Here is a 137,138-nt window from a genome sequence, read left to right as displayed (position 1 = left end):
TATATATATATATATATATATATATATATATATATATATATATAGTACAGACCAAAAGTTGAAAATTGTAGAGTCACACTGAAGGCATCAAAACTATGAATTAACACATGTGGATTTATATACATAACAAAGAAGTGTGAAACAACTGAAAATATGTCATATTGTAGGTTCTTCAAAGTAGCCACCTTTTGCTTAGATTACTGCTTTGCACACGCTTGGCATTCTCTTGATGCCTACTTTGAAGAACCTACAATATGACATATTTTTAGTTCACTTTTTTATGTATATAATTCCACATGTGTTAATTCATAGTTTTGATGCCTTCAGTGTGACTCTACAATTTTCATAGTCATGAAAATAAAGAAAACTCTTTGAATGAGCAGGTGTGTCCAAACTTTTGGTCTGTACTGTATATATAATATATATAAACTTTTGGTCTGTACTGTATATATATATATATATATATATATATATATATATATATATATATATATATATATATATATATATATATATATATATAAAATTATTTTTTTATTTATATTACTTACTAAAAACAATGTACTGTATTTTTTTTCATTGACAGAAATAGATACAGTATATTGATATATACCTAGTACATATATTTCCATTTCCATTCATTCATCGTCAGTATTCAGTCTATACTGATCAAGGACATTTTAGAAGGCTGGGTATGAGGTGAGAACACATCATGAATGGGACAGCAGAACCTGCAAACCTACACACTTGGCAAGAACAGTAGCCAGTTCATGTATATACTAGCATGGTTTTGGGAGGAACCTAGAGAACCTGGAGGACCTTGTGTACACAGAAAGAACATATTAAACTCCATACACCATTGTGCTATCCCCTCTGACCAATAACATTTCATTTCCCAGGTTAGAAATAAGATAATATGACAATAATATTGTCTATATATTAATCCCAAAATGTCACATTTCTACAAGGGGTTAAACTCGAACAGTTCAGAGCTTAGCAGCAAATGTTTCTTCTCTTGATATCGACCTTGTTAAAGGAGGAATCCATTAGCAGGGCTGGAAGCTGCAGGGGTTGATCAAAGCCACAGCCTCATCTTTGTTTTTAATCAGCAGACTTGCATTCTGCCTGAGCTAAGTTGCCTTTTCTGGCCAGGCAAAACAAGGCCGAGAGGATTGTATTTCATTGTCAGTGTTGACAGTCCCCACAGGCTTTGTCATACTGAACTGATCCTTATTACTGGAGAATCCTTGATTTAAAACTGAAACAGAGTCTTTGTGCATTTAAGAAAAATTCACCGAAAACTGAAATCTATCTGAAGGCTCTAGCTGACAAACAGCATTAGCTCTTTTATTTTCTTTGAATTGTCAGATTATGACGCTGTATACTCTATTGAAATAAGACATCTATAACTGTCAGGGAACCACTAGCCTTGCCTCTCCTTTCAAACCTGCCGCTCATCAGCACCAGGCCTACTTACAGCTCTCTTTTCCTCAGAACCTTTGCCCGTTCTCACAGGTTATGCTGGAAGAACACCATAGGACTCTATTTGTGGATCTACCTGTTCTATCAGACTGTGTGGACTTTGCCATCCCCTGGCTTTCTACGGATTTGCTATACTTACCTTTCTTTAAGGACTTCTTGGATTCTATAGACTTTCCCGGTACTGCCGCTGCTTTTCTTTGCTCTTCTCTATAACAAACTCTTTAAACATCGTATAAATAATAATAATAACACTGTTAATTGTATTACCTTTTAATGAATAACACTACTTAATAATATTATTAAATTTTGGGTACACACACTGTATTGTTCTAGAGCTTTTTATCACCCTGTTCTTTTATTATATTTTTAACAATTATATTTTCAACTATTCAATAATAGTGTTTCTCAGGCTGATTTTATACATATATTTATATATATATATATATATATATATATATATATATAATGGATAATGGCTCGGTGTCTTGTATTTCCACTTATTTTTATTTATTTATCTTTATTAATCAACATATTATTGCAACATATATTACATATTTAACACTGAGACAGATTAATGCATCATCTTGCTATGTGAGAAATCACTGAATGAAAATGATGTCTTTTGGATGAATTTTCTAAAATCATATATTTGTGCTAACAATGTGCAGGGCTCATTTATTTTAAGAATGTTGTGTTGTGCAGCATTCAGTAAAGAAACAACAGTTAATCTAGGCTGTGGGATGTATATTAAAATGTCTTGTTCATGTTAGGTAAAATGTTTAATATGTTTGCATTTTTAGTAAAAGGCTCAATTTGACCTGAACAGAACAGAGACAGCCGAGATATATATATTTTTAATAGGATGATGACAGAAATATATATTTTGTATATTTTCAGTATACAATTTCACCATGATCAGAGTTGCAATGGTTCTTGAGCATATCATGGGAACACTGGGCATATTGCGCAAATACACCCTGGTTGGAGACGCCAGTCCATTGCACATAATATTGCTTTTAGAAACTCATTAACACTTAATGTTCAGGACTGAAGTGATCAATCAGATTTATCTAAGGAATTTAAAATCGCCATTACCGCTGCAATTACTACCCCCATTAGTGTTCTTAATGTCCCACAGTAACGCGTTGCACGTTTTCAGATTGCACTAGCCTGCAGTTTTAACCCTCCTGGTGAATATTCTTCCTGTGCCAATAGAGGTTTAAAAAGGAAAAATGAGGAAAATATCACGCCACGAGACACAGCTTTTTGTGTTGCATTATTAATGTGCTCTGCCAGCAGCTGAACCCAAAAACGATCTGCTCATGCTAACGATCGACCTTCTCTGTGAATGAATTTCCTTTTCCTATCCCACTTTTCCTCAATCAATTCGAATTCACTGTGCTTTAGTGCTTTAGGCTCTTCACCAGGAGAATTTGGCTCTTATTATTAGAAAGGGAGATTGAGTAATATGCCTCCATTGACTGCTGTACTTAACTGAGAGACAGCATGCGAGAGGAAGGTAGATAACTTTGGCATATGGATAAAGAGAAGTTGAGATTAAGGGTAACAGCTTTTTGGAATGAATAATGATTATAACAAGGGTGTGTTCCAGTTTATTTAGGCTTTCTTGCCAAACCACGTGCTACCTTTGTACAGTGAATTGTGCATGCTTTTAGCATTGACAAATTAAAAAGTCTAAATTGTTCGAAGTTTTGTTATAATTTTTGCTGATTTCAGCCGTACAACTCATCCCTTTGGGTTACCTACTGTAGCACACGGGCTTCTACTGGGTTCATAAATTTCCTTGTAACTTCCAAACATGTTCATTTAGGTGGACTAGTTAATTTAAGCCCCTAATTCTGTGAATGTGTGCTCTTTGATAAACTGCTATTCTTTCCAGGGTGTATTCGAACCTTAAATCCAGTGTATCTGAATTGATTAATAAAAAATTAACAAATCAACAAATGAGTTATATCTATGTAGTAAATCACTAATACAAATGACCATACATTGGGCCTTTGTCAAGTTCTTAACATCTACATTTTCACTTCAGTAACCAATTAAAAAAATTAATAGATTGTGTGTATATTTGGTTTGCTTTATGTTGAAAGCACAAATTCATGAGTTTCATACAGTATGAGCACAACAATGTTGGCTTTTTATAGTTAATATTGTGTAGAATGACTGATACACTGCCACACATCCTTAACAATGAGCCTCATTTATCAAGTTTTTTTTTGTGCAAGGATGTGTGTAAATGTTTGCAAAAGCAGGATTTACAAGGACTTCAGAAACATTGAATGACAAAGGTTTGTGGACACCTTGTGGTTTTTCCACAAAGTTGTCTATGTATGCTTCAACATTATAGTTTATTTAACCACATCAATCATATAACTTTATATTAAAGAATACACAGAAGTCTTATTTAATTGTTATGAATATGAAAAAGCAGCTTAATAAACAATATATTCAAAATTATTGAACGTGAATAAGGAAATAATCAATAGAAAAACAGAAAATGAAATTGCGTTTGATCATCTGGGCTGGGTTGCTCTAGCTGGGAAATCAATTGTAGGTGATTTGGGTTTCAGCTACATTGCTGGTGAATATCTTTAAATTCAACATGCTACTGTGGTCATATCTAGCAGTAATGAGCTAGCAGCTGAATGTGTGTGTGTTAGTCTAGCACTTACACTAGATGCTAACTTGCTAGTTAAACAATTTATATTTTATTTCACTTCATTTCATTTCATCTTCTCCCGCTTATCCGTAATTCGGGTCGCGGGGGCAGCAGTCTAAGCAGAGTCCCCAGACACTTCTCTGTGTCCAGGGATCGGGCTGTCAAGGCCCCCGCCCTAATATTTTTATATTTAATAATATTAATAGAAAGAAAGAGAGGATTTGTTTAATCAATTTTATTACAACAGAATACTCGTTTTTTGTTTTTTTCCCACACATATTAATACAAACGCTTCATATTAAATGCGTCAATTTAATTATTATTATTATTATTATTATATTTTTTATAATTATTATTTTTTTTCTATTATTTTAACCACTAAGAGGCCCCAATGCAACTACCCAATACATGAAGCTTTTTGTTATATTATCTTTTTTGTATATCCGTTTTAGAAATGGTGGACCCTTGGCTACCGCTTTGACCGTTTGTTTTATTACGGTCGCATGCAGTTTGAAACAGAGCTATTGACTGTGTGTTTAAAAAAGTGTTCTTTTGATGGCATTTTGTTCCTGCTCTTCATAACTGTTTGTGGTAAACATGTTTTGGGCTGTGATGCTTATTAAGTAGTTAATGAAAGACAGAGTAGGGGAGAGCAATGGAGGAAAGATGAGTGGGGGGGGGTTGTTTGCTCAAACGCGACGTGTCGTTAATGAAATCGGCCGAGATATCTTTTTTGCATTTGCGCATATCTCCAGATGTAAGGAATGATTAAGAATAGCATCAAAGCCGGAGTGCTGTCTGTATATTGAATAGTTATTTAATATAAAGGATTATGTTAGCTGATGATGGAGTGAATTTTTCAAGACGGATTCTTTTCTTTTAAGGGTTTTAATCATCACGTTTTCTTCTGCAATATATTCAGTAAATAAGCATAACACATTTATGCGACTTTGCTTGCTAGAATTTTTGATCAGATTCTTTCATAAGACATAAAATGGAAAAGCAATAAGTTCAGGTAGAACTCAACAAACTATAACTATGGTAGTGTTTCTGCAACTGCTTCAAAGGTCCCCACTCATTATATATTTAATTAGGCTGTGATAGCACTGTGATATTTGTTTTATAGGAACCATTTGGCATTGATTTGGCAAGGTTTTTCTTCAAAGTGATCCACAGCAGGCCATGTGTGTCAGGATCATACACCAGCTTGATTTCAGAAAGAGAATAATGGATTGTTAGTTATGCTGGGTTCTCTCACAAACTCTGGGGTTGTGTAATCAACATGCAAGCAGGGAATCCAGCTCAATCAGTTCAAACTATAAAAATGCAACTGTTCAACAACTCAACAAATGACAGCCAGAACTGGTATGGGGGCAACTTTCGACATCGTCCTTGTTCCACTCCATAACAATCCTGAGAGATCACCAGATATACTGTAGGTGAAACAGAGGCCTACAAAAAAGGCACCCAAGTTAAACAAGATGCGCTTTGGATTGTGAACATCGCTGATGATCCTCCAAAAACGTCCTAGAGAGAGACAGGATTATACCTTTGGTAAAAATCTCACATCATAGATGGAAAGGATTAGTGCATTAAGTTTCCACATGTCTATCTTAATCATAAGCGCTATAGTTGTTTATCTTTACAAACTGTGTGATAAAATCTGGTAATCTGTCTTTGCTGGTGCAGGTTATACATCAATATGTATTGAATCCATTTAACTTATCTTTATGGGTTTGTGAAAAAAGTCATGCTGCTTGTCGCTTAAGAGTAAAAGAGTTTTTAGTGTATTACAGGATAACATTTTAAACTTTTAATGTTTTTATGAGAACTTTTTAAATGTAAGACTCCAGAGTAAAGCGAAGGGTTGTGTTATTCAGTGAGGGAAGTGCTAGAATATTTATTAAGGTGACCGGTTAAGAGGATGCCTCTAAGTATTCATTATCTTGTCACATTAATGTGGAAACACAATTTTACCTGTACATAGTGCTTAATTTGGGGTCACATGTGCATGATTTGTTTTCTATTTCATTTCTAGAAATAGACTTCCATGAGCTGTAATGTTAAAAGTAATTGCTACTTCATTGTCATTCTTTATTTCATTCTCATTGGATAGTCACATGTTTTACGAATCCTGAAGACAGTAGCTTTGGAAAACAAGGAATCATTTAAGAATCCATAGTCACAAACTGCAAAACATTCTGTTGTTGTTTGTGAAAGCCTCTGTTCTTGCTGACATTTCCTTCCTGTGTCCGGAAATGTTTAATTAGTTGTGTGTGTGTGTGTGTGTGTGTGTGTGTGTGTGTGTGTGTGTGTGTGTGTGTGTGCGTGTGCGTGTGCGAACCTAATGAACTTCATGTTTTATGGATCAAAGGCACATTGAGGCGTCTGCTTCTACATGTATATATGTGTGTGTGTGTGTGTGTGTGTGTGTGTGTGTGTGTGTGTGTGTGTGTGTGTGTGTGTGTGTGTGTGTGTGTGTGTGTGTGTGCATATGTGCTTGAGTGTTTGCCCAACTAGATCTTGCATTTGACAGGCTCATTTTCCCCTTCAAATACACCATCACTAACACTCACAGCAGATTCTAACATGCAACATACCCTCATGGGATTGCAGCTAATCTGTTATTAATCCAAAATTTGCTGGATGCCTATTAAGTACCTCTTTTACTGTTGTCTTCTTTACCCACAACCTGCAAAAATATAGTAAATAAACATCCTTTTAATCATTTGCTTTAGGTGCCAGACTACACCATTTTCATCTTGGCAAGGTATTCACAAAGTTGCAGTATGCAGCAGAACTGACATTTAGACTACTTTCAGCCCATGAATAAAATCTCACACAATTATAAGATATACAGTAGTTGATTGGGTTCAGAATATTTTCTTCCCATATTCTGAACGCTGTTAAATGTCCAACATAATTACTTTTGATCTGCTATCAACTTACTCATTGATTGTCTCTTCAAAGCAGGCATGTTCACAGATAAAAATCTGCCTGTGGATACATTGCTCTGGAGAATCTTTGCATTATTTTTTGTGCTGAATGGGGAAAAAAAGGCTGCATCTGTTTAAATATGAATGTAGGTCAAGGTCATGTATGAAACAGTGCATTTAGTAAAAAAAAAAATTAAAAAGAAAGAAAACTTAAAAGATAACATGGCTGTAGGCAATACTGTGGGAAAAGATCTTTCATTTTGTGTATCATTTTGTATTTGTTTTTCATCTGTAAAATAATACTGTGATTACTTTTATAATTCAGAAAAAATGTATTTATAAAAATAGAATAAATAGAATTTTGATATCTAGAAAATATATTTTATGTTTTTTTCTGCACATTTCTAAGATAGGAGATCTTCTTGTGCTTCCTTTATCCATAGTAAATCCCTGCCTCGTCTCATGCTCTTAAGACTTCATCTATATTCAGGACACAGCCCAGTCACACAATGAGTTCGCCAAACACTTTTGCATGCTAAATATTTATTTTCTCCTAATGTTCTTCTGTGTGTTCTTTTTACACGTGCATGAAGAAGGATAGAGATTTTGCTGAGCAGGTGCATTTGCATCCACGGGCCATTTATTTTAATTTGTTCAGATGGGAATTGTGAGCAAATTGATGGATCCATTCGACAGATGGATTCTAGGCACCAGTGAGGCTGCAGTGTATACTGTATATGTGTGTGTGTGTGTGTGTGTGTGTGTGTGTGTGTGTGTGTGTGCGTGTGCGTGTGCGTGTGTCTGTGTCTGTGCCTGTATGCACGTGTCTGTCTGTGTGTGTGCATGTGTGAAAGTAAAATGCTCTGCTGGTTTTCGTTCCCATTAGGAATGGTCTTTTTAGGGAGAGCTGAGTCACATATTCAGTGTCATACTGCCTGAAAGAGACTCGGCTCAGGCTTCAAGCTAAATAAGTTCTCGAGCAGCGTGTACACAATGCTGTCCTTACCCAAAATGTACACAGCGTTTCCTTTGCCCCAAATATTGTCACTCAAAACCAATAAGGGCCCAGTGTCTGACGTTTTTTCTTTAGTTTTGCACTGGATCTGCAAAGCTGGTGTACTGTAGCTAGTAAGGGAACACTCAGTTTTTAGCATTGTACACAGATTTGGCTCAAGGTATGGATTTGTTCTATACTCTCTGTTCTCTATATAAGTCTATGTAGTTTCTAACACTGTATTGATATGATTATTGATAACAATGGATAGAGGATGTTAAGGAACTAAAAGCATTAGAGAATGTGATTTTTCTTTTTGAACCAAACTATTCTGTTATTATAGGAAAAATTGGTATTTCTAAACCTCAGGATGTCCGCATTGAAAAAAGGAAGCACTAATTTATATTCTATATTTGGTCAAGCTGTTGCTTTTAAGCGATAAGTCTAACAGCTAAAGTTACGCTTCAGGTGAGAGTGCTTTAGTGGATCAGGTTATTTTGTGTGTCATTGATGCATGCTTTGGTTTTTTTGCAAGCTTTTCCACAGTGCTGCGGTGTCTTTCGATCCTCTGTATGATCGCTTATTGTGAAGTTATAGTAAAAGGCACTCACTGTTCTGTTGTGTTTCAGAACCTTTTTCTATTGTGAATGAGGTTAATTAAGCAATATAACAATCTCAGGGCAAGTACCATAATTATTTACAGCTCTAACAATATTCAGTGTAACCCTGATTGCAAATATTATACTGCTTTTATATAACAGTTCTATGACCAAGGAAAACATATAGATGAACTGACTTTTTAGACAAAATATGGCCAAATGTTCTTTTATGTTTATATGAGGAAGTAGATTCCATAGAAGCCACACTCACTTTATAGCACATTGGCTAGCTGGCTAGGCATCTCTTATTGAGCTGAACATTTCTGAACATGCCAATCCTTTCTATTCATTTTCAACTCCTCTGACAAGCATCTTTTTTTTAATAAAAAAATTCACAGACCCCTTGCTTCATCGACCTCTGAGCATCCCTGAACTCTTTTGAGAGACACTGCATTGCCAAGGCTTTGTGTTAAAGTGTTAGATTCCAAAAAAAGAAAAATACTGTGCATCACAAAATAGAATGAAGAAATTGTGTTTGGCACAAGATAATAATATGTACTAGACATAGTCATTTTCAAGAAGAAGTCCAAATATTTTTTTCCCATGGTATTTACTGTGAAGGAATAAAAGTCGTCTAGTCGTTGTGCAGTGGATAACAGGCAGAAAATGTTAGGGCTAAAACTTAGACATCTGTTCTGCTTATATGTTATGATATTGTTATGAATACACACCTGAGGATGTCTCAGCTGATGGGAATACTGGGAAAACTGATTACCTTAGATTGTGAGGCAGTCCTGTGAACAGCTAAGTGAAAAAAAACAAAAACGTATGCTTCAACACTGATACAAGATTAACTAAGTTTGTTTAGCACAAACTAGCAGCAACTTCTCCCGCAAGATTATTTCAATAAATTTAGTTTGATTGAAACCAGCAAGCAGAAAAGCATCACTCAGGCTGTATAGATCATACGTCTGTTATATTTGCACAACTATTGCAATCAGAAGGATTAACAAAGGAAATACAAAGAGGAGTAATATGATTTCATATGCAAGCAAAAAACTGACAGAGTGGGTTGCATTAGTGTACTGTGTGTGGGAGGTAATCAGTCTGGGAGTTTGGAGAGTTCATTACATTAGGTTGATGTATAACTGCAGAATGAACTTATTAAGCTCCATGTGCTTTATTGTTTAGGATAGATGGGAATAAATCACTCCTAATCCATCAATAAATATATTGGCTAATTGCTGGCATGGAAAATACTTTCTATGTTACCATACCTCAGTATTCCTATGTAAAAAAAGAAATATATATATATATATATATATATATATATATATATATATATATATATATATATATATATATATATATATATATATATATATATATATATATATATACAGTACAGACCAAAAGTTTATATATATTATATATACAGTACAGAGCAAAAGTTTGGACACACCTGCTCATTCAAAGAGTTTTCTTTATTTTCATGACTATGAAAATTGTAGAGTCACACTGAAGGCATCAAAACTATGAATTAACACATGTGGAATTATACACATAACAAAAAAGTGAACTGAAAATGTCATATTGTAGGTTCTTCAAAGTAGGCATCAAGAGAATGCCAAGCGTGTGCAAAGCAGTAATCAAAGCAAAAGGTGGCTACTTTGAAGAACCTACAATATGACATATTTTCAGTTGTTTCACAATTTTTTGTTATGTATATAATTCCACATGTGTTAATTCATAGTTTTGATGCCTTCAGTGTGACTCTACAATTTTCATAGTCATGAAAATAAAGAAAAGTCTTTGAATGAGAAGGTGTGTCCAAACTTTTGGTCTGTACTATATATATATAGATAGATAGATAGATAGATAGATAGATAGATAGATAGATAGATAGATAGATAGATAGATAGATAGATAGATAGATAGATAGATAGATAGATAGATAGATAGATAGATAGAGATAAATCTTTATGTCTTTGACATTAAATAACTTTTACTTAATTACAGTTAGATGTTAAAAAGGACTGACAGTACAGATAATCAGATAAAAAAATTGCAAATCATCATTCAGTTGATTAGAACAGTGTCCTCCTGCCACATTATATATCTAATGTGTTAGCTATCCACATGTACTTGAAATTAGTTACCGGTAAGTCTATGGTGATGATAAAGATGTGACCTTGTGAACTGTAGAACTCTGTAATAAAATCCAGGGTGATGTGTTATCTTGGTTGTTGATGTATCAGAAGGGGTTCAGTGGTTGATGTATAAGAAGTGGCTGGAAGTGTGGGAGTGTGCTAAGAGTGAACAGGTACTGTATGTCGTACGGTTTGCCACCAGAATTTGTTTTTCACCTGCCTCTGTATTCTTCAAATGTCAGGTGTCCCATGTTGAGATGGGTGTGTGTGTCAGTTGTAACACCTAGCCTTACACCTAGTTACTCTAAGACTTGGTTTGGCCTTAAGACTTTGACGAGGTTTGAGTAGGGTTCGTGAAAACTCCACCCTACCCTGGGTTTTAATTAGCGATTAGCTCATTTTACTTTCAAGTTATCTGCAGATCATGAGTACGTAACTATAGTGAACATAAAATTATGCGGGTGCTTGGTTATTTTTTTAACCATTATTTTTGTTCATTTTTAATATTTTTTTTCCCCCACACTACTTGAAGCGGTGCCATCAAGGATCCTGGGACAAGAGGGATATTAAGCAATTGAGCCACTGTTTCATCCATGAAATTACCAGCTGCCCCTGAGTCAACTAGTGCAGCGAAAGACATGTAAATCAGAGCACCATGAAAGCATTATAGGGAGTAATACATTTATTTTCGATTATAGAGGTTCAACTGGTTACATCTACTGTTTTAAAGCCTGGGAGTGCAAGTAGGTTCTTAGTCTAAAATGATCCTTGTTTTTTCCAGCCTTAAAAAGACTAAAAGAGAGAAATAAAGAGTCATCCATGTATGCCAACTCGGAGTAGGTTGTTGAGGCCGTGCCTAAAAATAGGATGCTAAATCTGGCACATTTTATCTTCAGCCAAAGTAGAGCATGTTAGTGCATTACCCGTGGTGTGTTGTTTATTTTGGATCAGTGAAAGCAGGTTTCCCAGATTCTGGGTGCAGGCAGACTTCTTGGAATTCCTTATTGATGAATGTTTGTTTGAGTTGACAGTACATTAGAGGAATAGCAGTTGGCCACAGACCCAGGTGATTTTTTTAATCATGGATGAGGAATTTTGGATTAGGAGTGCAGGACTTGAATTCCAATTCCAACAATTGAACTTGAAAGGGCAAAAGCCAAGCAAAGGTTGATTCCTTTGATCCACAATGCTAGAAGCCTTTTGTCACAAAAGGCTCTCAGACATGTTTGATAGATCAATTTTATCCATTTTAAGTTTATTAATACAAATGGAAGGGTCAATATCTTCAGTGTTAAAAAAAAAATAAAATCTGTAGGTAATAATCTGACATACAGTCATGTAAAATTTAAAGTACACTTTCTTTGAATTTTATGGTTTGTATGTATCATGACATGATACATGGTCACCTGGTCCTTATCAGGTTTTAAAAGTAGGTAAATACAACCACATTACACTGTCGTTATTTTTATTTTTTTATTTTTTACAAAAATCAAGCTGAAATGGAGAATCCATGTGTAAAAAACGAACAACCTTTAGCATCAATAACTTGAAGTAATTGAGTTCTGTAGGAGTTTGTCAGTGCCTCATGTCGTTGTGGAGGAATTTTGGCTCACTCTTCTTTAAAAGGTTTTCGGGTATTTCTTTACGAACAGCTCTCTTAAGGTCCCATCATTTCAGCATTTCATTTGGTTTGCGGTCTGGACATTGAATTGGTCATTGCAATGCCTTGATTCTGTTTTTTTTTTTAGACATTCTCTTGTAGATTTGCTGGTGTACTTGGGATAACAGTTCTGTTGCATGACCCTATTTTGGCCAAGTGTTAGCTGTCAGAATGATGGCCTCACATTTGACTCTAAAATACTTTGGTATTTAGGAGAGTTAATTTCCAACTTAATAAATGCAAGTTGTCCACATCCTGTGGATGCAAAACAAGCTCAAATCATCACCCTTCCATCGCCTTGGCAGTTGGTATGAGGTGTTTATGCTGATATGCTGTTTAGTTTTACCAAGCATTGTGATCACACAAGTCCACTTGGGTCTCATCTGTCCAAAGAATATTGTTTCAGAGGTCTTGTAGTTTGTTCAGATCCAACAAACCTAAGCCATGCTGCAATGTTCTTTTTAAAGAAAAGAGCGCACAATCAACAGGTTAAAACAAACCTGAATGCAAAGGTGAGAAGTAATAAAGTACAAATGCTTCGTTACTGTACTTAGGTAGATTTTTCTGGTATCAGTACTTTACTATTTATTTTTCGAACAACTTTTTACTTTTACTCATAAATTTTTTTAGAGAAATATCATTGTGCGGCTTTTTCAACCAACCACTGGTGTATCATTTCCTGGCTCTCACACACCACAGACTTAGGCTAGTTTACGAAGCTAACAATGAACAAGGCAACAAGAAGTATGTTAACCAGGATGAGACAGAGGGCATCAGTGATGTAAACATGACTGAGAACAGAGACATTCCTGATCACCTGATCATCATCATCTTTTTCTCTGATTGTGTTCTATATGGTTGTTGTTTGGCCTGGATACATACATTAGATAATAAATATATTAATATGATGTGAGGTCCAGTTACCAGCGTGACACTAAAACAGGTAGTAGTAATGACTACTTTTTACTTAAGTTCGTGTCAAAGCCCAAACTTTTTTACTTTAACTTGAGGGAAAAAGGATTGTCAGTACTTTTACCAGAGCCTTTTAAAACTTGAGTATCTCTGCCTGAATGCTTTAGACTAGCATACTGCTAAAACTTTGGGCTTTTATAGAGGTGGTCACACTATGATCTATTAATCAAGTCCATTTAATTAACAGCACCTGGCTGTCTTGAAAATAAATATTTTGTAAAATATAAATGTAAAAAATGACTCGTGCACAAGATAGGAATGAGCATGTGAAGAGTACGGTTTATGTCAAAACTCAAAGGTTTGCTAGCTTTTTACTGTTAGTAGCATTTAGCATTAGGAAACAAAGTCCAGTGGAGACACTACCTTATAATTACCAGGTCACCTTCAGAAAATATAAACCATAGTCTACCTGCTTTGTAATATTGACTTATACTACTAATGTTTGTAAATAAAGCAAATATAGCTTTCACTTTCTTTTTTTCTGTATCTCTTTCAATTATACCTTCATCTGGTTCATCACCTTTTAATTCCAAGTCAAACACCCAAAAGAATTCTTTCCCTTTGCATCATCTTTTTTTTTTTCCCCTAAACATTCTTTTTATCACGTTGTGATGTGACCTTGACTGTGTCAGTAGTGTTAAAATGTAAAAAAAAATAAAATAATAAAAATAAAAGCAAAAAATGTATATATATAAATAAATAAATAAATAAATAAATAAATACCCTGCTTATTCCAAGACTAACAACTTTTGCTGTCACAGTAGCACTACTGCTGTCCTATTTTTGGAACGAACATGGTGTTGCATGTAGATATCAGTGCCTAAAGCTGAAAAAGCAACAGGACCTGGCTAATTGTAAATCTATATTATTGACTGTGTTTTGTGTTTGTGTAGGTGAAGTGTGTTTTGTGCAGCATGGATCCAGCAGCAAAGTCTCAAAAACACTGCAGACAGATCCAAAGGGATGCCTAATTATTACCATCTCTTTTCCTGTGAGTATTACACACACACACACACACACACACACACACACACATACACACACACACACACACACCCACCCACACACACACACACACACACACACACACACACACACACACACACACACACACACACACACACACACACACACACATATATATATAGTGCTTTTTCACTGACATGGTGTTGGAGCAGGTGTCTAATCTTGACCCGTTCCATGCTTTTTCACTCGTTCTAAGCTGACAAATACAGTTTTTTAACCTGCTGGTTTGAAACCAAAGAGGTAGTGATGTCAGGATCTGGAATGAAGAGAAGGTTTTCCAATCACCATGACGACAGCTCTATTTGTCTACAAGACAAGTTGAGGACATGACAAGGGTTAAAAGCATCATGTGAGACAATTAGTTAAATTTCCATTAAGGAATTACCCAGAGGATATAGTAATACTTACAAAAAAATAAATAAATGGAGCGAGCAGATAATAATAATAATAATTAAAAAAAAAAAATGAATACATAAACTATGTTTTGTTTTACCTTAACATGCATTGAGAGTATCTAAAAGACTGACTCAACAGAGATCTGCACATCCATGTAGAGCAGGTAACTGCAGACAGTAGGGGCTCATGGAAAGGGGATGAAGGTCTGTCTTTAGAAACGAGATGGCCAATAAAAAATAGTCTTGACTGTTAGAAATCTCAAGGGCACTTTGGACAGGGGCTCGAAGGGAGGCTTAGACAAGGCCTGCAGAACAAAGGCCAGGTCCCACACAGGCACTCTGGGTCACTCCTGAAGAGGCAGCGAGCCCCCCCATCTGGTAAATTCTTAGGCAGAGGCTGAGGCTGGAGATCGCCATGCCCTGGAGCACTATTTGTGGCAGGGTTAAAGAGCTGGTCCCCTGAGGGTGCTGAGGAGGGGCGGGCACCGGGTGCACATCACCCCTGAGCATGCTCCGCTCTCAGACAAGGCACTCATAGGCTGTGTGTGTCACAGCCTGAAAGACTGCTTGCCTTTATATTTCATTCTTTCCATTTCTTATTTTTCATTTTACCGCTTACCAATACCCACTTTGGCTTTTCCTGGCAACACAGATACACACAGAGTGCTTTCTGAACAAAAAGAAGCTTGCGCCGTCTCCACGGTATGTGCTTTTATAGCTTCCTGGTTGTGATGTCACTCCACCGGTGATGTCGTGTCTATCCGTTTCGACAGATTGCACTCGTGATTCAGAGCCTGGACACACAGAAAAGTTCTCAAAGCATTGTTGATGCAGATCGAGTTCCTGACAGGTAACAATCTTTACAGATGGAACCAAAGACAGAGAATGTTTCCATCTCAAAGATGCACAGATGCCTACAGTCTTAAATACAGTACAGTTAACGAAAGAGTAATAAAGCAAAATAAAAGCATACATTAAATAAAAATAATGAAATACAAATAAAATATATAGCAGAATGTTAAATGCATATGGAAAATGGCCATGTTGGATGTCATGGGATGAGTATCATAATGTTTACATTTTCATTTTCAGTTTACAGACAGATAGTGATGAGTAATGATTTGCAGAACTGTTATATACAGTGACAGCAATACATTAACAAACACTAAATACTAAGATCCTGTCATCTTATGCTTCTGTCTTTTCCTAATGTCCTCATTGGGAGCAGTGAAATAAATACATCATTCAATGATTGGTGAGATGTGTGTTCTGGTTCTGGCAATAATGATTTTGGCTTATAAGTTATAATAACAAGACATAATGGCTGTTGTTATGTTTTTATGTCTTGTCGTAGATGTTGTGTGCAGGTCAAATCAGTGGAAATGTAAGCCGGGTAAAGAAAAGTGTAAGAGGCACTCCAGTCTCACCACTTGCCTCATGTCAGGAAACAGAGTAATAAAGGGCTGAAACTATTGTGCATTTAACGGTCCAAAATCAATAGTAGGAAGTTGAAGGCAACAGAAAACCCATGAGGCAATTTTCTGGAATATTGGCCGACCGAAAGACTTTAACAGCTCCGAGACATTAAAACAGTTATAGCCCTTTGTAATGAAAACAGAAAGTTTGAAATTGACCCTGGACTTTTAGTGAGAAGTCTGCTCAAATTATTGTCATGGACAGCTCAGCAGAGACCGTTCAACATGCATGGAGTCCATTTCAGCTACAGTGCAAATCAAACGCCCCTGTCTGCTTCCTCAGTTGTGAAATAGTCATTAGACAGTAGGACTTATTTCTCATGTGGTTTGCTTCAGAACTGCAGCTCACAGTGTCTCAGTTCACAGTGTTCCCCTCGATTCACGTGTTATGTCCCTACAGAGGAATACTGAGCTGTATACAACTATATTTCTGTCCATGGTGCTAAATTATTTACAAAAATCCCTGATTCCATGGTGCTTATCTGTATTCAAATATGTTTTTTTAAAGGTTGGCTTTGCTTTGAATCTGCTCATGTGTGAAAGCTGGTTTTAAATTTGAGTATATTTCATTTTTGTTACACATAAGAACAGAATTAGATTTTTTTTTTTTATTCTTAGGAGTTGATGGCTTTCCTGTTCTGTGTTCACACTGTACATTATTGTTACAGTTACTTTGCATACATTTAATATTTTCTATGTTTGAATAATATCTACATATAATAGCTCTCAAAGATTTTGTACAAAGTAACTACAAAAATGTACAGTGTGAACAAAGAGAGCAGGAAAGCCATCCACTCGCTGGAACTTGTCACTTACTATTTGAAGCTGTGCTTTCTCAAGATCAAGAATCTTTTCGTCTGGAGAGAAGATGGATAGAATTCATTACATGTTGCAATGAAGAAATCCATAAGTTTATTACTTACAAAATATATAGTTATCGTTCTACATTTTTATAGATAATAGTTATACAGTAGTTACATTTCCATTATTTTGGAATTAGTTATTATTTTGTACTTTTCATAACATTATAAGGTTTTACAGTCAATGCTATGGTTGGGTTTGACCCTGACCCAAATTCTGAAAAAACATTGTGAAAAAGATTGTAAGATGATTGAGTTAAAAACACTTGAGTTTTAACCATTTCCATTGTTTTTGTCAGGGATTTTAGACAGAAACAGATGTAGGCACAACCTTTTATTGTGGAAAGTGCAACATAACAGCAAAAACATTGAGCATCAGATACATAATATTAAACAGAAGATACTTTTCAAACCATGTAGGCTATAGAACAAATAGCAACACACAAGCACGATAATGTCATGCCATGAGGCAAAAGCGGATGCAAATGCAGGTTAATGTTAATGTTTTTATTCGAGAGTCAGGCAGGCAAATATAAAAAATGTGTAGCAAGTTTAAGGTCATAAACAGGCATGAGTCAAGCAATCAGTAAACAGTGCAGACAAGGCTAATATAAAAAGGTAACTAGACAGTTACCAGTTGTGTATGGCAACAAATTTGATCTTATGCTTTGTGGCAGCCAAAGAACACACTGGGGTTTAAATATGCAAATTAATAAGAGCAAAAAGGAAGGTGCAGTAAGGATACATGAGAGAGAAAGTTAATCAAGTTGAATTTAGACCCATTTGAGAGTGATTATGACGTGTGGTGTTCTGGGGTTTGGGTACTACAATGACAAATGGACTAACCAGTAGTTTGCAAATGTTGCATGAAATTTGCAAATGATAGTAATCACATTAGAAACAAGATACAGGTATTATTGCAGAGTTTGGTTAGGAGGATTGTACTTACAATTATTGTACAAATATGATTTATATGCAGTCACTCCATGGAGATTAATTCTGTAGAATTATTACTTCCACAAACTATGCCAGAGTAATATCCTGACACTCTCTGTAGCTCTATATATAATTAAGAAATTATTAATAACTGTTATTTGTATGGAATACATTGTCCTTAATGTTGATACATGAATTGGCTTTTGGTTTCTGCTCCCAAAGCCACTGTAACTAAACATTCTGCAGAACGCATCTCTAATTCTACTGTAAACAAACACAGCATTTTAAATGAAGGTTATTGCTCTATTTAAGTAAGGGTTTGTTTTGTCCCCCTTGGATTATAATTTCAGCATAGATTCGTTTTTTGTCTTTATCTATGGTTAAACTCCTGTATATGGCTTTATCTCTCTGTATTATTATTTACTTTCACTCCACAGGAAATGTTATATTTACTGTAATGTCTCTATTGCAAAATGGAATACAGTGCAGTTGTGATTTTTTTTATATCTTAGCATTAAGATGGATTAGCCCCTCTGACCTATTAATTAATCCAAAGTAGTACATTATAATCAAAAACTACGCTTGATCCGCATGAGGTTGTATCAACAATCAGTTCACAGTTCACAGCATCCAGGCCCTGTGTCCTGCTGCACACTTTTTGGCAGAGTGTTTGGCAGCATCTATCAGACAGCTGGAACTGTTAGAAGTTCAAACTCTTGCTGGGTGAAACCAAAAGACTTTGTTAAATGCAAATTAATGTATGTCCTACCACTTCAGAGGAGCCACAGGTATGCTCAAAATGTAATAGAGAAGCACTTGCTTATCTTTTAGTGGTTAGGCTACTGTGTAACTGATCCGAGGAATTTCAAGTAAGAGTTTCTTTATTTCCTCTTGTGATAAACTAACCACTAGTGTGCTTATGTATAGTTTAGACCAAAGTTATTAACATTCATTTGCAACCTAAATGTTTTTATTTTCTCTGTAACATCAGACACAGCCCCATACATTCTGGCAAGATACTGTCTATGTACATGCTTTCATATATCAATTAAATGTGTTTCTCTATTTTAAATACTACAGGTAGGATTTTTTTTTTAGACATAGCTGATTGAGAGTTTCTGTGTGTTGGTTATAAGAGTGCCATGTGGTCCATCTGTCAACCTCAGAAATACTGCAGGGAGTTTGGCTTCGTCCTTCAAAGAACAAGACCATGGCTGCTAAAAGTAAAACTCCTGCTGGAGGTGTTTATGTGAAATGCACAAAGCCCTATTTGCCTTTGCTCTCATGCTATACCACTTTCCAGGAAGGCATAATACAATTGCAGAAGAGAACACTCTCCAAGGTTTGCTGCATTTGACTTTAATATTTCTGCATCAGCTCACTCGTCGAATGCTATTTGTATCATCTGGAAGATGCCTAAATTTTGCTACCATTATTTCTGCAAAGGTGGGCTTATCTTTTATGCTTAAATATTTTTAATAAATACAAAAACAAATTGTAACAAATGTTGCTCTTATCGTGTTTCCAGTGGATGGGAGAATGATTGAGGACTTAAAAGCAGTGGTGGACTGATGATGTGCATTTTATATTTTAGAAGGTATGACAGATCTTTAGTGTAATGCTCGGCAACTGGCTATAATATAATTATATCTTACTGTATCTTCTAGTATTTGGGATTGTTTACTCCATTTGCATCTGCTTTTGTGCTGTTTTTAAATAGTTTTATGAGTAAATTTTAACTGCCAACATTGTTTTTTAATATATATATATATATATATATATATATATATATATATATATATATATATATATATATATATATATATATATATATATATATATATAAACTTGAGCACAACTCGAAATATCTTTATTGAGTGCAAGACCGAGACAGTGGCTTAACACTAGTGTAAAACTGAGCCATTGTTTTTGCCCTCTAAGCACACTGAACTGAGCAGTGAAATTTTAAAAACAGCAGGTTATAGCTTTTGGCTTTTAGGGGTGATGCATATTACCATGTCCCCTCCTGCAGTGAACAGACTATATGTGCAAAGTTCATATATGTATATTAAAATCCAGTCTGGACATTTTTCATCAGCTGTGCAAGTAATGTGCTCACAATAAACACGCACCATCTGGTGTGTATGACATGCTGCATGTTAGCGAGAAGCAATTGCTTGATACTAATTAGCCAGTACTAATATAATGCTTCAGATGTTTTTAATTCTCATTGAGACCCCTTGACCTGCCATCATATCACCAGGTTAGCACTTTATTAGGTACAAGTGAGGGGTGTCTATTTAGCATACACTTTTCTCTGCTAAGCAGTTATGTATTTTCTCAACTGAATAATAGGAAGGGTTGGGAAATTGTGTGTTAAATGAGCAAAGCAACAAAATAAGCTGATGTAATCTTCACCACAGAACTGTTGGAAGATACTTTTAGCTTTAACCAGAAATATGAAAACTTTATTTTCCCATGAATCCCACTTTTTACTTAATAAAAAATAATTCAAATTCAAAATATTCTCCATTTACCTTAATAAAAAAGTGAGAATGCAACATTAGTGTGCCTTTCAAGATCAGGAGGAGAATGTGGCTTTCAGAGCGTGTCAGTTAATATCAGAGAGTTCAATACACTTGCACAACTGTCAATCATTCCATATTAGTATGATGGTTGATTCATTTACAATTTATATTGTATTTTTTTGTGGTATCACAACAGCTGGTCTAAAAGAGCACACCCTATTGCTTGTATACTTCTTTAAACACACTTGCTGATAATAACAACAGTATAGTAATAACTTTAACTATAAGTAGCCATAACAACATGTAATTTAAAAATGCATTACAAAGAATCGTGACAGAATACAGAAGTGTTCTCAAGCTAACCTGATCTGTGGACTCCTTTGCCGTTATTATTACCAGGAAAATAGTCTGCGTTTGTTCAGCTGGCAGTAATATTTTTCACATAATCTTTTTCAACCACAATCTTCCCCCTTTTTTCCCTGTCTCTTGAAAAGTAGTCCAGATTTGAAAGTGTGAACATGACACTGATGAATGAGAAATGTGTGATCACGTTGAGCTAACAGATGGATTCCTCACCAGCATGTGAGTCTGAGCTGTACTTTCTGTAACTGATTTTGATAATGCGTAAGGATCTGCTACAGATCAGAGTTAATGGCAGGAAATGATCCATCTAAACACGCTTCACTAAAGATGCATGTGATTAGTCTATGTCATTAGGCTCAAATCAAATGTACATAATGTACCCTTTGCTTAAGCAAATATGATATCAGTGGAAGAAATACTATTTTCTCACTTTGTTCTGGAAACAGCTTCACTAATCAATGAATTCTACATTATTTTATTTTAGCTATATTTAGTTTTCCATTTGATCAACGTCTTTTAATTGCTTGTATAAAAAATTATTGTGATTTTTAACGTCTTAATGGGAAAAATCTCGGGTAGGGAATTCCTTCAAAAATCTTCCCGCTTCCATCTTGTAACAGCATGAGTGGATATTGATATTCATAATCAACCTCTTATTAACAATCCTTTATTTGGCAAGCTTTCAAGAAAAAAACAGGTTTTGAATAATCTCACATTTTGCCACCTCGATGCACTCGGTGTCTCAAAATCAATTCTGAGCCTCTTAATCCCTGTAATCAAATTCATTATAAAACAATAAATCCCCTTTGCTGAGCATTAATTGTGACGAAACCTTTCATTTAATCACATGTTGGATGTCTGAAGGTCTTTTGGGTCACTAGGTAATTTCTTTGCTCTGGATACTGTAGCAATTTCAGGTGTGTCTGATGGCAATTATTGTCACATAATCAGTCATTTAATTTGAGGGCAGGGACAATGTCCTTTAATCTTCTAAGTTTCTGAATGCACTGAAAAACTGAGGAAGGATTTATTTTATTCACCCACTGTTATGATACATTTAGTACACTGAGGTGCTCTCAAGATACTAGTTAATCAAATCATGATCACATATCCACTGGTTCCTCTGTGGTCATCTTCATAATATTTACATTTATGTAATTTTGGCAGATGCTTCAATTCAGTGCAACTATCAGTAAATAAATTATAATACTGGTGTGTTATGCCACAGACTAAAACACAGTTATAGTTAGAAAAATTATTAGAAAAAACAATTTTTATTTGTTTGTTTTATTTTTATTTTTTAATTAAAGCGACACGATTCACAGTTACAACACAGTGATTTTACGGCATTAATGGTAACCAAACGTTATGTTCAAATCTCAGAAAAGCCATTAATGGTCCAATAAACAAGTCTGTTTATTTAAATTAATTTTGTTTCATTTGGAAGGTTCTTAGGATAAACGTGTCTGAAAAATGATTAAATGTGTTTTATAAAAGTTTTTATGAAAAAGATAAAGATAAATAAAAAAAAACTGAATGAGAAGATTTGAGGCTTCCTCAATATTAGCAAACCAAACACTAAAGTAATTTAAATTAATAAAACAAATAATGTCTTATTATTATATTATAAGCATTAGAACAAAACTATTGTGCCTGAAACTGAACGAACTTATTTAGGTTTACATGTCATCAATCAGTGAAAAATAGCCAATGATATTAAAGTATTGAGAAATATCTGCATAGTTTGCAAACATATATACAATATTTATTTATTTTTTTACGATTTTTACTGCTGTAAAAATAAATTATTAAATTATTTTTAATTACCCCTAAAATCACATGACCAGTTCACCTTTATGCAGTTTAAGTATCATGTGATTTCAGTATAAATGGCCACCTAGAAGACTTCATAGTTCATTTAGAGAACATACCTAAAAAGCATCCGGAAGGGCATGGCCGAAACAAGTTCTAGAGAAGTATAAATTATGGTTTTGTTATTTATAATTGAATGTAAAACAAATCTACCTGTCTCAGATTTTATATTTGTGAATAAAAATTATATTCCTAAATAAAACAGTTTTAACAAAACTGCAATTCTGTCTATTAACATTAACAGTTTAATTTCAAATGGATTAATGTTCATGCATTTAAAGATTTTCTAGATCACTAAACACAGTGTCTTCAATATCAAAAGCCCATTCATTTGATTAGATGTATGAAGGGTCACTGAATGAAATGTAGAAGAGTAATTTTTAAGTGTCAGAGATGAAAGATCTTCCACTTTGCAATGATTTTAGAGGCATGAACGTGTCCTATTTACCTTCCTTATTACATGGAATTACGGTTGTGCATAAATGCTGCTCCTCTATCTTATCTTTTTTTCTGTTCGATAGTTTCTGTCAGCTCAGTGATCTTGGATGTTAGTGCAATAAATCAGACGAATATGGGCTGACAGTATTGGGGGATTGTGTGAAGAATATTTTATTCAGATAAATCACTGAGGTAATATGACATTTCTCTTCTCTCATTTGTCAAGGTTAGTGCAGTTTGGAGGTAATTGGAATTTAATTGACAGTTTTCTAAGACAAGCCAGAACCTATGGCATAGCAGCAATACAATACAGGTAAACTCCTAGAGCACTATGTAATTTCTTTTCATAGTGTTTTCCTAAAACAGCAGTGCAGCCTTTGTGTTTATTTGTTTTCCTGATAGGAGTCTAATTAGCTCATTAGCAGTATATTTAGGGGCAGATTTTACAAATCAAACACTTGTGCTTTCATGTCATCTCAGAATGATGTTAATTAAGAACGTTCAACAAGTACAATTCTTTAACATCTTCAAAATATCAAGCTTAATATCAAGCTCAGTTGGTAACTCAAACAATTCTGAAAGCTACATAGTGACATCAATGATCCAGCAACCAATTGGGGGAGAAAGTAAGAAAGACATGAGAAGCAAATGAATTCAAGCACGGTGGAGTTTTCACTGAATATTAGCCAACTATATAGTTGGTGGTCTATGCTTGATATTATTTAATTCAAAGTTTTATATCAAATAGCTCTAATGTGAGTAGGAGTATAATGCTAGTATTTAATTCTGTATGTGTCTGTCAAACATTCCCTATGATTTTCTAATATTGACCACATAATAAGTAGTGTATTTTAACTTTCCATTTAGATGTTATATGTGTTTCTGAGGTAAATGCTCATTTTCTAGTCTAGGAGATGAACAGCTTCAAGTAAAATTTGTAAGCATGTCTTAATTATAATAATTATGATATAGATTATAATAATTCAGCCATGGTGTGAATGCAATATTACATGCTTCTAGGATTTAAACATTGGCTTTAAAAATGGATATTCATACATATGTGTGTTTTAATGGTTGCAAATGTAATACAAATTTTGGCCGCATTTAGAAAAAAATAAGCATTTGACAGCACACATATAGTGGGATGGAATATGAACCTATTGTACTAAACCCAAAAACCATATATTCTTCTTCTTTTTCATCTTCTTTTTCTTTCGGCTTTTCCCATTAGGGGTTGCAACAGCGGATCATCTGTCTCCTTACCCCTCTGTCCTCTACATCTGCCTCTTTCAACCCAACTACGTGCATGTCTTCCTTCTCCACATCCATAAACCTCCTCCTTATTCTTCCTCTTTTCCTCCTTCCTGGTGGTTCCATCCTGAGCATTCTTCTACCGATATACCCTGTGTCCCTCCTCTGCACATGTCCAAACCATCGCAATCTAGCCTCCCTCACCTTGTCTCCATAACATCCTACATGTGCTGTCCCTCTAATAAACTAATTTCTAATCCTGTCCATCCTCGTCACTCCCAACGAAAACCTCAACATCTTCAGCTCTCCTACCTCCAGCTCCACCTCCTGTCTTTTACTCAATGCCACTGTCTCTAAACCAAACAACATTGCAGGTCTCACCACAGTCCTATAAACTTTCCTTTTCACTCTCGCAGATACTCTTTTATCACAAATCACTCCTGTCACTCTTCTCCACCCACTCCACCCTGCCTGCACTTTTTTTTACTTCTCTAACACACTCTCCATTACTTTGCACTCTTGACCCCAGGTAACTGAACTCCTCCACCTTCTCCACCTCTTCTCTCTGCAACCGCACCACTTCACTGCCCTCCCTCTCATTCACACACATGTACTCTGTCTTACTCCTACTGACTTTCATTCCTCTTCTCTTCAGCACATACCTTCACCCCTTCAGGCTCTTCTCAACCTGCTCCCTACTCTCACCACAAATAACAATATCATCCGCAAACATCATAGTCCATGAAGACTCCTGTCTGACCTCGTCCGTCAACCTGTCCATCACCACTGCAAACAGAAAAGGGCTCAGAGCTGATTCGTGATGCAGTCCAACACCTTTTCTCACTTCCTCCTTACTAATCCTATCCACTTCCTGCTTCACCAACTCCACACTATCCAACCTACTCTATCTCTCATTTTCCCCGTTCATCAGCTGCTCAAAATACTCCCTCCATCTTCTCAACACACTCACCTCACTAGTCAACACATTTCCATCTCCATCCTTTATTGCTCTAACTTGCAGTACATCCTTTCCAGCTCGGTCCCTCTGCCTGGCCAATCGGGACAAATCCTTTTCACCTTCCTTAGTGTCCAACTTCTCATACAGCTTCTCATATGCTTTTTCCTTGGCTTTTGCCACATCCCTTTTTACCTGCCGCCGCAACTCCTTGTACTCATGCCTACTGTTCTCATCAACCTCTTTTCAAAGCCAACCTCTTTCTGCTTATGCTCTTCTGTACTTCCTCATTCCACCACCACGTCTCTTTGTCTTCCTTTCTATTTCTAACGATACCTGTGGCAGTGGTTGGTAACCTGGGCCTCAACCGATCTAGTATGAAATTCTCTTTCGTGATCTGCATATTTGATTTGGCACATGTTTTACGCTGGATGACCTTCCTAATTAGAAGAAAATTAGAGAAGTTTGTATCAGACAGTTATTCTAGCCTGCTCTTATGCCAAATTGGAGTGAACTGAAAAATATTATGATCATTAAGATAATTAAACTAAAGATGGCTAGTATGTGTTAGATTACTATTAAATAAAAGGCTAGTGATTCACCAAAGTGCTGCCACTGGTGTGTGCTAGCTAAGTATAAGCAGATTGTTGGCTAAAAGCTCCATGAAATAAGGTTTTAAATCCATTCACACTGCCATCTTGTTTATTAAGCAAAAAGTACAGGGTAACGGCCCTTTTGGAACTTTATTTAATCTTTAATATTTTTCTTCTTTATTTACCCAATATTGCAGTGAAATTCTTTACTCAAACGATGATCCACTGCAGTGAGGGTGGATTGTGTGAGCATTTCCAGGTTTTATAAGTACAAGAGGCTTACCAGTTCTACTTCAACACTTCCAAACAGAGCAGAATTCCAGCATTTTTGCTATTTCTAAAAGTCCAACTCCCGAAGGTTCATAAGCACCAAATTCTCCCTACTGTTTAAAAACATATCCTTTAGGAATCCATTTATTGAAAGCCAGAGCTCTGCTTTTTTCCTGTTTCTGGAGGGTTGCAGGGGATTGTCTGACCCTGATCACTTCAAATCCTGCTGATCTGGAGCTTATGAAGTCAGGCTGTTAAATGGAGGAAACTGATCCTTTCGTTTGTGCTTTAGAGGTCAGACATCAGCGGGCTAGTGAGCACACTTGGCTAGCAAAGCCTTTAATATTGGTCTAAAACAAGAATCCAACTACATAGACAGCCAAACTTTTCAAGAAGCAGTATTTTCACACCAAACTAATGAAAATGTTACAGTTTAATTCATGCAAGTGAGAGGTGAAATCATTAGGCATGTACACTTTGAATTCTGATTGCTTTGGAAACTAATTATGGTCTGTGGTCATTAAGAAAGCATAGCACACCCCTAATTAGGCTGAGTTTCACCTGTCGGTTTTTAGTGCTGACTTCTGACATAGCTGTAATTAATGCCTACTGCAGAGTCTTCAGGCAGTTCAAAGATTTGCTACAGGAAAGGGAAAGGTTATTTAAGCTCTGTAAATTAGATGTGCAGTGAAAAGCCCAGCAATTTAACCAGAGCAGGTGGCTTTTGCAGCCGGAAAAAGCATTGCCAGATAGAATGATAAAAAATTCTCAAGTAGCAGCATCAAACACAGGGGAGCAGTTGCTAGTCTTTTCTAAGCGATCGTTTTACCTGAGAAGGTTTACAAAAGATAAGAATTGACAGAGAAAATCAGATACTCATACACTTATACTTCTACTCATTTAAAAATTGCTACATGTCCACTTATTTCCCATTTTATTTTAGGTGTCTGGTGAAGAGTGTTTTTAATCAGAACCAGATTACCCTTTAAAAACCAAGCACAAATTCAGATAGCAGATGTGATCTGACAAAGCAAATAATAATGCAGACTGGTGAGGTTAAAATGAGTTTATTGTCCCAGACTCACTTACAAAACACACCCAAGCTGAAATGTTGTTGGCATTTTTCCTGCATTCTACAATTAACAAATAAATATTCCACTGTGCTTAGTGGCATGTAAAAAAATATAATGGTAGCTGGGATCATTGGGACACAGGCAGCAGGAGTTGCAGTCATAAAAACTGTTCAACTTGCTCAACTGTTCAACTTGCAATCAGAACAGAGATTTAAATGGAAAAGTTATCAGTAGGGTTGTAAAATTATGGTTGATCACACATTTAGTAAATGTAATGCTTATGCATTAGTGAGCTGTTTAAAGAAGAGCTACTGTTCAGGTGAATAAATGCAGGATGACTTGGTGCTGTGGTCAGTATGTACAATTATCTAAGCATCCTTTAATCTTTCACCCATCTGTAGGTAGCCTGCCAAAAATGTCAGTGAAAAAGCTTAATTACATACATGGCTTTTACAGTGCTCTATTAAAAAAAAAAAGAAAAAAAAAGAAAAAGGATTTTTCTCGAGCCAGTGGTGTGATGGCGGAAGAATGTCACCTGATGTCATTGTCAGCTAATGCCAGATATGACCTTTATTCAAGAAAACAAGTGGCTCTAATGGAAGGATGTTAAATCTAGCACCTTTAATAGCCATTCTGTAACTTATGTAGCACTACATTCCCAGTTTTAGGATGAATATGTTCAGATGTTCCCTTCCTTAATTTTTTTTTCTGAGAAAGAGAGAGAGCGAGAGAGAGGTAAGTGGATAATAACCATCAAAAGTGATTCTCCAGAAAATATCATCAGCAAGATGCTGAACGAATCCACAGCACAATTCCATTAAAGTTTCCCTCTTTAAAAGTAATTGCAGATCAATTTTGTTTTAAAAGTGGGGCATTTAGTGTAATGCAGGAAAGAAAATCACATACACATGGGTGGAGAAGGATGAGCATGCACTAAAAGTGTATTGCAAAGATTAATGCTGTCTTTCCATTTCCTTGATCATTAGTCACCTTTCCATTGTGGGTCAAACCTGCTGCTTGTACTTGATTCATGTGTTGATGAACAAATTTTATATAGAAACTCAAACCTGGGCCAAAATTTCTTGTTTAGAGTGTCCACATTTTTTTTTGCTCTTTCTCAGTTCAAGTTTACTGATGTGAAATTGACATTGGAGGGTTGTTTATAGTGACACCTTTCATAGCTTTAATATAAGACACCCACAAATACTAATCCTGAGACCGAGAACATGAGACAAACAATGACAATGAAATCACAAGGTTTGAGGGACCTGCACTAAAATATCTGGACAGGAACATTTTCGTCCAGGGGTTTCCAGTCTTATAGCAAAAGGGCTGATGAGGGTGCAGGTTTTCATTCTAACTAAGCAGAAGCCACTCCTGACTTTATTGAAAACCAAGCTCATCTGATTAAACAGCTGAAATCAGGTGTGCCTCCTGCTTGAGTATAAGGAAAACCTGCACCCACACCGGTCCTTTGCAGATAGAATTTGACACTTCTTTTGCCATGTCTGCAATAACAGTTTCTCAGAGTGGCTGCTGCAGTGAGATGTCTCCTCTGTGATAAAACTTTTCCATCCAAAAATCAATAGAAACCTTAGGCTAAAACATTGAATGCTAAAACACCTGGGTTATTTCCCTGGCCTTAAGCTTACTGGTCCAAAGTTTTTCCGTAGAAAAATGACAATCTTTGCTCAAACCTGTTGTTCTGAGTGCGAGTCCCAGGACAGGACTGAGCCTGTGGCAAAAAGGATGTCAGTGACACTGACTTGTTCTGCCATCACTGTCTCCCTACTCAGCAAACAACTTGTTCAATTTTAGTGATGGTATTTAGTGTAACTTCTGTCAGTCCTGACACCAGAACTGCCTGGCTAGTCAGTGTGACTTGTGTATAACCATAAAGTCATTCAAGGTTCTTTGCCTTTTCGCTAGTTAAATATTTCTCTTATATCAGATCTTTATATGTGATGTCAGACATAGGATAAAATAAAATTAATTGGGGTCAGGTGACTGTGATTGGAGTCTGGAGGTATGAATCATTGTGCACAGATAACACTGTCAATACATGATGCAGGATAGATCCTCTCCAATTACAGATGGATGGATGGATGGGTGGATGGATGGGTGGATGGATGGATGGGTGGATAGTAGAAGTTTCAGTTTGACATAGAGGACCTCCTTTAGTCTACTTTTAAACTCTTTTCTTCTACATAAACTGTAGACTATACCCCTTTCCTCATAGTAAAGTTTAGAGCTTTTTGAATAAACACTTACACAAAGTAATTTTACAATATGCTGGTTAATTGATGGCTTCTTGAAATAATAAAGAAATTATATTAACACATTACCAGTTCCACAATCATATACATACAATCAAATCAAGAAGCAGTGATAACTGGTATATATGTACTGGGTGGCACCTGACCTACTTTTAATTTTATTGATAATCAGGTCATGGAGAAAAGTGTATGATGTGCCTGAGAGGAGTTGATTGGTCTTGTATCATCCTGTGTCTATTTTATATTCATGTCTCTGATTTGCTTGCCTCAATGTAGAAAAGCATGCATCATTCCATTCTTGATCATCCCTTCCCTGATGATTCCTTCCTTTCACATTGCCACAGTGCCTGAAAGCTTTTTTCACAATAGGAAGTACCCTGTTCTGTTTGTGCCAAAAATAAGCAACTCAGAGGATTCATCTCAGCATGAGTGAGAAAATAGTGTGAAAAGTTCAGGGCATGATAACCGTCCAACATGGAATGACCCTTTTCAGCACATTGTTAAAACCTATAATCCATTTCAGACTGTCAGTGACAAAGAGCCAGTGCCAGCTAATACACTGATAATCTCTTTCTGTCACCTCCTATCTTATGTTAAGATTTAACTTCACTATATTTTGTAATGGCTTCAAAAAAATTATTCTTTTGTACCTGAAAACCGCAAGCACATAGAAATATATGCATTAGATGACATTTTAAATATCAATACAAAAATGTTGCTGTGTGTAAATCTCTTGCAATCGATGTTCTAGTCTACTTGTGCTCTTCTTTGCTTTGGTGTTCAGTGTTAAAAATTGGAAAAATTATGTATGTGCAATATAAATACATACTGTACTGCTAAGCACTACTACTATGTCTGTGGCAGTATAACATTAAAGGGTAATATTTGAATGTGTTTGCACATGTCCCCTGGTGGTCTAGTGGTTAGGATGCGGCGATCTCAACGCTGCGGCCCGGGTTCATTGCCCAGGCAGGGAACCAACCCCAGCCGCTCTTAGTGCTGGTTCCAAGCCCGGATAAATGGGGAGGGTTGCGTTAGGAAGGGCATCCAGTGTAAAAACATGTGCCGAATCAAACATGCGGATGATCCGCTGTGGCGACCCCTAATGGGAGAAGCCGAAAGAAAGTTATTTGACTGTTTTTGCAAACATACTAAAACTTTTAAGGAATTAATATTTTTATGTAAATTTTTTAAAGACGTGAGTATGATGTGTCAGCAGGGGCGAAACCTTCTCAGCTGGCCTAAACAGAAGCATAGAATTTACAACCTAAATTCTAATATTTGTTCCATTAAATTGTATTAATTTATTCCCAACCTTTTCATTTCGTAGCATTTCTCTTGGCTGCACTGCTTCCAGTACGTGTATGTGGATGTTAGATTTTTTGTCCAATCATATTTCAGCTTTTATGTGCTGCCATGTCAATCTAATCTGCCCAGCACCTTCAAAGTCTGTTTTGCTGTCTTTTTACCATAGTCTCCTTAAGATTTTTCCTTCCTCTGATTGGTTGGTCAGAGAGAAACTGTTACAGCCAAGTTCGACGGGCAAACATGTCTGTAGCACTCTGCACACATTAATACATCTGAGTTAGACTTTTTTTTATGCCTACGAGGAAGAGAAATTGATTCGGTCTCGGACATACTTAAAAATCCATTTTCAATAAAAGCTAGACATTGTGAGGAGGTCGGCCAACCCCGAAGCTAGTTAGCATGTCTCAGCCCGGGAAAGGGTTTGTTCGCCACTTCCAGACCAGTGAATACGAGCGGCACCACTGGCTTACAGTCTTTGAGGAGCGGAGCAAATTATGAGTCTGCAGTAGGTTGTATTTTGTTAAGATTTTAATGTGTTTGTCATGTTATTAGACAAATATTGATTCTGAACTGCTCCAGATGTGCACAGTTGCGGTTGTAGTGTATGCAGTTTGTATATAGTATGTTTGGAGTTGTCTTAACTGGGTTTCTTGCTTTAGTAAAACGGTATTCACCCTCCATATGTGTAATGCCTCTCTCTCTCTCTCTCTCTCTCTCTCTCTCTGTAATGCCACGTGTTGTTATATTGCGGTTTTTTATAGTAATGATGGTTTCTATAATTGCGAAGTGATAGTGGTGGTATTAAGAGGTGGATCAAGTCGGGTTAGTCCTCACTGAAGACCCAGGTACCAAATGCACGGCCCGCCACTGTGTGTCACTATCGCTGTATTATAGTGTTGTTTTACTGACTATTTATGGTAATAGGATATGGTTTTGGAACTAGCCAAACAAAACAGCCTAGCCAGCATTATTTGTTTGAAATCAAAACTTGGCCATTGTAAACACTTGTAAAAATTGATAGCTAGCTATAGCAGGTAGGCAGATGAAATACAGTGTTCTCTATTAAAAGCGTCATTTACTGGCTCACTTTTGTTTCTGTTCTCTTGCACTGATTGGCCCATTTTATGAAACTATCACAAAAGTGCCTTTTACCACAGCCTTCAGCAAACTGTTTAATCTTCTTCAGGGACAACTAGTTCCTACTATGCTGCTAAGAGTTTCTTATTGACAGCCAGAGAATAACGTAGAAATGTTTCTTTTTATGTATTCAACTCTCCATTTTTTCTTGGTGCAAGATATTACTGAGGGATTTAACATCAGCACGAACAAAAGCCTACCCGGTTTTAAAAAGTTTATGCATGTTGGTTTGAATATGAGTTTGGTTCTTCTGTGTGTAATTTAAAAAATTTTAATTTTTTGGTCGTCCCTATTTTCATGCCTGGTCTTCGTCTAAAAAAGGGATTAGTTTATTTGAAGCCTTGAGCGGAGTGTGTGGGTTTCTTCACTCCTCTCTCCTAGCTACTGTTTTCCTTGGTGCTAAAATGTGCAATGCTTTCTAATCCTTGCCAATTGTAATTTGAGTCGCCATGCAAGCAGTTAAAGGGAGTGGGTGGCAGTACACAGAGAAACACTAGCTTTTCTCTGTGTGCTATTCATCCTGGGACAAAAAAGTGTGGGCTTCCCTAATGTATGCTTTTCAAACGCACCCCCCAATCTCACACACACTCATGCACACTGTGCTTAATAATAATAGTACATTTAATTTATGTAATTCTGTCATTTACAGTTAGTAAACCACATTTCATAACACACATACAGTATATAAATACCTGAAATTTGGACAGTGCTGTCAAGGAAGCCAGACTGAGCTAGATAGGGAAATGAGTTTAAAAACAATGCATATACACAAATAGAAAAATACAGATCTATGGTGTACGCAGGAATATTTATATACAAACAAACATTTGCATATATGCATTGGAGAAAGCTGCATACCTTGCTTCCAGGGTATTTCAAATATGTATTTCAAATATAGAATACATTTTGTAATTTGTATTAGATAGGGTTGATGAAAATGGCTTAGTGTTTTGTATTTTTGTAGTGTTAAAATACTGTAAAATACTTTGTAGGAAGTCTACATAATGCAGCCTCTGATTGGTGCCTACTCAGTAGTTTGCCAAGACTTGTTGAGATCAGAACAGAAAATATATCCAAAGGAAGAAGGTGGTAAAGGGAAGAATTGTGCAGGCATACAGCTGTCAAATAGGTGTCCAGTAATTGAGAAATAAATATTTGATTGCTGAATATTGTCCCCTAATTGAAGTAGTTGTTTAGTAGGATCATGATTTTGCATACCATTACATAAATGACTGCCTGACCCATACAAATATAATTATATTTATGATTAACAATTAAATGATTCATTAGTTAGAAACTTGTTGTTGTGAATACAGGTGCCATCAGTTGTCTTTTCATGAATAACTTGTCATAGAGTCAGTGTTGCTGATGCAAAGTAATGTAGGCCCTTCATTACCAAACACCAAGGAAATAAATTAGGATACAATTATGATTCATTTGCAAACTGTTAAACATTAAACTGTTGGGTACTTTAAAACTAACCTTCATTTGGGAGATCACAGGGACATATATGTGAATATCTGATCTGTTAACTGGTTGCACATGTTAGATTTATTTCATGACTCAGCCAGACAAAAATTGTTGTTATTAAACATTGTTTACTTAATCAACTTAATCGTTAGTGTAATGGTGAAGGGATAAATCAAATATGATGGTACGTTTGCGAAGAAATTTCATGCTCAGTTGTAAAAGTATTTGTTAGTAGTTTTTTAATACAAAAAAACATAGTTTATTTTGATACATAGTGTGGCTGCTGTATATTGTAGATTCTGTTGATACACTTAAAGTTAATGTATTTGGTATTTTATTTTAAAATACATTTTGATGTATCTTTGCCCAATACTGCTTGCTTCTAACAAAATGATTTCCTTAAGAAACAAACAAATGTATCTTGAAAAATCCAGGAAGATGCTGAGGGAGGCAAAGGTGAGCCAACAGATTACAGAAATGCATCGTTGAATAGATTCCTAAATCTGTCCGTTTTTGAATTTTATTTATTTATTTATTAGATGCTTTATAAGAAAAAACTGTTTGCAAAGGTTGCATGAAAAGGAGCTTTTTTTGAGCGAAATCTACAAAACACGGCTTCTAGTTATCACCAAGCTTCATAGGATCTAAAAATCAAACAGTTTGTTTGTGCACAGCATTCGCATATTTGATCACAGAAGGCGACCACTTACTATGCGTACACACATTCATTTCCAAAGTTGAATGTAAACATTTGCATATGTGCATATATACAAATGAGTTATGTACATGGGAAATCTCTGAATGTTTCACTGTTAGGTGCATCCTCGTTTTAGAGCTGTTCATGGTGTCAGATATGATCCCTCGTTTATTCTCTGTCATCTCTGCTGTGTGTACATGTCCACTGTTTGAGAGTCTCTGCAACACTTAAGCCTCAGGAATTGCTGTGCCGCAGCACATTGCCCTGCATACGCAGAAGAGCTAAAGATAATTATGGATAATTGCTGTGGGAGAGATGGCTCTGCTCATTACTCAGTGGCCAGCAAGGTTTGGAAGGACAACAAATCAGCACTTATACAAGCGATAGAGAGAGAGAGAGAGAGAGAGAGAGAGAGAGAGAGAGAGAGAGAGAGAGTGCTCTGACATACAACAGCAGGATTTTGCCTCTGCATGCAAGTAACCATATGTTCCTCTTCACTATTGGCTTTCAGATCTAAGTATTCATGTTTTTAATGACTGCTTCTGAAATCCGTAATTGTGTATACTTACTAAGTAAGTGACTGTTTGAATTCTGTTGGATTGAGATTGGAAAGTGGTGGCATGAGATGTGTTGGATATTTGGTTGTGTTGGTTTATTAAGTGTTGGTGCATGTTTTTATAACTTCTCATCCTGAATTCCCCTTAGTATAAATACACACACCGACTCTCTTTTCTACATCCCTACATTTTCTGGAACTACTCTATAAGCTGTCACCAAGTTTGTCCACCATGAGAGGCAGGTCATTTAATGTCCTATCACCTCAGTTTCTGTGGGACTGTTTTCTAATTCCTCCCTTAACAACCTGCACACACACACACACACACACACACACACACACACACACACACACACACACACACACACACACACACACACACATCCACTTACCATTTGCCCTCCCTAAAGTTTTATTGGTGTGTATGTAGGTATTGATCATCAGGCTGTTTCTATTTTGTGTGAAGTGACCCATGGGCTAGAGAGCTGAGTGAGGCATGCATAGTAAGGAGATATCAAATTGTGTATTTAGACTAAAGAATTAATTAAGTCTTAAAATCAAATTAGACAAATAAACATTGTATAAAGTAATAAAAGAATAAAAAGTTGATTGAGAATTGTATCTAACGGATAATCAGGAGTGGTCTAATAATAATATCGGAGCCAGTAGTAGGGACCAGAAAAGAACACACTAGACCAGCAATGTATTTTTAGTTTGTTTGGTTATTAGATGGTAAACCAACAGCTCAGTGTATATATTCCAGGCCAGTGTTTGCTCAAGCTGAATATACTTGAGTGATTTCAGAGATTGAAATGTGGAAGCTCTGTATATAACCTGCATATCTGTTTAATAAATAAATGATGTTTATTATATATATAAAAGGTTTTGTTTGCTCTGTCTTTTATAAATCTCAAATTGTCATAATATTTAGTCTAAAAGTGCTTCTCTGTTGATCTTGTACTATTTGTAATCTTTACTTTCTAAAGCAACCTTGGGGTTCTATATTTAGTAGCCTATTTATTATACAAGAAGAAGCTGCAGCACTTTTAAGAGACTTGTTCTGGGCTATTCATTTAATTGCAAAAACTGGTGAATATGTTTGTTCAAGAAAATAAAATGACACCTGCCAATGGTTTCACAATTCGAATCACACACACACACACACACACACACACACACACACACACACACACACACACACACACACACACACAAACACACACACACACACACACACACACACACATACACACACACATGATTGTTTATCTGGTATCTCAGAATCTAGCCTTTTTTTTGCTTGGCTTGTTTGTTAATCAGCTGACCACTGCCTATCTTTACATTTGCTTCACTATTTGGATTTGTTTGTTTGTTGTAAAAATATAGACTTTTACCTGCAACTGCCTCTGCTGCCTGTCAATGTCGCATTGCCAGCAGACTCTTATTAAAAATTAATTGGGAATGGGTGATTGTCAGCTTCAATGTACAAAACCTTTAATGGATGCAACAATTTTCCAATTAACTATCTAAAAAATATGAATAAAATATTTATAAAATTATAGTAAGGATCTCATTTTGTAGACATGCTTCTAATTGAAGAGTCCTGGTCCACTGCATGGACATTGTACATCTTCACTGTACTTTATACTGACTGCTTTCTCTGTAGAATGGAGCCTTGGGATTGCAATGTGGTTTTATGCGCTATCGTATATATGTCATAGAAAGTGCAGCCCTCATAACTCTTCTTCCTCGCTGAGACAACACAATCACACTTCCCTGACCTCTCCATGCTCTCCCCATCTCTCCTACTGCAAACTCACTGATGGTTCGGAAAGTCTGAGACCACTACCGAGTGTTGATTTTTATTAGTTTTACAGTTAATGACACTTGTCAAACAAACCCCATCAATCTTCACTAATATCATTTCCAAACTACATGTTTGCATTAACTGAAAGAGGAAAATATAATCTGTAGAATAGTACGACATAAAGACTGGGTGATGCTATGCTCAAGATATTTTTTTAACATAAATTCCAGCTAGATTTTTATGTCTACATAATGTATGTCACACAAGAGTGTTTTCTTCTAAAGATCTTTAGTGCAGTGTTTTTAGTAAATAGGGTTCTCCCAGACCCATATCAAACTAAGAAAATTAAAGTGAATTCAAACTTGCAAACTAAAGCTGATGTAACATGTGAAAGTAAAAGATCAGTAAGTCAGTAAGATAAGCAAAAGCTGACTTGACAAGGAAAGCTCTCATGTCACAGCAGATCTAGTAAGTGACAGATATCTAAAAAATAAAAAAAATAAAATAAATAAAATAAAAAAAGGGAACTAATATGTAAAACTAGCTAGCCAAAAAAGATAATATAGCTAGCCTACTTGATTAGGCTGGTACAAATGGGTGAAACTGCGAAATAATAGAACTAACAAGCAAAAGGTTTTGACAGAAATATGTCACTAATGTTTGTTCCTTAAAGTAGTCAAACGTTTTCCAGATTGATTGAATCAGAATCTTCTGTTGGTGTTCAAAAAGCGTTTTATTACTATTCATTTCACTTTTTATTTCTTTAGTTTATTCATTCAGAATGTATTTTCAATTTAATAAATAGCACTCAGATTCTCAGATAGCTAAGAAATAATGTAAAAATGTTTTACGCATATTCCTACACTAACAGTAAATACTTTTTAAGAAAACACAGATACTGAACTTAACTGAACTGAACAAAATAACGTGTAGCCACAGCGGCTCACAGGTATTCAACATGTTCACAGATATTCAGCACCTGCTTTACCGTTCGCACAGCTATAATATACATTGGGAATTCTTTAGTTTCCCTTTCCTTCGTGAATTATTCGTCCCGTTTTCTAAACTTTTAAGCACATTTATTAAGCTGCTCTTATGCAAACATCCATTTTTTTACTTGGTGGACTCCAGTGGACTAATATTACTGTCTGGCAATAACACTGTTGAATTTATTAATATTTGTAACAACAGTCTGCGTCCGTTCCCTAATGTTAGTCTCTGTATTTTATAGTATAATGAATCAACTTGTAACTATGTGTTGTCATTCTTGTACTCTTTCCCTAGCTTCTTGCTGAAAAAAAAATTATCGAGCAGCCAGGCAAGAACACTGCTAAGTTCATCGATCTTCTCCAGGCAAATATGTTCTTCTCACACTTATAAAAGTCTTATCTGCAACTGCAAGCGACCTTGCCAGGACTTAAAGCGCCTTAGGAGTTGATTGACACTGTGATATCACGCCGATGAGAGCCTCTAGGTGGTTCCCCCCTCAAATCTCTAGCCTCTAAATGAGGAGGTTATGTAATTTGGGGAAGTGGTGGCTCCAGTGGTTAAGGCGCTGGATTACTGATCGGAAGGTCGGGGGTTCAAGCCCCGGTATTGCCAAGCTGCCACTCTTGGGCCCTTGAGCAAGGCCCTTAACCCTCTGTGTGCTCCAGGGGCGCCGTATCATGGCTGACCCTGCGCTCTGACCTCAGCTTCCAAACAAGCTGGGATATGCGAAGAACAACATTTCACTGTGCTGTAATGTATATGTGACAAATAAAGGCTATTCTATTCTGGCTATTCCATTCTAATGCTTATCAGATGAGTAAAAATAAGTTTTGCCTCTCAGTCTATTTACTTTTATTAATTTTTTTTAACAACCCTTCCAGATAAGATCCACGATTTACCAGTTCTCAGTGAAGACTCTAGACATCCCATGTGTGAGCCAGGTTTTGCCATTTGTATGAAAAAGAAATTTGGAGAGAAGGTCTGATTATGTGAAGACTGATCTCATAACATCTTCGGAGAGGTTGCAAGTGCATCATTAATGCCACTCATTTGAGATGTTTGTCATTTCAATAAAACTATAAACTGTAAAGCTAGTCAGCTTGCAGCATCTAAAGCAAGCCCTACTTTTCTGATGCACTTTTCCCCAAAGACTTCTGGACAATGTTCGATTCAATTTCCATGGTTACCAGGATGTCTCTGCTTGCATGAAGTGTGGTGAGGCAGTCTCAGGAAGTGTTTGTATTATTACTAATAACAACTTTTTTATAGTCATTATCAATTGCATTGTTCCAGAATTGTTCCAGAAGATTTTTTTTGTGCTAAACACAATGGAACAACAAACATATTCTGTCCAAAGTTTTCAAATTATGGGAGGTGTAAGATTAATTTGTTATGGTTATGTAAGGTGCTAACCACATTTTGATTAACACATCCCAGAAGTAAAATATGGTGGTGGCAGCATCATGCTTAAAAACTAGCATTCTTCTAGTAAAAGAAAACAATTTATTTATCCTATATGGTACAATTGTGTTACAGGATCATCTGAATGTACTGTATATTGTAATGGCTCAGTGTAAGGCCAGTTATTGTTTAAGGACAGCCAAGCAACTGTTTATCAGTTGATCTTTTTTTTCTTTTTCTTTTTTTTTTACACACTTTTATATGTGGTTTCTGCTTGGTTGGAGTAAAAAACCTTTATGCATAAAGATCATAAAAAAGACCTTTTATAGTATGTGTCCAATATTATGATAGAATTCTTTTTGGCATCTTGAGCAACCCAAAGTTTCACCAGAATTGTATTAGTCTCCTGGAGTTGGAAATTCATTTTTAACAGCATGCATGCAATCTGCAGTGTGTGTGTGCGGGTGCGTGTGTGTGTGCGGGTGCAAACTTTATATATTTAATCATAGAGGCAGACCAGCAGGTTGGTACGACCTTTGTTTCTCTGTACCCCACACCCTCATTACATACACGCAGACACACGCACACACACACGCACACACACAAGCACACACACAAGTGTCAATAGGCATTATTTCTTGGTGTCATCCAAATGACCTTAAAAATCAGCACCAATAATCTGAGGTAAAAAAACAGTAATATATTCCTCATATTATACTTTTACAGTCACCATTGTGTGTGTGTGTGTGTGTGTGTGTGTGTGTGTGTGTGTGTGTGTGTGTGTGTGTGTGTGTGTGTGTGTGTGTGTGTGTGTGTACGTTTGTGAGAGAGGGAGGCAGGCAGAAAAGTAAGGTACATGCACTTCAAAATTGAATACATGAAGGAAGAGGCAAGCGAAAGAGGGAGGGAGGTGGGTGGAAAGCAAGGTCGTGCTTCTGTTCTTCCTAAAATCTAAAGATACAAAACAGCAAGTGTCTGTCAATCAGTGTATCAGTAGTTTTCCTTTGTCTGTCTGTCTGTCTGCATGGATTGATGCTTGATGAGATGGATGGATAATACACTATTGGATGATTAATGGATTGAAGAGCCATATGATTTATGTATAAAGGACAAATGTAGGGATAGATGGATGACAGACAAGTGGGTGGTGGAAAGAGGGATTGATGTGTGATAAATCCAGTATAGTAATTTAATAATAGCAATAATAATAATATTAATAATTATTATAATTTACACTAATGAATATAGGGTCATATGGGAGCATTTAATACGTGTGTGTGTGTGTGTGTGTGTGTGTGTGTGTGTGTGTGTGTGTGTGTGTGTGTGCATGCATTCTAATCCTGTGTGGATAATTACACAGGCAATCAGAGGTTGTGTCACTTCTGCAGTCACAATTAATCCGTAATTAAAGGCTATTAACTCTTAAAGAGGTCACTACCAGCAGGCAGGTAGAAGTCGAGTGATTTCGAGCAGAAGGAGAAGGAGGAAAAAAGATTGTTTTCTTTCACTCAATAAGCCAAACGAGTTTACTGTCACTGCTGATAAATGAGTGCAGTGTGGCGAATACACTCCACTCAGTCACGCAGGCAGCGCCACAGTGAAAATACAGACACTGAGCTGAGGCGAGCTAATGAACTTGGCTAACAATTTACCAGCTAGCATGTAGCAATCAAAGTCTTTTATAGGGGCAATCATTTACATAAAGGTACAATGACAAAGGAAATACACACATTTAGTATTTGTGGGACCAGATTGAGTGATTTTTCTCTCCATACAGAAGAAATAATTTATTTGTTAAATGCAGGTATGCAAGTTTATTAGAAGTGACATTTATGTCATAAACAAGGACAATGTTTTTTTGTTTGTTTGTTTGTTTCTTCCTTGTTGGTGGTGGGTTGGCACTGACATTTACACACAGGTGCCAGCATATTAAAAATCAGAATCAGCTTTATTGGCCAAGTATGCCTGAGCATACAAGGAATTTATTTACGGTTCTGCGCAAACCAACAGTACACATTTAGCATTCAGGCACTGTACATGAATTCTGGACTGAACAAGACAGACTAATCGAATATGATTACACAGAACACAACACAACTAGATAACCAAGCAACACAAAAAAACAAAAACAAAGCAAAAATAAGCAATTCATACATTTATGAAGTCACCTGCTGTATACTTGGTGATATGTGTTCACTTGTACAAAACATCAACATTGATGGTCATTTGTATGATGGTTACATAGACGTTAAAATGCATGAAATTTACATTTTACATTTAAAGCATTTGAATTTGTTCTACATTCAGCTGTCAGTCATATATCTTCTCATTTAGAGACTACATATACTGTACATTGTTTGTAAACACATTTTTAAATATAGCAATAAAATAGAATGTGCTAATGAGTTAATATTAATTTGAACCCTGGATAAGCGTTTTTAAATCTAAATGTTTTTATAATGAATTTGTTCTACATTTAAATCATAATCAAGTCATGATGGTAATTTTGTACTGTTAATATATTAGTTATTAATAAACATTGTTTGTAAGCAATTTATCGAATATATTGTATGCATACACTCTGAACTAAGCCCAAACCCATATAGTGGGTTCTTTAGGTAATCTGTTCCCTCTGTATAACTTAGCCAGTCATTACCAGATCAAAAAAACAACACTATGTCAAGTCAAGTCAAGTTTATTTCTATATCGCTTTTCACAACGGACATTGTCTCAAAGTAGCTTTACAGAATTTAGGAGTTGAGGTGAACGATGTGTATTTATCCCCAATGAGCAAGCCATGGCTATGTCACTCAGGGGTAGATATTAGAGCTGTTGTGTCATACACCCAAGTGTAATTTACAGAAGTCTAGTCAAGTCAATTATCACGCAAATGTATGCTGACATGTATAGATTTTAAGAAAATAATGTACACTTTTTACAATGTATCATGATTAATTGTTATAATCATGTATTTTTGCAATATTATGTTGTCGTGACTACATAATGAACAGATGTGAACAGATTTTACTGTACTATAAATTGATGGCCCCTAGTCTTCATTTGAGCTATCCCCCCCCCACACTCCACCCTGGACAAATCAATAAATCAAAGATGTTTTTTACATCTTAGTGTCTCACCATTTGTGGTGTTAGTGGTGACTTTATTTTTAACTGTTCACTGTTCCTCGCCTCTGCCCCAGCAGTGCTGTCTAATGGCTGATTTTGCTCCCTAACGCTACATTTTCAACAAGCTAGGATATGCAAAGAGAATTATTTTCCTGTACTTATAAGATATAATACTGGCAATCTTCCCAATTTTTTTTCTCAAACTTAATTTTAAACACAACTGAAAAAAACTCCCATTAACCTTGTTTAAAGTGTTGGTGTTGGAAACAGAAAGTTGCACTGAAGCAGAATTTGAGTTCTTTAGGTTTTGTTAACAGTTGTAAATAGTTTAGTAAACAGTGTCATCGTGTTACTCCTTCCTATTGAAGATCCAGTGTTTTATATTTTCAATTTGGCTCGGATTTTTATTGATGCTCTCTGGTGAGAGGAATCACGAGCACATTCCTTCTAACGTGGATGTTAAGTGCTCTCCACTAATCCAGTTCTCTTTAAGTTCAGTGACATTTCAGAGCAGCTTAACACATCTTACAGCAACGTTTTTTTTAATGGCTCACATGCTTCATAGGGCTTTTTATTTTAGATTTTTCTATTTTAGCACAAAAAACGTTCACTCCCAAGCAAGCTGTCAGAGGAACATCATGGGAGATTTTCAGCTGAGTGTTTCAAGCTTCTCCTGAAGAGATAAAATGCTAACGACCCTGCAGCACTGAGCTCTGACTGTGATCTCTGCTGATGACAGAACGCTTGTGAATAGATGTTTTGTACACTGGGCATAATTTTTGAGTGATATATACTGAAAGGTGTATGATGTAAGTTATGTCTTTGAGGATAATCATAATGACAGTTATGATAGTTGATATGCCTGACAGAATAGCCATCCTCCAAGGGCTAAGTTTATACAGTTTAATTAAATTACTAATGACAGAAATCTGTCCAGACAGCATGGCGGTGCAGTGGGTAGTGTTGCCTCAAAGCGCCAGAGTCCCTGGTTCAATCCTGAGCTCGGGTTACTGTCTATGTGGAGTTACTATGCATGTTGTCTATGCAGGTTTCCTCTGGGTTTTCCTACCAGAAACAAGTCAGTAGGTGGATTGACAAAAATAAATTACTTAGAAGTGAATGAGTGTGTGTGGGGGGCTCTGTGAGCGACCAGTGAATTCCTACCTCACATTCAGTGTTCCCAGATTCACTGCAACCATAACCAGGAGAAATTGGAAAAAGAATAATTGAGAAATTTGTGCCTTTGTTATCTCTTGCTGTCCCCCGGCCTCTGTTTTAGCACAATCCGTGTTAATTAGCTTAAATCACTTACCACTTAACCAATATTGATTTAGTAATGATATTAATCAATAGTTTCTGTTTACTGAGAACATGAAGATGGTCTTTAACTCTTGCTTTTTCTCTTTGTACTAGTACAAATAGATGGCCCTTTTTCATTTGTTAGAAAATATATATTTTTTTATTATAAATCTTTATTTACATTTTATATTGTCACTTTGGTTGTAACAGCTCTAAACAGTCATTGCCCCACTTTTTTACACTTTGACGGTAATGATAAGCAAAATAAAGCTGCAGCTTGTCAAGGAACTGACAAACTGAAAAGTAAAAACACTGAAAATACCTTAAGTAACAACTTTACCTTTAATTGCTGACACTGACTGAAATTTCCTTTAAAATAGCAATCCATTTTGAAATCCAATTATTGCTAGTCTAAAATTTTATGAGCTGAGTTGATATAAAATGAGAAACTGTAACGGATTAGAATAAGCGCATTCATATAAACTCGTGATTAGCCAAACAGCTGACACTACTGTCAGAGCTGCTTTTATAGAAAACCATTTAACACAAAGTTCAGTAAGAATCAAGAATTCAGCACCACTGGTCTATAATAAAAGTGAAAACATTGCCACTGTTACAGTCATCATTCTGTCCCTGTCATCTCTCAGACTGGTCGACAATGAAATAGGCCTCTATTGAGTTCTATTGACTGCTGTTTTTATTTTTTTTTTTCCACAGAACAAAATCGCAGAGTGGAGTCCCTTCCAGTAGGAAGGGAGTGTGTGTGTGTGTGTGTGTGTGTGTGTGTGTGTGTGTGTGTCTGTGTCTGTGTCTGTGTCTGTGTGTGTGCGTGCGTGTGTGTGTGCGTGTGCAGATATCCACATCCAGGCCTCAAATTAAACGGTCATGGAAGATTTGTCCATTCGCCAAAGCCTCCGTGTCCTTCCCTGTGATTTCTCGGTGATTTATGCTACATGGGTGGCAGGAGCTAGCTTGTACTGGCCTTTCAGCAAATGAACACATTTAGTTGTGAGGAATTATGGGGTGGCAGGCACTGTGAGTTCTGCTCCAAAGCATCCAAACCCTTTTCTTTTAATGGAATTATCTTATTTATGAACACACTGCACCAATTTATGGGTTTACTTTCACACATAAATTGGAATCTTTCAATAATTAGGTAATGATTATATTTAGTGCATATCACTGTCACCACATCATGTTTATATACGAGGTGGTATCAAAAAGTTCTGAGACTAGCTCTGTTTACAAGAAAGTACTTTATTTATCTATGTTTACACAATCACCTATACAGTGCTTCCAGCATTCCTAACACTTCTGTAATGTGTCCTGAAAGTCTTCTTTTTGAAGTGCGTCAAGCACCTTCTACGATTTGCGCTGGATCAAGCTCAATTGCGTCAAAATGCTGACCTATGAGCTGGATCTTCATCTTCGGAAAGAGGGCAAAATCCCCAGGAGCCAAATTTGTTGAGTAGGGTGGGTGCGGAAGTGAGATCATGTGGATTGTTTTCCAGCGATTATCATGCACAAGTTGATGTTGTCCATTATGAAATCACAAATGCGATAACACACATGGTCTTAAAAGCACCAGTTAGTGCCATGAACTGTTTTTCCACGTTTTGATACCATCCTATATTTTTGCTCTCTTGTCTGTACTTTGCAAGACAACACAACAGTTACTTTTCTAGAATCAATTTTAAGTAGTATAAAAAAAGCCTATAATTCCGGTCACAATCCAAAGATGTGTGAAAGTGTAGGACTTTGGGAAACTTTCAGTTTAAATATATAACATATAGTGCAGACGTTATTTTAATCCACATATTATGGAATTACCATATATTATATCATACGAGTTCTCACAATTGTGGGTAGGTAGGTGCTTGGTAAAAATATTTATAATATAAATAGGCAAGCAATCCAAATTAGCAGGCAGAATCAAAAACCTAGACCAGGCAATGGTTCAGGAAATTGGCAAATAACAGTGCAAGGACAAAATTGGAATGCGAAACAAAACATGCCAAACCATGAAATCGATAAACATTCAAACGAGGAACAAAATGTCTTCGAAAACAACAGAGATTGGGTGCATAACTTTTAAAGACAACACAGAAGCAAAGAGGAATATTTACCCACATGAAATAAACAAGGAATTGGAGACAGCTGTGGACGAGACGACACTTCACTACAAGAATCAATGATGAGACAGGGGTGGAGATATTACTTAAATGAAAACAAAACACACAAGGTGCATGAAAACAGAGAATAAAATGCGTCCCAGCTCTGCAAACCATGCGGTTTTCGGCAAGAGGGGGGATTATCTCTGACATCAGAAAACTGAACAGCTCATAACTTGAAAAATAAACATTAAAAAATAATCGTTGTGATGAAACTAAAATTAATGAATCTCGTGTCACCCCGTGAGGAAGGGCTTTCTATTTTAAGTTTGGTTCCTCTCAAGGTTTCTTTCTTATGTTTTTCTCAAGTTTTTCTTTGCCATCACTGCCACTGCCACTCATTAGGGATAAATCTATAGGGATACATTTATGAATTTAAAAAGTTTCTGTACATTTGCTAAAACTGAAAATTAAACTGAATTCCAAAGGAGCTGAAAATAGCAAAACAGATGTAATTTGTTTAAGAATCTAAGACTGGTCTGTGTGCTGTGGCTAACAGAGTAATGTTGGATCAGTGATGTGCTCAGGCTAGTGGGCAAATGATTCAAGAGGAGTTTCCACTTCCTGTCATGTTATAGTAGTTACCTAGTTGTGTAAAATGACTAACCTCTCCACATAATCGCTCTGGCTTGTCTTTTGCAATTTTATCCAGGTGGCCAGTTTGCTTGCTTGTGTCTGATTCTTGTTTTCTCTTTATCTCTGTCAGACTAGGCACTGTGTGACTTTGTTCTCTCACCGTAGCCTTATCACTTCTAGTACTATTAAATGTTCCATTGTTGTTTTTATTTATTTTTTGGTTTCTTATACATTTTGTGGTTCTGGACATCCCTGTTATGTTATTTTAGGGTAAAAATAAAGGCGAAGACCAAGGTTGTAAAAAAAAAAAAAAAAAAAAGTAGCATCACGCTGAGATGCTCACAATAAGTCGCATTGCTTGGCTGTACTGCTTTGTTGAACTCCCGCTCAGTTCACGTGAAGCTTTAGAACACACAGTAAGGCACACACAGGGACAAAAGATGAAACAACCATGATCAAAGATGAGCTGGATCAGTGGCTATAAGAATGACCTGGGGAGGCTGTTTGTACACACACACACATACACACACACACACGCACGCAAACATACATACATGCATGGTATATTGTGTAGTCAAATTTAATATATGTAATTACAAAATAGAATAAAGTCTAATGTTTTCTGCCAATTTCTAGAATGTTTGCTATATTAATTTAGAGATATAAACAATAAAATGTACATTTGGCCCTTGTTTAAATCAACTTATATCCATTCATTCATTCATTTATTTATTAGTCATTAATAAAACTGAGAGTTTAAGGGATAAAGGCCATGCTCATTCAGGGTGCTTTATGGTGCTGAGAACAGAAGGTCCCATCTTAACCACCGAGTTACCAATGAAATATAAATGACTAGGGACGCATAATCATAAGGTTATTTCAAGCTGTATCTTTCTTAGATATATTGACTGGCTAATGTAGCATTAAGTCCTTCTCGCACTATAAAGACAAAAAAAGTCATTGATGTACTACAAAGCAAACTTCTGAGAACTTGTCCTAGCCAATGGAAGCTCAGTCAATGTTCTGAGCTATTCATCAAAAGATTCTGCCTATATCTTCAAGCAGTCACTTTAAAATCAATATGCAATGCTCTTAACCCCCAGCTGCTTAGTTAAGTACCTGAATATATTTCAGATAAATTTTTTGCATTTGATAAATACATGAATTCAAGCACAATATAAATAAAAGTTAAATATTGCTATAAACACAATATAAGCCATGGTTTGTGGGGAAAATAATTTAGCAGTGCAGAAATCATTAAACATCATTATCTTTGAAACATTATCTTTAGTCATTTAGAGGTGGAAATGGTCATGCTTATTCTTTAAAGTGTTAGCTCACTTAGCCCACAGAATCTACCATGGTCACTGTGTTTCCATTGTGCCAAAACATATAAACAAACATCTGCCACAGAGACCTGCTCCAAAGATAATGATGTTTTGTTCCCCATTAGTTATTATCACAAATAGACATTTAAATTATCTAAAATTATTTTTTTTTTCCTTCTACAGGCCCCTTTTTATGAATCGACCATGGACCGTGTGCTTTGGCAGCTGCTGGTCCTGGTTATGACTGTGGTGGTTGTTCATGCATGTCCCAAATACTGTGTGTGCCAGAATTTGTCAGAGTCTCTTGGGACACTGTGTCCTGCTAAAGGCCTTTTGTTCGTACCAACTGACATCGACCGGCACACAGTAGAGCTCCGTTTAGGTGGAAACTTCATCTTACGTATTACACCGCAGGACTTCGCTAATATGACTGAATTAGTAGATTTGACGTTGTCCAGGAACAGCATCAGTTCCATCCAGCCATTCTCCTTTGCTGACCTTGAAACACTGCGCTCGCTGCACATGGACAACAACCGCTTATCTGAATTGGGACCGGATGATCTCAGAGGACTTGTAAACCTTCAGTACCTAATTCTAAACAATAACCAGCTACGCCGCATATCTGAACATACCTTTCAGGACTTAGTTCCAGCAATCGAGGATCTTGATTTGTCATACAATAACCTGCAGACGCTACCCTGGGATTCAGTTCGTCAGATGGTTAACCTGCACCAGCTCACTTTGGACCACAACTTGCTGGAATACATTCCTGAAGGTACCTTTACTGACCTGGAGAGACTTGCACGTCTGGACCTGACCTCCAACCGGCTACAGAAGCTCCCACCAGACACAATTTTTGCTCGGGCACAAGATTCTTTGCCGGAATTGGTGCAAGTCTCTACACCATTTGCACCACAGCTTTCACTAAGCATTGGTGGAAATCCACTGCACTGCAACTGTGAGATGCTCTGGTTTCGAAGGCTGCAGCGGGAAAATGACTTGGAAACTTGTGCTTCCCCTTCAAATTTGAAGGGCCGTTACTTCTGGACCATAAGAGAGGATGAGTTTATATGTGAGCAGCCCCTTATCACACAGCACACGCACAGGCTGTTGGTTTTAGAGGGCCAAGCTGCCAGCTTAAGATGCGAGGCCACTGGAGACCCGACTCCCACAATTCATTGGGTAGCCCCTGATGACCGTCTCCTTGGCAACTCCTCTCGGATTGTGGTGTACAGCAATGGCACACTTGTTATTACTATTACTACATCCAAAGACTACGGCACATTCACATGTATTGCTGCCAATGTTGCCGGTGAATCCACAGCTTTAGTGGAACTGTCAATCGTTCAGCTGCCCCACATAAACAATGGAACTGGACAACCCAAATCTCGTCTCTCTGATATCACAGGAGCCTCAAAGGCAACGCCCAAAAGCCAACCAGAAAAGGACAAGCCAGTTTGGGTTTCTGAGGTGACCGCAGATTCTGCCCTCATCAGATGGTCCATCAGTAAGGCTGCACCTAAAGTGAAAATGTACCAGCTGCAATACAACTGCTCAGATGATGAAGTGCTCATTTACAGGTACAATATTTAAAAATACACTTTATTGTGCAGGGTTCAGGGCTCAGTGTGGTGTATATATTTAATAGTAAGATCTGATCATTTGATTCACAACATTTTCTTCAGGTGGCACTGCAATGCTATGAGATAAGGGTTTTTATATTCACTTGATTACAAGCTCAACCAGAAAGTGATGCATTTTAGGTATAGTGTTATCTTTGATTGTGTAACCTTATTGCATTCTTCAGTGAGCAATCCATCAACCCCTGCCTGGTCTACTAAATAGTTCATCAATCAGCTTTTTTATCTTATATTTCTGACTGACAATCACTCAATTTTTTTTTAATCAGGTTTTTTATCAAGTGACAAACAATTAAAAAAAATATTAGCTGAGCTCTTTTGCTAGCTAGCTAAGATTAGATGAATTATCAATCGATATTTTATATATATATATATATATATATATATATATATATATATATATATATATATATATATATATATATATATATATATATATATATATATGTCCAGTAGCCAGAATCACTGTTAGCATTCTAGATATAGCATAACACAATGCTTTCTTTTAACTAATGGACATTACTGCACACATATGAGCATGAGATCTGGATAGAACAAGCACCGGCCTGGTGGCACAGTGTGAGTATTCCTCTGTGTCCAGTGTCAGTCAGTATATATTTTTCTGTTACTGACACTTTTATAGTGTACGCGAAAACATTGTTGTTTTCCTGTTTCCTCAACTCTCCTTTCATTTCTTTGAATTTCTCAACTCTCATGAGTAGCATTTTGAGTCTTTTGGCCCCTGGCACATGAAAATGATATAAAGTGTTTTACAGCGTGCAAGAATAGTGCTGTAAATCTGAGCAAAATGAGCAGAAAAACCCAAGCAGATAGAAAATCCAATTACTTAATGCCATTTAAATCATTTATCCATTAGTATCTGGGGAAATGTGTGACAGCTCCCTCCTTTCTGCTAAGACCATTGGCTGAGAATCTGCACTTCCCATATCTCTTAAGGCATTATGTATTTATCATCTGTGTGGAAATTGAGGTTTAATCATATAAAGTAGGTGTATTCTACTGTGTATTATATCCATGTGTTATTATTAAGTGGTCTTATTGTTACCTCTGACACCATACCTCTGTTACCATAGTAACAAGAACATTGTTGTTGTAATATATGGTATGGGTTCTATGTAGCAATGTAAATATAATTCCAAGGACAATAGGACAAGGTACTGTTAAGTATTGAACAGGACAGGATGGTTAAAGACATCTAGCATACTGCCAAAAGGCAGATATAAGTGGACTATAGACAAGAAGTGACATGTTAAATGGAAAGCCATTGAAAGGTTTTAGCTCAATTGCCATAGGGCATCTATGACAATCTTTATCCCTCATTGTCCGTAATGTCACCCGCTGTGCGATTTAGTGTGCTTGTCTGTCTCACCTTGTGATATATATTGCCATGCTGTCTGGGCAACTTTGCTCACTGGCTATTCATTGCTCTGGGTCTGTCTGTTTTATTAAAGCCTATATTTGATTGACAGTAAACAAAGACAGCTCATCATGTCATTTTTATTAAACTCAGTTATAGTGTGTAAAAAGCATGACAGCTATGCAACAGGCGAGAACTTCACATGTTATGCCATGAAACAATTATGGTCTTTGTAATTACTGCTGGGAGGACCTTAATTTCAGAGGTGTATGGTTGCTCAGCTCACACAGGAATAAATAACCTTCGCTCATTAACCTTATCTATTTATTAAACACTATAAATCGGTTTCTGTGTTGTGGTGAGTATCATTCTAATAGATAATTTGTTAATTTGGTTTGGTTGACCTGTTGCAGTGTTATTCTGACACCAAAACAGAAAGGGCAGCTTAAAGAGCCTTTAAAAGTAGGCTTCTGCTTCTCCATGCTTCCTTGTTTCTTTTTAATGCGTCTATCCATTAGTGCTATTGTGATGTGATGTTCAAACTGCATTTGAGATTAGTTCAATGGCCAAACCAGAAAATTGTCAAGACCTATTTATTTTACTCTGCATGCTCTCCATTCTCTTGTTGCCAGTTCCAGGCCCGTTTGCTATTTTTGCCTGCATAAAGCCAATCAAGTTTACCCTACAAAGAGGAATCACTGTTGTAGGAGTGCATTTGCATGACATTATTCCAGAAAGATCCAGGCCAAGGAAACAGGCAAATAGGAGTTATGTCTGAAACTGGAAGTGTCTAGTGAAAAATAAGGGAGTAAAAACGAGCCATGAAATGGTGTAATTATTATAGAGGGAGGAAATATGCAGGCAAAGAGGAGAGTATAAAGAATTAATTTTTTTTGGCGTGTAAGTTTTATTAGATCAGGTCTGTGACTAAAAGTGCAAATGGGTAAAAGGTGCTGCAGACAAGATCCATGAAGCTCCTAAAGAAAAAGTGGGCAAATATTTGCCCACTGTTATAGTAGCTGTTTCCTGCTAGTTGTGTTTCATGATTCACTCTCCTTGATTAATGTTATGGTCTCATGCTGTCTCTGAGAAAGAAAAGCGTCAATCTTCCTAAATTGTCTTTCAGTGCCTGAAGCCCTGCTAAAACTCATTCCTTCCGATCTTAAACTTCCACTTATTTTTTATACTAGTATTATAAGCAGAACCAAACATGTCTCATCAGGGTTCCAGTTCCAGAGGTTTTAAATAAAACAAAATGAACTGCTGGACAAAACCAAACTTTAATGGGTGCAGGGAAGCATGCAAGCTTGAAATGGCTAGTGAATTGTAAGAAAATTGTAGTGTAGCCTTATTGTATATTAGATACAATCACCAGAAGCCCTAAAATTTCACAGCATCTTCACATCCTATATAGATCTGACAATGCCATGGAAGCAGAAACATGGTAACTATTGTATGTGTGAATTGGAGAGACCTAAAGGTAGAGGGGTGATGTACAGAACTCAAATAGCATCCAACACAGTCCAGTAATGGATTTCATTCCAAATGTCTGTTATCAAATACTCTCAGTGTGAAGTGCATACAAATGAAGGGGCTTTTATCTGACAGCTGAATGAGCAGCAAGTGAGCAGATTGCCATGAAGGTCCATTCATAAGACTATGAAGTGATTCAGTTATATAGTGTCATTGTGAGATAATAAAGCAACTGGACCTGTCAAAGTTATCTGAGCTATTAAAGTCATGTCAGTTTCTCCCCATAGTCCCTCACTCTAAAAATGCACAAACACAGTGGAATGAAAAGTAAAGGCAGAAGACAAGCAAAGTTGTTCCTTCATATAAGCACTTAGAAAATTTATTTCCAAACACTCTATGCATGCCTGCATTAAATTAATTTGTATGATTAGTTGCCATCTCACAACATAAAAGTTTGATCCTGAACCTAGTTCTGTGGAGTTTCTTTGCATGTTATTCCTGTGTCTGTGTATTTTCTAAAAAAACATGCCACTAGGAAAATTGTCTAAGAAAATTTGACCATAATTGTGATTGAGTGTGTGATTGTGTGTGCATGGTGACTGGTGTTAGACTGGTGTCCCATGCAGGGTGTATACCACCTAACACCCAGGGTTCCAAGGATAGGCTCCAGATCCATTGTGGCCCTGACCAAGATAGGGTATAAGTGAGTAAGTGATAGTGCTAAAGTACAATGGCACAGCTGATGTTTCTAGCCAGGATTGGATCAAAATATTGTAGTTAACACATTTATCAAAATATTTATATTATGTCAGAGCTTTTTTAATTTTCCTTAAATTCCATATTGAAAAAGTTGCATCTTTTACATTGTATTTATTTATTTTGGTGATAGTTCATATTTTGGTGATTGATAGCAAGATGTTGCTAAACATATAGCAGCTTTAATATAAAAACAGAAGGCAAATAATACATAGTTCTTTATAGTTAGTATTAAAAACAGAGTTCCTCAGATGATGAATTCTTAAAGGTCTATGCTAATTAAGTAATGTTTTTTAGCACTTGCTGGTTTCTTCCAATTGCCCAAATGTATAAATTCTCTGAGATTTATTTATTTATTTATTTATTTATTTATTTATTTATTTATTTATCCTGAATCACTGCAATATCAAATAGGCCATCTGTTCACAGTGTTGGGGCAGATGGCATAAAGAGATAATGCCAGTTATTTCAGAAATCATTCTGAGTTGTATGAATAAAATCTTTTAATTTCATTTAAACTAACAACATTGTACTAAAACAACGTATAACATTGGAGCAACAAAATCATAAAAAAATCAAAAATTTCCTGGCAAATATCTGAACAAAAGAAAAGCTTTTTTTACTCTTGCATAAGAGCACAACTGCAGTAGGTTACATTTCCAGAGCAGGTTAAGGTACCCTTTTAAGTGAACTCTTTTACAGCTATTGTATATTCATTTAAAATTCCAGTTAAGTGGAAAAGGACCTTTTTGCATAGTTCATACAAAAGTTCTGGCAAGCTAATACGACACTCCTTTTGTAAAGCGTGTTATTACACAGGATTTGAAGATTGTGTTTCTTTTTTTTAAGGATGATTCCTGCTTCCAGTAAGGCATTCCTAGTAAACAACTTGGTCTCTGGAACCCGTTACGATTTGTGCATCTTGGCAGCCTGGGATGACTCTGCAACTACGTTGACAGCTACCAGCATTGTGGGTTGCGTTGAGTTCTACACCAGAGATGATTACCCACAGTGCCATTCTCTGCATGGGCAGCTACTAGGTGGCACGATGATCCTGGTGGTGGGAGGTGTGATTGTGGCTACGTTGCTGGTCTTCATCGTCATCCTAATGGTGCGCTACAAGGCTGGTGAGGCAGGGACATTGACTGCAGTTGGGGCTGAGCTTCCTGTTAGCAAGTTAAGCGACGTTGGAGATACCTATTCGCAGACCAATGATGGGCATCTGGGTCAGAATGGAGTCTTTCTTACTCCTTCAAATTCCAAAGCCAAACTCAAAGCCAAACCCAAGGTGAGTCTACGAGACGAGGTAGTGGAGTTTAAATGTGGCTCTCTTCAGAGTAGTATGAGCTCTCTGTCCTCATCCTCATCCTCCTCTTCTGCTGGTTCTTCAAATGCCTTGCACACCTGCAGCCCCAATAGTGCTTTAGCCAATATCTGGAGGTCAGCATCTCTCAAACCTCGGGGAAATCTGGACCATCTGTTGGGGGCTATTAACTCTCTGGAAATTAAGAGCCAGGCACCTTTGGGAAACACCAAAACTGGTCGTGCAATGGCATCAGCAGTGCCCCCAAATGATAAGGAGCCCTTGCTGGGCCGGACATTGGACTCCAAGTTCAGACGGAGTCACTCGTTTGATGCTGGTGAGTTTGCAACAACAATCAGTGGCGTCTGGACAAAACGTAGCCTCTCCATCAACGGAATGTTACTCAAGGATGATATGGCTAACAGCAGGGGCACTCTGGAGGGCTCAGAGTGGGTGATGGAGAGCACTGTGTAAATTGTGTACAATATCTTCAAGCTGACATCCTGCCCTTGTGTGAAAGTTAAACAATCAAGGGAATTAGGGAAATCTTTTCTCATGCATGGAATTACATATCTGTTCATCGAATATAAAACATATATTCACTATACAACATGCTGTATTGGACAGGCAGTTGTAAGCGTTATGTTCTGGTGAATAAGTGCATTTGTGTGGGTGTATTCATGTGTGTGTGGCATAACAGAGTATGTGTTGAGCAGCAACTCAGCTTCATGAATGAGAAAGTTCAGGTCATTTACCCTCGGGATTCTGCCGTTCATCAAAGTCATTATAGTGTGACCAGATACATGACTGTTAAATGGCAGTTAATAAAAAAAAAAGAAACAAAAAACCTGCCAACGCTTTCTCTGCTGAAGAGTACTGCAAGTTCAGTCTGTACAGAAATATATCTGTGTTATAAATAATATTTATAAATTTGTTGAAGTTAAAGTTTTATATTTTTATCTCAACAGTGTCATACCTCTCTTTTTCAAAGGGAAGAGTTAAAAAAAAAAAAAGCCACAGATTTTTCATACCTTTTTTTTTTTGGCTTTACTCGCTATTCTCTTACTTTTATCCCACTCATGTCCTTAAGGACTCATCTGCAAAGAGCAGTATTTGAAAGTTTCTGTTGAAAGAATCACAAATCTCCAATTTAACTTTTTACTAAATATTGAAGTGTATTACATTTTCTGTCACATAGTATGTATACATTTTCTTTGTCCCCATATGTACAAAGGAGTTGGATAAATACCAGATAATTTTGCTGTAAGAAATAATGTCTGTAATATAATAAAGTATTAAGACCCTCTAATAAATTCATGGCTACTAGCCAAGAAACACTCATCAAGCCATTGCACAGTACATACATTTCTGTCATGCCCTGTATGTTAGAAATTCCTCTTATTTAAAACTGTACATTCACATAGTTACAAATAATGCCATAGCGAACAGAGAAGTCTACATATGTTTGACAAAGCTTAAATTAAACATATCAGGACATTGATATATTGCATTTAAAATATTGGATTTTTTTAAAAATAATTATTAAATGCCTTAGAGTTACCTTCAGGAGCCAGTGATAGACAACGCCAAAGCCAATCATCGCAATCTAATCATATGTGCCAGATGGATGTGTGAAAATGTCACAGTCCAAATCTGCTGGAAGTGGCAGACATTAAATTGGAGACACACAGGAGTGGTCTATGAACTGCTTTCTTGAAATGAGCATGCTTTGCAAAAGCTTATTATTTTCTCATTGCCGTGATTCTCATTCCCAGTAATGAGGTCTGAGTGCACTGCATATTTTTTGGTGTATTCCTTGTCCTAACACGTTATTTATTTCATGAAGGACTGGGAGCAAGTGTGCCCAGCAAGCATACTCAATGTTCTCTTAACCCCAAACCTACTTATGATTGGTGTCCAATGTTTGCTATTTTAGGAACAACCTATTATTCAGAAACAACATAGGAGACGATTAGCTGATCACAACTATAAGAATTTGATGTAAAAGCATTCATTAGTCCTTCTAGTTGGGGTTAAACAAAGCAAGATTATGCATCTTAACTATAATTGCTCATTAATTATATTATATATAGTTTGGAGTATGTATTCATGGAGAGTTAGACACCCTGCTTATTTGTCAGCTACATTGGAGTTGAAGCTTTACTGAATAACCAGTGATACAAATGTATAATATCTAGCATATTTTGGTTTGATGAGTTTGATGAGCAGAATTTCCACCATTACTGTTTGTATTCAAATGAATTGTCTAAGAACACACACCAGTCACCTCCTTAATTACTAATAAAAACCAACGTGTCTGAAATGTTAAGGACTTATATAGAACAGTTTGCATGGAAATGAATTAATAAATTATTTATGAATAATCCATTATTATTAATTATTATTAATATCGATAACATCACCTTAAAAAAATTCAAAATCATAACAAGCATGTAATGTAATGAGAATGCAATTAATAATTTTGTTACATACAAAAACAGGAAAAAAAAAGTTATCTACTCATGCTATCCTTAAAATACAGTAGTGAGCCATGCATTTCACACCAAGTCTTGGTGTTTGAATCTGAACCTAAATCAATCCACCTCTTAATATCATAATTATCATGCCACAGCTATAGATAATGTCTAGCAAAAGTATCAATATTAAACTCATAAAATTACCCCAGGTTTTCTGTGCAATTTTTGTGCATTTTCCTGTGCATTACGGTTTCCTGGGAATTTGGAATGAAGGCAAATTGTGCTTTTTTGCAAATTCTACAGGAAAGAAAACACAACGTGTAAATCGTTCATCTTTCAAGAACTGTTATGAACTATTTTGGCTGATCTTTTCTCACGATGTCCAACTTTTTGTGAGGATTTCTTGTTCATGTCTTTGTAAGTATATCTGCAATAAAAGTATATCTGCAATTAATCAGCTATTAAATCCACACAAATATATTTGAGCACACTCTCTGACTTTTCAATCAAAGAATATGAAATTGCAGACATTATTGGAAACCGTCTAGATGGCCTCGGTGTCACAAAATCGCAATCTGATAATACTTGTAAGTCTGACAATAGCCTATCTTTTACTTTGCTCTCAAGGTAAATAAATAAATTGGAAATGTGATATGTTTTGATCGCTCACACTTAGTAGAATTTGTACTAGGAATGTAACTGAATATTAATACATTATGCTGATTGAACAGATAATGTGTTCTAGTGTCTCACACACTGTTTCTGCAATGGCTGGTTGAGACTGGAAATATGCGTCACGACTAGTCAAACTAGGATGCTAGTTGGTAATTATATACAGGCACAATGAATCAGATGTGAAGGTTGTGGGATAGTGGTCATGGTATTTTAGCTACTAGTTTCTTCAGAATGTTTGGTAAATAGAACCAATTAACTCACTAAACATGTTGCTACTAAGACATGTGCAAGTATTATAATAATAATAATAAGAATTTTTTAAAAAACCTTTTCACAGTCGTCTTTAATTATAAACCTGAGTGATGTAGCTGATGTCGAGGAACTGTCAGAGCCAGGATTCCCACAGACAATAACGCTGCTAGACACAAACACAAACTTAGATTTTTTTTTGTGTTCTAGTGGTAGCATTCATATTTGAGGCATATTTTACGCCATAACCACTTTGGGTTTGGTACAAAGACAGATATGTGTGCATCTAACAAAGACACAGATTATGTTGTTGCTTTACATTACTACAAATTCTTTGCACGGGTGCAATACAGCGGTGTGTTCTTTTCTCAATAAACTCATATGTAGACTTCTCTCATATTTTGGAAATTTCGTAGTTTTTATCACTCTGTCACACAATTACACAGTCATATTCACACAATTTAGACTGGCTGCTTAACACACACAAAAAAAAAAGTTCTAGTTTTCTTTGTGCACTTGTTTGAGAATGTGTAAAAGGAAAATTGTTTTACTTTTAAGGGACACTATCTAAAGAAGGATATTTTCACTGTGTTGCATTGCTGTATCTATAGAAGTCTTGCTAACTGGGAAACTGTGTTTACTTGATCAGTCACATTTTGATTTTGCTACAAAAAGGCTAAATACTAATTTGTTATTTGTAATTTGTATTTGTCCCAAGCCTTTATCTCCCCCCACCATCACATTCTCTACTGTTTTGTAACTGAATTATACAGTTGAATTCTCTATGAATAAAAAGTACTTATATGATTATAAAATGTTTTGAGGAATTTCTGTGCTTATAAAAGTTTTTTTGATTGTTTTGTTTGTTTAGATTTTACATCTGATTTGATGGGGGGGGGAAGTAGAATTAGAAAGTAATAATTACATTTGTATGAGATTTTATTTTTTTTTGTCCGTATAATGCTTGGTCAAGCTCAAAATTTTCAAGATTTGTGTTAAATCACTTAATTAACTTAAAGATTTGTGTTAAGACTTAATGTGATCAGTTATTTTAAATTTGCTTTGGGTTTTTTTTTTTTTCTTCAACATTTCAAGTGTGCTATTTCTCTTCAGACATTTTTGACAAGAACAGGAGAAACTGCTGCAAAGTCAGGTAAGAGAAGACAGTGAGCAGTTGCACATTCTCTGGATCACTGTCTTGGTCCCTGTTGTAAACATTAATTGTTTAGTGTTGTTCTTGCTTTATTAATGACACTCATTTTGTGAGAATGAGTGCAATTAATGAAGCAATAAACCCAATTAACACAATTTAACAAGTCTACTTTCACTGTAGCCACAATTGCTCCACTCCACACTCCACATCTCTAGCAGAATAAATATTAACTTCATAAAATGACCCCAGGCTTTTTTTTTTTTTGTATTTCTGTGCATTTTTCCATGCATTATGGTTTTCCAATGGTTTTCAAGCTCTGACAAGTGCACTCTCTAATCATCCAATCAAACTATGTAAAAATGCTGATGTGATTGGATGCTGGCTAGATGGTCTTGGAGTGGCCAACTTGAATTAACTGATTGGTTAAAGTAACAGCATTCAAGCAACATGTTTACTTTAAGCTGCAGGCACCAGCACTCTTCATTTTGAAGGTTTAAGGCAGATTTTTTGACCCTGGCCACAGGTGATGTAATGGCTGAAACTCAACAGAAACTTTTACTTCTGGATGCGTAAAAACCGAGTGAAAAGCTATTAAATGTTCAGAATAGACTATTGGGAATAATTTAATACATATTCTTTAAAAAATAAAAATATTACTTTCCTCAAAATTCTACAAACAATACCACGTAAAATACAACAATTACAACGTGAAGTTTGTTTGAAATCGTTGCACAAGAATTAAAAACAAAAAAAATTACATGTACAAGTATTTACAGCCTTTGCTCAATACAGTAATCCCCCTTTAAAACTCCATAAGAACAACTCCCTATTAGTTTTTTTGGTCTATGGTGCTAAATGATAAATGTGATAAACCAGGGGTGCGAGTAAAGTGGGGGATTACTGTACCTTGTTGAAGCACCTTTGGCACCAATTACAGCCTCAAATCTTTTGAGTATGATGCTACCAGCTTGGCACACCTATTTTTGGGCAGCTTTTCCTATTTTTCTTTGCAGAAGCTCTCAAGCTCCATCAGGTTGGACCAGGTTGCACAGCCATTTTCAGATTTCTCCAGAGATGTTCAATCGGGATCTGTCTGGGCTACTCAAAAACATTTACAATGTCGTCCAGTAGCCACTTCTTTGTTATCTTGGCTGTATTCTTAGGGTTCTTGTCCCATTGAAAGATGAACCGTCACCCCAGTCTGACTGCAGAGCGCCCTGGAGCAGGTTTTCATCAAAGATGTCTCTGTACACTGCTGCATTTATCTTTCCCTTGATCCTGACTAGTCTCCTAATTCATGCAACTGAAAAACATCTCCATAGCATGAGGCTTCCACATCTATGCTTTGCTGTAAGGATGGCATTGGACAGGTGATAAGCAGTGCCTGGTTTCTTCCAGACAGGACATTTGGCATTCAGGCCAAAGACCAGAGAATTTTGTTTCTCATGGTCTGCGAGTACTACAGGTGGGCTGTCATGTGCCTTTTACTGAGGAATGGCTTCTGTCTGGCCACTCTACCATACAGGCCTGACTGGTGGTGCTGCAAAGATGGTGGTTCTTCTGGAAGGTTCTCCTTTCTCTACAGAGAAATGCTGGAGCTCTTTCATAGTGACTATTGGGCTCTTGGTCACCGCCCTGACTAAAGCTCTTTTCCCCCGATTGCTCCTTTTGGCCGGGCGACCCGCTCTGGGAAGAGTCCTGGTAATTCCAAACTCTATTTACGGATAGAAGATCTGTGCCTCGATACAATCCTGTCTCTGTGGTCTACAGACAATTACTTGGACTTAATGGCTTGGTTTATGCTCTGACGTGCACTCTTAACTGTGGGATTTTAAATAGACAGGTGTGTGCCTTTTTCAAATCATGTCTAATCAACTGAATTTACCACAGGTGGACTCAAGTCAGGTTGTAGAAACATCTCAAGAATGATCAGTGGAAGCTTAATTTTGAGTGTCATGACAAAGGCTGTGAATACTGTTGTACATGTGGGTTTTTTTTCCTTTTTAATTTTGTTATAAATTTATTTAGAAATTTGCAAAGATTTTAAACAAATTTCTTTCATGCTGTCATTATGGGGTATTGTTTGTAGTATTTTAAGGAAAATAATGAATTGAATGTATTTTGGCTGTAACATCAGCACTGTAAGTCAGTGATTTAGTGTTTAGGCAGAGAAGCACTGCACTGTTCTGTTAAATGTTCAGACATTATTAGCATAAGTATCAGACAATGCGGTCACTGCAAGGTTATTACATTGTGCAACTGTGACAATAATCTATTTTGTTTAGCAAAAATAAAGAATATCAATGGTTTAATAGCTGCCTAAACACAAGTAAATACTGTTATTTGCAAATACCAAGCAATACCAGACAACACCTAACACATCTATCCCTACACTGGCTACCTGTTTCAAATCGACTACAAACTATTGCTACTTACCTATAAAGCCCTAAATGGTTTGGCTCCTATGTATCTATCCGGTCTTTTAAAATGCTACAATCCATCATGCTACTTGAGATCTCAAGACTCTGGACTTCTAGCAGTTCCTAGAATTGCAAAGTCCACTAAAGGTGGTAGAGCATTTTCACATTTAGCTCCTGGAATTGTCTTCCTGACAGTGTTCAGGCCTCAGACACACTCTCCCTCCTATTCAAAAATTGGACGCTGGCATCACCGGCGGGGTGATGTCATGACTAGGAAGTATAAAATGCATATCGAGTGAGGCAGCGCCAGCTTCTGTTTGTTCACAAAGCGCTCTGTGTGTATGTGTATGCATCATTCACCTTAATTCTTAAATCCTGTAAAGCTGCTTTGAGACAATGTTCATTGTGAAAGTGCTATAGAAATAACCTTGACAACAGACACATGCATACACATGCATATGGGGCAATGAGGAAAGCTACAATTTTATATCCTAATGTGTAGGACTCAAAAAAGTAAGTTTTAAATTCATTTCAAATTTGCCCCAATGGATATATGGGTGCTAAGTCATTAGAAAAGATTAGATTGGTAAAATGAACAAAAATTGAAACGGCTGGAATGAGGGCAAGTATTATTGTTTTTAATATGTAAATAGGTCTCTTAAATCTACCGAGGGGTTGTTTTAAAAAAAAGGTTGCAGCATATAATATTGTCACCTTATACTGAAGTTTGTGTATCCAGTAGAGAAGGAACATAAAGTAAAGACATTAATCAAGATGTTTGTGAGTGTGATCAATCAATAGTCTGCACTATTTTTAGCTGCACCCATATGTCCTGGCTCGGCCAGCATGGTAGCTTGGATAAAAAAAAAAGTTTAGCATGGGTACTTAACTATGGCATGGCTGACTTGGTGCTGGAAATAGCAACAACAGAGGGGATTATGTGTAATTTGCTGAGCCATGCCACAATAGCTGGTGGAAACGCACTATTAGTAAACAAGCTCCTCTGTAGTGAGCAGGATGCAGCTTTGAAAACTGCCAGAGAGACAGAAAAAGCAAGCTATTTAAACTTCGCAGTCAGGGTTATTTTGAGACATTGGAGTAAAACAAATTTTTAGTAGAAAATATACAACTATTTCTTATGGGTGCTGGTGAAAAACAAAAAAAATATTGTTACATTTACTCGATGATTTTCTCAGGAAAGGCGCCGCACTATGAATCTAACACACAGTGATGCATTCTGACTGAACATGACCAGTATAGCCATGACACCTTTGATCCAAGCAAATCCATTGTGAAGCCTTTTTCTTGATGTCCTTGATGTCTTTCATACATAAAGTCTCAAAAGCTGAACACATTTAAAATTATATAGCAGTGTATATGTATAATTCATTGCCTTTAAGAAAAGACAAACTAGTGCATTTTCAGCAGGTTCTTGAGAGCTAAAAAATGTAAGAGGAAAAAGGAAATGTGGAAAAAGTGCTAATCAAGGACTCTCACTGCCTGAGCATCCAGTACCAGCCAAACTATCAAAACACTTACTGATAATCTTCCACAAGTTTCATAGTTATTTTGATTGCAATACTAATTTATATGGATTGCATGCTGGATAGTTATATACTCATGGGGGAGGTGGAAGTGCAGTGGTTTAAGTTCTGGGTTACTGATGGGAAAATTGGGTGTTCAAGCCCTGGTATCCATCTTAGGCCCTTGAGCAAGGCCCTTAACCCTCTATACTCCAGGGGCTCTGTATCATGTACCCTGCCCTCAAGCCACAGCTTCCTAAGAATAACTGAGAAATGCGAAGAAAATGATTTCACTGTAATGGACATGTGACAAATAAAGGCTCTCCTCTATTCTTTTTCTCTCGAATGTTATTTCTCACCCAATCCAAAAATATTGCCAGCAAATATAAATTCTGTTGATTGAACCCTAATCAAATACATTTTGTACTCCAAACTTAACCTACGATGTGTTGTATTTAATTTTAAGTATTAAGTGTTTTAGTGAGCTTTTTACTTTTGATATGTGAGAAGCTCTTACAGATATTCAGTAAATGTTTATTTTCTTTGCTCCAGTTATAAATGACCAAAAAGCACAGATGATTCGTCTTTTTTTAACACTTGTTGGCTCTTACAAATTGGCATAAATTTGCAATCAGAACAATGAATCCTGTTAGTGGTAGCTCAGTGGTTTATGAGATGAAGATTGAGATCCTCAGCTGCTCTGTGCTCACATTTGATTTCAGCGCTTTTGTGAATGCCCATGGATAAAAGCATGTAATGAGTAAATAGATGCAAATGTTTGAGTGTTGTCCGACCTGCAATCCATTTTCAGTGCCATATAACCATTATGTGAGAATGTAATATTGTAATGAGATCACACTGTGAATCACACATCCTTGATTGATATTAAGTAAGTCTGAAATTGTGTGTTGTTCTTTTACAATAATGTTTACATAATTACCAGTTGGTGGTGGTAAATCAGGACCAGCAAAGAAAGCGATTAATTATGCTGTGTTTAGTTTATCAGCACGTCCAATCTATGTACTTTGCTCAGTATTACTTGTAGATGATATATTTAGCTAAGCTTGTAGAAAGTAATTATCTTGATTAAGTGCCTTAATAGCACTTATTCTGCAATGATAATTAGTGAGAGAATATAATGTAAGAAAAAACATTTATTAGAACACAGAATGGCATTGTGGCACAGCAGGGAGCCTTGCCACTAAAGCTCCATTGTCAGTGGTTTGATCACAATCCTCGATTTCTGAGTTCACATCTTCTTCTAAGGTGTACACGGCTTATCTAGGGGGTCTCTTCTTTCTTTTCATTGCCCAAAAACTTGTCAGGAGGTAAACTGGCAACTCTAAATTCCCCCTATAAGATCCCTATAAGATATAGTGATTATTCCATTCTAACCACTTTGTTCTTATCCACTTCTATTGGAAGAGAACCACAATTTTCTCGAGATAGACCACTTCAAAGCCAAGCATTTTCCACTCAGGAATCAATTTTAATGTTCTCACGCTTTCCTCTCTAAGGTAGGGCATGTCAGGCTTTGTAAATGCTGCGGTCAAATTGGAATGTCCTTGGTTGCAATTTCGATGAGTTTAAGAGAGTCGACTCCTTGAAGTACTTCTCGGCACTAAGGGTGATTACTCCAATTGTCTACATATATTTGTCTCTCTCTCTCTCTCTCTCTCTCTCTCTCTCTCTCTCTCTCTCTCTCTCTCTCTCTCTCTCTCTCTCTCTCTCACATTCTCACAGACCAAGGGAGAAAATCTATGCATTTCGGAAGCATCACAGTTGTTGTATTGATGGCACTGTATGGGAACTTCAGATCTGAGGTCAGCAGAAGCATTAGGCTACAATCTAATCACATGCAAAATTCAGGAATCAAAACAACTGAGTGTAATTCATAAAAATCTAATTATATAAAAAAAGCTACAGCTAATGGCTTTCGTTTGGGTCTTTTAAATAATGTTTTTTCATCCCAGTGTCTCTGATAGTCTCTGATAAGGCTTGTACAAAGAAAAATGAATGAAATGATAGTATAATATGGAACAAATTTAAAGTGAAATATTCTTACATGACAATATGGTGACTTAGGGACTGGTAGTGATGTGAGAACAATATATATTCAAATATAAAAAATAAAAAAAATATTTATTGAAGGTAAATACTATTAAAGTTTTTGAATAAACTGATTAAATAAATGTAGGGAACAAAAGAGGAATGGAGAAAAGAAGGAACAAAAGATACACAATTCAATTCCAGTCACAGAGAAACACTATAATCACACAAATATTGTCAAATTCAGCAAAAGAATGTGCAAATTGCTGTGTATTTTCATCATCTCCTGTTCAGCAGAATAGCTGCAAAAAGACAATGTCATCAAAAGCAGTGTCCAAACACACAGTTGTGAGCTTTAAGTAAAACTGCACCACAGATTTACAGTAATATTTTCTGTTAAATATTGGATCAAATGGGAGCTTTGATACAAGCTTCAATCATTCTTACATTCACATGTTTATTGTTTCCATTCACATGTATTAATAAGGAAATGCAAAATTATTTTTAAATGACACTCTAATTCTAATTGTTCAGACAAATGGCTTCCTGTTACAGATGTGATGCAGAAAAGGGGGGGGGGGGGGGGAGAGCTCTACTGTCAGTAATGTTCTACTGTCCTCTGGTGTCCATGGAGCAAGATCTCAGTTCACATCTATTACAAATCATAAATACAAATTAAACAGCTGCTGATCATTCCGGTAACAACACAGTATTAAAAATCAAGCATATGTATATTTTTGAACTGGTTCATTTACATATTATGTATTATTGTGTCCTGTGGACAATATGTAAATGTTTATTAGCCTATTCAGGGCAATTTTTTAATCCTCTCTTTTTAAAACTATTAAAATTTTCTGCAAGATTTTACAAGAAGTATGTAAACTTATCACCTCAAGTGTACACATAAGAGTGTAACCTGCTTACAAAGCTTTTATTCTATTTTAATTACATAGAGATAATCTTGAAAATCCACATGTGAAATGGCGATGCTGAATCTGCATAGACAGAATTTGGGGCTATTTATTTGAACCCGATATCAGCTTTATTTTTACTAATCCCTAATCATTAAATGGATTTCACCAACATATTTATTTTAGGCATTTCAAAAAAGTGTTTTCCAGTGCAAAATTGTACATAAATAGGCTAAGAAAAAAAAGGTTTTGATACCGGAGATTAATTGTAGCTTTTTATTTAAGCAAAAAAACTGACTGTTTATACACATACTTTTTTGTAAACACTTGAAATGACATACAATTGGGGGATTCAGTACAAATATTTTGAGTGTCCCTTATAATGTACCTTACTTTCCTATAAAAGAACAACATTTGTTCCTTATATTCCTTTGCTGAAGTTGGCAGCCCTAGGGACCACCCTCAAATCAGTAGGACAGAGTTTTTTCCCCAAACCTGAGATCTTTATTTTTGGTCTGTTCTACTAAAATAGTACTGAGATCATACACCCAGTCGCACTGATACCTTTAAAATTATACCAAACATGTAAAGGTAAAATTCATACATTCCTGATATGTAATAATAACAAATTGCTAGTATAGTAGCTTGAATTTAGGGGGAGTCAAAGATGGGTGGGAGGGCAGCTGAACAAATGGCTTTCTCTCCTCAATTTAAAGAGATCCTCTCCTCAGATTAGAAAGTTTATTGTTTTGTTGCATCTCGGGGTCTGACCTCACAGAGAGATCTGACCATCCTTACACAGCTTTACTGGAAATTATTTCCTCATTATTGCTGACATTAAGACAGTCACAAAGTAATATCGCCACCTACTGGTGAATTAAGTATGTTAATCACAAAGTGATTCAAACAAGGATTGACATACATTAACAAAAACTCTTTAAATGCAGCAAAGTTTCCAGGTTGATTTTGAGGGAAATGAAAATACTCTACATAAGCAAAGAATTATGGGGACATGTTCATTACACCTGTGTTCATTACCCACACTGTTGCCTTTGAATGTCTTGAAATTATTTCCTTTTTTCTGGAACTCAAAGTCACAAACCTGTTTGAACATGACCAACACTTCAAACTCGATTAACCTGGAGAGAGCTGAAAATTCAAAATCATTTGAATTCAAAATCATTTATTTGGCCCGCGGGCATGGGTTTTTTTTTTGTAGTTGTTGTTTTTCTGTTTGACACCCCTGATCTAGTGCTTATGAAAAAAAGTTGATTCTGAAAACAGAGAATTTTAACACCGATGGGATTCTGAGTATATGTTTACTGTGTCTGTAATTAAGGAATTGAATCTAAGACTGAACTACGAGACAAAAAGTCAGGATAAGATGAAAAAATCTGAATGCAGAGCAGAAGATACAGAAAGTAGAAGAGTTAAAGAATAATCTGACATTTCAGCAGACGTTTTTCACCAGAGCAAAATCACAAAGTGAAGCCGAGTATTTACACAGGGAGAGTTTCTGAAGAGCTGCATGATGAAGGTGTGAGACGTCTGGTGTTTGACAGGAGATATTTTTATGGAGAGCAAAATATGTTAAGTTATTTAAAGTTTAAATTGATTTATTCTGGACTAATATTCCTGTCTGTTTTTATTCATATTTATGTTTATATTTATGTTTGAGCTTTGAGTGCCCCCCCCCACCCCCCCACCCCCGTGCAATTGTTTAAATTGTTAAAAAGTTTAAATCAACTTAAACTTTAAATAACTTAAAATATTTTGCTCTTCATAAAAATATCTCCTGTCAAACACCAGACGTCTAGAAGAACCTTGGCGGTGCAGCCACGTCACCATGGCAACGGGTAAACGAATTCGTCGCGACGGACGCTTCCGCATATAAGAAAGTGGCCTCTGCGCATATTCGACTGCACTGCAGTGACACCATCCTTATCATTCTCCTCCTCAACATCACTGTGATCGTGACGGCTGAGATAAAAAAAACAGACTGAGTTTGAGTTGGTGTGGATTTAGGAGCATTCTAAAATAAGGTACAACGTGATCTATTCGGTATTTTCGAAGTTTTTTTTACATTAATCTATAACGCATTTGATGCTGACAACCTAAAGGTGTTGATCGTTCTCTGGATATAGCTAGCGTAGCCTGGACAAATGGACGACACCTGCAAAGAAAGCGAATTCCTCTCACTTTTATTTTACCAAGCTGTGAGGGACCACAAACCTGTGTGGATGTTGGAAGAAATGCGAAACCTGAAGACTTTTCACTGGGAAGAAAACGTCCGGCAACAGACCTACAACCCATCCGAGGCGCTTGTGTATGCCATCGTGCACGACCACCGAGATTATGCACAATACTTGCTGAATCAGTTTCAGGACGTTGCTCTTGCAAATCCAGGAGAGCATTTCTGCTGTTATCCAACATCAGATTCACACCTGGAAATGGCTATCCGCCGTGGCAGGAATGACGTCATAGCGTTCATCCTTCAGGTGGTTCATAGAACACCTTCTCTGCGCTTATACATAAACCAGCATGTTTGCAAACACGAGAGGGATGGCAAAACTCCACTCCATGTGGCATGTGAGCTTTTACAACCACATACCGTCATAATATTGTTGGGAAATGGGGCTTCACCGCTAGCTGAGGATCAGAATGGAATGACACCACTGGATCTTCTATTGAATAAACTTTGGACCGCCAAAGGGAATGCAAACTCCATTAAGTGTATTAGGGCTTTAAGAATGTGCATCGAGAACCTGCTCTTTTTCATGCCAAAGTTGCAGTTTAAAATGAAGAGCGCACTTCAAGAGGATCAAGTGTTCTGGTCCAAAATTCTGGAAGAGGAGCAGTATAACCTTCTAGTGGGGAGAATTCCTGCAACACTTTTTCTTACAGCTATGCAGAAAGTCTTGTCTCAACTGCCTCAACATGAATTTTCAGAAAGTCTTGATAAACTGCCCATTCCAGCTTTTCTGAAACCTCACACACACAATTAACACAGTAAAAAGAGGCCTATGTTCTTACCATGCTTTTTGTTGTATTTTTTCCCCATTTTAATTTAATTACATTTAGTTTTATTTGTGTGGCATAAATTGAATGCTCAAAAGTATTACTATGACTTAAGAAAACAAACATGTCTTCCAGTTCTCAAACGAAATAATGCTAAACCTCTTTTTAAAATATAAAAAGGACAGTATTTTTATAGGAATAATCAATGAACCAGTAATGTATGTATTTCATAATGGTTTTAAGAAGTATGCAAATGAATTTTAAACAAAATACATTTTAATTTTATTTGATCACAGTTTTACTTTTGAAAAAATGCTTGTGTTTTATTTATATAAATTTATATTTATATTTAGATGGGAATGGGAATGTAAAACCATTATAATGTTACGGTGCAGCATTTGATGCATCCAATAAACAGATGTCTTTCAGAGACTTCACTCCTACTATTCTGTTTTATGGACAGAGCTATAGTTTATTTCATATTTAATTTACAATTTAATTTTTTTGCATTACATTATTATGAAATTATTATAACTACTGAAAAGTGTATTTATGTGTATATTATAAGTTATTTACCTCATTGTGGACAAAAGAAAAAGGGTTATGCATATTAAAAAAAATCATTTTTACCTCTTCTGAAATCATTTGTGTGCGTGTGTGTGTGCGTGTGTGTGTGTGTGTGTGTGTGCGTGCGTGCGTGCGCGTGCGTGCGTGCGTGTTTGTTTACATGTCTATCTATATGTCTAAATAAGTATTACTAACCTGTGACAAGTTTCTCAATCCAAACACACACAATTTCGCTCCATCTTTTAGCAGTTGGAGCGTATATAACGAATTCCATGGCTATGATGGATGGATTAAGTACTGATCCAGGTGTATAAGGGAGAGGACTAACATTACTTTAGCCTACCCTTAACACCAGCATGTCACTTATGTATTGCCATTGCTGTGCTTCTGCTTCACCCTCTGATCTTTACTCTATTTTGAGGTTGCGCTTCAAGCAATTTTTCTGCCTTAGCTAATATACATTTGTTCCATGATTCACTTGCTGTTGCTATAGCTGACTTTACTGTTTCCAAATATACATTTATTATTTAAAAAAATCATATGCTCTGTAGCAATCGATACTGATATGTAAGAATACATGTGTGGTAGTTGCTTCTGACCTGAACAACTACTGGAGATACTGTATGTAGTCAGCAGATGGAGACATTTACCCTGTAAGACCCAAACATATTTAGAATATACCTTTTCTGTTCTCTCTCTCTCTCTCTCTCTCTCTCTCTCTCTCTCTCTCTCTCTCTCTCTCTCTCTCTCTCTCTCTCTCTCTCTCTCTCTCTCTCTCTCTCTCTCTCTCTCTCTCTCTTAATATTACCCTACTGCAGGTATATAATATTAATATTCAAATACATTTTACATATATTGTGCATATAGATAGTACTAACCAATACTATATACTATCCTAACCAATTTGTGTTCTCTGTGAATCTTGGTTTCTGTGACTTTTAAATGTATTTGAGATTTATTGCCTATTATAGCTTACTAGCATGCATTATTCAAGTAACTCTTTACAATGAGCTTTATATACACCTGGACATTTTTTTGGGGGAGTTGTGATGATTTAACTGAAATGATGCATGCAGCCACAGCAGCAAAAGTAGTGTAAACAAACATCAGAAAGCAGAAAAACAAGCAAACAAAAAAATTGTTAAGAGACAAATCTTGTGCTCAATCTGCCACTAATGCAAGTAGTTCTTCTGGTCAGTCAAGTAATGTAGTCCACAAAAATCCCCTTTATTCTTCTACATTAATCTCAACCCTATTATTTAGCATTTTGCCAAGATTTTTAACTTACACAAAAAGCCTATTATGTTGTAGGTTTACAGAAATCTATACAAATGTACAAACGTTTAACAATTCCACAATACCATTGCTGTTTTTTCATTTTAAGTGTAACCCTTCTTATATAAAGTAATGCGTCGCCCCGGCTGCATGCATCATACCCAAATTCAGTTAAATCATCACACCACAACACAAAAAGTCCAGATTCATTTAAAGCTCATTGTAGAGGGTTACTTGACTAATACAAGCTATTTTAATGGCATTTGTTTTTTTATCTTTATAAAATATTTATTTGTATTTTAATTAGTATTTATTTTTTATTTATATATGGACAAACCACTTGCAGAAACCTTCTGTACTGTACTGGTCAGTGCTGTACTGTCACCATATCTACTGTCTTCTTGTCTTATGTTCTACCTTTTTTGCACTAAATGTTGCACATGTGCATTTCATGTTGTTAGTTTTGAGTTTTGTGTAGTTCATTGTGTACTTCTGTGTTATTTTATGTTCATTTATATTGTTTGATGTAGCACATTGGTCCTGGGGGAACGTACTGAACTGTATATGATTAAAATAACAATGAAAACCTATTTGACTTGACTTTGCTCTAAAATTATAAACATGAGAACAAAATATCATGTTTAATAAAGGATAACGCTTTAGGGGATTTTGATGTGTACTCTAAATAATGAGTGAAAGTAGTATAAAGAGCAAACAATCAGAATAAGCAAACGTTAATAGGCAGATCCTGTGCTCAATCTGCCACTAGTACAAGTAGTTTTTCTAGTCAGTCAAGTAATGTAGTAAAGTAAAAAAAAAAAAAAACCTTTATGCTTCTACATTCAACTTAACCCTATCATATTCCACAATTACATTTTGGCATTTTGACAAGATTTTTTTTGACAGTTCTTCTAGACTAGAAGAACTGTGGCGGTGCAGCCATGTCACCATGGCAACGGGTAAACGAATTCGTCGCGACGGACGCTTCGTTTACCCGTTGCCATGGTGACATGGCTGCATCGCCACAGTTCTTCTAGTCTGTTTACATTAATCCATGACACATTTGATGCTGACAACCTAAAGGTGTTGATCGTTCTCTGGATATAGCTAGTGTAGCCTGGACAAATGGACGACACCTGCAAAGAAAGCGAATTCCTCTCACTTTCGTTCTGCCAAGCTGTGAGGGACCACAAACCTGTGTGGATATTGGAAGAAATGCGAAACCTGAAGACTTTTCACTGGGAAGAAAACGTCCGGCAACAGACCTACAACCCATCCGAGGCGCTTCTGCATGCCATCGTGCACGACCACCGAGATTATGCACAATACTTGCTGAATCAGTTTCAGGACGTTGCCCTTGCAAATCCAGGAGAGCAATTCTGCTGTTCTCCAACATCAGATTCACACCTGGAAATGGCTATCCGCCGTGGCAGGAATGACGTCATAGCGTTCATCCTTCAGGTGGTTCATAGAACACCTTCTCTGCGCTTATACATAAACCACCGTGTATGCAAACACGAGAGGGATGGTAAAACTCCACTCCATGTGGCATGTGAGCTTTTACAACCACATACCGTCATAATATTGTTGGGAAATGGGGCTTCACCGCTAGCTGAGGATCAGAATGGAATGACACCACTGGATCTTCTATTGAATAAACTTTGGACCGCCAAAGGGAATGCAAACTCCATTAAGTGTATTAGGGCTTTAAGAATGTGCATCGAGAACCTGCTCTTTTTCATGCCAAAGTTGCAGTTTAAAATGAAGAGCACACTTCAAGAGGATCAAGTGTTCTGGTCCAAAATTCTGGGAGAGGAGCAGTATAACCTTCTAGTGGGGAGAATTCCTGCAACACTTTTTCTTACAGCTATGCAGAAAGTCTTGTCTCAACTGCCTCAACATGAATTTTCAGAAAGTCTTGATAAACTGCACATTCCAGCTTTTCTGAAACCTCACACACACCATTAACACAGTAAAAAGAGGCCTATGTTTTTAACCATGCTTTTTGTTGTCTTTTTTCCCATTTTAATTTAATTACATTTAGTTTTATTTGTGTGGCATAAATTGAATGCTCAAAAGTATTACTATGACTTAAGAAAACAAACATGTCTTCCAGTTCTCAAACGAAATAATGCTAAACCTCTTTTTAAAATATAAAAAGGACAGTATTTTTATAGGAATAATCAATGAACCAGTAATGTATGTATTTCATAATGGTTTTAAGAAGTATGCAAATGAATTTTAAACAAATTACATTTTACTTTTATTTGATCACAGTTTTACTTTTGAAAAAATGCTTGTGTTTTATTTATATAAATTTATATTTATATTTAGAAACGCAGTCTAAAGTCAATGGGAATGTAAAACCATTATAATGTTACGGTGCAGCATTTGATGCATCCAATAAACAGATGTCTTTTAGAGACTTCACTCCTACTATTCTGTTTTATGGACAGAGCTATAGTTTATTTCATATTTAATTTACAATTTAATTTTTTTGCATTACATTATTCTGAAATTATTATAACTACTGGAAAAGTGTATTTATGTGTATATTATAAGTTATTTACCTCATTGTGGACAAAAGAAAAAGGGTTATGCATATTAAAAAAATCATTCTTACCTCTTCTGAAATCGTGTGTGTGTGTGTGTGTGTGTGTGTTTGTTTGCATGTCAATCTTTATGTCTAAATAAGTATTACTAACCTGTGACAAGTTTCTCAATCCAAACACACATTTACGCTCCATCTTTTAGCAGTTGGAGCGTATATAACGAATTCCATGGCTATGATGGATGGATTAAGTACTGATCCAGGTGTATAAGGGAGAGGACTAACATTACTTTAGCCTACCCTTAACACCAGCATGTCACTTATGTATTGCCATTGCTGTGCTTCTGCTTCACCCGCTGATCTTTACTCTATTTTGAGGTTGAGCTTTAAGCAATTTTTTTGCCTTAGCTAATATACATTTGTTCCATGATTCACTTGCTGTTGCTATAGCTGACTTTACTGTTTCCAAATATACATTTATTATTTAAAAAAATCATATGCTCTGTAGCAATCGATACTGATATGTAAGAATACATGTGTGGTGATTGCTTCTGACCTGAACAACTACTGGAGATACTGCATGTAGTCAGCAGATGGAGACATTTACCCTGTAAGACCCAAACATAATTAGAATATACCTTTTCTGTTTTCTCTCTCTCTCTCTCTCTCTCTCTCTCTCTCTCTCTCTCTCTCTCTCTCTCTCGCTCTAAATATTACCCTACTGCAGGTATATAATATTAATATTAATATACATTTTACATATATTGTGCATATAGATAGTACTAACCAATACTATATACTATCCTAACGAATTTGTGTTCTCTGTGAATCTTGGTTTCTGTGACTTTTAAATGTATTTGAGATTTATTGCCTATTATAGCTTACTAGCATGCATTATTCAAGTAACTCTTTACAATGAGCTTTATATACACCTGGACATTTTTTGGGGGGTGTGATGATTTAACTGAAATGATGCATGCAGCCACAACATCAAAAGTAGTGTAAACAAACATCAGAAATCAGAAAAACAAACAAAAAAAAAAATTGTTAACAGACAAATCTTGTGCTCAATCTGCCACTAATGCAAGTAGTTCTTCTGGTCAGTCAAGTAATGTAGTGCACAAAAATCCCCTTTATTCTTCTACATTAATCTCAACCCTATTATTTAGCATTTTGCCAAGATTTTTAACTTACACAAAAAGCCTATTATGTTGTAGGTTTACAACAATCTATACAAATTTACAAATGTTTAACAATTCCACAATACCATTGCTGTTTTTTCAATTGGTTATCCATTTTAAGTGTAACCCTTCTTATATAAAGTAATGCATCGCCCCGGCTGCATGCATCATACCCAAATTCAGTTAAATCATCAACACCACAACACAAAAAGTCCAGATTCATTTAAAGCTCATTGTAGAGGGTTACTTCACAAATACAAGCTATTTTTATGGCATTTGTTTTTTATCTTTATGAAATATTTATTTGTATTTTAATTAGTATTTATTTTTTTAGTTATATATGGACAATCCACTTGCAGAAACCTTCTGTACTGTACTGGTCAGTGCTGTACTGTACTGTATATGATTAAAATGACAATGAAAACCTATTTGACTTGACTTGGATTTTACCTACGCGCTTGAACCATGCAGCCTTTCTACTCTGGGACACTCTTCCCACTACTGTCCAGGCTGATTACAAAGCAGTGAAGGACAGACTAAAAGAGTCGTTTGGACAGAAACAGTTCATGAATCGGTTTAAAGCTAGTTTATCGGCACGACCTCGCGCTGCACGGGAAAGCTTGGAGATTTATACTGCGGAGGTTAGTATACTGGTGGACGAGGCTTTTCCTGATTATGGAGATGCTGCACAGAGTGAGGAGAAATTTCGTCGTTTTCTTGCTGGAATTGACCCGGTGCTGAGAGCAAAGTGCCATGAACAGGGAGCATCTGATTTGGAGGAGGCATTAATAATAGCAGGTCGGTGTGAGAATGCCAGGAAGGCTTTGAAAAATGATTGCTTTCCTATTAATGTGTCTTCCATTGTTAATTCTGGTTAAATTGCTACTGTTCAACCTCTTGCTGATAATGATGGGCTGTATAGAGCAGTGGAGAGGTCATCTGAGGACATGAGGCAGGTGAGGATGGAGTTGAAAAATGTGGTGAAGGAAAATCGAAAGTTGCGAAGTAGACTGGCCTTTGGCAGCATGGATGAGTGCAGTGAAGCTTACTCACAGTCAAGTCGAACATGCAGGTGCAACTGTGGCGGCCGTGGGTGCCAGTCACGAGGGTCTTATGACTCGCAAAGAGGTCGTTCACCTGATAGACGAGTGCTGCGGCACGGCGAGGAATCAAATACACAATATCATGTACGAAGGGACAAGTCTCCTTTCCAGTGAGGCCCAGTCCTAGTCCAAGTCCTCAGAGTTTCAGTGGGCACATGCATGATTCTAAGAAGCGTGGAGTGCGTTCCATATCTCCCAGTATGGAAGACCATCAGAGCCAGCTGGGAAACTAATTGTCGCTGATGTTGGGGCCCAAACACCAGCTGATCTGCCCACGGGCCTACAGACTAACTCTATAAATGGCAACCTTTCCAGATCTGAAGACATTTTCATTAATACCACTGATGCATTGCCACTGATTTCATATGTGAGAGGGGTGATTGAAGGCATGGCAGTTTCAATGTTAGTGGACTCTGGTTCGAGTGTATCACTTATGAGTGCGAAATTTCGCATGTCTCTTCCAGTACTTCGCAACCGCTAATTGAAAAAGGACTATGTAGCAGCCCGTGCTGTAAATGGTCAGATTCTTGACACATTGGGCACCATTACAGTTAACTTTCGACTTGGGACTAAATCATGGCAGCATTTATTTCATGTGCTACGGGAAACCACTCAGTCTGTTTCGTTGGGCTGGGACATTCTCTTGAGGAACAATGCTGTACTGGACACCAGCTGTGCAATGTTAAGGCTTTGGGACATTTCTGTGCCACTCCTCACCAGCAATGACTTTATTCCACTGTGTTGTAATGTTTCTATAGCCAACACTATGACCTTGCCAGCCCTAAGTGAGTCGATTGTACCAGTTCTCGTGTGTGCGCCGGACATTGCTAAAGTGCCTTGCGACTATGTAGGATATTTGAAGCCAAACATTCCTGATTCTTTTGATCTGGTGGTTGCTCACACTGTCACCAGGGTTCAGAACGGACTAACCAAAGCAAGGATTTAAAATCCTACAGGACAAGACATTTCATTGCAACAAGGACTGCACCTGGGTGAGTTTTACAGGGTAAATGAATCTGAGCTTATGCCTCTTTATCAATGCTCATTGAACTCAGTTGCAGCAGCCACGTCACAGGTGGCACCTTCAGTGTCCTTGGATGACTCACCAGTCACTGCCTCGCAAAGAGCTGCACTTTCTGCATTGTTGTTAGAACACAATACGATCTTCAGCGCATCTGAAGGAAGTGTTGGGAAGTGTACTTTTGTGAAACATCGCATTAGAACAGGAGACCAAGCTCCCATTAAACAACGTGCATACCGTGCCTCACCTGAGAAAACAGCTAAAATTGATAGACTAGTCACTGCCCTGCTGGCAGATGGTGTTATCTGAGAGAGAGCTGTAGTCCCTGGGCCTCACCTTTGGTGCTTGTGGAAAAAGAAATGTGGTGCATGGAGGTTTTGTGTGGGCGCTTGAACAGTGTCACAGTTAAAAACTCTTATCCTCTGCCCCGTGTGGATGACACGCTGGACGCATTGGCAAATTCAACTTGTTTCAGCACATTAGACATTTCCAATGGCTTTTGGCAAGTTGTAGTTGCTAAAGAGGACAGAGAGAAAACTGCCTTTACAACTAGCCGTGGACTTTTCCAATGGCGGGCTATGCCGATGGGTCACTCTAACTCTTCAGCAACATTCCAACGCTTGATGTAGCTTGTTCTGAGAGGTCTTCCATGGCACATCTGCATGGTGTATCTTGATGATGTTTTAATTTACAGCAAAACATTCGAGAAACATCTGTCTAATTTAAAGGAATTGTTTACAAGAATTGGGTCAGCAGGTTTGAATTTAAATCCAAAAAAATGCCACTTGGCTAGAGATCACGTGGTCTTCCTGGGCCATGTTGTGTCCCAGAAGGGACTTCAGCCGGATCCACGTAATATGGAAAAGGTGCGAAACTGGCCAACACCCAAGTCTCCTTCTGAAGTCAGAGCTTTTGTTGGACTCTGCTCCTACTACAGATGATTTGTAAAAGATTTTTCAAAATATGCAGCTCCGCTTAACCAGCTTGTGGGCAAAAATGCAACTTTTGACTGGACAAAAAATTGTGAACTGTCATTCAATTATCTGAAAGATGTGTTAACCTCTGCCCCAGTTGTGACACTGCCTGGTTCTAATATACCTTTCAGAGTCTACACTGATGCTTCAAAATATGCTGTCGGTGCAGTGACGACGGATGGCCATTGATGATGATCCGACTGGTAGGAGGCGGAGATGGATCTTAGAGCTGGATCCACTGAATTGGACGATCATCTACAAAAGTGGGCATCACCACAAGAATGCGGATGCTCTGTCTAGACATCCTGATGTGCCTTACTGGGATAGCATGGGTCAAGGCATTGAAAGCATGCAGGAAGTTAACATGGTTGGCTCCGAGCCTCCACCGACCAACCCTCCTATGACTTCTGTGTCTACAGATCAGGTGTCGGTAGCGGACATTGTTTCACAAAGTAGGCTCTGTGTACATGATTTGTCATATGATGCTTCCTACCTGAGGGAATTGCAGCATTCTTACTCCGACATTGGAACTGTCCTACACTGGGTGCAGCTGGGGCAACGACCGCATAGACGACACTTGAAAGGGATCTCTAAATGCCTGAGGAAACTCTGGACCGAGTTCAATCGCCTTTCAATAAATGATGGATTATTGTGTCATTCTTTTGTCTCTTCACTTACAAGTGACCCAGTCATTCAGTTTGTTGTTCCCTCTACCCTTGTACCGACATACTTTTGCAGTTACATGGTGGTCCGGCCGCAGCCCATTTCTCTGCTAAACGTGTGTGGGAGAAAGCGAGACTGACTTGTTACTGGCCTTCAATGTTTAAGGACATCAGAAAGTGGTGTGAGCAGTGCAGGGCTTGTCAGACTCGTCGTGGTCCCGTTCCAACACAACGTGATCCAATGGGCGGCACGAATACCACGCGCCCATTCGAGAGAGTAGCTACTGACATTTTGGAGCTTCCTTTGACTTCAAAGGGCAATCGTTATGTGCTTGTGGTGGAGGACTATTTCACTAAGTTTGTTAGTTTGTATGCTCTTCCTAATCAATCTGCACAGACCGTAGCTCGCTGTCTATTCAAGGACTATGTGTTGACTCATGGTATTCCAGAGACTTTACATTCTGACCAAGGGCGTCAGTTCAAGGCAGACATTGTTCATAGACTTTGTCAAATGTTTGGGATTCGAAAAACGCAGACTACTCCCTATCATCCGGAGTCAGATGGGATGGGTAAACGTTTTAACAGGACTTTGACCCATTAATTAGCGAAAACGCTGTTGACGTATGGTGGGGAATGGGACAGTTTTGTGAAACATGTAACGTTTGCCTACAACACCTCGCCCCACTCAAGCACTAAATTCTCACCATATTTCCTTACTCATGGACGGGAAGCAAGGGTCCCTGTCGACGTTTTGGTACCTGTACGTGCATTTGATTCACAACATCTTCGTCACATGCTGATTTCGTGTCTTCGTTTTTGTCTAGACTGCGCTCCGCCTTAAGTAGAGCGCGCATGCACAGTGAGGAAGCATGTGAACGCCAAAAACTCTACCATGCTAAAAGTGTTCGTTATCAGCCCTATGCAGTGGGTGCTATGGTGTGGCTCGATAATCCTGTTGAGAGTCGTATGAAGCTGGCACCGCATTGGAAGGGACCTTTCAAAGTTGTGGAGGTAATGGACTCTTGTGGCGAACAAGGACTGATCTATCAGATCATAAATCCCATGGACAGTGATGACAGAGGGAAGGTGGTGCATTATAACAGATTGCGCCCTTATACACTGCCTGTTTCTCCTTTGTCAACTAATCTCTCTTTTGATGGTACGGATTCTGCTCAGGGTTCTACTTCCTCTGAGTCATTGTAATCTGGTGTGGACGTGGGAGTTTCTCCACAGAATCAGCATTCGGATTATACTCAGGGACTGTGTACGCATGCAGATGTTGATTGCTTGATGCCAAGTTTGAGTAGGGCTGGTAGAGTGCAGAAACCTCCTGGTTATTTAGATGACTTTGTTCTGTATTAAATGTCATTTGATGTTGTGTTCATGAGGAAGAGAGGATGTTAAATAAGGTGTGTAAATGGTAGAATGGAAACTGCTATGGATGTTCTAGTATTGCTTTTCATTCTGCATTGCATATACGTGTTCTGGGTGTGTTAACCATATATGTATGTGTATATGTGTGTTGTTGTTTTTTTTTTTTTTTTTTTTTTTGGGGGGGGGGGGTTGGGTTTGTGTAAACGTGGACGTTTAATTTGAAGGTGGGGACGCATGTAAAATACTTTTGGGGTGTAATTGTGTGTGATAGCTCAAGAGGGGGCTGTGTCCATTTTAAAGTTGTGTTATACATTTCTTATTTTTCCCTCGGGGCTTGCCGTAGGCAAGATAGATTATTATCACACCTGCCACAGTGATGCTGTTCTTGTGATGAAGCGCAATAAAAAGTCGGACTGGTTGTTTCACAGAATCCTGCGTCCATTTCTATTATTTTCTTAGTGAAAAGTATAAACGCTCGGTTACAATGACAACCTAAAGCTGTTGATCGTTCTCTGGATATAGCTAGTGTAGCCTGGACAAATGGACGACACGTGCAAGCGAATTCCTCTCACTTTTATTCTGCCAAGCTGTGAGGGACCACAAACCTGTGTGGATGTTGGAAGAAATGCGAAACCTGAAGACTTTTCATTGGGAAGAAAACGTCCGGCAACAGACCTACAACCCATCCGAGGCGTTTCTGTATGCCATCTTGCACGACCACCGAGATTACGCACAATAGTTGCTGAATCAGTTTCAGGACGTTGCCCTTGCAAATCCTGGAGAGCAATTCTGCTGTTATCCAACATCAGATTTAAACCTGGAAATGGCTATCCGCCGTGGCAGGAATGACGTCATAGCGTTCATCCTTCAGGTGGTTCATAGAACTCCTTCTCTGCGCTTATACATAAACCAGCCTTTGTGCAAACACGAGAGGGATGGCAAAACTCCACTCCATGTGGCATGTGAGCTTTTACAACCACATACCGTCATAATATTGTTGGGAAATGGGGCTTCACCGCTAGCTGAGGATCAGAATGGAATGACACCACTGGATCTTCTATTGAATAAACTTTGGACCGCCAAAGGGAATGCAAACTCCATTAAGTGTATTAGGGCTTTAAGAATGTGCATCGAGAACCTGCTCTTTTTCATGTCAAAGTTGCAGATTAAAATGAAGAGCACACTTCAAGAGGATCAAGTGTTCTGGTCCAAAATTCTGGGAGAGGAGCAGTATAACCTTCTAGTGGGGAGAATTCCTGCAACACTTTTTCTTACAGCTATGCAGAAAGTCTTGTCTCAACTGCCTCAACATGAATTTTCAGAAAGTCTTGATAAACTGCACATTCCAGCTTTTCTGAAACCTCACACACACCATTAACACAGTAAAAAGAGGCCTATGTTCTTACCATGCTTTTTGTTGTATTTTTTAACCCATTTTAATTTAATTACATTCAGTTTTATTTGTGTGGCATAAATTGAATGTTTAAAAGTTTTACTATAACTTAAGAAAACAAACATGTCTTCCAGTTCTCAAACGAAATAATGCTAAACCTCTTTTTAAAATATAAAAAAGACAGTATTTTTATAGGAATAATCAATGAACCAGTAATGTATGTATTTCATAACGGTTTTAAAAAAATTTGCAAATGAATTTTAAACAAATTACATTTTACTTTTATTTGATCACAGTTTTACTTTTAAAAAAATGCTTGTGTTTTATTTATATAAATTTATATTTATATTTAGAAACGCAGTCTAAAGTCAATGGGAATGTAAAACCATTATAATGTTACGGTGCAGCATTTGATGCATCCAATAAACAGATGTCTTTTAGAGACTTCACTCCTACTATTCTGTTTTATGGACAGAGCTATAGTTTATTTCATATTTAATTTACAATTAAATTTTTTTGCATTACATTATTATGAAATTATTATAACTACTGGAAAAGTGTATTTATGTGTATATTATAAGTTATTTACCTCATTATGGACAAAAGAAAAAGGGTTATGCATATTTAAAAAATCATTCTTACCTCTTCTGAAATCGTGTGTGTGTGTGTGTGTGTGTGTGTGTGTGTGTGTGTGTGTGTGTGTGTGTGTGTGTGTGTGTGTGTGTGTGTGTTTGTTTGCATGTCTATCTTTATGTCTAAATAAGTATTACTAACCTGTGACAAGTTTCTCAATCCAAACACACATTTACGCTCCATCTTTTAGCAGTTGAAGCGTATATAACGAATTCCATGGCTATGATGGATGGATTAAGTACCTGATCCAGGTGTATAAGGGAGAGGACTAACATTACTTTAGCCTACCCTTAACACCAGCATGTCACTTATGTATTGCCATTGCTGTGCTTCTGCTTCACCCGCTGATCTTTACTATATTTTGAAGGTTGAGCTTCAAGCAATTTTTCTGCCTTAGCTAATATACATTTGTTCCATGATTCACTTGCTGTTGCTATAGCTGACTTTACTGTTTCCAAATATAAATTTATTATTTAAAAAAATCATATGCTCTCTAGGAATCGATACTGATATGTAAGAATACATGTGTGGTGGTTGCTTCTGACCTGAACAACTACTGGAGATAATTTATGTAGTCAGCAGATGGAGACATTTACCCTGTAAGACCCAAACATAATTAGAATATACCTTTTCTGTTCTCTCTCTCTCTCTCTCTCTCTCTCTCTCTCTCTCTCTCTCTCTCTCTCTCTCTCTCTTAATATTACCCTACTGCAGGTAAATAATATTAATATTAATATACATTTTACATATATTGTGCATATAGATAGTACTAACCAATACTATATACTATCCTAACCAATTTGTGTTCTCTGTGAATCTTGGTTTCTGTGACTTTTAAATGTATTTGAGATTTATTGCCTATTATAGCTTACTAGCATGCATTATTCAAGTAACTCTTTACAATAAGCTTTATATACACCTGGACATTTTATTGGGGGGGTTGTGATGATTTAACTGAAATGATGCATGCAGCCACAGCAGCAAAAGTAGTGTAAACAAACATCAGAAAGCAGAAAAACGAACAAACAAAAAATTGTTAACAGACAAATCTTGTGCTCAATCTGCCACTAATGCAAGTAGTTCTTCTGGTCAGTCAAGTAATGTAGTGCACAAAAATCCCCTTTATTCTTCTACTTTATTCTCAACCCTATTATTTAGCATTTTGCCAAGATTTTTTACTTACACAAAAAGCCTATTATGTTGTAGGTTTACAAAAATCTATACAAATTTACAAATGTTTAACAATTCCACAATACCATTGCTGTTTTTTCATTTTAAGTGTAACCCTTCTTATATAAAGTAATGCGTCGCCCCGGCTGCATGCATCATACCCAAATTCAGTTAAATCATCACACCACAACACAAAAAGTCCAGATTCATTTAAAGCTCATTGTAGAGGGTTACTTCACAAATACAAGCTATTTTTATGGCATTTGTTTTTTTATCTTTATGAAATATTTATTTGTATTTTAATTAGTATTTATTTTTTTATTTATATATGGACAAACCACTTGCAGAAACCTTCTGTACTGTACTGGTCAGTGCTGTACTGTCACCATATCTACTGTCTTCTTGTCTTATGTTCTACCTTTTTTGCACTAAATGTTGCACATGTGCATTTCATGTTGTTAGTTTTGAGTTTTGTGTAGTTCATTGTGTACTTCTGTGTTATTTTATGTTCATTTATATTGTTTGATGTAGCACATTGGTCCTGGGGGAACGTACTGAACTGTATATGATTAAAATAACAATGAAAACCTATTTGACTTGACTTTGCTCTAAAATTATACACATGAGAACAAAATATCATGTTTAATAAAGGATAACGCTTTAGGGGATTTTGATGTGTACTCTAAATAATGAGTGAGAGTAGGATAAAGAGCAAACAATCAGAATAAGCAAATGCTAATAGGCAGATCCTGTGCTCAATCTGCCACTAGTACAAGTAGTTTTTCTAGTCAGTCAAGTAATGTAGTAAAGTAAAAAAAATAAAAAAACCTTTATGCTTCTACATTCAGCTTAACCCTATCATATTCCACAATTACATTTTGGCATTTTGACAAGATTTTTTTTGACAGTTCTTCTAGACTAGAAGAACTGTGGCGGTGCAGCCATGTCACCATGGCAACGGGTAAACGAATTCGTCGCGACGGACGCTTCGTTTACCCGTTGCCATGGTGACATGGCTGCATCGCCACAGTTCTTCTAGTCTGTTTACATTAATCCATGACGCATTTGATGCTGACAACCTAAAGGTGTTGATCGTTCTCTGGATATAGCTAGTGTAGCCTGGACAAATGGACGACACCTGCAAAGAAAGCGAATTCCTCTCACTTTCGTTCTGCCAAGCTGTGAGGGACCACAAACCTGTGTGGATATTGGAAGAAATGCGAAACCTGAAGACTTTTCACTGGGAAGAAAACGTCCGGCAACAGACCTACAACCCATCCGAGGCGCTTCTGCATGCCATCGTGCACGACCACCGAGATTATGCACAATACTTGCTGAATCAGTTTCAGGACGTTGCCCTTGCAAATCCAGGAGAGCAATTCTGCTGTTCTCCAACATCAGATTCACACCTGGAAATGGCTATCCGCCGTGGCAGGAATGACGTCATAGCGTTCATCCTTCAGGTGGTTCATAGAACACCTTCTCTGCGCTTATACATAAACCAGCATGTTTGCAAACACGAGAGGGATGGTAAAACTCCACTCCATGTGGCATGTGAGCTTTTACAACCACATACCGTCATAATATTGTTGGGAAATGGGGCTTCACCGCTAGCTGAGGATCAGAATGGAATGACACCACTGGATCTTCTATTGAATAAACTTTGGACCGCCAAAGGGAATGCAAACTCCATTAAGTGTATTAGGGCTTTAAGAATGTGCATCGAGAACCTGCTCTTTTTCATGCCAAAGTTGCAGTTTAAAATGAAGAGCACACTTCAAGAGGATCAAGTGTTCTGGTCCAAAATTCTGGGAGAGGAGCAGTATAACCTTCTAGTGGGGAGAATTCCTGCAACACTTTTTCTTACAGCTATGCAGAAAGTCTTGTCTCAACTGCCTCAACATGAATTTTCAGAAAGTCTTGATAAACTGCACATTCCAGCTTTTCTGAAACCTCACACACACCATTAACACAGTAAAAAGAGGCCTATGTTTTTAACCATGCTTTTTGTTGTCTTTTTTCCCATTTTAATTTAATTACATTTAGTTTTATTTGTGTGGCATAAATTGAATGCTCAAAAGTATTACTATGACTTAAGAAAACAAACATGTCTTCCAGTTCTCAAACGAAATAATGCTAAACCTCTTTTTAAAATATAAAAAGGACAGTATTTTTATAGGAATAATCAATGAACCAGTAATGTATGTATTTCATAATGGTTTTAAGAAGTATGCAAATGAATTTTAAACAAATTACATTTTACTTTTATTTGATCACAGTTTTACTTTTGAAAAAATGCTTGTGTTTTATTTATATAAATTTATATTTATATTTAGAAACGCAGTCTAAAGTCAATGGGAATGTAAAACCATTATAATGTTACGGTGCAGCATTTGATGCATCCAATAAACAGATGTCTTTTAGAGACTTCACTCCTACTATTCTGTTTTATGGACAGAGCTATAGTTTATTTCATATTTAATTTACAATTTTATTTTTTTGCATTACATTATTATGAAATTATTATAACTACTGGAAAAGTGTATTTATGTGTATATTATAAGTTATTTACCTCATTGTGGACAAAAGAAAAAGGGTTATGCATATTAAAAAAATCATTCTTACCTCTTCTGAAATCGTGTGTGTGTGTGTGTGTGTGTGTGTGTGTGTGTGTGTTTGTTTGCATGTCAATCTTTATGTCTAAATAAGTATTACTAACCTGTGACAAGTTTCTGAATCCAAACACACATTTACGCTCCATCTTTTAGCAGTTGGAGCGTATATAACGAATTCCATGGCTATGATGGATGGATTACGTACTGATCCAGGTGTATAAGGGAGAGGACTAACATTACTTTAGCCTACCCTTAACACCAGCATGTCACTTATGTATTGCCATTGCTGTGCTTCTGCTTCACCCTCTGATCTTTACTCTATTTTGAGGTTGAGCTTTAAGCAATTTTTTTGCCTTAGCTAATATACATTTGTTCCATGATTCACTTGCTGTTGCTATAGCTGACTTTACTGTTTCCAAATATACATTTATTATTTAAAAAAATCATATGCTCTGTAGCAATCGATACTGATATGTAAGAATACATGTGTGGTGATTGCTTCTGACCTGAACAACTACTGGAGATACTGCATGTAGTCAGAAGATGGAGACATTTACCCTGTAAGCCCCAAACATAATTAGAATATACCTTTTCTGTTTTCTCTCTCTCTCTCTCTCTCTCTCTCTCTCTCTCTCTCTCTCTCTCTCTCTCTCTCTCTCTCTCTCTCTCTCTCGCTCTAAATATTACCCTACTGCAGGTATATAATATTTATATTAATATACATTTTACATATATTGTGCATATAGATAGTACTAACCAATACTATATACTATCCTAACGAATTTGTGTTCTCTGTGAATCTTGGTTTCTGTGACTTTTAAATGTATTTGAGATTTATTGCCTATTATAGCTTACTAGCATGCATTATTCAAGTAACTCTTTACAATGAGCTTTATATACACCTGGACATTTTTTGGGGGGTGTGATGATTTAACTGAAATGATGCATGCAGCCACAACATCAAAAGTAGTGTAAACAAACATCAGAAATCAGAAAAACAAACAAAAAAAAAAATTGTTAACAGACAAATCTTGTGCTCAATCTGCCACTAATGCAAGTAGTTCTTCTGGTCAGTCAAGTAATGTAGTGCACAAAAATCCCCTTTATTCTTCTACATTAATCTCAACCCTATTATTTAGCATTTTGCCAAGATTTTTAACTTACACAAAAAGCCTATTATGTTGTAGGTTTACAACAATCTATACAAATTTACAAATGTTTAACAATTCCACAATACCATTGCTGTTTTTTCAATTGGTTATCCATTTTAAGTGTAACCCTTCTTATATAAAGTAATGCATCGCCCCGGCTGCATGCATCATACCCAAATTCAGTTAAATCATCAACACCACAACACAAAAAGTCCAGATTCATTTAAAGCTCATTGTAGAGGGTTACTTCACAAATACAAGCTATTTTTATGGCATTTGTTTTTTATCTTTATGAAATATTTATTTGTATTTTAATTAGTATTTATTTTTTTAGTTATATATGGACAATCCACTTGCAGAAACCTTCTGTACTGTACTGGTCAGTGCTGTACTGTACTGTATATGATTAAAATGACAATGAAAACCTATTTGACTTGACTTGGATTTTACCTACGCGCTTGAACCATGCAGCCTTTCTACTCTGGGACACTCTTCCCACTACTGTCCAGGCTGATTACAAAGCAGTGAAGGACAGACTAAAAGAGTCGTTTGGACAGAAACAGTTCATGAATCGGTTTAAAGCTAGTTTATCGGCACGACCTCGCGCTGCACGGGAAAGCTTGGAGATTTATACTGCGGAGGTTAGTATACTGGTGGACGAGGCTTTTCCTGATTATGGAGATGCTGCACAGAGTGAGGAGAAATTTCGTCGTTTTCTTGCTGGAATTGACCCGGTGCTGAGAGCAAAGTGCCATGAACAGGGAGCATCTGATTTGGAGGAGGCATTAATAATAGCAGGTCGGTGTGAGAATGCCAGGAAGGCTTTGAAAAATGATTGCTTTCCTATTAATGTGTCTTCCATTGTTAATTCTGGTTAAATTGCTACTGTTCAACCTCTTGCTGATAATGATGGGCTGTATAGAGCAGTGGAGAGGTCATCTGAGGACATGAGGCAGGTGAGGATGGAGTTGAAAAATGTGGTGAAGGAAAATCGAAAGTTGCGAAGTAGACTGGCCTTTGGCAGCATGGATGAGTGCAGTGAAGCTTACTCACAGTCAAGTCGAACATGCAGGTGCAACTGTGGCGGCCGTGGGTGCCAGTCACGAGGGTCTTATGACTCGCAAAGAGGTCGTTCACCTGATAGACGAGTGCTGCGGCACGGCGAGGAATCAAATACACAATATCATGTACGAAGGGACAAGTCTCCTTTCCAGTGAGGCCCAGTCCTAGTCCAAGTCCTCAGAGTTTCAGTGGGCACATGCATGATTCTAAGAAGCGTGGAGTGCGTTCCATATCTCCCAGTATGGAAGACCATCAGAGCCAGCTGGGAAACTAATTGTCGCTGATGTTGGGGCCCAAACACCAGCTGATCTGCCCACGGGCCTACAGACTAACTCTATAAATGGCAACCTTTCCAGATCTGAAGACATTTTCATTAATACCACTGATGCATTGCCACTGATTTCATATGTGAGAGGGGTGATTGAAGGCATGGCAGTTTCAATGTTAGTGGACTCTGGTTCGAGTGTATCACTTATGAGTGCGAAATTTCGCATGTCTCTTCCAGTACTTCGCAACCGCTAATTGAAAAAGGACTATGTAGCAGCCCGTGCTGTAAATGGTCAGATTCTTGACACATTGGGCACCATTACAGTTAACTTTCGAATTGGGACTAAATCATGGCAGCATTTATTTCATGTGCTACGGGAAACCACTCAGTCTGTTTCGTTGGGCTGGGACATTCTCTTGAGGAACAATGCTGTACTGGACACCAGCTGTGCAATGTTAAGGCTTTGGGACATTTCTGTGCCACTCCTCACCAGCAATGACTTTATTCCACTGTGTTGTAATGTTTCTATAGCCAACACTATGACCTTGCCAGCCCTAAGTGAGTCGATTGTACCAGTTCTCGTGTGTGCGCCGGACATTGCTAAAGTGCCTTGCGACTATGTAGGATATTTGAAGCCAAACATTCCTGATTCTTTTGATCTGGTGGTTGCTCACACTGTCACCAGGGTTCAGAACGGACTAACCAAAGCAAGGATTTAAAATCCTACAGGACAAGACATTTCATTGCAACAAGGACTGCACCTGGGTGAGTTTTACAGGGTAAATGAATCTGAGCTTATGCCTCTTTATCAATGCTCATTGAACTCAGTTGCAGCAGCCACGTCACAGGTGGCACCTTCAGTGTCCTTGGATGACTCACCAGTCACTGCCTCGCAAAGAGCTGCACTTTCTGCATTGTTGTTAGAACACAATACGATCTTCAGCGCATCTGAAGGAAGTGTTGGGAAGTGTACTTTTGTGAAACATCGCATTAGAACAGGAGACCAAGCTCCCATTAAACAACGTGCATACCGTGCCTCACCTGAGAAAACAGCTAAAATTGATAGACTAGTCACTGCCCTGCTGGCAGATGGTGTTATCTGAGAGAGAGCTGTAGTCCCTGGGCCTCACCTTTGGTGCTTGTGGAAAAAGAAATGTGGTGCATGGAGGTTTTGTGTGGGCGCTTGAACAGTGTCACAGTTAAAAACTCTTATCCTCTGCCCCGTGTGGATGACACGCTGGACGCATTGGCAAATTCAACTTGTTTCAGCACATTAGACATTTCCAATGGCTTTTGGCAAGTTGTAGTTGCTAAAGAGGACAGAGAGAAAACTGCCTTTACAACTAGCCGTGGACTTTTCCAATGGCGGGCTATGCCGATGGGTCACTCTAACTCTTCAGCAACATTCCAACGCTTGATGTAGCTTGTTCTGAGAGGTCTTCCATGGCACATCTGCATGGTGTATCTTGATGATGTTTTAATTTACAGCAAAACATTCGAGAAACATCTGTCTAATTTAAAGGAATTGTTTACAAGAATTGGGTCAGCAGGTTTGAATTTAAATCCAAAAAAATGCCACTTGGCTAGAGATCACGTGGTCTTCCTGGGCCATGTTGTGTCCCAGAAGGGACTTCAGCCGGATCCACGTAATATGGAAAAGGTGAGAAACTGGCCAACACCCAAGTCTCCTTCTGAAGTCAGAGCTTTTGTTGGACTCTGCTCCTACTACAGATGATTCGTAAAAGATTTTTCAAAATATGCAGCTCCGCTTAACCAGCTTGTGGGCAAAAATGCAACTTTTGACTGGACAAAAAATTGTGAACTGTCATTCAATTATCTGAAAGATGTGTTAACCTCTGCCCCAGTTGTGACACTGCCTGGTTCTAATATACCTTTCAGAGTCTACACTGATGCTTCAAAATATGCTGTCGGTGCAGTGACGACGGATGGCCATTGATGATGATCCGACTGGTAGGAGGCGGAGATGGATCTTAGAGCTGGATCCACTGAATTGGACGATCATCTACAAAAGTGGGCATCACCACAAGAATGCGGATGCTCTGTCTAGACATCCTGATGTGCCTTACTGGGATAGCATGGGTCAAGGCATTGAAAGCATGCAGGAAGTTAACATGGTTGGCTCCGAGCCTCCACCGACCAACCCTCCTATGACTTCTGTGTCTACAGATCAGGTGTCGGTACCGGACATTGTTTCACAAAGTAGGCTCTGTGTACATGATTTGTCATATGATGCTTCCTACCTGAGGGAATTGCAGCATTCTGACTCCGACATTGGAACTGTCCTACACTGGGTGCAGCTGGGGCAACGACCGCATAGACGACACTTGAAAGGGATCTCTAAATGCCTGAGGAAACTCTGGACCGAGTTCAATCGCCTTTCAATAAATGATGGATTATTGTGTCATTCTTTTGTCTCTTCACTTACAAGTGACCCAGTCATTCAGTTTGTTGTTCCCTCTACCCTTGTACCGACATACTTTTGCAGTTACATGGTGGTCCGGCCGCAGCCCATTTCTCTGCTAAACGTGTGTGGGAGAAAGCGAGACTGACTTGTTACTGGCCTTCAATGTTTAAGGACATCAGAAAGTGGTGTGAGCAGTGCAGGGCTTGTCAGACTCGTCGTGGTCCCGTTCCAACACAACGTGATCCAATGGGCGGCACGAATACCACGCGCCCATTCGAGAGAGTAGCTACTGACATTTTGGAGCTTCCTTTGACTTCAAAGGGCAATCGTTATGTGCTTGTGGTGGAGGACTATTTCACTAAGTTTGTTAGTTTGTATGCTCTTCCTAATCAATCTGCACAGACCGTAGCTCGCTGTCTATTCAAGGACTATGTGTTGACTCATGGTATTCCAGAGACTTTACATTCTGACCAAGGGCGTCAGTTCAAGGCAGACATTGTTCATAGACTTTGTCAAATGTTTGGGATTCGAAAAACGCAGACTACTCCCTATCATCCGGAGTCAGATGGGATGGGTAAACGTTTTAACAGGACTTTGACCCATTAATTAGCGAAAACGCTGTTGACGTATGGTGGGGAATGGGACAGTTTTGTGAAACATGTAACGTTTGCCTACAACACCTCGCCCCACTCAAGCACTAAATTCTCACCATATTTCCTTACTCATGGACGGGAAGCAAGGGTCCCTGTCGACGTTTTGGTACCTGTACGTGCATTTGATTCACAACATCTTCGTCACATGCTGATTTCGTGTCTTTGTTTTTGTCTAGACTGCGCTCCGCCTTAAGTAGAGCGCGCATGCACAGTGAGGAAGCATGTGAAACTCTACCATGCTAAAAGTGTTCGTTATCAGCCCTATGCAGTGGGTGCTATGGTGTGGCTCGATAATCCTGTTGAGAGTCGTATGAAGCTGGCACCGCATTGGAAGGGACCTTTCAAAGTTGTGGAGGTAATGGACTCTTGTGGCGAACAAGGACTGATCTATCAGATCATAAATCCCATGGACAGTGATGACAGAGGGAAGGTGGTGCATTATAACAGATTGCGCCCTTATACACTGCCTGTTTCTCCTTTGTCAACTAATCTCTCTTTTGATGGTACGGATTCTGCTCAGGGTTCTACTTCCTCTGAGTCATTGTAATCTGGTGTGGACGTGGGAGTTTCTCCACAGAATCAGCATTCGTATTATACTCAGGGACTGTGTACGCATGCAGATGTTGATTGCTTGATGCCAAGTTTGAGTAGGGCTGGTAGAGTGCAGAAACCTCCTGGTTATTTAGATGACTTTGTTCTGTATTAAATGTCATTTGATGTTGTGTTCATGAGGAAGAGAGGATGTTAAATGAGGTGTGTAAATGGTAGAATGGAAACTGCTATGGATGTTCTAGTATTGCTTTTCATTCTGCATTGCATATACGTGTTCTGGGTGTGTTAACCATATATGTATGTGTATATGTGTGTTGTTGTTTTTTATTTTTATTTTTATTTTTGGGGGGGGGGGTTTGGGTTTGTGTAAACGTGGACGTTTAATTTGAAGGGGGGGACGTATGTAAAATACTTTTGGGGTGTAATTGTGTGTGATAGCTCAAGAGAGGGCTGTGTCCATTTTAAAGTTGTGTTATACATTTCTTATTTTTCCCTCGGGGCTTGCCGTAGGCAAGATAGATTATTATCACACCTGCCACAGTGATGCTGTTCTTGTGATGAAGCGCAATAAAAAGTCGGACTGGTTGTTTCACAGAATCCTGCGTCCATTTCTATTATTTTCTTAGTGAAAAGTATAAACGCTCGGTTACAATGACAACCTAAAGCTGTTGATCGTTCTCTGGATATAGCTAGTGTAGCCTGGACAAATGGACGACACGTGCAAGCGAATTCCTCTCACTTTTATTCTGCCAAGCTGTGAGGGACCACAAACCTCTGTGGATGTTGGAAGAAATGCGAAACCTGAAGACTTTTCATTGGGAAGAAAACGTCCGGCAACAGACCTACAACCCATCCGAGGCGTTTCTGTATGCCATCTTGCACGACCACCGAGATTACGCACAATAGTTGCTGAATCAGTTTCAGGACGTTGCCCTTGCAAATCCAGGAGAACAATTCTGCTGTTATCCAACATCAGATTTACACCTGGAAATGGCTATCCGCCGTGGCAGGAATGACGTCATAGCGTTCATCCTTCAGGTGGTTCATAGAACTCCTTCTCTGCGCTTATACATAAACCAGCCTTTGTGCAAACACGAGAGGGATGGCAAAACTCCACTCCATGTGGCATGTGAGCTTTTACAACCACATACCGTCATAATATTGTTGGGAAATGGGGCTTCACCGCTAGCTGAGGATCAGAATGGAATGACACCACTGGATCTTCTATTGAATAAACTTTGGACCGCCAAAGGGAATGCAAACTTCATTAAGTGTATTAGGGCTTTAAGAATGTGCATCGAGAACCTGCTCTTTTTCATGCCAAAGTTGCACTTTAAAATGAAGAGCACAACTAAAGAGGATCAAGTGTTCTGGTCCAAAATTCTGGGAGAGGAGCAGTATAACCTTCTATTGGGGAGAATTCCTGCAACACTTTTTCTTACAGCTATGCAGAAAGTCTTGTCTCAACTGCCTCAACATGAATTTTCAGAACGTCTTGATAAACTGCACATTCCAGCTTTTCTGAAACCTCACACACACCATTAACACAGTAAAAAGACGCCTATGTTCTTACCATGCTTTTTGTTGTCTTTTTTAACCCATTTTAATTTAATTACATTCAGTTTTATTTGTGTGGCATAAATTGAATGTTTAAAAGTTTTACTATAACTTAAGAAAACAAACATGTCTTCCAGTTCTCAAATGAAATAATGCTAAACCTCTTTTTAAAATATAAAAAAGACAGTATTTTTATAGGAATAATCAATGAACCAGTAATGTATGTATTTCATAATGGTTTTAAGAAGTATGCAAATGAATTTTAAACAAATTACATTTTACTTTTATTTGATCAGTTTTACTTTTGAAAAAATGCTTGTGTTTTATTTATATAAATTTATATTTATATTTAGAAACGCAGTCTAAAGTCAATGGGAATGTAAAACCATTATAATGTTACGGTGCAGCATTTGATGCATCCAATAAACAGATGTCTTTTAGAGACTTCACTCCTACTATTCTGTTTTATGGACAGAGCTATAGTTTATTTCATATTTAATTTACAATTAAATTTTTTTGCATTACATTATTATGAAATTATTATAACTACTGGAAAAGTGTATTTATGTGTATATTATAAGTTATTTACCTCATTATGGACAAAAGAAAAAGGGTTATGCATATTTAAAAAATCATTCTTACCTCTTCTGAAATCGTGTGTGTGTGTGTGTGTGTGTGTGTGTGTGTGTGTGTGTGTGTGTGTGTGTGTTTGTTTGCATGTCTATCTTTATGTCTAAATAAGTATTACTAACCTGTGACAAGTTTCTCAATCCAAACACACATTTACGCTCCATCTTTTAGCAGTTGAAGCGTATATAACGAATTCCATGGCTATGATGGATGGATTAAGTACCTGATCCAGGTGTATAAGGGAGAGGACTAACATTACTTTAGCCTACCCTTAACACCAGCATGTCACTTATGTATTGCCATTGCTGTGCTTCTGTTTCACCCGCTGATCTTTACTATATTTTGAGGTTGAGCTTCAAGCAATTTTTCTGCCTTAGCTAATATACATTTGTTCCATGATTCACTTGCTGTTGCTATAGCTGACTTTACTGTTTCCAAATATACATTTATTATTTAAAAAATTCATATGCTCTCTAGGAATCGATACTGATATGTAAGAATACATGTGTGGTGGTTGCTTCTGACCTGAACAACTACTGGAGATAATTTATGTAGTCAGCAGATGGAGACATTTACCCTGTAAGACCCAAACATAATTAGAATATACCTTTTCTGTTCTCTCTCTCTCTCTCTCTCTCTCTCTCTCTCTCTCTCTCTCTCTCTCTCTCTCTCTCTCTCTTAATATTACCCTACTGCAGGTAAATAATATTAATATTAATATACATTTTACATATATTGTGCATATAGATAGTACTAACCAATACTATATACTATCCTAACCAATTTGTGTTCTCTGTAAATCTTGGTTTCTGTGACTTTTAAATGTATTTGAGATTTATTGCCTATTATAGCTTACTTGCATGCATTATTCAAGTAACTCTTTACAATAAGCTTTATATACACCTGGACATTTTTTTGGGGGGGTTGTGATGATTTAACTGAAATGATGCATGCAGCCACAGCAGCAAAAGTAGTGTAAACAAACATCAGAAAGCAGAAAAACAAGCAAACAAAAAAATTGTTAACAGACAAATCTTGTGCTCAATCTGCCACTAATGCAAGTAGTTCTTCTGGTCAGTCAAGTAATGTAGTGCACAAAAATCCCCTTTATTCTTCTACTTTAATCTCAACCCTATTATTTAGCATTTTGCCAAGATTTTTTACTTACACAAAAAGCCTATTATGTTGTAGGTTTACAAAAATCTATACAAATTTACAAATGTTTAACAATTCCACAATACCATTGCTGTTTTTTCATTTTAAGTGTAACCCTTCTTATATAAAGTAATGCGTCGCCCTGGCTGCATGCATCATACCCAAATTCAGTTAAATCATCACACCACAACACAAAAAGTCCAGATTCATTTAAAGCTCATTGTAGAGGGTTACTTGACAAATACAAGCTATTTTTATGGCATTTGTTTTTTTATCTTTATGAAATATTTATTTGTATTTTAATTAGTATTTATTTTTTTAGTTATATATGGACAAACCACTTTCAGAAACCTTCTGTACTGTACTGGTCAGTGCTGTACTGTCACCATATCTACTGTCTTCTTGTCTTATGTTCTACCTTTTTTGCACTAAATGTTGCACATGTGCATTTCATGTTGTTAGTTTTGAGTTTTGTGTAGTTCATTGTGTACTTCTGTGTTATTTTATGTTCATTTATATTGTTTGATGTAGCACATTGGTCCTGGGGGAACGTACTGAACTGTATATGATTAAAATAACAATGAAAACCTATTTGACTTGACTTTGCTCTAAAATTATAAACATGAGAACAAAATATCATGTTTAATAAAGGATAACGCTTTAGGGGATTTTGATGTGTACTCTAAATAATGAGTGAGAGTAGGATAAAGAGCAAACAATCAGAATAAGCAAACGTTAATAGGCAGATCCTGTGCTCAATCTGCCACTAGTACAAGTAGTTTTTCTAGTCAGTCAAGTAATGTAGTAAAGTAAAAAAAATAAAAAAACCTTTATGCTTCTACATTCAACTTAACCCTATCATATTCCACAATTACATTTTGGCATTTTTACAAGATTTTTTTTGACAGTTCTTGTAGACTAGAAGAACTGTGGCGGTGCAGCCATGTCACCATGGCAACGGGTAAACGAATTCGTCGCGACGGACGCTTCGTTTAACCGTTGCCATGGTGACATGGCTGCATCGCCACAGTTCTTCTAGTCTGTTTACATAAATCTATGACGCATTTGATGCTGACAACCTAAAGGTGTTGATCGTTCTCTGGATATAGCTAGTGTAGCCTGGACAAATGGACGACACCTGCAAAGAAAGCGAATTCCTCTCACTTTCGTTCTGCCAAGCTGTGAGGGACCACAAACCTGTGTGGATGTTGGAAGAAATGCGAAACCTGAAGACTTTTCATTGGGAAGAAAACGTCCGGCAACAGACCTACAACCCATCCGAGGCGCTTCTGTATGCCATCATGAACGACCACCGAGATTACGCACAATACTTGCTGAATCAGTTTCAGGACGTTGCTCTTGCAAATCCAGGAGAAAAATTCTGCTGTTATCCAACATCAGATTCACACCTGGAAATGGCTATCCGCCGTGGCAGGAATGACGTCATAGCGTTCATCCTTCAGGTGGTTCATAGAACACCTTCTCTGCGCTTATACATAAACCAGCGTGTGTGCAAACACGAGAGGGATGGCAAAACTCCACTCCATGTGGCATGTGAGCTTTTACAACCACATACCGTCATAATATTGTTGGGAAATGGGGCTTCACCGCTAGCTGAGGATCAGAATGGAATGACACCACTGGATCTTCTATTGAATAAACTTTGGACCGCCAAAGGAAATGCAAACTTCATTAAGTGTATAAGGGCTTTAAGAATGTGCATCGAGAACCTGCTCTTTTTCATGCCAAAGTTGCAGATTAAAATGAAGAGCACACTTAAAGAGGATCAAGTGTTCTGGTCCAAAATTCTGGGAGAGGAGCAGTATAACCTTCTAGTGGGGAGAATTCCTGCAGCACTTTTTCTTACAGCTATGCAGAAAGTCTTGTCTCAACTGCCTCAACATGAATTTTCAGAAAGTCTTGATAAACTGCACATTCCAGCTTTTCTGAAACCTCACACACACAATTAACACAGTAAAAAGAGGCCTATGTTCTTACCATGCTTTTTGTTGTCTTTTTTCCCATTTTAATTTAATTACATTCAGTTTTATTTGTGTGGCATAAATTGAATGCTCAAAAGTATTTCTATAACTTAAGAAAACAAACATGTCTTCCAGTTCTCAAACGAAATAATGCTAAACCTCTTTTTAAAATATAAAAAGGACAGTATTTTTATAGGAATAATCAATGAACCAGTAATGTATGTATTTCATAATGGTTTTAAGGAGTATGCAAATTAATTTTAAACAAATTACATTTTACTTTTATTTGATCACAGTTTTACTTTTGAAAAAATGCTTGTGTTTTATTTATATAAATTTATATTTATATTTAGTAACGCAGTCTAAAGTCAATGGGAATGTAAAACCATTATAATGTTACGGTGCAGCATCTGATGCATCCAATATACAGATGTCTTTCAGAGACTTCACTCCTACTATTCTGTTTTATGGACAGAGCTATAATTTATTTCATATTTAATTTACAATTTAATTTTTTTGCATTACATTAATTTATTATGAAATTAATATAACTACTGGAAAAGTGTATTTATGTGTATATTATAAGTTATTTACCTTATTGTGGACAAAAGAAAAAGGGTTATGCATATTAAAAAAAATCATTCTTACCTCTTCTGAAATCATTTGTGTGCGTGCGTGCGTGCGTGCGTGCGCGAGCGTGCGTGCGTGCGTGCGTGTTTGTTTGCATTTCTATCTATATGTCTAAATAAGTATTACTAACCTGTGACAAGTTTCTTAACCCAAACACACACATTTACGCTCCATCTTTTAGCAGTTGGAGCGTATATAACGAATTCCACGGCTATGATGGATGGATTACGTACTGATCCAGGTGTATAAGGGAGAGGACTAACATTACTTTAGCCTACCCTTAACACCAGCATGTCACTTATGTATTGCCATTGCTGTGCTTCTGCTTCCCCCTGTGATCTTTACTCTATTTTGAGGTTGACCTTTAAGCAATTTTTCTGCCTTAGCTAATATACATTTGTTCCATGATTCACTTGCTGTTGCTATAGCTGACTTTACTGTTTCCAAATATACATTTATTATTTAAAAAAATCATATGCTCTGTAGCAATCGATACTGATATGTAAGAATACATGTGTGGTGGTTGCTTCTGACCTGAACAACTACTGGAGATACTGAATGTAGTCAGCAGATGGAGACATTTACCCTGTAAGACCCAAACATATTTAGAATATACCTTTTCTGTTCTCTCTCTCTCTCTCTCTCTCTCTCTCTCTCTCTCTCTCTCTCTCTCGCTCTAAATATTACCCTACTGCAGGTATATAATATTAATATTAATATACATTTTACATATATTGTGCATATAGATAGTACTAACCAATACTATATACTATCCTAACAAATTTGTGTTCTCTGTGAATCTTGGTTTCTGTGACTTTTAAATGTATTTGAGATTTATTGCCTATTATAGCTTACTAGCATGCATTATTCAAGTAACTCTTTACAATAAGCTTTATATACACCTGGACATTTTTTGGGGGGTGTGATGATTTAACTGAAATGATGCATGCAGCCACAACATAAAAAGTAGTGTAAACAAACATCAGAAATCAGAAAAACAAACAAAAAAAAAATTGTTAACAGACAAATCTTGTGCTCAATCTGCCACTAATGCAAGTAGTTCTTCTGGTCAGTCAAGTAATGTAGTGCACAAAAATCCCCTTTATTCTTCTACATTAATCTCAACCCTATTATTTAGCATTTTGCCAAGATTTTTAACTTACACAAAAAGCCTATTATGTTGTAGGTTTACAACAATCTATACAAATTTACAAATGTTTAACAATTCCACAATACCATTGCTGTTTTTTCAATTGGTTATCCATTTTAAGTGTAACCGTTCTTATATAAAGTAATGCATCGCCCCGGCTGCATGCATCATACCCAAATTCAGTTAAATCATCAACACCACAACACAAAAAGTCCAGATTCATTTAAAGCTCATTGTAGAGGGTTACTTCACAAATACAAGCTATTTTTATGGCATTTGTTTTTTATCTTTATGAAATATTTATTTGTATTTTAATTAGTATTTATTTTTTTAGTTATATATGGACAATCCACTTGCAGAAACCTTCTGTACTGTACTGGTCAGTGCTGTACTGTACTGTATATGATTAAAATGACAATGAAAACCTATTTGACTTGACTTGGATTTTACCTACGCGCTTGAACCATGCAGCCTTTCTACTCTGGGACACTCTTCCCACTACTGTCCAGGCTGATTACAAAGCAGTGAAGGACAGACTAAAAGAGTCATTTGGACAGAAACAGTTCATGAATCGGTTTAAAGCTAGTTTATCGGCACGACCTCGCGCTGCACGGGAAAGCTTGGAGATTTATACTGCGGAGGTTAGTATACTGGTGGACGAGGCTTTTCCTGATTATGGAGATGCTGCACAGAGTGAGGAGAAATTTCGTCGTTTTCTTGCTGGAATTGACCCGGTGCTGAGAGCAAAGTGCCATGAACAGGGAGCATCTGATTTGGAGGAGGCATTAATAATAGCAGGTCGGTGTGAGAATGCCAGGAAGGCTTTGAAAAATGATTGCTTTCCTATTAATGGGTCTTCCATTGTTAATTCTGGTTCAATTGCTACTGTTCAACCTCTTGCTGATAATGATGGGCTGTATAGAGCAGTGGAGAGGTCATCTGAGGACATGAGGCAGGTGAGGATGGAGTTGAAAAATGTGGTGAAGGAAAATCGAAAGTTGCGAAGTAGACTGGCCTTTGGCAGCATGGATGAGTGCAGTGAAGCTTACTCACAGTCAAGTCGAACATGCAGGTGCAACTGTGGCGGCCGTGGGTGCCAGTCACGAGGGTCTTATGACTCGCAAAGAGGTCGTTCACCTGATAGACGAGTGCTGCGGCACGGCGAGGAATCAAATACACAATATCATGTACGAAGGGACAAGTCTCCTTTCCAGTGAGGCCCAGTCCTAGTCCAAGTCCTCAGAGTTTCAGTGGGCACATGCATGATTCTAAGAAGCGTGGAGTGCGTTCCATATCTCCCAGTATGGAAGACCATCAGAGCCAGCCGGGAAACTAATTGTCGCTGATGTTGGGGCCCAAACACCAGCTGATCTGCCCACGGGCCTACAGACTAACTCTATAAATGGCAACCTTTCCAGATCTGAAGACATTTTCATTAATACCACTGATGCATTGCCACTGATTTCATATGTGAGAGGGGTGATTGAAGGCATGGCAGTTTCAATGTTAGTGGACTCTGGTTCGAGTGTATCACTTATGAGTGCGAAATTTCGCATGTCTCTTCCAGTACTTCGCAACCGCTAATTGAAAAAGGACTATGTAGCAGCCCGTGCTGTAAATGGTCAGATTCTTGACACATTGGGCACCATTACAGTTAACTTTCGACTTGGGACTAAATCATGGCAGCATTTATTTCATGTGCTACGGGAAACCACTCAGTCTGTTTCGTTGGGCTGGGACATTCTCTTGAGGAACAATGCTGTACTGGACACCAGCTGTGCAATGTTAAGGCTTTGGGACATTTCTGTGCCACTCCTCACCAGCAATGACTTTATTCCACTGTGTTGTAATGTTTCTATAGCCAACACTATGACCTTGCCAGCCCTAAGTGAGTCGATTGTACCAGTTCTCGTGTGTGCGCCGGACATTGCTAAAGTGCCTTGCGACTATGTAGGATATTTGAAGCCAAACATTCCTGATTCTTTTGATCTGGTGGTTGCTCACACTGTCACCAGGGTTCAGAACGGACTAACCAAAGCAAGGATTTAAAATCCTACAGGACAAGACATTTCATTGCAACAAGGACTGCACCTGGGTGAGTTTTACAGGGTAAATGAATCTGAGCTTATGCCTCTTTATCAATGCTCATTGAACTCAGTTGCAGCAGCCACGTCACAGGTGGCACCTTCAGTGTCCTTGGATGACTCACCAGTCACTGCCTCGCAAAGAGCTGCACTTTCTGCATTGTTGTTAGAACACAATACGATCTTCAGCGCATCTGAAGGAAGTGTTGGGAAGTGTACTTTTGTGAAACATCGCATTAGAACAGGAGACCAAGCTCCCATTAAACAACGTGCATACCGTGCCTCACCTGAGAAAACAGCTAAAATTGATAGACTAGTCACTGCCCTGCTGGCAGATGGTGTTATCTGAGAGAGAGCTGTAGTCCCTGGGCCTCACCTTTGGTGCTTATGGAAAAAGAAATGTGGTGCATGGAGGTTTTGTGTGGGCGCTTGAACAGTGTCACAGTTAAAAACTCTTATCCTCTGCCCCGTGTGGATGACACGCTGGACGCATTGGCAAATTCAACTTGTTTCAGCACATTAGACATTTCCAATGGCTTTTGGCAAGTTGTAGTTGCTAAAGAGGACAGAGAGAAAACTGCCTTTACAACTAGCCGTGGACTTTTCCAATGGCGGGCTATGCCGATGGGTCACTCTAACTCTTCAGCAACATTCCAACGCTTGATGTAGCTTGTTCTGAGAGGTCTTCCATGGCACATCTGCATGGTGTATCTTGATGATGTTTTAATTTACAGCAAAACATTCGAGAAACATCTGTCTAATTTAAAGGAATTGTTTACAAGAATTGGGTCAGCAGGTTTGAATTTAAATCCAAAAAAATGCCACTTGGCTAGAGATCACGTGGTCTTCCTGGGCCATGTTGTGTCCCAGAAGGGACTTCAGCCGGATCCACGTAATATGGAAAAGGTGAGAAACTGGCCAACACCCAAGTCTCCTTCTGAAGTCAGAGCTTTTGTTGGACTCTGCTCCTACTACAGATGATTCGTAAAAGATTTTTCAAAATATGCAGCTCCGCTTAACCAGCTTGTGGGCAAAAATGCAACTTTTGACTGGACAAAAAATTGTGAACTGTCATTCAATTATCTGAAAGATGTGTTAACCTCTGCCACAGTTGTGACACTGCCTGGTTCTAATATACCTTTCAGAGTCTACACTGATGCTTCAAAATATGCTGTCGGTGCAGTGACGACGGATGGCCATTGATGATGATCCGACTGGTAGGAGGCGGAGATGGATCTTAGAGCTGGATCCACTGAATTGGACGATCATCTACAAAAGTGGGCATCACTACAAGAATGCGGATGCTCTGTCTAGACATCCTGATGTGCCTTACTGGGATAGCATGGGTCAAGGCATTGAAAGCATGCAGGAAGTTAACATGGTTGGCTCCGAGCCTCCACCGACCAACCCTCCTATGACTTCTGTGTCTACAGATCAGGTGTCGGTACCGGACATTGTTTCACAAAGTAGGCTCTGTGTACATGATTTGTCATATGATGCTTCCTACCTGAGGGAATTGCAGCATTCTGACTCCGACATTGGAACTGTCCTACACTGGGTGCAGCTGGGGCAACGACCGCATAGACGACACTTGAAAGGGATCTCTAAATGCCTGAGGAAACTCTGGACCGAGTTCAATCGCCTTTCAATAAATGATGGATTATTGTGTCATTCTTTTGTCTCTTCACTTACAAGTGACCCAGTCATTCAGTTTGTTGTTCCCTCTACCCTTGTACCGACATACTTTTGCAGTTACATGGTGGTCCGGCCGCAGCCCATTTCTCTGCTAAACGTGTGTGGGAGAAAGCGAGACTGACTTGTTACTGGCCTTCAATGTTTAAGGACATCAGAAAGTGGTGTGAGCAGTGCAGGGCTTGTCAGACTCGTCGTGGTCCCGTTCCAACACAACGTGATCCAATGGGCGGCACGAATACCACGCGCCCATTCGAGAGAGTAGCTACTGACATTTTGGAGCTTCCTTTAACTTCAAAGGGCAATCGTTATGTGCTTGTGGTGGAGGACTATTTCACTAAGTTTGTTAGTTTGTATGCTCTTCCTAATCAATCTGCACAGACCGTAGCTCGCTGTCTATTCAAGGACTATGTGTTGACTCATGGTATTCCAGAGACTTTACATTCTGACCAAGGGCGTCAGTTCAAGGCAGACATTGTTCATAGACTTTGTCAAATGTTTGGGATTCGAAAAACGCAGACTACTCCCTATCATCCGGAGTCAGATGGGATGAGTAAACGTTTTAACAGGACTTTGACCCATTAATTAGCGAAAACGCTGTTGACGTATGGTGGGGAATGGGACAGTTTTGTGAAACATGTAACGTTTGCCTACAACACCTCGCCCCACTCAAGCACTAAATTCTCACCATATTTCCTTACTCATGGACGGGAAGCAAGGGTCCCTGTCGACGTTTTGGTACCTGTACGTGCATTTGATTCACAACATCTTCGTCACATGCTGATTTCGTGTCTTCGTTTTTGTCTAGACTGCGCTCCGCCTTAAGTAGAGCGCGCATGCACAGTGAGGAAGCATGTGAAACTCTACCATGCTAAAAGTGTTCGTTATCAGCCCTATGCAGTGGGTGCTATGGTGTGGCTCGATAATCCTGTTGAGAGTCGTATGAAGCTGGCACCGCATTGGAAGGGACCTTTCAAAGTTGTGGAGGTAATGGACTCTTGTGGCGAACAAGGACTGATCTATCAGATCATAAATCCCATGGACAGTGATGACAGAGGGAAGGTGGTGCATTATAACAGATTGCGCCCTTATACACTGCCTGTTTCTCCTTTGTCAACTAATCTCTCTTTTGATGGTACGGATTCTGCTCAGGGTTCTACTTCCTCTGAGTCATTGTAATCTGGTGTGGACGTGGGAGTTTCTCCACAGAATCAGCATTCGTATTATACTCAGGGACTGTGTACGCATGCAGATGTTGATTGCTTGATGCCAAGTTTGAGTAGGGCTGGTAGAGTGCAGAAACCTCCTGGTTATTTAGATGACTTTGTTCTGTATTAAATGTCATTTGATGTTGTGTTCATGAGGAAGAGAGGATGTTAAATGAGGTGTGTAAATGGTAGAATGGAAACTGCTATGGATGTTCTAGTATTGCTTTTCATTCTGCATTGCATATACGTGTTCTGGGTGTGTTAACCATATATGTATGTGTATATGTGTGTTGTTGTTTTTTATTTATTTTATTTTTTTTGGGGGGGGGGGGGGGTTTGGGTTTGTGTAAACGTGGACGTTTAATTTGAAGGGGGGGACGCATGTAAAATACTTTTGGGGTGTAATTGTGTGTGATAGCTCAAGAGAGGGCTGTGTCCATTTTAAAGTTGTGTTATACATTTCTTATTTTTCCCTCGGGGCTTGCCGTAGGCAAGATAGATTATTATCACACCTGCCACAGTGATGCTGTTCTTGTGATGAAGCGCAATAAAAAGTCGGACTGGTTGTTTCACAGAATCCTGCGTCCATTTCTATTATTTTCTTAGTGAAAAGTATAAACGCTCGGTTACAATGACAACCTAAAGCTGTTGATCGTTCTCTGGATATAGCTAGTGTAGCCTGGACAAATGGACGACACGTGCAAGCGAATTCCTCTCACTTTTATTCTGCCAAGCTGTGAGGGACCACAAACCTGTGTGGATGTTGGAAGAAATGCGAAACCTGAAGACTTTTCATTGGGAAGAAAACGTCCGGCATCAGACCTACAACCCATCCGAGGCGTTTCTGTATGCCATCTTGCACGACCACCGAGATTACGCACAATAGTTGCTGAATCAGTTTCAGGACGTTGCCCTTGCAAATCCAGGAGAGCATTTCTGCTGTTATCCAACATCAGATTTACACCTGGAAATGGCTATCCGCCGTGGCAGGAATGACGTCATAGCGTTCATCCTTCAGGTGGTTCATAGAACTCCTTCTCTGCGCTTATACATAAACCAGCCTTTGTGCAAACACGAGAGGGATGGTAAAACTCCACTCCATGTGGCATGTGAGCTTTTACAACCACATACCGTCATAATATTGTTGGGAAATGGGGCTTCACCGCTAGCTGAGGATCAGAATGGAATGACACCACTGGATCTTCTATTGAATAAACTTTGGACCGCCAAAGGGAATGCAAACTCCATTAAGTGTATTAGGGCTTTAAGAATGTGCATCGAGAACCTGCTCTTTTTCATGCCAAAGTTGCAGATTAAATTGAAGAGCACACTTCAAGAGGATCAAGTGTTCTGGTCCAAAATTCTGGGAGAGGAGCAGTATAACCTTCTAGTGGGGAGAATTCCTGCAACACTTTTTCTTACAGCTATGCAGAAAGTCTTGTCTCAACTGCCTCAACATGAATTTTCAGAAAGTCTTGATAAACTGCACATTCCAGCTTTTCTGAAACCTCACACACACCATTAACACAGTAAAAAGAGGCCTATGTTCTTACCATGCTTTTTGTTGTCTTTTTTAACCCATTTTAATTTAATTACATTCAGTTTTATTTGTGTGGCATAAATTGAATGTTTAAAAGTTTTACTATAACTTAAGAAAACAAACATGTCTTCCAGTTCTCAAACGAAATAATGCTAAACCTCTTTTTAAAATATAAAAAGGACAGTATTTTTATAGGAATAATCAATGAACCAGTAATGTATGTATTTCATAATGGTTTTAAGAAGTATGCAAATGAATTTTAAACAAATTACATTTTACTTTTATTTGATCACAGTTTTACTTTTGAAAAAATGCTTGTGTTTTATTTATATAAATTTATATTTATATTTAGAAACGCAGTCTAAAGTCAATGGGAATGTAAAACCATTATAATGTTACGGTGCAGCATTTGATGCATCCAATAAACAGATGTCTTTTAGAGACTTCACTCCTACTATTCTGTTTTATGGACAGAGCTATAGTTTATTTCATATTTAATTTACAATTAAATTTTTTTTGCATTACATTATTATGAAATTATTATAACTACTGGAAAAGTGTATTTATGTGTATATTATAAGTTATTTACCTCATTATGGACAAAAGAAAAAGGGTTATGCATATTTAAAAAATCATTCTTACCTCTTCTGAAATCGTGTGTGTGTGTGTGTGTGTGTGTGTGTGTGTGTGTGTGTGTGTGTGTTTGTTTGCATGTCTATCTTTATGTCTAAATAAGTATTACTAACCTGTGACAAGTTTCTCAATCCAAACACACATTTACGCTCCATCTTTTAGCAGTTGAAGCGTATATAACGAATTCCATGGCTATGATGGATGGATTAAGTACCTGATCCAGGTGTATAAGGGAGAGGACTAACATTACTTTAGCCTACCCTTAACACCAGCATGTCACTTATGTATTGCCATTGCTGTGCTTCTGCTTCACCCGCTGATCTTTACTATATTTTGAGGTTGAGCTTCAAGCAATTTTTCTGCCTTAGCTAATATACATTTGTTCCATGATTCACTTGCTGTTGCTATAGCTGACTTTACTGTTTCCAAATATAAATTTATTATTTAAAAAATTCATATGCTCTCTAGGAATCGATACTGATATGTAAGAATACATGTGTGGTGGTTGCTTCTGACCTGAACAACTACTGGAGATACTGCATGTAGTCAGCAGATGGAGACATTTACCCTGTAAGACCCAAACATAATTAGAATATACCTTTTCTGTTCTCTCTCTCTCTCTCTCTCTCTCTCTCTCTCTCTCTCTCTCTCTCTCTCTCTCTCTCTCTCTCTCTTAATATTACCCTACTGCAGGTAAATAATATTAATATTAATATACATTTTACATATATTGTGCATATAGATAGTACTAACCAATACTATATACTATCCTAACCAATTTGTGTTCTCTGTGAATCTTGGTTTCTGTGACTTTTAAATGTATTTGAGATTTATTGCCTATTATAGCTTACTAGCATGCATTATTCAAGTAACTCTTTACAATGAGCTTTATATACACCTGGACATTTTTTGGGGGGTGTGATGATTTAACTGAAATGATGCATGCAGCCACAGCAGCAAAAGTAGTGTAAACAAACATCAGAAATCAGAAAAACAAACAAAAAAAAAAATTGTTAACAGACAAATCTTGTGCTCAATCTGCCACTAATGCAAGTAGTTCTTCTGGTCAGTCAAGTAATGTAGTGCACAAAAATCCCCTTTATTCTTCTACATTAATCTCAACCCTATTATTTAGCATTTTGCCAAGATTTTTTACTTACACAAAAAGCCTATTATGTTGTAGGTTTACAAAAATCTATACAAATTTACAAATGTTTAACAATTCCACAATACCATTGCTGTTTTTCCATTTTAAGTGTAACCCTTCTTATATAAAGTAATGCGTCGCCCCGGCTGCATGCATCATACCCAAATTCAGTTAAATCATCACACCACAACACAAAAAGTCCAGATTCATTTAAAGCTCATTGTAGAGGGTTACTTCACAAATACAAGCTATTTTTATGGCATTTGTTTTTTTATCTTTATGAAATATTTATTTGTATTTTAATTAGTATTTATTTTTTTATTTATATATGGACAAACCACTTTCAGAAACCTTCTGTACTGTACTGGTCAGTGCTGTACTGTCACCATATCTACTGTCTTCTTGTCTTATGTTCTACCTTTTTTGCACTAAATGTTGCACATGTGCATTTCATGTTGTTAGTTTTGAGTTTTGTGTAGTTCATTGTGTACTTCTGTGTTATTTTATGTTCATTTATATTGTTTGATGTAGCACATTGGTCCTGGGGGAACGTACTGTACTGTATATGATTAAAATAACAATGAAAACCTATTTGACTTGACTTTGCTCTAAAATTATAAACATGAGAACAAAATATCATGTTTAATAAAGGATAACGCTTTAGGGGATTTTGATGTGTACTCTAAATAATGAGTGAAAGTAGTATAAAGAGCAAACAATCAGAATAAGCAAACGTTAATAGGCAGATCCTGTGCTCAATCTGCCACTAGTACAAGTAGTTTTTCTAGTCAGTCAAGTAATGTAGTAAAATAAAAAAAATAAAAAACCTTTATGCTTCTACATTCAACTTAACCCTATCATATTCCACAATTACATTTTGGCATTTTGACAAGATTTTTTTTGACAGTTCTTCTAGACTAGAAGAACTGTGGCAGGGCAGCCATGTCACCATGGCAACGGGTAAACGAATTCGTCGCGACGGACGCTTCGTTTACCCGTTGCCATGGTGACATGGCTGCATCGCCACAGTTCTTCTAGTCTGTTTACATTAATCCATGACGCATTTGATGCTGACAACCTAAAGGTGTTGATCGTTCTCTGGATATAGCTAGTGTAGCCTGAACAAATGGACGACACCTGCAAAGAAAGCGAATTCCTCTCACTTTCGTTCTGCCAAGCTGTGAGGGACCACAAACCTGTGTGGATGTTGGAAGAAATGCGAAACCTGAAGACTTTTCATTGGGAAGAAAACGTCCGGCAACAGACCTACAACCCATCCGAGGCGCTTCTGTATGCCATCATGAACGACCACCGAGATTACGCACAATACTTGCTGAATCAGTTTCAGGACGTTGCTCTTGCAAATCCAGGAGAGCAATTCTGCTGTTATCCAACATCAGATTCACACCTGGAAATGGCTATCCGCCGTGGCAGGAATGACGTCATAGCGTTCATCCTTCAGGTGGTTCATAGAACACCTTCTCTGCGCTTATACATAAACCAGCGTGTGTGCAAACACGAGAGGAATGGCAAAACTCCACTCCATGTGGCATGTGAGCTTTTACAACCACATACCGTCATAATATTGTTGGGAAATGGGGCTTCACCGCTAGCTGAGGATCAGAATGGAATGACACCACTGGATCTTCTATTGAATAAACTTTGGACCGCCAAAGGGAATGCAAACTTCATTAAGTGTATTAGGGCTTTAAGAATGTGCATCGAGAACCTGCTCTTTTTCATGCCAAAGTTGCAGATTAAAATGAAGAGCACACTTAAAGAGGATCAAGTGTTCTGGTCCAAAATTCTGGAAGAGGAGCAGTATAACCTTCTAGTGGGGAGAATTCCTGCAACACTTTTTCTTACAGCTATGCAGAAAGTCTTGTCTCAACTGCCTCAACATGAATTTTCAGAAAGTCTTGATAAACTGCACATTCCAGCTTTTCTGAAACCTCACACACACCATTAACACAGTAAAAAGAGGCCTATGTTCTTACCATGCTTTTTGTTGTCTTTTTCCCCATTTTAATTTAATTACATTTAGTTTTATTTGTGTGGCATAAATTGAATGTTTAAAAGTTTTACTATAACTAAAGAAAACAAACAAGTCTTCCAGTTCTCAAACGAAATAATGCTAAACCTCTTTTTAAAATATAAAAAGGACAGTATTTTTATAGGAATAATCAATGAACCAGTAATGTATGTATTTCATAATGGTTTTAAGGAGTATGCAAATTAATTTTAAACAAATTACATTTTACTTTTATTTGATCACAGTTTTACTTTTGAAAAAATGCTTGTGTTTTATTTATATAAATTTATATTTATATTTAGTAACGCAGTCTAAAGTCAATGGGAATGTAAAACCATTATAATGTTACGGTGCAGCATCTGATGCATCCAATATACAGATGTCTTTCAGAGACTTCACTCCTACTATTCTGTTTTATGGACAGAGCTATAGTTTATTTCATATTTAATTTACAATTTAATTTTTTTGCATTACATTATTATGAAATTAATATAACTACTGGAAAAGTGTATTTATGTGTATATTATAAGTTATTTACCTCATTGTGGACAAAAGAAAAAGGGTTATGCATATTAAAAAAAATCATTCTTACCTCTTCTGAAATCATTTGTGTGCGTGCGTGCGTGCGTGCGCGAGCGTGCGTGCGTGCGTGCCTGCGTGTTTGTTTGCATTTCTATCTATATGTCTAAATAAGTATTACTAACCTGTGACAAGTTTCTTAACCCAAACACACACATTTACGCTCCATCTTTTAGCAGTTGGAGCGTATATAACGAATTCCACGGCTATGATGGATGGATTACGTACTGATCCAGGTGTATAAGGGAGAGGACTAACATTACTTTAGCCTACCCTTAACACCAGCATGTCACTTATGTATTGCCATTGCTGTGCTTCTGCTTCCCCCTGTGATCTTTACTCTATTTTGAGGTTGACCTTTAAGCAATTTTTCTGCCTTAGCTAATATACATTTGTTCCATGATTCACTTGCTGTTGCTATAGCTGACTTTACTGTTTCCAAATATACATTTATTATTTAAAAAAATCATATGCTCTGTAGCAATCGATACTGATATGTAAGAATACATGTGTGGTGGTTGCTTCTGACCTGAACAACTACTGGAGATACTGAATGTAGTCAGCAGATGGAGACATTTACCCTGTAAGACCCAAACATAATTAGAATATACCTTTTCTGTTCTCTCTCTCTCTCTCTCTCTCTCTCTCTCTCTCTCTCTCTCTCTCGCTCTAAATATTACCCTACTGCAGGTATATAATATTAATATTAATATACATTTTACATATATTGTGCATATAGATAGTACTAACCAATACTATATACTATCCTAACAAATTTGTGTTCTCTGTGAATCTTGGTTTCTGTGACTTTTAAATGTATTTGAGATTTATTGCCTATTATAGCTTACTAGCATGCATTATTCAAGTAACTCTTTACAATGAGCTTTATATACACCTGGACATTTTTTGGGGGGTGTGATGATTTAACTGAAATGATGCATGCAGCCACAACATAAAAAGTAGTGTAAACAAACATCAGAAATCAGAAAAACAAACAAAAAAAAAATTGTTAACAGACAAATCTTGTGCTCAATCTGCCACTAATGCAAGTAGTTCTTCTGGTCAGTCAAGTAATGTAGTGCACAAAAATCCCCTTTATTCTTCTACATTAATCTCAACCCTATTATTTAGCATTTTGCCAAGATTTTTAACTTACACAAAAAGCCTATTATGTTGTAGGTTTACAACAATCTATACAAATTTACAAATGTTTAACAATTCCACAATACCATTGCTGTTTTTTCAATTGGTTATCCATTTTAAGTGTAACCCTTCTTATATAAAGTAATGCATCGCCCCGGCTGCATGCATCATACCCAAATTCAGTTAAATCATCAACACCACAACACAAAAAGTCCAGATTCATTTAAAGCTCATTGTAGAGGGTTACTTCACAAATACAAGCTATTTTTATGGCATTTGTTTTTTATCTTTATGAAATATTTATTTGTATTTTAATTAGTATTTATTTTTTTAGTTATATTTGGACAATCCACTTGCAGAAACCTTCTGTACTGTACTGGTCAGTGCTGTACTGTACTATATATGATTAAAATGACAATGAAAACCTATTTGACTTGACTTGGATTTTACCTACGCGCTTGAACCATGCAGCCTTTCTACTCTGGGACACTCTTCCCACTACTGTCCAGGCTGATTACAAAGCAGTGAAGGACAGACTAAAAGAGTCGTTTGGACAGAAACAGTTCATGAATCGGTTTAAAGCTAGTTTATCGGCACGACCTCGCGCTGCACGGGAAAGCTTGGAGATTTATACTGCGGAGGTTAGTATACTGGTGGACGAGGCTTTTCCTGATTATGGAGATGCTGCACAGAGTGAGGAGAAATTTCGTCGTTTTCTTGCTGGAATTGACCCGGTGCTGAGAGCAAAGTGCCATGAACAGGGAGCATCTGATTTGGAGGAGGCATTAATAATAGCAGGTCGGTGTGAGAATGCCAGGGAGGCTTTGAAAAATGATTGCTTTCCTATTAATGGGTCTTCCATTGTTAATTCTGGTTCAATTGCTACTGTTCAACCTCTTGCTGATAATGATGGGTTGTATAGAGCAGTGGAGAGGTCATCTGAGGACATGAGGCAGGTGAGGATGGAGTTGAAAAATGTGGTGAAGGAAAATCGAAAGTTGCGAAGTAGACTGGCCTTTGGCAGCATGGATGAGTGCAGTGAAGCTTACTCACAGTCAAGTCAAACATGCAGGTGCAACTGTGGCGGCCGTGGGTGCCAGTCACGAGGGTCTTATGACTCGCAAAGAGGTCGTTCACCTGATAGACGAGTGCTGCGGCACGGCGAGGAATCAAATACACAATATCATGTACGAAGGGACAAGTCTCCTTTCCAGTGAGGCCCAGTCCTAGTCCAAGTCCTCAGAGTTTTAGTGGGCACATGCATGATTCTAAGAAGCGTGGAGTGCGTTCCATATCTCCCAGTATGGAAGACCATCAGAGCCAGCCGGGAAACTAATTGTCGCTGATGTTGGGGCCCAAACACCAGCTGATCTGCCCACGGGCCTACAGACTAACTCTATAAATGGCAACCTTTCCAGATCTGAAGACATTTTCATTAATACCACTGATGCATTGCCACTGATTTCATATGTGAGAGGGGTGATTGAAGGCATGGCAGTTTCAATGTTAGTGGACTCTGGTTCGAGTGTATCACTTATGAGTGCGAAATTTCGCATGTCTCTTCCAGTACTTCGCAACCGCTAATTGAAAAAGGACTATGTAGCAGCCCGTGCTGTAAATGGTCAGATTCTTGACACATTGGGCACCATTACAGTTAACTTTCGACTTGGGACTAAATCATGGCAGCATTTATTTCATGTGCTACAGGAAACCACTCAGTCTGTTTTGTTGGGCTGGGACATTCTCTTAAGGAACAATGCTGTACTGGACACCAGCTGTGCAATGTTAAGGCTTTGGGACATTTCTGTGCCACTCCTCACCAGCAATGACTTTATTCCACTGTGTTGTAATGTTTCTATAGCCAACACTATGACCTTGCCAGCCCTAAGTGAGTCGATTGTACCAGTTCTCGTGTGTGCGCCGGACATTGCTAAAGTGCCTTGCGACTATGTAGGATATTTGAAGCCAAACATTCCTGATTCTTTTGATCTGGTGGTTGCTCACACTGTCACCAGGGTTCAGAACGGACTAACCAAAGCAAGGATTTAAAATCCTACAGGACAAGACATTTCATTGCAACAAGGACTGCACCTGGGTGAGTTTTACAGGGTAAATGAATATGAGCTTATGCCTCTTCATCAATGCTCATTGAACTCAGTTGCAGCAGCCACGTCACAGGTGGCACCTTCAGTGTCCTTGGATGACTCACCAGTCACTGCCTCGCAAAGAGCTGCACTTTCTGCATTGTTGTTAGAACACAATATGATCTTCAGCGCATCTGAAGGAAGTGTTGGGAAGTGTACTTTTGTGAAACATCGCATTAGAACAGGAGACCAAGCTCCCATTAAACAACGTGCATACCGTGCCTCACCTGAGAAAAGAGCTGAAATCGATAGACTAGTCACTAGGTTTTGTGTGGGCGCTTGAACAGTGTCACAGTTAAAAACTCTTATCCTCTGCCCCGTGTGGATGACACGCTGGACGCATTGGCGAATTCAACTTGTTTCAGCACATTAGACATTTCCAATGGCTTTGGCAAGTTGTAGTTGCTAAAGAGGACAGAGAGAAAACTGCCTTTACAACTGGCCGTGGACTTTTCCAATGGCGGGCTATGCCGATGGGTCTCTCTAACTCTCCAGCGACATTCCAACGCTTGATGGAGCTTGTTCTGAGAGGTCTTCCATGGCACATCTGCATGGTGTATCTTGATGATGTTTTAATTTACAGCAAAACATTCGAGGAACATCTGTCTAATTTAAAGGAATTGTTTACAAGAATTGGGTCAGCAGGTTTGAATTTAAATCCAAAAAAATGCCACTTGGCTAGAGACCACGTGGTCTTCCTGGGCCATGTTGTGTCCCAGAAGGGACTTCAGCCGGATCCACGTAATACGGAAAAGGTGAGAAACTGGCCAACACCCAAGTCTCCTTCTGAAGTCAGAGCTTTTGATAGACTCTGCTCCTACTACAGATGATTCGTAAAAGATTTTTCAAAATATGCAGCTCCGCTTAACCAGCTTGTGGGCAAAAATGCAACTTTTGACTGGACAAAAAATTGTGAACTGTCATTCAATTATCTGAAAGATGTGTTAACCTCTGCCCCAGTTGTGACACTGCCTGGTTCTAATATACCTTTCAGAGTCTACACTGATGCTTCAAAATATGCTGTCGGTGCAGTGCTGGCACAAGAGAAAAATGGGCTTGAACATGTGGTAGCATATGCCAGCCAGGCATTGAACCCTACACAGAGGCGCTGGTATACTTTTGATTGTGAGTTATGGGCGATTGTGTGGGCAGTAAGAGAATTTAAACACTACATCGGACTTTCATCATTTATTATCATTATCACCGACCATCGTCCTCTCTTGGCCCTTCGACGGATGGCCATTGATGATGATCCGACTGGTAGGAGGGGGAGATGGATCTTAGAGCTGGATCCACTGAATTGGACGATCATCTACAAAAGTGGGCATCACCACAAGAATGCGGATGCTCTGTCTAGACATCCTGATGTGCCTTACTGGGATAGCATGGGTCAAGGCATTGAAAGCATGCAGGAAGTTAACATGGTTGGCTCCGAGCCTCCACCGACCAACCCTCCTATGACTTCTGTGTCTACAGATCAGGTGTCGGTACCGGACATTGTTTCACAAAGTAGGCTCTGTGCACATGATTTGTCATATGATGCGTCCTACCTGAGGGAATTGCAGCATTCTGACTCCGACATTGGAACTGTCCTACACTGGGTGCAGCTGGGGCAACGACCGCATAGACGGTGGGAGGCACGAATACCACGCGCCCATTCGAGAGAGTAGCTACTGACATTTTGGAGCTTCCTTTGACTTCAAAGGGCAATCGTTATGTACTTGTGGTGGAGGACTATTTCACTAAGTTTGTTAGTTTGTATGCTCTTCCTAATCAATCTGCACAGACCGTAGCTGGCTGTCTATTCAAGGACTATGTGTTGACTCATGGTATTCCAGAGACTTTACATTCTGACCAAGGGCGTCTTAAGTAGAGCGCGCATGCACAGTGAGGAAGCATGTGAACGCCAAAAACTCTACCATGCTAAAAGTGTTCGTTATCAGCCCTATGCAGTGGGTGCTATGGTGTGGCTCGATAATCCTGTTGAGAGTCGTATGAAGCTGGCACCGCATTGGAAGGGACCTTTCAAAGTTGTGGAGGTAATGGACTCTTGTGGCGAACAAGGACTGATCTATCAGATCATAAATCCCATGGACAGTGATGACAGAGGGAAGGTGGTGCATTATAACAGATTGCGCCCTTATACACTGCCTGTTTCTCCTTTGTCAACTAATCTCTCTTTTGATGGTACGGATTCTTCTCAGGGTTCTACTCCCTCTGAGTCATTGTTATCTGGTGTGGACGTGGGAGTTTCTCCACAGAATCAGCATTCGGATTATACTCAGGGACTGTGTACGCATGCAGATGTTGATTGCTTGATGCCAAGTTTGAGTAGGGCTGGTAGAGTGCAGAAACCTCCTGGTTATTAGATGACTTTGTTCTGTATTAAATGTCATTTGATGTTGTGTTCATGAGGAAGAGAGGATGTTAAATTAGGTGTGTAAATGGTAGAATGGAAACTGCTATGGATGTTCTAGTATTGCTATTCATTCTGCATTGCATATACGTGTTCTGGGTGTGTTAACCATATATGTATGTATGTGTATATGTGTGTGTTTTTTTTTTTTTTTTTTTTTTTTTTTGGGGGGGGGGGGGGGTTGGGTTGGGTTTGTGTAAACGTGGACGTTTAATTTGAAGGTGGGGACGCATGTAAAATACTTTTGGGGTGTAATTGTGTGTGATAGCTCAAGAGAGGTCTGTGTCCATTTTAAAGGTGTGTTAAACATTTCTTATTTTTCCCTCGGGGCTTGCCGTAGGCAAGATAGATTATTATCACACCTGCCACAGTGATGCTGTTCTTGTGATGAAGCGCAATAAAAAGTCGGACTGGTTGTTTCACAGAATCCTGCGTCCATTTCTATTATTTTCTTAGTGAAAAGTATAAACGCTCGGTTACAATGACAACCTAAAGCTGTTGATCGTTCTCTGGATATAGCTAGTGTAGCCTGGACAAATGGACGACACGTGCAAGCGAATTCCTCTCACTTTTATTCTGCCAAGCTGTGAGGGACCACAAACCTGTGTGGATGTTGGAAGAAATGCGAAACCTGAAGACTTTTCATTGGGAAGAAAACGTCCGGCAACAGACCTACAACCCATCCGAGGCGTTTCTGTATGCCATCTTGCACGACCACCGAGATTACGCACAATAGTTGCTGAATCAGTTTCAGGACGTTGCTCTTGCAAATCCAGGAGAGCAATTCTGCTGTTATCCAACATCAGATTCACACCTGGAAATGGCTATCCGCCGTGGTAGGAATGACGTCATAGCGTTCATCCTTCAGGTGGTTCATAGAACTCCTTCTCTGCGCTTATACATAAACCAGCGTGTGTGCAAACACGAGAGGGATGGCAAAACTCCACTCCATGTGGCATGTGAGCTTTTACAACCACATACCGTCATAATATTGTTGGGAAATGGGGCTTCACCGCTAGCTGAGGATCAGAATGGAATGACACCACTGGATCTTCTATTGAATAAACTTTGGACCGCCAAAGGGAATGCAAACTCCATTAAGTGTATTAGGGCTTTAAGAATGTGCATCGAGAACCTGCTCTTTTTCATGCCAAAGTTGCAGATTAAAATGAAGAGCAACACTTTTTCTTACAGCTATGCAGAAAGTCTTGTCTCAACTGCCACAACATGAATTTTCAGAAAGTCTTGATAAACTGCACATTCCAGCTTTTCTGAAACCTCACACACACCATTAACACAGTAAAAAGAGGCCTATGTTCTCTCTCTCTCTCTCTCTCTCTCTAAATATTACCCTTAATATACAGTTTAAATATATTGTGCATATAGATAGTACTAACCAATACTATATACTATCCTAACCAATTTGTGTTCTCTGTGAATCTTGGTTTCTGTGACTTTTAAATGTATTTGAGATTTATTGCCTATTATAGCTTACTAGCATGCATTATTCAAGTAACTCTTTACAATAAGCTTTATATACACCTGGACATTTTATTGGGGGGGTTGTGATGATTTAACTGAAATGATGCATGCAGCCACAGCAGCAAAAGTAGTGTAAACAAACATCAGAAAGCAGAAAAACAAGCAAACAAAAAATTGTTAACAGACAAATCTTGTGCTCAATCTGCCACTAATGCAAATAGTCCTTCTTGTCAGTCAAGTAATGTAGTGCACAAAAATCCCCTTTATTCTTCTACATTAATCTCAACCCTATTATTTAGCATTTTGCCAAGATTTTTAACTTACACAAAAAGCCTATTATGTTGTAGGTTTACAAAAATCTATACAAATTTACAAATGTTTAACAATTCCACAATACCATTGCTGTTTTTTCAATTTAAGTGTAACCCTTCATATATAAAGTAATGCGTCGCCCCGGCTGCATGCATTATACCCAAATTCAGTTAAATCATCACACCACAACACAAAAAGTCCAGATTCATTTAAAGCTCATTGTAGAGGGTTACTTGACAAATACAAGCTATTTTTATGGCATTTGTTTTTTTAACTTTATGAAATATTTATTTGTATTTTAATTAGTATTTATTTTTTATTCATATATGGACAAACCACTTGCAGAAACCTTCTGTACTGTACTGGTCAGTGCTGTACTGTCACCATATCTACTGTCTTCTTGTCTTTTGTTCTACCTTTTCTGCACTAAATTTTGCACATGTGCATTTCATGTTGTTAGTTTTGAGTTTTGTGTAGTTCATTGTGTACTTCTGTGTTATTTTATGTTCATTTATATTGTTTGATGTAGCACATTGGTCCTGGGAGAACGTACTGTACTGTATATGATTAAAATGACAATGAAAACCTATTTGACTTAACTTTGCTCTAAAATTATAAACATGAGAACAAATTATCATGTTTAATAAAGGATAACGCTTTAGGGGATTTTGATGTGTACTCTAAATAATGAGTGAGAGTAGTATAAAGAGCAAACAATCAGAATAAGCAAACGTTAATAGGCAGATCCTGTGCTCAATCTGCCACTAGTACAAGTAGTTTTTCTAGTCAGTCAAGTAATGTAGTAAAGTAAAAAAAAACTTTATGCTTCTACATTCAACTTAACCCTATCATATTCCACAATTACATTTTGGCAAGATTTTTTTTGACAGTTCTTCTAGACTAGAAGAAGTCTTCTAGACTAGACTAGTACTTCTAGTAGACTAGACTAGTAGACTATGTAGCTAACCCCCAGCCAGACAATTGTGAAGCGTACTGATGTTTCAAAAAGCCTTTATTTTGTGTTCAGCCGTCAGCCTTTCCTTGGGAAACACAAAATCTACCTTTCCTTGATGAAAAACCTTTTCTTAGTGAAACACCGTAAGAGCTACAGAACAGATAAATAACAAATAATACAGTCAGCTCTTACAAACATAAACATGAATAGCCATTTATAAGAAACCCTTTTGTGATGTCACACAATGATGTCACAGATGTGACAGTGATAACAACACATTAAAACACTTCTTCACAGTTAAATAGACTAACCCACATATTATTGCATATACACATTAAACGATCAAACATAATACCTTGTTCCCGTTCCAGCTAGGTGCTTAATTATCCCTTACTTTCCTTAAGAACCTTGTACGATTTCAGAGCATTTTAGCGACATGACTTTCCTTTTCCATGGTGTGCGTCACACTAACTAGTGGGGGCGGATTTAAAGGACTATACCGTATGGGGGCGGAGTTAACGGACTATACCATATGGGGGCAGAAGAGATCAAACAAAATGGAGCTCAAAAGGATTACCTTATTTACTATTTTCTAAGAGTTAGTTACACTCCCACCAATCATGAGTGAATAATGGGACGTATTAAGCACGAATGATTTCAACTGAAAATTACCTTCCCGGAACCCGTATAAGGACAATGACAACTTATGCCAAAGTTGGAAACTTACCAATAACTATGTACTATTATGCACTATAGAGGGAAGGAGCAGATTTAATTAGACCCCAGCAACAGAAGAAGCTTCTGATTGGGCGCTTAACTTCTGACAACTCGTGAAGACGCTCCCCTTTTGAAACTCTACCCAATCTCCACTCATTCCTCTGCAAATCCCCTCCTTTCATGATTACAATATCTCCAACTTGTAAATTCCTTCTTGGGGCATGCCAGCACTGTCTAAGAGCTATGTTGGCGAGGTATTCCTTTCGCCATCGACTCCAAAACTGGTCTGCAATGTACTGAACATGTCTCCACCTTTTCTTGCCATACATATCTTCCCTGGCAAGCTGAATAACATCTTCAGTGTTTCCGACGCTTGCGAGCCCATCGTCCACATAAAGGTCCCTGATAACAAATCTCAAGCCTTGAGGGTAGATGTCACGATTCTCCTTAGCTAGATTTAAGTGGAGAACTCCACTTAAGTTGTTCAACATGTCGGGCCCAGAGAGGAGGTGATCATTCAAACTTGTTCCTTTGTATCTGGCTGAGCAATCAAACACTACACAAAGTTTATCTGGCTTCTTCGCGTGATGCACACCATAATGGGGAATGTACCATCTCTCCCCTTCACTCCCACCGTCATTGACCTGCTCAGCATCACCCTTCCCAATGACTTCCTCCATGAACTCAACATAATGTTCCTTATACCTTTCATCCCGTTGTAATTTCCTTTTAAGGTGAAGGAGGCGTGTCATAGCTGAACCTTTGTTATCAGGCAGGCTGGGTCTGGTTTTGAAGGGCAGAGACATTTCATAATGTCCAGACACATTTTTCCTTATTCCTTTATCCAGTATGTTGAGAAATGTGATGTCGTCTTGTGACACAATTTTGCTGTCGTCATTGCCATCTATTGAAGTCAGACTCTAGAACGCGAATGACGTCGGTAGGAGTTAACGGAGGGAGCTCTTTAAGCTCTTTAACAATACTCCATCCTAAATCAGTCCTTACAGCATAGGGTTCCTCGTCGTCTCCTAAAAGGACCTTTCTTGGTGCCATAGCTCTTGAGCAGTTGTAGCCGATCAAAAGACCTACTACACAGTCCTTCAGTGGTTGTATTTCATCCACTATTTCTGCCAGATGACTCCGTTTTTTAGCCGTCTCACAAGTGGGAATGTGAGAGCGGTTGACAGGTATGCAGTCCTTTGTATAGGTGACCGTTAGATTGACTTGAACTGCAGAACTATATCCTCTAACACGAAGCCCAGAGACACCTTCGCTTGTGATCACCGTATCCCTGCCACTCATAGTCGTCAACTTCAGTTTCACTGGATACTTGTCAGCATTAAGACCATCACTCACTTCTTGGTCAATGAACGTAGTATCGCTTTGAGTGTCGAGCAGTGCATAGACGAGTCTCTCAGTGGTTGGATCATTTTTAGATGAAACCCAGACTGGTATCACCATAGATGTGTTTGATGAGCTTTCCCCTGCTACACTGAGTGACGTTGCAGCAGCGCTTTAATTTGTTTCTGGTTCTGATGTAGTCCTTTCTCTTTTATAGTTGTCATCATGCAGGACTGTAGGATGCTTTCCTTTACAGTGGTCATAGAAAAGATGATGACGGCAGTCTCTCACGCTGTGGCCGGGTTTCAGGCACCCATAACAGAGTTTCTTCTCCTTTACATAGTTGTGTTGCTCAACTAACACCATCTCAGTGAACTTGTAGCATGCGTGTAGTTGGTGTCTATTATCTTGACAAAGGATACATGAAACCTTAACTTTCCCCTGTTCTGACTTGTGTTTTACATTTTTAGTAACTATTTGCGTGGTAAACACACTAGCTTTGGTTTTCTTCACATCTCTGAGGTTTCTCTTCTCAGTGATAGAATCTGACAAATGAAGGGCATTTAAGGGCGTAATGGGATTGCAAGCAATCTCAGCTTCATCTGACGTGAATCTAGCAAACTCTTTGAAATTTGGGAATTCTTGATTTTCATTTAGACTTTGCGTGACTTGTCTGTTCCAGCGTAAAGCTGCCCAGTCTGGTAGTTTGTGAACGAGCTTCCGATTTTCTTCCCAGTCGTTTAATATGTCGAGACCCTTGACATAAGGCATGGCATCTTGACAAGCATTCAGAAAATCTGAGAAGCGTCTCAGTCCTTCAGCATCCTTCGATGGGATTCTCAGCCAGTTGGTGAGCTTCTCTCTAAACGCTCTCTGAATGGCGAATGGCTGGCCAAAGCGACGATTTAGTTTGTCCCATGCGTCTTGGTATGCTTCATTGTCATTTCGGTAAAAGTTGCAATCTAAAACCTGCCGTGCTGGGCCACCAACGTACCTTTTCAGGTAGTATAGTTTTTCGGCTGGCGTGATTGCCCTTTGGTCTATGAGTGAAGTGAATGCTGCCTTCCAATCAATGAATTGTATGGGATCGCCATTGAAGACAAATGGCTCAGGAACAGGAAGCCTATTTAAGGCTATGTTGACTTGAAAGAGCTGAGTGAGAGAGGGAATGTCTGTATGACGGGGCGTTGCAACTGGAAAGAGGGGCACTGAAGTTAGAGGTGTCCTTCTTGAGATAAATAGCATCCTTGTAATCCATCTCCCTTTCGTAGATCTTCAACTTGGCTTGAGCGGCCCCTTATCTCTTTCGCTGCCTGTAATCGCTTCAACTTACACCTTTGTGCCTCTAGTGCCTTGCGTTGTTGTTCCTCTAGCTATCTTATAGATTCCTTTTGCTTTTCTTCTTCTAGCAGCATCTGATAATTTGCTTCATTTACTGCTAGTTCAGCTGCTGCGTCCGCGCGTTTTACTATCATGGATAAAGTTATGGAGTAGTGATCGGACTGGCTGTGACTTGTCCAAGAAGCTGCGGATCCATAGACAGACTTTGCATAGTCGTGGCGGAGCAGTTCGTGAAGGCGGTGTCTTTCCTGCGGCTCATCAAACCCGCTTTTCTCATTTATAGCTCTGCTGTATGCAATGTTGATGATTTCTGTAGTCACAGCTTCACATGTATCAACTCTTCTTCTTATGTCGGTAGAGGGTGAGGTGAGATTTCGAATTTCATAATAAATGTTCATCATGTCTTCTTTACTTTTCTTAAGCTTGTCAATAAGAGGCCAGAGCTGACTCTCTGACATATAAGTCTTTAGCTGATCTCTTGCCTTCCTTGCGTGGAGCTTCCACTGTTCGTACATGGCAAACAGCCTTTTCTCTTGGCCTCTTCATATTGATGCGCGAGCAGGATGTAGGATGGCGTGTGCGTTCAGAGCGTCTTGGACCTTCAAGAGCATTATTATCCTTATTAAATTTGCCTTGGAGATCAGTTAGACATTGTTGTTTAACTTCATTTGTTTTCTTCAGACACGGTCGCTCTGATTGGTCTACCATTATGTGGGTTTCACCTTGTAAATCTTCATGCTGGTAACTAGCCATCTGCTCCTCCACCTCTATCTCATTTCCTGACTGTGACATTATCACTTATAAATTTTAACTCTAATGGCGGAAGAAGACCCCCTCAACAGATATGGAAAAGCCCTGAATATGAACTGTATAAACATAAAATATCAGAACATCAATTTAAGCAGCTGACACATATGCATTAACATATAGACACTAGAATTATTGTAAATGTCAGTGTAAATACTACAATGAACAAGTTATCAACAATAATAAATCCAAATGAGGGAAATGTGAATGTTAAATCTTCAATAAACACTGTTAAATAAGTGAATAAATGCAAAATCCAAAAAACAAAAATCTATGTCCTTAATTAGACAAAGTCCATGTGGATGCCTGTAGGCATGGGCGCAAATTTAATCACAGTTTATCTTGAGCCGGTGAGTATTGAATGTTCAGTCTGAGAAGCCGTTCATCCGTTGCCCGTCGTATTGTCGTACTATAGCAGATTAATACTGACGACCTTGCATCAATGTTCGTAAGTGTGGCTGTACTTGACCATTGCACCGAATCTGTGAGACTGCTGTCCGAAGTATAGGTCAGGCACGAGGAAGCAGCTTGATGAGTCCACGCTGATGCCTTGTGACGGTGATGTAGCAGAAGCTGTAACTGGCGCTTTGAAGACCCTCCGTGGCCCGTTGCAGGCAACAGTTATTGGAATCGATGCGGGTCAAGCTTTTACTGTAGCTAACCCCCAGCCAGACAATGGTGAAGCGTACTGATGTTTCAAAAAGCCTTTATTTTGTGTTCAGCCGTCAGCCTCTCCTTGGGAAACACAAAATCTACCTTTCCTTGATGAAAAACCTTGCTTAGTGAAACACCGTAAGAGCTACAGAACAATAAAATAACAAATAATACAATCAGCTCTTACAAACATAAACATGAATAGCCATTTATAAGAAACCATTTTGTGATGTCATACAATGATGTCACAGATGTGACAGTGATAACAACACATTAAACCACTTCTTCACAGTTAATAGATTAACCCACATATTAATGCATATACACATTAAACAATCAAACATAGTACCTTGTTCCTGTTTTAGCTAGGTGCTTAATTATCCCTCACTTTCCTTAAGAACCTTGTACGATTTCAGAGCTAAAGAGTTAAAGGACTATACCGTATGGGGGCAGAGTTAAAGGACTATACCATATGGGGGCAGAAGAGATCAAACAAAATGGAGCTCAAAAGGATTAACTTATTTACTATTTTCTTAGAGTTAGTTACAGACTAGACTAGACTTCTAGTTCTTCTAGACTAGAAGAACTGTGGCGGTGCAGCCATGTCACCATGGCAACGGGTAAACGAATTCGTCGCGACGGACGCTTCGTTTACCCGTTGCCATGGTGACATGGCTGCATCGCCACAGTTCTTCTAGTCTGTTTACATTAATCCATGACGCATTTGATGCTGACAACCTAAAGGTGTTGATCGTTCTCTGGATATAGCTAGTGTAGCCTGGACAAATGGACGACACCTGCAAAGAAAGCAAATTCCTCTCACTTTCGTTCTGCCAAGCTGTGAGGGACCACAAACCTGTGTGGATATTGAATTTTACATATATTGTGCATATAGATAGTACTAACCAATACTATATACTATCCTAACCAATTTGTGTTCTCTGTAAATCTTGGTTTCTGTGACTTTTAAATGTATTTGAGATTTATTGCCTATTATAGCTTACTAGCATGCATTATTCAAGTAACTCTTTACAATAAGCTTTATATACACCTGGACATTTTTTTGGGGGAGTTGTGATGATTTAACTGAAATGATGCATGCAGCCACAGCAGCAAAAGTAGTGTAAACAAACATCAGAAAGCAGAAAAACAAGCAAACAAAAAAATTGTTAACAGACAAATCTTGTGCTCAATCTGCCACTAATGCAAGTAGTTCTTCTGGTCAGTCAAGTAATGTAGTGCACAAAAATCCCCTTTATTCTTCTACATTAATCTCAACCCTATAATTTAGCATTTTGCCAAGATTTTTAACTTACACAAAAAGCCTATTATGTTGTAAGTTTACAAAAATCTATACAAATTTACAAACGTTTAACAATTCCACAATACCATTGCTGTTTTTTCAATTTAAGTGTAACCCTTCTTATATAAAGTAATGCGTCGCCCCGGCTGCATGCATCATACCCAAATTCAGTTAAATCATCACACCACAACACAAAAAGTCCAGATTCATTTAAAGCTCATTGTAGAGGGTTACTTGACAAATACAAGCTATTTTTATGGCATTTGTTTTTTTATCTTTATGAAATATTTATTTGTATTTTAATTAGTATTTATTTTTTATTTATATATGGACAAACCACTTGCAGAAACCTTCTGTACTGTACTGGTCAGTGCTGTACTGTCACCATATCTACTGTCTTCTTGTCTTATGTTCTACCTTTTTTGCACTAAATGTTGCACATGTGCATTTCATGTTGTTAGTTTTGAGTTTTGTGTAGTTCATTGTGTACTTCTGTGTTATTTTATGTTCATTTATATTGTTTGATGTAGCACATTGGTCCTTGGGGAACGTACTGTACTGTATATGATTAAAATGACAATGAAAACCTATTTGACTTGACTTTGCTCTAAAATTATAAACATGAGAACAAAATATCATGTTTAATAAAGGATAACGCTTTAGGGGATTTTGATGTGTACTCTAAATAATGAGTGAAAGTAGTATAAAGAGCAAACAATCAGAATAAACGTTAATAGGCAGATCCTGTGCTCAATCTGCCACTAGTACAAGTAGTTTTTCTAGTCAGTCAAGTAATGTAGTAAAGTAAAAAAAAAAAAAACCTTTATGCTTCTACATTCAGCTTAACCCTATCATATTCCACAATTACATTTTGGCATTTTGACAAGATTTTTTTTGACAGTTCTTCTAGACTAGAAGAACTGTGGCGGTGCAGCCATGTCACCATGGCAACGGGTAAACGAATTCGTCGCGACGGACGCTTCGTTTACCTGTTGCCATGGTGACATGGCTGCATCGCCACAGTTCTTCTAGTCTGTTTACATTAATCCATGACGCATTTGATGCTGACAACCTAAAGATGTTGATCGTTCTCTGGATATAGCTAGTGTAGCCTGGACAAATGGACGACACCTGCAAAGAAAGCGAATTCCTCTCACTTTCGTTCTGCCAAGCTGTGAGGGACCACAAACCTGTGTGGATATTGGAAGAAATGCGAAACCTGAATACTTTTCACTGGGAAGAAAACGTCCGGCAACAGACCTACAACCCATCCGAGGCGCTTTTGTATGCCATCATGCACGACCACCGAGATTACGCACAATACTTGCTGAATCAGTTTCAGGACGTTGCTCTTGCAAATCCAGGAGAACAATTCTGCTGTTATCCAACATCAGATTCACACCTGGAAATGGCTATCCGCCGTGGCAGGAATGACGTCATAGCGTTCATCCTTCAGGTGGTTCATAGAACACCTGCTTTGTGGTTATATATAAACCAGCGTGTTTGCAAACACGAGAGGGATGGCAAAACTCCACTCCATGTGGCATGTGAGCTTTTACAACCACATACCGTCATAATATTGTTGGGAAATGGGGCTTCACCGCTAGCTGAGGATCAGAATGGAATGACACCACTGGATCTTCTATTGAATAAACTTTGGACCGCCAAAGGAAATGCAAACTCCATTAAGTGTATTAGGGCTTTAAGAATGTGCATCGAGAACCTGCTCTTTTTCATGCCAAAGTTGCAGATTAAAATGAAGAGCACACTTAAAGATGATAAAGTGTTCTGGTCCAAAATTCTGGAAGAGGAGCAGTATAACCTTCTAGTGGGGAGAATTCCTGCAACACTTTTTCTTACAGCTATGCAGAAAGTCTTGTCTCAACTGCCTCAACATGAATTTTCAGAAAGTCTTGATAAACTGCACATTCCAGCTTTTCTGAAACCTCACACACACAATTAACACAGTAAAAAGAGGCCTATGTTCTTACCATGCTTTTTGTTGTCTTTTTTCCCATTTTAATTTAATTACATTTAGTTTTATTTGTGTGGCATAAATTGAATGCTCAAAAGTATTACTATAACTTAAAAAAACAAACATGTCTTCCAGTTTTCAAACGAAATAATGCTAAACCTTTTTTCAAAATATAAAAAGGACAGTATTTTTATAGGAATAATCAATGAACCAGTAATGTATGTATTTCATAATGGTTTAAAGGAGTATGCAAAATAATTTTAAACAAATTACATTTTAATTTTATTTGATCACAGTTTTACTTTTGAAAAAATGCTTGGGTTTTATTTATATAAATTTATATTTATATTTAGTAACGCAGTCTAAAGTCAATGGGAATGTAAAACCATTATAATGTTACGGTGCAGCATTTGATGCATTCAATAAACAGATGTCTTTCAGAGACTTCACTCCTACTATTCTGTTTTATAGACAGAGCTATAATTTATTTCATATTTAATTTGCAATTTAATTTTTTTGCATTACATTATTATGAAATGAATATAACTACTGGAAAAGTGTATTTATGTGTATATTATAAGTTATTTACCTCATTGTGGACAAAAGAAAAAGGGTTATGCATATAAAAAAAAATAATTCTTACCTCTTCTGAAATCATTTGTGTGCGTGCGTGCGCGCGTGCGTGTTTGTTTGCATGTCTATCTATATGTCTAAATAAGTATTACTAACCTGTGACAAGTTTCTTAACCCAAACACACACATTTACGCTCCATCTTTTAGCAGTTGGAGCGTATATAACGAATTCCACGGCTATGATGGATGGATTACGTACTGATCCAGGTGTATAAGGGAGAGGACTAACATTACTTTAGCCTACCCTTAACACCAGCATGTCACTTATGTATTGCCATTGCTGTGCTTCTGCTTCACCCTTTGATCTTTACTCTATTTTGAGGTTGACCTTTAAGCAATTTTTCTGCCTAGCTAATATACATTTGTTCCATGATTCACTTGCTGTTGCTATAGCTGACTTTACTGTTTCCAAATATACATTTATTATTTAAAAAAATCATATGCTCTGTAGCAATCGATACTGATATGTAAGAATACATGTGTGGTGGTTGCTTCTGACCTGAACAACTACTGGAGATACTGAATGTAGTCAGCAGATGGAGACATTTACCCTGTAAGACCCAAACATAATTAGAATATACCTTTTTTGTTTTCTCTCTCTCTCTCTCTCTCTCTCTCTCTCTCTCTCTCTCTCTCTCTCTCTCTCTCTCTCTCTCTCTCTCTCTCGCTCTAAATATTACCCTACTGCAGGTATATAATATTAATATACATTTTACATATATTGTGCATATAGATAGTACTAACCAATACTATATACTATCCTAACAAATTTGTGTTCTCTGTGAATCTTGGTTTCTGTGACTTTTAAATGTATTTGAGATTTATTGCCTATTATAGCTGACTAGCATGCATTATTTAAGTAACTCTTTACAATGAGCTTTATACACATGGACATTTTTTTTTGGGGGGGTGATGATTTAACTGAAATGATGCATGCAGCCACAGCAGCAAAAGTAATGTAAACAAACATCAGAAAGCAGAAAAACAAGCAAACAAAAAATTGTTAACAGACAAATCTTGTGCTCAATCTGCCACTGATGCAAGTAGTTCTTCTGGTCAGTCAAGTAATGTAGTGCACAAAAATCCCCTTTATTCTTCTACATTAATCTCAACCCTATTATTTAGCATTTTGCCAAGATTTTTAACTTACACAAAAAGCCTATTATGTTGTAGGTTTATAAAAATCTATACAAATTTACAAATGTTTATGAAATTCCACAATACCATTGCTGTTTTTTCAATTGGTCATCCATTTTAAGTGTAACCCTTATATAAAGTAATGCGTCGCCCCGACTGCATGCATCATACCCAAATTCAGTTAAATCATCACACCACAACACAAAAAGTCCAGATTCATTTGAAGCTCATTGTAGAGGGTTACTTGACTAATACAAGCTATTTTTATGGCATTTGGTTTTTATCTTTATAAAATATTTATTTGTATTTTAACTAGTATTAATTTTTTTAGTTATATATGGACAATCCACTTGCAGAAACCTTCTGTACTGTACTGGTCAGTGCTGTACTGTACTGTATATGATTAAAATGACAATGAAAACCTATTTGACTTGACTTGGATTTTACCTACGCGCTTGAACCATGCGGCCTTTCTACTCTGGGACACTCTTCCCACTACTGTCCAGGCTGATTACAAAGCAGTGAAGGACAGACTAAAAGAGTCATTTGAACAGAAACAGTTCATGAATCGGTTTAAAGCTAGTTTATCGGCATGACCTCGCGCTGCACGGGAAAGCTTGGAGATTTATACTGCGGAGGTTAGTATACTGGTGGACGAGGCTTTTCCTGATTATGGAGATGCTGCACAGAGTGAGGAGAAATTTCGTCGTTTTCTTGCTGGAATTGACCCGGTGCTGAGAGCAAAGTGCCATGAACAGGGAGCATCTGATTTGGAGGAGGCATTAATAATAGCAGGTCGGTGTGAGAATGCCAGGGAGGCTTTGAAAAATGATTGCTTTCCTATTAATGGGTCTTCCATTGTTAATTCTGGTTCAATTGCTACTGTTCAACCTCTTGCTGATAATGATGGGCTGTATAGAGAAGTGGAGAGGTCATCTGAGGACATGAGGCAGGTGAGGATGGAGTTGAAAAATGTGGTGAAGGAAAATCGAAAGTTGCGAAGTAGACTGGCCTTTGGCAGCATGGATGAGTGCAGTGAAGCTTACTCACAGTCAAGTCGAACATGCAGGTGCAACTGTGGCGGCCGTGGGTGCCAGTCACGAGGGTCTTATGACTCGCAAAGAGGTCGTTCACCTGATAGACGAGTGCTGCGGCACGGCGAGGAATCAAATACACAATATCATGTACGAAGGGACAAGTCTTCTTTCCAGTGAGGCCCAGTCCTAGTCCAAGTCCTCAGAGTTTCAGTGGGCACATGCATGATTCTAAGAAGCGTGGAGTGCGTTCCATATCTCCCAGTATGGAAGACCATCAGAGCCAGCCGGGAAACTAATTGTCGCTGATGTTGGGGCCCAAACACCAGCTGATCTGCCCACGGGCCTACAGACTAACTCTATAAATGGCAACCTTTCCAGATCTGAAGACATTTTCATTAATACCACTGATGCAGTGCCACTGATTTCATATGTGAGAGGGGTGATTGAAGGCATGGCAGTTTCAATGTTAGTGGACTCTGGTTCGAGTGTATCACTTATGAGTGCGAAATTTCGCATGTCTCTTCCAGTACTTCGCAACCGCCCATTGAAAAAGGACTATGTAGCAGCCCGTGCTGTAAATGGTCAGATTCTTGACACATTGGGCACCATTACAGTTAACTTTCGACTTGGGACTAAATCATGGCAGCATTTATTTCATGTGCTACGGGAAACCACTCAGTCTGTTTTGTTGGGCTGGGACATTCTCTTGAGGAACAATGCTGTACTGGACACCAGCTGTGCAATGTTAAGGCTTTGGGATATTTCTGTGCCACTCCTCACCAGCAATGACTTTATTCCACTGTGTTGTAATGTTTCTATAGCCAACACTATGACCTTGCCAGCCCTAAGTGAGTCGATTGTACCAGTTCTCGTGTGTGTGCCGGACATTGCTAAAGTGCCTTGCGACTATGTAGGATATTTGAAGCCAAACATTCCTGATTCTTTTGATCTGGTGGTTGCTCACACTGTCACCAGGGTTCAGAACGGACTAACCAAAGCAAGGATTTAAAATCCTACAGGACAAGACATTTCATTGCAACAAGGACTGCACCAGGGTGAGTTTTACAGGGTAAATGAATCTGAGCTTATGCCTCTTCATCAATGCTCATTGAACTCAGTTGCAGCAGCCACGTCACAGGTGGCACCTTCAGTGTCCTTGGATGACTCACCAGTCACTGCCTCGAAAAGAGCTGCACTTTCTGCATTGTTGTTAGAACACAATATGATCTTCAGCGCATCTGAAGGAAGTGTTGGGAAGTGTACTTTTGTGAAACATCGCATTAGAACAGGAGACCAAGCTCCCATTAAACAACGTGCATACCGTGCCTCACCTGAGAAAAGAGCTGAAATTGATAGACTAGTCACTGCCCTGCTGGCAGATGGTGTTATCTGAGAGAGAGCTGTAGTCCCTGGGCCTCACCTTTGGTGCTGTGGAAAAAGAAATGTGGTGCATGGAGGTTTTGTGTGGGCGCTTGAACAGTGTCACAGTTAAAAACTCTTATCCTCTGCCCCGTGTGGATGACACGCTGGGCGCATTGGCGAATTCAACTTGTTTCAGCACATTAGACATTTCCAATGGCTTTTGGCAAGTTGTAGTTGCTAAAGAGGACAGAGAGAAAACTGCCTTTACAACTGGCCGTGGACTTTTCCAATGGCGGGCTATGCCGATGGGTCTCTCTAACTCTCCAGCGACATTCCAACGCTTGATGGAGCTTGTTCTGAGAGGTCTTCCATGGCACATCTGCATGGTGTATCTTGATGATGTTTTAATTTACAGCAAAACATTCGAGGAACATCTGTCTAATTTAAAGGAATTGTTTACAAGAATTGGGTCAGCAGGTTTGAATTTAAATCCAAAAAAATGCCACTTGGCTAGAGACCACGTGGTCTTCCTGGGCCATGTTGTGTCCCAGAAGGGACTTCAGCCGGATCCACGTAATACGGAAAAGGTGAGAAACTGGCCAACACCCAAGTCTCCTTCTGAAGTCAGAGCTTTTGATAGACTCTGCTCCTACTACAGATGATTCGTAAAAGATTTTTCAAAATATGCAGCTCCGCTTAACCAGCTTGTGGGCAAAAATGCAACTTTTGACTGGACAAAAAATTGTGAACTGTCATTCAATTATCTGAAAGATGTGTTAACCTCTGCCCCAGTTGTGACACTGCCTGGTTCTAATATACCTTTCAGAGTCTACACTGATGCTTCAAAATATGCTGTCGGTGCAGTGCTGGCACAAGAGAAAAATGGGCTTGAACATGTGGTAGCATATGCCAGCCAGGCATTGAACCCTACACAGAGGCGCTGGTATACTTTTGATTGTGAGTTATGGGCGATTGTGTGGGCAGTAAGAGAATTTAAACACTACATCGGACTTTCATTATTTATTATCATTATCACCGACCATCGTCCTCTCTTGGCCCTTCGACGGATGGCCATTGATGATGATCCGACTGGTAGGAGGGGGAGATGGATCTTAGAGCTGGATCCACTGAATTGGACGATCAACTACAAAAGTGGGCATCACCACAAGAATGCGGATGCTCTGTCTAGACATCCTGATGTGCCTTACTGGGATAGCATGGGTCAAGGCATTGAAAGCATGCAGGAAGTTAACATGGTTGGCTCCGAGCCTCCACCGACCAACCCTCCTATGACTTCTGTGTCTACAGATCAGATGTCGGTACCGGACATTGTTTCACAAAGTAGGCTCTGTGCACATGATTTGTCATATGATGCGTCCTACCTGAGGGAATTGCAGCATTCTGACTCCGACATTGGAACTGTCCTACACTGGGTGCAGCTGGGGCAACGATCGCATAGACGGTGGGAGGCACGAATACCACGCGCCCATTCGAGAGAGTAGCTACTGACATTTTGGAGCTTCCTTTGACTTCAAAGGGCAATCGTTATGTACTTGTGGTGGAGGACTATTTCACTAAGTTTGTTAGTTTGTATGCTCTTCCTAATCAATCTGCACAGACCGTAGCTGGCTGTCTATTCAAGGACTATGTGTTGACTCATGGTATTCCAGAGACTTTACATTCTGACCAAGGGCATCAGTTCGAGGCAGATATTGTTCATAGACTTTGTCAAATGTTTGGGATTCGAAAAACGCAGACTACTCCCTATCATCCGGAGTCAGATGGGATGGTTGAACGTTTTAACAGGACTTTGACCCATTAATTAGCGAAAACGCTGTTGACGTATGGTGGGGAATGGGACAGTTTTGTGAAACATGTAACGTTTGCCTACAACACCTCGCCCCACTCAAGCACTAAATTCTCACCATATTTCCTTACTCATGGACGGGAAGCAAGGGTCCCTGTCGACGTTTTGGTACCTGTACGTGCATTTGATTCACAATCATCTTCGTCACATGCTGATTTCGTGTCTTCGTTTTTGTCTAGACTGCGCTCCGCCTTAAGTAGAGCGCGCATGCACAGTGAGGAAGCATGTGAACGCCAAAAACTCTACCATGCTAAAAGTGTTCGTTATCAGCCCTATGCAGTGGGTGCTATGGTGTGGCTCGATAATCCTGTTGAGAGTCGTATGAAGCTGGCACCGCATTGGAAGGGACCTTTCAAAGTTGTGGAGGTAATGGACTCTTGTGGCGAACAAGGACTGATCTATCAGATCATAAATCCCATGGACAGTGATGACAGAGGGAAGGTGGTGCATTATAACAGATTGCGCCCTTATACACTGCCTGTTTCTCCTTTGTCAACTAATCTCTCTTTTGATGGTACTGATTCTTCTCAGGGTTCTACTCCCTCTGAGTCATTGTTATCTGGTGTGGACGTGGGAGTTTCTCCACAGAATCAGCATTCGGATTATACTCAGGGACTGTGTACGCATGCAGATGTTGATTGCTTGATGCCAAGTTTGAGTAGGGCTGGTAGAGTGCAGAAACCTCCTGGTTATTTAGATGACTTTGTTCTGTATTAAATGTCATTTGATGTTGTGTTCATGAGGAAGAGAGGATGTTAAATGAGGTGTGTAAATGGTAGAATGGAAACTGCTATGGATGTTCTAGTATTGCTTTTCATTCTGCATTGCATATACGTGTTCTGGGTGTGTTAACCATATATGTATGTATGTGTATATGTGTGTGGGTTTTTTTTTTTTTTTTTTTTTTTTGGGGGGGGGGGGGGGGGTTGGGTGTGTGTAAACGTGGACGTTTAATTTGAAGGTGGGGACGCATGTAAAATACTTTTGGGGTGTAATTGTGTGTGATAGCTCAAGAGGGGGCTGTGTCCATTTTAAAGGTGTGTTATACATTTCTTATTTTTCCCTCGGGGCTTGCCGTAGCCAAGATAGATTATTATCACACCTGCCACAGTGATGCTGTTCTTGTGATGAAGCGCAATAAAAAGTCGGACTGGTTGTTTCACAGAATCCTGCGTCCATTTCTATTATTTTCTTAGTGAAAAGTATAAACGCTCGGTTACAATGACAACCTAAAGGTGTTGATCGTTCTCTGGATATAGCTAGTGTAGCCTGGACAAATGGACGACACGTGCAAGCGAATTCCTCTCACTTTTATTCTGCCAAGCTGTGAGGGACCACAAACCTGTGTGGATGTTGGAAGAAATGCGAAACCTGAAGACTTTTCATTGGGAAGAAAACGTCCGGCAACAGACCTACAACCCATCCGAGGCGTTTCTGTATGCCATCGTGCACGACCACCGAGATTACGCACAATAGTTGCTGAATCAGTTTCAGGATGTTGCCCTTGCAAATCCTGGAGAGCAATTTTGCTGTTATCCAACATCAGATTTACACCTGGAAATGGCTATCCGCTGTGGCAGGAATGACGTCATAGTGTTCATCCTTCAGGTGGTTCATAGAACTCCTTCTCTGCACTTATACATAAACCAGCGTGTGTGCAAACACGAGAGGGATGGCAAAACTCCACTTCATTTGGCATGTGAGCTTTTACAACCACATACCGTCATAATATTGTTGGAAAATGGGGCTTCACCGCTAGCTGAGGTTAAGAATGGCATGACACCACTGGATCTTCTATTGAATAAACTTTGGACCGCCAAAGGGAATGCAAACACCATTAAGTGTATTAGGGCTTTAAGAATGTGCATCGAGAACCTGCTCGTTTTCATGCCAAAGTTGCAGTTTAAAATGAAGAGCACACTTAAAGAGGATCAACTGTTCTGGTCCAAAATTCTGGGAGAGGAGCAGTATAAGCCTCTAGTGGGGAGAATTCCTGCAGCACTTCTTCTTACAGCTATGCAGAAAGTCTTGTCTCAACTGCCTCAACATGAATTTTCAGAAAGTCTTGATAAACTGCACATTCCAGCTTTTCTGAAACCTCACACACACCATTAACACAGTAAAAAGAGGCCAATGTTCTTACCATGCTTTTTGTTGTCTTTTTTCCCCATTTTAATTTAATTACATTCAGTTTTATTTGTGTGGCATAAATTGAATGCTCAAAAGTATTACTATAACTTAAAAAAACAAACATGTCTTCCAGTTTTCAAACGAAATAATGCTAAACCTTTTTTTTAAAATATAAAAAGGACAGTATTTTTATAGGAATAATCAATGAACCAGTAATGTATGTATTTCATAATGGTTTTAAGAAGTATGCAAATGAATTTTTTGTAATTCAAGTTTTTATTCTTTTCATCCAGTACATGACAATACATGTATCAATACTGCTTGCAAGGCCAGAAATATTACAGTGGTTGAACTTAACAGAAGTAGATGCATTAACAAATGGTCAGAGAAAATAAATAAATGAAAATTACATTGATAATAATAATAATGAAAAAAAAAAAAAATATATATATATATATATATATATATATATATATATATATATATATATATATATATATATATATATATATATATATATATAAAATAATAATTATTGTTCCACATGTAAAGACAGCGTCACAAAGGACCAAAAATCTTCCCAAACAGGAATATCCACCGGGACCCCTGCTTTGTTCTTATTATGTAATTTGCAAAGCAAACGTTCGTATGAAGCTGTCTTGGTCATTATATTGACCCATTCTTTTAACTCTGGGGTTTCTGGAGTTTTCCAGTGTTTCAGGATGACTCTGGCCGTCACAGAGACCCCCACCATAATTACTGCAAACTCTCCCTTTGAAGTATTTGGCATCTGTTCCCTGTCTCCTAATAGACACAACCTTGGTAATAACGGTATTGTTGTTCCAAGCCATTTGCTCAAAATATTTAAGGTTTGTTGCCATAAAGGTTGAATAATTGGACATTTCCAGATACAATGAATAAAAGTACCTCTATCCTTTTGACATTTCCAACAAACATCATTATTTGTCAGACCCATTCTATTGAGTCTAAGAGGTGTCAAATAAAACCTATGTATGATTTTATACTGTGTAAATTGTCCTCTAGCCTCTCTTACATATTTGCCTGTGTTTGACAAAATTTTTTTCCACTCTTCGGCCCCAATTACAATCCCAATGTCCTTTTCCCATATCGTCTTTAAATTAGTGCAGACATTGCTGAGCACCTGGTTGGTTGTCCTATAAAATACGGAGGCTTTTTGTTGGGGATGAGGAAGTGTTAGGAAGTCCAAGATATGGTTTCCGTCTGTGTGCTGAATTTTCGTGGAAACACAATTCCTAATTTGAAGATATTTCCAAAAGTGATCTTTCCCCCTTAAATTATACTTCTGTACAAGATTATTATAAGACATAAATACACCCTTTTCAAACAAATCTGACACAGTACACAAGCCGTTCATATGCCATTTCTTCCAATATATGGGTGATTTCCCAATACAAATAGTAGAATTATACCATAGGGAAGAGTATGGTTGTTTACATTGTGATAATTTGTGCATCTTGTGAATCTTCGCCCAAACCTCTCTTGAGTGCTTTATGATAGGATTTGTAGTTGTGTCTAAACACTGAGACAAGTGCTCGATAGGGTTGTATGGCCGTGATAAGGTTTTCTCAATAGTAACCCAGTCTAATTGAGCATTATTGTTCCAATGCTTGGCCAATTTGGCCATTTCAAAAGATATCTGATAGAGCCGAGGATCTGGTAATCCCAACCCTCCCTTATCACGGGATGCAGATAATTTGTTAAACTTTATCCTAGGCCTTTTCCCATTCCATAGAAAACATTTAACCATTATATCATATTGGTTAAAGATCAACTGTGGTATTGAAAGCGGCAGCATCATCAGCACATAGTTAATTTGAGGGGAGACCACCATCTTAATTATATTTACTTTTCCCCATAATGTTAGCTGAATTTTTCCCCATTTATCTAAGTTATTTTTTATGTTTTGTAGAAGTGGTGCCAGATTTAGGGTAGGAATCTCTTCCAACTCCCTACATATCTTTATACCCAAATATTTTATTCCTCTTGGGATCCATCTAAAGCCAAATTTAGTTACCACATTTGCGTTGCATATTCCGGATATAGGCGTAGCTTCCGACTTTGTCCAAATAATTTTATATCCAGACACTTTGGAATAGGATTGAACTGTCTCTATTAGGTGGGGTAAGGACTTATCTGGATCTTTTACCATGGCCAGAATGTCGTCGGCATATAGAAATAATTTGTGCTCTTTGTTGCCTCCCTGTACGCCTGAAATGTTTGCATTAGCCCTAACAGCAATTGCCAATGGATCCAGTGTGATATTAAACAATAGTGGCGATAGCGGACACCCCTGTCTTGTCCCCCTAGTGAGGTAAAAAGATGGAGAAACTTTACCATTGGTGATCACGCATGCCTTAGGTGTCTTATTTAATGTTTGAATCCACTTTATGAAGCAGGGCCCAAACCCAAAATTGGACAAAGTTGTAAATAGAAATTCCCATTGAACCCGATCGAACGCCTTCTCTGCGTCAAGTGAGAGGGCAACAATTGGGTCAGTCTTTTCTCTGTTTAGCCAAATTAGATGGAGTAACCTTCTCATGTTATCCGTTGATGACCTGTTCATCATAAATCCAACTTGATCAGGGTTTATAATGTTGGATAATACCTTTTCCAAACATAACGCAAGAATTTTGCTCAGGATCTTGCAGTCTACATTAATCAAACTTATTGGACGAAAATTTGAGGGTTCAGTTGGATCCCTATCTTTCTTAGGAATCACTGATATTAGAGCATCGTTAAAAGAAGAGGGAAGAAATCCAGTAGCATATGCCTCATTATATACTTCTGTTAAGGTGGGTGCAAGTAAGTCTATATACTGTTTATAATACTCAACCGGGAGCCCATCTATCCCTGCTGACGTTCCATTCCTCATAATAGATACAGCTTTTTTGACTTCAAGTTCTGTTATTGGGCTTTCTAGCATATTCATCTCCTCTGAGGACAATTTAGGCATTTTGAGTTTGGAGAAAAAACTATCCAATTCTTCTTGTTTAGGACTAATATCAGCTGTATATAAA

The 137,138-nt window shown here is 38.0% G+C and overlaps 3 protein-coding genes and 9 pseudogenes across 14 annotated transcripts in view; all 12 read left to right on the top strand.

Annotated features, from left to right (window-relative positions):
- LOC310737645 (leucine-rich repeat and fibronectin type-III domain-containing protein 2-like) overlaps positions 1 to 55,512 on the top strand; it is a 133,727-nt gene extending 78,215 nt beyond the window's left edge. Inside the window, exons 3-6 of one of the 3 annotated variants that reach the window (XM_083562104.1) lie at positions 14,367 to 14,464; positions 38,044 to 38,112; positions 47,833 to 49,229; positions 53,746 to 55,512. In XM_083562104.1, coding sequence (XP_083418230.1) covers positions 47,854 to 49,229; positions 53,746 to 54,673 — 2,304 coding nt within the window. In that variant the 5' untranslated portion in view covers positions 14,367 to 14,464; positions 38,044 to 38,112; positions 47,833 to 47,853 and the 3' untranslated portion in view covers positions 54,674 to 55,512. Of the gene's footprint in view, positions 1 to 1,515; positions 1,661 to 14,366; positions 14,465 to 38,043; positions 38,113 to 47,832; positions 49,230 to 53,745 lie in introns of all 3 variants that reach the window. The other 2 variants (XM_083562102.1, XM_083562103.1) reach the window with 2 other exon arrangements.
- Positions 55,513 to 67,539: 12,027 nt separating this feature from the next.
- LOC310737477 (ankyrin repeat domain-containing protein 9 pseudogene) lies at positions 67,540 to 68,661 on the top strand (annotated as a pseudogene). The gene has a single exon. The product of its transcript is annotated as an ankyrin repeat domain-containing protein 9 pseudogene (transcript).
- Positions 68,662 to 71,617: 2,956 nt separating this feature from the next.
- Positions 71,618 to 72,496, top strand: LOC310737476 (ankyrin repeat domain-containing protein 9 pseudogene; annotated as a pseudogene). Its single transcript has one exon. The product of its transcript is annotated as an ankyrin repeat domain-containing protein 9 pseudogene (transcript).
- Positions 72,497 to 77,524: 5,028 nt separating this feature from the next.
- Positions 77,525 to 80,775, top strand: LOC310738459 (ankyrin repeat domain-containing protein 9-like; annotated as a pseudogene). The gene is made up of 3 exons: positions 77,525 to 77,901; positions 78,833 to 79,019; positions 79,909 to 80,775. The product of its transcript is annotated as an ankyrin repeat domain-containing protein 9-like (transcript).
- Positions 80,776 to 83,631: 2,856 nt separating this feature from the next.
- Positions 83,632 to 84,560, top strand: LOC310738032 (ankyrin repeat domain-containing protein 9 pseudogene; annotated as a pseudogene). The gene has a single exon. The product of its transcript is annotated as an ankyrin repeat domain-containing protein 9 pseudogene (transcript).
- Positions 84,561 to 89,620: 5,060 nt separating this feature from the next.
- Positions 89,621 to 92,849, top strand: LOC310738458 (ankyrin repeat domain-containing protein 9-like; annotated as a pseudogene). The gene is made up of 4 exons: positions 89,621 to 89,872; positions 90,554 to 90,673; positions 91,012 to 91,107; positions 91,998 to 92,849. The product of its transcript is annotated as an ankyrin repeat domain-containing protein 9-like (transcript).
- Positions 92,850 to 95,691: 2,842 nt separating this feature from the next.
- Positions 95,692 to 96,918, top strand: LOC310738474 (ankyrin repeat domain-containing protein 9-like). Its single transcript, XM_083563450.1, has one exon. The coding sequence runs from the start codon at positions 95,774 to 95,776 to the stop codon at positions 96,614 to 96,616; it is 843 nt and encodes a 280-aa protein (XP_083419576.1). The 5' UTR covers positions 95,692 to 95,773; the 3' UTR covers positions 96,617 to 96,918.
- A 4,766-nt stretch (positions 96,919 to 101,684) lies between these two features.
- LOC310738457 (ankyrin repeat domain-containing protein 9-like) lies at positions 101,685 to 104,932 on the top strand (annotated as a pseudogene). The gene is made up of 3 exons: positions 101,685 to 101,936; positions 103,076 to 103,171; positions 104,066 to 104,932. The product of its transcript is annotated as an ankyrin repeat domain-containing protein 9-like (transcript).
- Positions 104,933 to 107,838: 2,906 nt separating this feature from the next.
- On the top strand, positions 107,839 to 108,698 carry LOC310737696 (ankyrin repeat domain-containing protein 9-like; the record flags this gene model as incomplete). The annotated part of the gene is made up of 1 exon (XM_083562179.1): positions 107,839 to 108,698. The coding sequence occupies one exon, from the start codon at positions 107,839 to 107,841 to the stop codon at positions 108,679 to 108,681; it is 843 nt and encodes a 280-aa protein (XP_083418305.1). The 3' UTR covers positions 108,682 to 108,698.
- A 5,147-nt stretch (positions 108,699 to 113,845) lies between these two features.
- On the top strand, positions 113,846 to 116,257 carry LOC310738456 (annotated as a pseudogene). The gene is made up of 3 exons: positions 113,846 to 114,097; positions 114,449 to 114,649; positions 115,550 to 116,257. The product of its transcript is annotated as an uncharacterized misc_RNA (transcript).
- Positions 116,258 to 125,058: 8,801 nt separating this feature from the next.
- On the top strand, positions 125,059 to 125,999 carry LOC310737695 (ankyrin repeat domain-containing protein 9 pseudogene; annotated as a pseudogene). Its single transcript has one exon. The product of its transcript is annotated as an ankyrin repeat domain-containing protein 9 pseudogene (transcript).
- A 7,227-nt stretch (positions 126,000 to 133,226) lies between these two features.
- On the top strand, positions 133,227 to 134,064 carry LOC310738454 (ankyrin repeat domain-containing protein 9-like; annotated as a pseudogene). The gene has a single exon. The product of its transcript is annotated as an ankyrin repeat domain-containing protein 9-like (transcript).
- The last annotated feature ends 3,074 nt before the right edge of the window (positions 134,065 to 137,138 follow it).

Source organism: Silurus aristotelis (assembly GCF_946808225.1).
Source record: "Silurus aristotelis genome assembly, chromosome: 15".
Taxonomy (NCBI): domain Eukaryota; kingdom Metazoa; phylum Chordata; class Actinopteri; order Siluriformes; family Siluridae; genus Silurus; species Silurus aristotelis.
This window is presented reverse-complemented; position numbering and strand designations above follow the sequence as displayed.

Bases quoted from the DNA above. Each gene is read 5' to 3' on its own strand.
- LOC310738474 (XM_083563450.1), top strand. From the start codon at position 95,774: ATGGACGACACCTGCAAAGAAAGCGAATTCCTCTCACTTTCGTTCTGC.